The following is a 144,179-nucleotide window of genomic DNA, read 5'->3' as shown; positions in this document are numbered from 1 at the left end:
TGATTTTTTCCAGAAGTCCGACAAAATCAAACCGATATAAGTAGGGTATCATTTTAATCGTATGGACCTACAGAATAAATATCAGGTGTCATTTTTACCGAAAAATGTATTACGTAGAAACGGAAGCCCCCAAAAGTTACAAAACAGCGTTTTTTTTTTTCAATTTTGTCGCACAATAATTTTTTTTCCCGTTTCACCATAGATTTTTGGGCAAAATGACTGACGTCATTACAAAGTAGAATTGGTGGCGCAAAAAATAAGCCATCATATGGATTTTTAGGTGCAAAATTGAAAGAGTTATGATTTTTTAAAGACAAGGAGCAAAAAACGAAAATGCAAAAACGGAAAAAAACCCGGTCCTTAAGGGGTTAAAAAGTTGCACGTTTTTAAGATTGGAATAGCCCTTTAAATGTGGTTAGAAAGTGTAAGCTTGAACTGCTAAACACTAATGTTGTAAGAGTTCATTACATCTGTGACCTGCATAAACATAAGCATAAAGCATGTGCAGGTCGTGATGCTGGAATTTGTAGCATCGCGCTTGTACTTGTAGAGCTTTGATTTACATTGAAAATCTTGGTAAAATGAACATGCGCCCGCAAGGTGAAGTAATAGGGTAATAAAAGTCTAAGGAAACAGATGCTGTACTTGTCAACTGAATACAATTATCCCAACCTGCTAGATCCTTTATTAATGAATGTTAAAAGACTGAAAAAGGGCAAATCTGCCAAGTTTTTTGGATTGGAAAACATAAAGGAACAGGAGCGCTTCCATGTGTAGGATCATCAGACAAAGAGGAATTTCACAATAGGTGAGTATTATGCTAACCTTTTATGGTTGTGCAAACAGAGCCACAACACTCAAGCGCGTGGAATGGAGATCACACTATTGCAGTGCTGGCGGGCTGCTGCAGGTATCCCACGCTGGGCTGGCGTATCAAGGAAACTGGAACACACACACTGGATTAATTGGGAGTTGTTCCTGCTCTGCTGAATCTCCCAACAAGATAAATGAAGGTAAGAGATATAATCCTTTCCAAACGTTATTAAAAATGCAACGTGTTTCAGGACCGGGATTGTCCTTTCATCAGGCATGTAGCTTACATCAAGATGCCGGTATATATAGGGGTATACATTATAAACTCATGACCAAAATGGAGATGACAACAAAAAAGGGGAGGTAACTCCCAATTAGATAAAAAAGCACAGGAATAAAGCTGACAATTACAAAACCAAGTTTTTTTGATGGAACGGGAGTTGTTTTCTTTTTACTTATACCATTTATAGTCGAAAAGCATCATTATATGAGCACATAGAAGGGTTGTTTCTTCACTTCAAATGAAGTCACCACAAATCTGGCTTCAACTTTATGCACTGTGATCTAACCACTGTGTAAGGTAGTGGGAAGGCTTATATCAGAGCCCCTGGGGATTAGTAGATGGCTCATATTGTACTTTAACCTCTTCAGGACACAGTGCGTATGGATATGCCCTGCATTCTGAGTCCTTAAGGACCGAGGGCGTATCCATACGCCCGTGGGAAATCCGGTTCCCATCGCTAGCCGGTTGGGGACCGGAGCTGGATGCCTGCTGAAATCATTCAGCAGGCACCCTGGCACATCGCCCAGGGGGGTCCTGAGACCCCCCCCATGTCGGCGATCGGAGAAAATCGCATGTCAATTCAGACATGCGATTTTCTCCAATTCCGGGTTGATCGGGTCTCTGGTGACCCGATCACCCGGAAAATAGGGCTGATCAGAGCTGTCAGCAACAGCCCCGATCAGCCTAAATGATAGGAATGAGGTCGCAAAGCTGCGATCTCCTCCTATCCCCTGCCATTACTCAGAACGGAGTTCTGACCAATGGCAGCGCAGGACAGAAGGTTGCCATGGCAACCCCCCGTTCTGCCCGCCCCTGGATGTCAAGGGGCTCTGGGAAGAAGATGGAGGCCGTACCTGCAGGAGAAGATGCCTGGGGACCTGGGATCTTCGCTGGAGCCTGCTGGATCTTTGCTCAGGTAGGGAATCGACAGTGGGGGGGGGGGGGGGGGGAATTGAAAGTGAAAGTAAATCGATCTTTACTGTGGCAACCACTAGGGGGGCCAAACTGCAACTCCCAGCATGCCCAGACAGCCAAAGGCTGTCTGGGCATGCTGGGAGTTGTAGTTTTACAACATCTGGAGGGTCACAGTTTGGAGACCACTGTTACAGTGATGCCCAAACAGTAGCCCTCCAGATGTTGCCAAACTACAACTCTCAGCATGCCTAGACTGCCCAGGCATGCTGGGAGTTGTAGTTCTGTAACACCTGTCCCTTCAGATTTAGCAATTTTCATGTCATTTTTGAAAATTGCTGCTCTACTTTGAAGCCCTCTAATTTTTTCAAAAAGCAAAAGTATGTCCATTTTATGATGCCAACATAAAGTGGACATATTGTATTTGTGAAGAAAAATAAAATTTATTTGGAATATCCATTTTCCTTACAAGCAGAGAGCTTCAAAGTTAGAAAAATGCAAAATTTTCTAAATTTTCATGACATTTTGGGATTTTTCACCAAAAAAGGATGCAATTAACGCCAAAAATTTACCACCAAAATAAAGTAGAATATGTCACGAAAAAACAATCTCAGAATCAGAATATTCGGTAAAAGCGTTTTCGCTTTATTAATTCGTAAAGTGACGGTGGTCATAATTGCGAAAAAGGGCTCAGTCCTTAAGGTGAAAAAGGGCTGCGTCCTTAAGGGGTTAATACTGTGAAAAAACATTTAATCAAAAGTTATATTGTTTGGGATTGGTACCAATGTGTGTGAAATGTTCATGCTGTGTGGATAATGCACTATGTTTACAGGCTATACTTTGTTTCCACTAGAACACAAAACATGATGGCAGAGTCAAACCTGTGAACTGCCCAATGGACCCCAATGATGCATGTCCCAAAAGCCACATGTGAATTGCCATTATCACGTTAAAAAATCTTCTCTTAGGACACTTCAGAGAAATGGCCATAACACTGGTTCTACAACCAAATCAATGTAATGCCAAGCTCTTAGTGCACTTGGAATGTAGACTAGAGGGATCTGGCTACTGTACATTATGTCCTGCCCACCCCACACCTACATGGACAGAGGTGTCAGCAGAGAGCATTGTGGTCAGGCAGAAATGAAACTCAAAAAGAAAATAACTTCCTTTGTAGTATAAATCAGCTGATAAGTACTGGAAGGATTATGTTTTTTTAATAGAATTAATTTACAAATCTGTCTAACTTTCTGGCACCAGTTGATTTAAAAAAAAAAAAAGTTTTCCATCGGAGTACCCCTTTAACTCGGTATAGAACTGATCAGTTTTTGCTATTCTTCTAATCTGATAATCCGTCTGAGCAGAGATTCACCTCTGTGCACCTCTTGCTAGCATTGTAGTTGGTTGTTGGTCTCCCAAACACTGGGACACACAAAGCTGAACAGTGCTGCCATCTTGGCCCATGCCCATGGTGACCTGTCAGAGAAATAAGCCTAGGTCTCTCAGTTTCTCACAAGTGGCGATAGCTGGCACGTTGACACACAGGAGCCATTGCACATCGTCATACTCTATAGACTTGATCCGATTGCTGAAAAAATGTACTTTCGATCTGAATTTTATACCATTGAAGCTTCTACAACACAGCGCAGATTGGAGCAAGTTGTTTGAAAATTTGATAATTTGCAGATCTTGGTGATACCTGACACTTGATCGATTTGGATAACCTTACAGCTCGTTGTCCTTGTTGATGTTTCAATTTTAATGTTGAGGAAAGTCAAATGACCAGGTCTGTAGAGTTATCTTGACCCTACCGGCTTGTTCTCTTTCTCAAGGGGTTACATAATGGCCTCCAGTTATGTCTAGTAAAAAGTAGGTCCCTTTTTTAGTTTTTCTTTTAAAACATCATGATTTGAAGATGATCTTTTATACCACTCTCACATACTCTCTCAATTTCCCAAGTGTTTCACAACCAAAATAAATTTTTGGTTTCATAAGATTTTAACCCAGTGTTTTAATGGATTCCGAGCATTCTTGAGTCATAAAACCAAATTGATAGTGTCTTAAAACTGGTCTTATTATTTCCAGCAGCAGACACAAATAACCTTGCGATGAGTCTTTAACTCACCTCACCCAGATGGTTTTTTACGGCCTACAGTTTATTGTTTTGTGTTCAGACTTATTTTACCCTAATGCTATAAAGACAATGCTAGATATGTATCTCCTCTGCAGTTCGGATTATATAACAAATGCATCTGACACATAAACTGTTTGTTTACACTAAAAGTAAATCCTTCATTTTTTTTTTACTGCCGTCAGCACTTTTGCAGGGAACACTTTTGGCAGAAAGAATTAGTGTAATTGTAAAAGCAAAGAATGTGCAAAATTTTTTTAACCAACTTCAATCATGTCAGATGATGATGTGTAGGCAATATAAAAATGAATTACAGTGACAATGAGTTAAATATGTTTTGGCAGATATGACTTTTAAACAATAGGATAATTTTGTCATTAGGGAATTCATAATTAAAAAAAAAAAATTTCATTAACTTCTACAGCATAATAGAAACTAAGTTATTTCAAGAAGATGTTCACACAATATTTTGACTAGAAAATTCCATGGCAGAATTGTGAACAGACACTAAGGGCTCGTTCACACTGCAGACATTCAGCCGGTGGATTTCCACTGACTGTATGTCTGCTTGCAGTAGGTGCCGCCGAGATCATTGGCAGTAAGACGCCCGGACATGCACTGTCTTATAGTTAGCAATGCGGTCTGGCAGAATTCCACCCACATGTTCATTTTTTGGGCAGACGTCCATTCCACCAGTGTAATTCCACTACAAATTCATTATTTTGACGGATGAATTTCAGCAGCAGAAAGCTCTGTCAATGAAATTCCGTTGTGTGCACTGTGCAGTGGAATCCTATTCTGCTGCAACGGACGTTCTGAGTCGAGTGTGAACCCAGCCCGAAAGGGAGATTTTGGGCTAAAATATAATGGGTAGAGATTGATTTAAGCATGTTGCAGGACAGGGAATTTCTTTTTGTTGATCTTTGACTATTGCGTTATACACCTTCCTCTAAGTCCCACCACTATGCATAACAGTGTATGAGATTTACTAGGAGAATTCCTTTAAACTATTCATAGGGCTAAAAAATGATGCAGCATTCTGTACAGATGGAAATCACCATGTAAAAATGTATTCATTCTTTTACACTTATAGAATACTGCTGAATACATAGAAATATACAACCATATGACTATACATTGCACACTGGCTTCTTTGTAGTTAACCTTTTTGTGCAGGATCCATGCATATCAAAAGAACATACTTGGCATAAGCTCAGGGTTATGGTTTATTTATTTTCCTCTAATATATTCTGCTGACATAACATATCATTGAAATGAATATAGAGCTTTATCTCGGTTTATGAACATAATACCTACTTCTATATACAATAACAGGGCAGATGGATTAGTTGTTGTAAATAGCTGCTGTGTGCTCTATGCAAAACATTGACATATGGTCCCAGATTTATCAGTCTGTCAGAGACTAAACGGGAGTGATTTTCCCATAGCAACCAATCACAACTCAGCTTTCATATCTTATCCCCTTAACCCCTTAAGGACCAAGGACGTATGAGTACGTCCTTGGTCCCGCTCCCATGATATAACGCGGGGTCCCACGGTGACCCCACATCATATCGCGGCGGGCCTGGCGTCATAGTGAAGCCGGGACCTGCCGCTACTAGTGTGCGGCACTGATCGCTGTGCCGTGCGCTATTAACCCTTTAGCCGCGCGCTCAAAGCTGAGCCACGTGGCTAATAGTGAAAGTAAAAAGTGCCGGTTAGCTCAGGGAGCTGTTCGGGATCGCCGCGGTGAAATTGCGGCATCCTGAACAGCTGTACTACAGGAGGAAGGTCTCTTACCTTCCTTCCTGCAGTCCGATGATTGCCGATTGAATGCTTCAAGCCTGAGATCCAGGCTTGAGCAGTCAATCGCCGAAAACCCTGATCAATGCATCCCTATGGAGATGCATTGAACACTGTTAAAGATCAGTAAATGCAATGTTATAGCCCCCTATGGGGGCTATAATATTGCAAAAGAAAAGTGTAAAAAAATCATTAACCCTTTGAATTATTCCTTCCCCTAATAAAAGTTTGAATCACCCGGCATTTACAATAATAAAAAAAAAAAAAAACTGTGTAAATAAAAACAAAAACATATGTGGTATCGCTGCGTGCGGAAATGTCCGAATTAAAAAAATATACCACTAATTAAACCGCACGGTCAATGGCATACGCGCAAAAATATTCCAAAGTCCAAAATAGCGTATTTTTGGTCACTTTTTATATCATGAAAAGATGAATAAAAAGCGATCAAAAAGTCAGATCAATGCAAAAATGGTACCGACAAAAACTTCAGATCACTGCGCAAAAAATGAACCCTCATAGAGCCCTGAACACGGAAAAATAAAAAAGTTATAGGGGTCAGAATATGACAATTTTAAAACGTATAAATTTTCCTGCATGTAGTTATTATTTTTTTCTGAAGTAATACAAAATTAAACCTATACAAGTAGGGTATCATTTTAACCGTATGGACCTAGAGAATAAAGATAAGGTGTCATTTTTACCGAAAAATTTACTACGTAGAAACGGAAGCCCCCAAAAGTTACAAAATGGCTGTATTTTTTCAATTTTGTCGCACAATGATTTTTCCCCCCCGTTTTGCCGTAGATTTTTGGGTAAAATGACTGATATCATTACAATGTACAATTGGTGGTGCAAAAAAGCCATAATACAGATTTTTAGGTGCAAAATTTAAAGAGTTATGATTTTTTAAAGGTAAGGAGGAAAAAACGAAAGAGCAAAAACCGAAAAACGCCCAGTCCTTAAAGGGTTAAAGACAATGGACGTAAATGTACATTGTGGTGCCCTGGTTCTTAACGTACCAGGACGTACATTAACCCCTTAAGGACCAAGCCCATTTTCACCTTAAGGACCATGCCAATTTTATTTTAGCATTTTTGTTTTTTCCTCCTCGCCTTCTCAAATCCATAACTCCTTTATATTTGCATCTACAGACCCATATAAGGGCTTGTTTTTTGCGTGACCAATTGTACTTTGTAATGAAACCTCTCATTTTACCATAAAATGTACGGCAAACCCAAAAAAGAAATGTTTAGGGAGGAAATTTAAATGAAAACCCAAATTTTGCACACTTTGGAGGGTTTTGTTTTCACACTATACACTTTACGGTAAAAATTATATGTGTTCTTTATTCTGTGGGTCAATACAATTAAAATGATAACCATGGCTAGATACTTTTATATTCTTGTACCGCTTAAAACAAATCTAAAACTTTTTCTACAAAATCAGTAATCTAAAATCGTCTGAAATAACTTTTTCATTTTTCCGTATATAGGGCGGTATGAGAGATAATTTTTGGGGCCGTCATCTGTATTTTTTATCGATTCCACATTTGCATATATAAAACTTTTAGATCATTTTTTATTAATTTTTTTAAATAAAATGTGACAAAAAAGCAGCATTTTGGGACTTTTTTAATTTTTTACATTTATGCCGTTCATTGTACGGGATGATTAACATTATATTTTGATAGTTTGGACATTTACGCATGCGTCGATACCAAATATGTTTATTAAAAAAATTACGCTTTTTGGGGGTAAAGTAGGAAAAACGGACAATTTTCATTTTTATTGGGGGAGGGGTTTTTAAAAAAAATTTTTACTTTTTATTTTTACATTTTTAAACTTTTTTTTTTACACTTTTTATGTCCCCATAGGGGACTATCTATAGCAATCCTTTGATTGCTAATACTGTTCAGTGCTAAGTATAGGACATAGCACAGATCAGTATTATCGGTGATCTTCTGCTCTGGTCTGCTTGATCTCAGACCAGAGCAGAAGACCCCGGGAGATGGCCGGAGGAAGGTGAGGGGACCTCCGGCCGCCATGCTGGATGATCGGATGCCATGATCTGTATTGATTACGGCATCTGAGGGGTTAATGGCGGACATCCGCGCGATCGCGGATGTCGGCCATTACCGGCGGGTCCCTGGCTGGTACTAGCAGCCGGAACCTGCCGTGTATGACGCGAGCACCCTTTCGATGCTCGCCGTCATACACAGGACGTAAATTTATGTCCTGGTGCGGGAACCAGGACGTACATTTACGTCCGTGGTTGTTAAGGGGTTAAGATCCTGAGGGCAAGGAACAGCGATCACTTAATAGACTGTAAGTGATGGCTGCTGTCTGCAGCCAGGCACTTACAGTCAATCATGGAGAACATCATCAATCAGTAGTGATCACGGCACTTAAAGGGGTTGTGCGCTGCCCTGACTTTCGGAGCTCCGCTCACAGTGTCCGGAAGTTCATTACTCCGAACGCTGTGTGCGGGCTTCCGTGTTCACGGCCGCCGGGTGTGACGTCACGCCCGCCCCCTCAACGAAAGTCTATGGGAAGGGGGCACGACCGCTGTCACGCCCTCTTCCCATAGACTTTGGTAGAGGGGGCGGGCGTGACGTCACGAGGGGGAGGGCGAGACGTTACGAGGGGCCGGGCGTGACATCATGCCTGGCGGCCGCGAACACGGAAGCCCGCACACAGCGTTCGGAGTAATGAACTTCCGGACGCTGTGAGCGGAGCTCCGAAAGTCAGGGCAGCGCACAACCCCTTTAAGCTTTGCAACGAATGTCCCCCTAACCGATTGGTACCCCCGCAACATTTATGTGGGGGTCCAATGGGTTTAAATGCACGCTGGAGGTCCTCTCACCTGCTCCATACAGGTCCCGGGTCTAATCTGCTGATAGAGCCTGACTCAGCGGAGTCTATCAGCAGATTGTCTAGTATTATTCAGTGTTAGGAATCTAATGATTGCATGTAAAAGCCCCTTATGTGGACTTAAAGGACATCTGCAGCGTGATTAACACTTATCCCCTATCCACAGGATAGGGGATAAGTGTTTGATCGCAGGGGGTCCGACCGCTGGGACCGCCTGTGATCTCCTGTACAGGGCCGCGGCTGTCCCGTGCAGGGGGCGTGCCAGCCGCAGCATGACATTGTGGCCGGCACGCCTCCTCCATACATCTCTATGGGAGAGGCGGGGAGGCAGCGTTCGTGCCTCCCCGTCTCCCCCATAGAACTGTATGGGGACGGGGAGGAGACGGGGCGTCACCGTCGACCTCTAGGTCGACGCTACGTCACCATGAGCGCTAATGGCGGCGCCCCGTTAGGGAGATCGAGGGGGGTCCCAGCGGTCGGACCCCCGCGATCAAACACTTATCCCCTATCCTGTAGATAGGGGATGTGTATATTGCGCTGCATGTACATAAGAAAATCACCCTTTTTAGTTTTCAAATAAAATATATATATTTTTTATTACTTTGACAACTTCTAACCCTCTTTCATTTTCTTAGCCGGCAAGTAGACAGCTCTCACCTCCCACTGGACACAGGTGTGCGCGGACTGGCGGAAGCGCAACCACCCAATACAGCAAACAAGGTAGAACGTCCAGCACTTAATGTCCGTTGCAATATGGTTTATTGGCATAAAAGCAGATACATGAACAGAACAGAGCGTAAGCCTACGCATTTTGGGTAACAAGACCCTTAGTCATGGCGAGGTTTGACAAAGGGTCACGTGACCCGAAACGTGTCACATCCTGTCTGGAGTGCCGGTATGTGTATTATCCTGTTACCTGCTTACACCTCTTGAATAAATCTGAAGACCGTGCGCTGGCTCCTGCTTTCTTTCTTCTTAATATACAGTGTTACCTCAACTTACAATGGCCTCAACATACAATAGTTTCAACATACAATGTTTTTTTCTGGACCATTGTAACTTGAAACCAGACTCAACATACAATGATGGGGACAGTCCAGATCCGTGAGACATGTCACAACTGGAGGAACTGGCCAATCAGAATGGGCATTTTACTGGTAAATCACCTGTTTTACTGAAGTGTATGCAGTGGCTGGTAGCGCCCCTACAGTACAGGGAGGAACTACAAGTTCTGTACTACTCCTTACCTGTGCCAGGGTTAGCAGCTCCTTTGGACACCAAGTAAGGGCGGCTCCATTTGGGACACTGTGTGTACTGTATAGGACCCTGAACATAGGCGTGCGCAGCCTATTGCATTAGGGTGTGCACCCTAAAGCACAAACTCACTCCGCGCATGCGTGTGTGTGTGTGTTTATGTATGTGTGTATATATATATATATATATATATATATATATAGAAACACAAAGGGAGCCAGCACTGGATGACCACTGGGGATGTGCCCGTAATCCACCCGAATGCCAAAGACGGGTACACTTCACACTCTCTCCAAAAGGAAACAGCAGCAATCGCCAGGTCCAGCATAGTAGCAAACTGATATTTATTGCATCAATAACAGCAACGTTTCGGCTAAAAGTGAGCCTTTCTCATGCTTGAGAAAGGCTCACTTTTAGCCGAAACGTTGCTGTTATTGATGCAATAAATATCAGTTTGCTACTATACTGGACCTGGCGATTGCTGCTGTTTCCTTTTGGAGAGAGTATATATATATATATATATATATATATATATATATATATACAAAAAAAGAGGATTGCAGCAGCACACATTGGTCAAAAAAATTGAGGCTCTTAGCGCACTTTTTGATCAAAACGTGTCCCCCATCCACCACGGGGAGGTGGCCTCATTTAGGATGGGAACCTAGCACAAATTCTGAGCCTAACACTCAACTATCCACTCACCTCTGCTGGGCATATAGCCTCTGACTGGGTGACATGCTGGATCCATTTAAAACTCCACCTGTGAGAAAGGGGGAGGGGTGCACAGCTAAACAGGGTGCCATTACCCCCTGAATGGTACATACAAGAAAAAAGATATATATATATATATATATATATATATATATATATATATATATATACACACACACACATACATATACACACACACACTCTTGCTTGCATAGTGTAGGAGGATTGTATCCAGGGCCGGTTTTAGGCTTAACATGGCCATGGGCAAAATCAGAAGTGGGGTCCCAAAAGTCGTAATAGTGCACTAATCAGATTAGCACTATTAGTCACTTCAAATACCATAAAAAATATCTAAAAAGCAAAAAAAAAAAAATGGTACCGATAAAACTATAAATCACAGCGCTAAAAATGACCCTCACATCCCCATATACAGAAAAATAAAAGTGCTATAGGGATCAAAATAGTACAATTTTATATTTTTGTATAGTTCCCCCACATTAGGTTGGCAGTATAGTTCCCCCACATTAGGCTGGCAGTATAAATCTCCCACATTAGGATGGAAATATATTTCCCCCACATTAGGTTGGCAGTATAGTTCCCCCACATTAGGTTAGTAGTACAGTTCCCCCACATTAGGTTGGCAGTATAGTTCCCCCACATTAGGTTAGTAGTACAGTTACCCCACATTAGGTTGGCAGTATAGTTCCCCCACATTAGGTTGGCAGTATAGTTCCCCCACATTAGGTTAGTAGTACAGTTCCTCCACATTAGGTGCAGTACAGTTCCCCCACAGGTGCAATATAGTTCCCCCACATTAGGTGCAGTACAGTTCCCCCACATTAGGTGTAGTATTGTTCCCCCACATTAGGTGCAGTATAGTTTCCCACATTAGGTGCAGTACAGTTCCCCCACATTAGGTGCAGTATAGTCCCCCACATTAGGTGCAGTACAGTTCCCCCACATTAGGTGCAATACAGTTCCCCCACATTAGGTGCAATATAGTTCCCCCCACATTAGGTGCAGTATAGTTCCCCCACATTAGGTGCAGTATAGTTCCCCCACATTAGGTGCAGTATAGTTCCCCCACATTAGGTGCAATACAGTTCCCCCACATTAGGTGCAGTACAGTTCCCCCACATTAGGTGCAGTACAGTTCCCCCACATTAGGTGCAATACAGTTCCCCCACATTAGGTGCAGTACAGTTCCCCCACATTAGGTGCAATATAGTTCCCCCACATTAGGTGCAGTACAGTTCCCCCACATTAGGTGCAGTACAGTTCCCCCACATTAGGTGCAATACAGTTATAATTGTAGGGAGGAGGGCAAGTCTAGAATTTACCATGAGGCTTACGGGACTAATTCTACCCCTGATCTTATATTTGCCAAGGGGTTCAATGGGCGGAGCCAAAGGGTTGTCAAAATTAGGTTTTGCCTAGAGTGTCAAAAATCCATGCACCAGCCCTGACTAGACCTCCCACTTGTGTGTATGTTTGCTGGTGTTTATGGGGATGCATTTGATGTGGATTTGAAAAAAAAAATAGTAAGTTGAATGGTAAAACTCATGTTTTTCTTTACTTGGCAAACAGAAGAACGCTTTTACTATAAGAGGGGGCACAGAGGGGGGGGGGGATATTCCAAATAGAATTTTTTTTTTGCACCAGATTGGTTGAAAAAGTGATGCGGCACCCAGCAAGCTTGGAGCAGTGTGCACGTTGTAGTTTTGGGTCTGCAGCTGACCCAAAACTAGGACTCCCAGCATGTTGCACCATAATCTAAATTGTACTCCTATATAGATGTGTGGAGTTGTAGTTTTGGTCATCATAGATTGTATCAGGGCATGCTGGGAATTGTAGTTGGTAACTGCACCTCCCAGCATTGCATTCCTTCAAGGAATGCAATGCTGGGATTTGCAGTTACCAACTACAATTCCCAGCATGCCCTGATACAATATATGGTGACCAAAACTACAACTCCCATTATGTTGCACTGGGGGTGCTGTGTGTGTGTGTGTGTGTGTGTGTGTGAAGTGCTGTGTGTGAGTGTGGGGGGGGGGGGGGGGTGCTGTGTGTGAGTGTGGGGGGGGGGTGCTGTGTGTGTGTGGAGGGGGTGCTGTGTGTGAGTGTGGGGGGGTGCTGTGTGTGTGGAGGAGGTGCTGTGTGTGAGTGTGGGGGGGGGGGGGTGCTGTGTGTGTGTGTGGAGGGGGTGCTGTGTGTGAGTGTGGGGGGGTGCTGTGTGTGTGTGTGGAGGGGGTGCTGTGTGTGAGTGTGGGGGGGGTGCTGTGTGTGTGTGTTTGAGGGGTGCTGTGTGTTTGAGGGGTGCTATGGGTGCTGTGTGGGGGATTGCGTACATAATATATACATAATATAAAATACATACATAATACATAAAAAAAAATTAAAAATGTTTATTTCAGCTACCGGGTCGGTGCTGTAGTAGTTTTTAGTATTTTTGCTGGTTAGAAGAGCACGGACTGCAGAGAACAGGCCGTGTCCCGTGTATCAGAACAAAGGAAAAAAGAAAGTTGCCTCTTTCAAGGTGCTTGTAGTATTAAAACATCAAACCTTTAATCTGTATACATTAAAAATAGAAAAAGGTGACATCAATCATTAAAGAGAAATGAAACGCCAACACGTTTTGAGCAAAATGTCGCTCTTAATAATGGCTATATGTAGCCCAAAACGCACTGGAGTCTCACTTCTCTTTTATGATGTCACCTTTTTCTATTTATAATGTATACAGATTAAAGGTTTGATGGTTTAATACTACAAGCACCGTTATCCTTGGAAGAGCTGGAGGAAACTTTATTTTTTCTTTTATTCTGATTCATAATACATATATACATACGTCATACATACATACACACATCATACATGCATAACCCACACACATATATATATTATATATATATATATATATATATATATATATATATATATACACACACACATAAATTCATACTATATGCATACAAACATCATACATATATAATACATGCATACATCATACATACATATGCACACCATACATAATACATACACAAATCCATTATATATACACACACATCATACACACACCATACATACATATTACACACATCATACATAAATACATCATACATACATAACATACAGTACATACATAACATATATATGGTATGTATGTACTGTATGTTCTGTATGTATGATGTGTGTATGTATGATGTATTTATGTATGATGTGTGTGTATATATAATGGATTTGTGTATGTATTATGTATGGTATGCATATGTATGTATTATGTATGTATTATATATGTATGATGTTTGTATTTATGCATTATATATATATATATATATATATATATTATACATACATAATGCATAAATACAAACATCATACATATATAATACATACATAATACATACATATGCATACCATACATAATACATACACAAATCCATTATATATACACACACATCAAACATAAATACATCATACATACATAATACACACCATACATACATATTACACACACACCACCCCCCTCCCGTCCTCGCTCTGTGCACTTTTCTTACCTGCGGCAGCCATGTTGGGGTCAGAGGCCGGGCACGTCCACTCCCATCTGCTGCACACTTTGCACCATCGCCCACTTCTTCCTCACGTCAAGGAATGGACACTCGGTGTCAGGAGTTGCGGCCAGGATCATCCCAGGAGGTGGAAGCAGACGTGCGCAGCTGCGGGGCAGCCCCTGCGTCTGCAGTTAGCGCAGCAGTGTGCGCGGCCGGGGAAGGGGGAGGAGCGGCCCGGAGGAAGGGGAAAAGAGTGGCCCAGAGGAAGGGGGGATAGAGCGGCCGGAGGACGGGGGATAGAGCGGCCCGGAGGAGGGGATAGAGCGGCCCAGAGGAAGGGGGGATAGAGCGGCCGGAGGACGGGGGATAGAGCGGCCCGGAGGAAGGGGATAGAGCGGCCCAGAGGAAGGGGGGATAGAGCGGCCGGAGGACGGGGGATAGAGCGGCCCGGAGGAAGGGGAAAGAGCGGCCCAGAGGAAGGGGGGATAGAGCGGCCGGAGGACGGGGGATAGAGCGGCCCGGAGGAAGGGGAAAGAGCGGCCCAGAGGAAGGGGGGATAGAGCGGCCGGAGGACGGGGGATAGAGCGGCCTGAGCCGCAAATTTAAAAAAAATGCATTTTTAAACATCCGGTGTGCCCTGAAAGTCTTTCAGGGCACACCGGATGTTTAAAAATGCATTTTTTTTTAAATTTGCGGCTCCGGCCAATCTATCCCCCGTCCTCCGGCTGGTGATGTCGGGGATGTCCGGTGGGGCTGGGGTTTAGTAGTGAGGAGAGAAAAAAAAAAAAAAGTCCTGCAGCAGCGGCGATTAGGGTGTGCCTGTGCACACCCGGCACACCCCGTGCGCACGCCTATGACCCTGAAGTAGCTCCTGTCCTCTACATAAACCATTTTTTTCCCAACCAGGGTGCCTCCAGCTGTTGCAAAACTACAACTCCCAGCATGCCCGGACAGCCAACGGCTGTCCGGGCATGCTGGAAGTTGTAGTTTTGCAACAGCTGGAGGAGGCACCCTGGTTGGGAAACACTGACATAGACAGAGATTACAGCTCCCAGCAGATCTTTCTTACTTTTATATGTAAGGATTTGCTTTATCTCTATTAGTTATCTACTTATTTTTCTTTATTCTTCACCTTTTCCTATTTTTGGATGACATTTTGGGGCTTCAGAACCAATTACCAGGTTTCTATAGAGTTATGGTCTCAACATGCAATGGTCTCAACATACAATGGTCGTCCTGGAACCAATTAATATTGTAACTTGAGGGACCACTGTATGTTATATGGGGGAGATTTATCAAGACCTGTCCAGAGGAAAATTTGCCCAGTTGCCCATAGCAACCAATCAGATCCCTTCTTTCATTTTGCAGAGGCCTTGTTAAAAATGAAAGCAGCGATCTGATTGGTTGCTATGGGCAACTCAGCAACTTTTCCTCTGGACAGGTCTTGATAAATCTCCCCCTTTATCAGCCCTCCAGCATGTCTCCCCTCTGTCAATCCTTCTGACATGCTCCTGGCATACATCACTTTTTAACCCAATGTAAACACACAAGCCAATTTGCAATGTGGAATGTTTCTCCACAGACGTCTGGAAGTGATATCATGACATCTGTGTTTTGGAATTACTTTAATGATTATTGACCAGGAAAAGTCATGTTAAGACCTGACTAAAGGGACATTTGCAAGAAATCTGCCGGATGTAAACCAGAAAAACATTCCAACCTAGATCAAGAGGAATAGCTACACTTCTAGCAAACACAATGTAGCGTTACACAGAGAAAATGCTGAATGTAAGACAAAAAACCTGCGCAATTCTTGAGGGGTTTTACAAAGTGAAGGTAAAACATCCGATGAAAGAAGAATAAGCTGCACGTTTTCTTTACACAGAACAATGTTTGAGATATAAGAATAAGCTGTTGACCTTTTCTGGAACCAACAATATCTATCACACTTAGGTACTTTTTTTTTCCCCCCTTTCAAATATTAAAACCTAGGGGAGGGGGTTTATTATTGCTTCTATATGTAAGTGATTTTTTTTAACCCCTTAACCCCTTAAGGACCGGAGGTTTTTCCGTTTTTGCATTTTCGTTTTTTGCTCCTTGCCTTTAAAAAATCATAACTCTTTCAAATTTACACCTAAAAATCCATATGATGGCTTATTTTTTGCGCCACCAATTCTACTTTGTAATGACGTCAGTCATTTTGCCCAAAAATCTATGGTGAAGCGGGAAAAAAAATCATTGTGCGACAAAATTTAAAAAAAAACGCTGTTTTGTAACTTTTGGGGGCTTCCGTTTCTACGTAGTACATTTTTCGGTAAAAATGACACCTGATATGTATTCTGTAGGTCCATATGATTAAAATGATACCCTACTTATATAGGTTTGATTTTGTCGGACTTCTGGAAAAAATCATAACTACATGCAGGAAAATTAATACGTTTAAAATTGTCATCTTCTGACCCCTATAACTTTTTTATTTTTCCGTGTATGGGGCGGTATGAGGGCTCATTTTTTGTGCCGTGATCTGAAGTTTTTAACGGTACCATTTTTGCATTGATAGGACTTATTGATCGCTTTTTATTCATTTTTTCATGATATAAAAAGTGACCAAAAATGCACTATTTTGGACTTTGGAATTTTTTTGCGCGCACGCCATTGACCGTGCGGTTTAATTAACGATATATTTTTATAATTCGGACATTTCCGCACGCGGCGATACCATTTATGTTTATTTTTATTTTTATTTACACTGTGTTTTTTCTTTTATGGGAAAAGGGGGGTGATTCAAACTTTTAATAGGGAAGGGGTTAAATGATGTTTATTCACTTTTTTTTTGCACTTTTTTTTTGCAGTGTTATAGGTCCCATAGGGACCTATAACACTGCACACACTGATCTTTTACATTGATCACTGGTTTCTCATAAGAAACCAGTGATCGATGATTCTGCCGCATGACTGCTCATGCCTGGATCTCAGGCACTGAGCAGTCATTCGGCGATCGGACAGCGAGGAGGCAGGTAGGGGCCCTCCCGCTGTCCTGTCAGCTGTTCGGGATGCCGCGATTTCACCGCGGCTATCCCGAACAGCCCACTGAGCTAGCCGGCATGCTTTCGGTTTCACTTTAGACGCGGCGTTCAACTTTGAACGCCGCGTCTAAAGGGTTAATAGCGCGCGGCACAGCGATCAATGCCGCGCGCTATTAGCCACGGGTCCCGGCCGTTGTTAGAGGCCGGGCCCGACCCGCTATGACGCGGGGCCACGCCGTGGCCCCGCGTTATAGATCGGGAGTGGACACATGACGTTCCAGTACGTCATGTGTCCTTAAGGGGTTAAGGACCCAGCCCATTTTCACCTCAAGGACTTAAAGGAGACCTCCAGACCATAAAAATTGGCCCCCATAGTGCCGGCAGTTAAAAACATAAAGATGTACATACCTTTCTCCGCTCCCCCGGGGCCTCCGGTAACCGGTTCCGGTCTCCGCCGCAATCCACTTCCTGGTTGCCGGTGGTCAGATGAATCAGCCAATCACCAGCCGCAGCGCAGTCAGATTCGGCCGGCGATAGGCTGAGCGGAAGTGAAAACACTTCAGGACACAAAATGTTTCACTACATCGGCACCTGCGGCCGGGGCCGAAAATGTCACACTGCCGCTCAGCCTATCGCCGGCCGAGTCGGACTGCGCTGCGGCTAGTGATTGGCTGATTCATCCGACCACCGGCAACCAGGAAGTGGATTGCGGCGGAGACCGGAGCTGGTTACCGGAGGCCCAGGGGGAGCGGAGTAAGGTATGTACATCTTTATTTTTTTACTGCCGGCACTATGGGGGACAATTTATATGGTCTGGAGTTCGCCTTTAAGGCATTTTTTGCACATCTGACCACTGTCACTTTAAGCATTAATAACTCTGGGATGCTACAACTTTTCATTCTGATTCCGAGATTGTTTTTTTGTGACATATTCTACTTTATGTCAGTGGTAAATATTTGTCAATACCTGCATAATTTCTTTGAAAATGTAGCATTTTTTTTGCTTTGAAACTCTCTGCTTATAAGGAAAATAGACATCCCAAATAAATGATATATTGGTTCACATATACAATATGTCTACTTTATATTTTCATCATAAAGTTGATATGTTTTTACTTTTGGAAGACAGCAGAGGGCTTCAAAGTTCAGCAGCAATTTTCCACAAAATTTTCAAAATCGGAATTTTTCAGGGACCAGTTCAGTTCTGAAGTGGATTTGAAGGGCCTTCATATTAGAAATACCCCATAAATGACCCCATTATAAAAAAAACTGCACCCCTCAAAGTATTCAAAATTACATTCAGAAAGTGTGTTAACCCTTTAGGTGTTTTCCTGGAATGGCAGCAAAGTGAAGTAGAAAATTCTAAATCTTCATTTTTTACAATTAAAGTCGGGGGCCATGTGCATTTACAAAGCTCCCTGTGGTGCCAGAACAGTGGACCCCCACATGTGACCCCATTTTGGAAACTATACCCCTCACAGAATTTAATAAGGGGTGCAGCGAGCATTTACACCCCACTGGAGTTTGACAGTTCTTTGGAACAGTGGGCTGTGCAAATGAAAAATTTAATTTTTCATTTTCACGGACCACTGTTCCAAAAATCTGTCAGACACCTGTGGGGTGTAAATGCTCATTGCAACCCTTGTTAAATTATTTGAGGGTGTAGGTTCCAAAATGGGGTCACATGTGGGGGGTTCCACTGTTCTAACACTATGGGGGCTTTGTAAACACACGTGGCCTTCAATTTCGGACACATTCTCTCTCCAAAAGCCCAATGGCGCTCCTTCTCTTCTCTTGAGCATTGTAGTTCGCTCGCAGAGCACTTTACATCCACATATGGGGTATGTTCTTACTCAGAAGAAATAGGGCTACAAATTTTTGGGAGCTTTTTTTCCTATTCTCCCTTGTGAAAATGAAAAATGTAGGATAGCACCAGCATTTTTGTGGAAAAAATTTTTTTTCTTCATTTTCACATCCAACTTTAACGAAAATTTGTCAAACACCTGTGGGGTGTTAAGGCTCACTATACCCCTTGTTACATTCCGTGAGGGGTGTAGTTTCCAAAATGGGGTCACATGTGGGTATTTATTGTTTTGTGTTTGTCAGAATCGCTGTAAAATCAGCCAACCCTGTGCAAATCACCAATTTAGACCTCAAATGTACATACTGCGCTCTCACTCCTGAGCCTTGTTGTGCGTCTGCAGAGCATTTTACGTCCACATATGGGGTAGTTCTGTACTCAGGAGAAATTGCATTACAAATTTTGGGGGTCTTTTTTTACTTTTACCGCTTGTGAAAATTAAAGGTATGGGGCAACACCAGCATGTTAGAGTAAAAAAATAAAATAAAATTACACCACTAACATGCTGGTGTAGACCCCAACTTTACTTTTTCATTAGGGGTAAAAGGAGAAAAAGCCCTCCAAAATTTGTAACACAATTTCTCCCGAGTACGGAAATACCCCATATGTGGCACTAAACTGTTTCCTTGAAATACGACAGGGCTCCAAAGCGAGAGAGCGCCATGCGCATTTGAGGCTTATTTTGGGGATTTGCATCCACCACCAAAATACCCTACAGCAGTGTTTGCCAAACAGGGTGCCTCCAGCTGCTGCAAAACTGGCTCTGTTTTCGAAACAGTTCCGTACAATATGTTTTTTTTTCTTTTACTAAGTGGGGGGGGGGGGGACTCTGTAAGGGGTATGTGTAGTGTTTTTAGGGTACATTCACACGGGCAGGGGTATACAGTGAGTTTCTCACAGGGAGTTTGAGCTGCGGCGGAAAATTTGCCGCATCTCAACTTGCCGCAGAAAACTTGCTGTAAACCAGCCCGTGTGAATGTACCCTGTACATTCACATGGGGGGGGGGGGGGGGGGGGCAGACCTCCAGCTGTTGCAAAACTACAAATCCCAGCATGCACTGACAGAAGACAGACCATAGATGCTGGGAGTTGTAGTTATGCAACAGCTGGAGGCAAATTGGTTGCGCAACACAGAGTTTGTTACTTAACTCAGTGTTTCGCAACCAGTGTGCCTCCAGCTGTTGCAAAACTAGAAGTCCCAGCATGTACAGTCTCTCAGTGCATGCTGGGAGTTGTAGTTTTACAACAGCTGGAGGCACACTGGTTGTGAAACACTGAGTTATGACACAAACTCTGTTTCACAATCAATGTGTCTCCAGCTGTTGCAAAACTGCAATACTCAGCATGCATTGACAGACGAAGGGCATGCTGAGAATTGTAGTTATGCAACAGCTGGATGCACACTTTCTCGTAGAAAAAATTTGCCTCCAGCTGTTGCATAGCTACAACCCCCAGCATGCACAGACTACCAAAGGGCCTGCTGGGAGTTGTAGTTGGAACTCCAACTGTTGCAAAACTACAACTCCCAGCATGCCCTTTGGCTGTGCATGCTGAGAGTTGTTGCTAAGCAACAGCAGGAGGTGAACAGGCCTCACCTCCTGCTGTATCCTGCCGCCGGGATGGCTGCCGCTGCTGCCACCACTCCTGCCGCCAGGACCACCGCCGCTGCTTCTGAGGGGACCCCCGCCGGACCAGGGAGAGGTATGAGACCCCCGCCGGCCCCGATCGCCGCCCCGATCACTGCCCAGCAGGGCAGTTATTGGTCGGTCGTTCCGATCGATCACATGATCGTGAGGTGGCACCCATGCCACCTTACTCCTGCTGGGTAAGGGTGAATGGGACTGTCTCAGACAGCCCCTTTCACTCTTTTTTTCTGGGTCACCGGGTCACCAGAGACACGATTGACCTGGAATCGCCAGTCTGAATCGCGGTCTCAGGACCCCCTCCAGGGGTTTGAACGGGGTGCCAGCTGATAGATATCAGCAGTCATCCCGATCCGGTACAGGTACGCCCTGGGCCCTTAAGTACCAGGGTGTTGGGGCGTACCTGTACGCCCTGGGTCCCTAAGTGGTTAAAGGGGGTTATTTTTGTTTTCGGCTTAAGTGCGACAAAGTCTCACTATGTAAATTTGTAGCAAATCAAATTCACCTGAGAAACTCTCCACAATGCTATAGTGGATTTTTACACCTTCATTTGCTTGGTGTGGATTTTTAGTGTGCACACCCCCTCCCATAGACTTGCATTTAAGGGGGCGGGAGTGATGTCACATGGGGGCGGGGTCACGATACTCCGGCCCCGTGGTCGTGAGGCTTCAGACTCGGAGCCTCCAGCACTGTGTGGAGCACACAGGTGGGACCCCCGCAATCAGACATCTTATCCCTTTCCTTTGGATAGGGGATAAGATGTCTTAGGGCCAGAGTACCCCTTTAAGGAGCACACTACACAAAGATGATATTTATTGCTGATCTGCAGTAGCTAAACCTTAGCTGACGCCACAAAAGTCAAACAGCATATTTAACTGTGCAAAAACACAAAATACAGACACTGCAGGATGGAAACGTGATATGGTCTGATGATTCAGGTTTCACAGTTCTACCCACTTGTGTGTATGTCTGGAAATCACCAGATGAAGCCTACAATGTTGACTGCTATTAACACACTGTAATGAATAACTGGCATTCCTGTATTGTCTGCAGTGCTATATCATCGCACTCTTTGGGTCTGACTGTTGTCCAAAGGTAAAGTAACAGCCCAGAAGTGTCTGGATATTGTAAGTGACCAACTCAATTCTATGGTCCAGACTTTGTTTCCAGATAGTGATGCTATCTTCCAGGATAACAATGTTCCAATCCACACTGCTTGGTGCATTTGATCTCGTGAAGTGTGAATTAAGTTAAGCAAATACCCTTGCCGCCCTGTTAACAGACTTGAATTTTAATAATACTGAGACTATGAGGGGTGTTTTAGAGAACAAGGGTAGGAGTAAATGCCAAACGCCTGCTTCTGTCAAAGAACTGATATACATTTTATTTGCACTTAAAATTTAATTCATGACATATTCAAGCTGTATAATGTGTCCCTTATTAATGAAATAAAAATGTGTGATATGTAGTTGGCCTTTTTTTTTGTCCCATATATAAACTTTTCAACATTGAAATTTGAACACCAAGAAGGACAAGCCATACGGTAATTAAATTAAAGCAAGCAGCAGGTGTCACTAAGATCTCCAAATGATCACATTTTCCAAGCACCTTGTTCCAATCTTTGGCGCATGGAAAAGGCTTCAACGATATAAAAGCCAGATCAAAAACATTTTACTCAGGTAAGGACAGGATCCTCAAACTGAGACATCCCTGGACATCTCTACAAGCATAGGCCAATGTTAGAACTGATATATCTCGAGTGAGATTGAAAGTCAAATACCAAGCCTAGGGTGTTGAACGGTGTCTACACAAACCATCAGAAATTGCTTACAAGACATTGTTCTACAAGACAGAAAGCCAGCAACAGAATGTTATGTGGTAACGCAAGATGGAAATGGAGGCTGAAACGGAGGTCTAGCCTCTTCAATAATGAGTTAGACATTTGTCTCAACTGCAATGATAGCCAGAGATTGGTCTGGAGACCACATGAAAAGGCCTTCGCAAGTAAATTTCACTCCAGTCATACTCCTGAGATTATGGTGTGGGAGGCAAAATGTACAGTAGTCAGACCCCTTTAGTCAATCATTCCAGGTACACTAACAGCTCAACATTACATTCATTCGGTAATAGTATGAGTAGTATGAGGGCTTGTTTTTTGCGCGACCAGTTGTCCAAGCCCCACACAGCGTTCGGAGTAATGAACTTCAGGACACTGCGAGCGGAGCTCCGAAAGGCAGGGCAGCGCACAACCCCTTTAAAATGGGAAAAACTAAACAATTTTCATTTTTATTGGGGGGAGGGGATTTTTCAACATTTAAAAAAAAAATAATTACACTTTTTATGTCCCCATAGGGGACTATCTATAGCAATCATTTGATTGCTAATCCTGTTCAGTGCCATGCATAGGACATAGCACTGATCAGTATTTTCGGTGATCTTCTGCTCTGGTCTGCTCGATCTCAGACCAGAGCAAAAGATGCCGGGAGACAGACAGGGGCAGGTGAGTGGACTTCCGTCTGCCATTACAGATTAACGGATTGCCACGGCAGCGCTGTGAGTGATCCGATAATCTATTTTAACATGCGCATTGCCGCAGATGCTGTGATCTATACTGATCACAGCATCTGAGGGGTTAATGGCGGACATCCGCGCGATCGCAGATGTCTGCCATTACCGGCGGATCCCCGGCTGCTGATAGCAGCCGGAACCTACCGTGTATGACACGAGCACCTCTCCGATGCTCGCGGTCATACACAGGACGTAAATGTACGTCCTGGTGCGCAAAAGTACCGCCAAACCAAGACATATATTTACGTCCGTGGTCGTTAAGGGGTTAAACGAAAATCATAACTTCGCTAATTTGGGGGGAGGGGGTCGTTTTCACGCTGTACACTTTACGGTAAGAAAATCATGTTTTCTTTATTCTTTGGGTCAATACGATTAAAATGATACCCACGGTTACATACTTTTCTATTATTGTACTTTTTTTTTTTTCTTTTACAAAATCAGTACGTTTAAAATTGCCCTATTTTGACCACTTTTTTTTTTTCGTTTATGCCGTTAGCCATAAGGGGATCATTAACATTATATTTTTAGAGCTCGGACATTTACGCACGATACCAAATTTGTTTATCCTTTATGCTTTTTTGTATTAATATGGGGAAAAGGGACGATTTCCCTTTTTTTTTTTTTATTTACTTTTTCACTTTACATTTTATTTTAAACTTTTTTAGTCCCCATAAAGAACTATTTATAGTTATCATTAGATCAGTATTATCGGAAATCTTCTGCTCTGGTCTGCTGAATGGCAGATCATTGCAGAAGACCCAGGGAGGCGGACAGAGGCAGGTGAGGGAACCTCCGTCTGCCATCTTAGCTGATCTGATCCCGCGGCAGTGCCACGGGTGATTAGATCAGCCATTTTAAGTGCCACACTGCCAGAGATGCCATGATCTGTATTGTTCACAGCATCTGAGGGGTTAATGGCAAATATCAACGTGATCGCTGATGTCCGCCATTACCGGCGGTTCCTATGCTCGCACTACAGCCACACTTTAAATGTACAGCGATGTACGCGAAGTAACGATATGCAGTGCCACACCTTTACAGCGTATGTCCTTAAAGGGTTAATCTCCCCTCACAACCTTCAGATTGCCTCAACAACCTGACCTCTCAGTGTGGCAATGCGCCTCTCCATACCCATCAAACATCAGAAAGGAAAGTAATGTTGCAGAGTCCCTTCATGGGCAGCATACATTCTGTTAAAGGGGTACTCCACCCCTAGACATCTTATCCCCTATCCAAAAGATAGGGGATAAGATGTCTGATCGCGGGGGTCCCGCTGCTGGCGACCCCCGAGATCTCTGCTGCAGCACCCCTCTGTCATTACTGCACAGAGCAAACTTGCTCTGTTCGTAATGACAGGCTATACAGGGGCCGGAGCAATGTGACGTCACTTGTTTCATACATTAAAGTGTATCTGTTTTTTTTTGGAAAACTTTTGACATGTCCTAGAGACATGTAAAAAGTTTTGATCGGTGATCGGGGTCTGAGTGTTTAAAAGGGGTACTCCACTGGAAAACTTTTTTTTTTTCAACTGGTGGCAGAAAGTTAAACAGATTTGTAAATTAATGCTTGTAGTAAGAAACAGCGTTCGGCACAGCCAACCGTGCAGCCTGATATTCGCTCTTGATGGAACAGGTGTGTATGTATGTTGCTGCTTGTGGGGTGCTCAGCCAGGACAGAGTCATGAATCAAACATTTGAGAGAGCATGGAAAATAAGCGGCACTCACCACAGACAGCTAGCGACAACTTCTTTATTTCTTAGGCGTGCAGTAAAACATGCAGGTGCATGTTTTACTGCACGCCTAAGAAATAAAGAAGTTGTCGCTAGCTGTCTGTGGTGAGTGCCGCTTATTTTCCATGCTCTCTCAAATGTTAGATTTGTAAATTACTTCTATTAAAAAAGCTTTATCCTTCCAGTACTTATCAGTTGATGTATGATCCACAGGAAGTTCTTTTCTTTTTGAATTTCCTTTCTGCCTGACCACAATGCTTTCTGCTGACACCTCTGTCCATGTAGGTGTGGGGGTGGGCAGGACATAATGTACAGTAGCCAGATTCCTCTAGTCTACATTCCAGCTGCACTAAGAGCTTGGCATTACATTGATTTGGTTATAGAACCAATGTTATGGCCATTTCTCTGAAGTGTCCTAAGAGAAGCTTTTTTAACGTGATAATGGCAATTCACATGTTGCTTTTGGGACATGCATCATTGGGGTCCATTGGGCAGTTCACAGGTTTGACTCTGCCATCATGTTTTGTGTTCTAGTGGAAACAAAGTATAGCCTGTAAACAGTGCATTATCCACACAGCATGAACATTTCACACACATTGGTACCAATCCCAAACAATATAACTTTTGCTTAAATGTTTTTTTCACAGTATTAAAGTACAATATGAGCCATGTCAGGTACTCTACAGAGCAGGATAGGTTTTCTATGGGGATTTGCTCCTACTCTGGACAGAGGTGTCTGCAGAGAAAACTGTGGTCAGGCAGAAAGGAAATTCAAATAGAAACAAACTTCTTGTGGATCATACAGCAGCTGATAAGGTCTGGAAGAATTAAAAAATTTTAATAGAAGTAATTTATAAATCTGTTTAAACTTTCTGGCACCAGTTGATAAAAAAATGTAAAAAAAAAAAGTGAGTACCCCTTTAAGTGTTTACACCCCGGCCAATTGTTAGAACAAAAGGGGCAAAAAGTGCGGGGACCTATGTGTAGCAGGGTCCTTTGCTGCTAAATTAGGCATTGCCAAATATACTGGCCAAAGACTGTGCCTGAACATAAGCAACATATTGATGCTGCAGCCCCTTTGATGTACTGATTACTGGGGGTTCCAGCCCCCTCTTCCCAAACACACATTGAAAAGGTTTTCCAGGATGAAACATTCATGGCCTATCCTTAGATTATAGCCCATTATCTGCACCTTATCCATAAGTGTATATCACTTCAAATAGACTGTATCTGCCATATTCCAATTGCAACAGCTGGATGCCCGCGATTCCGGGACCACTGCTGCATGCGCGCTGTTAGCACCTTATTCATACGTGCAATCTGCACCACCTGTTACCTGCATCCTCTCACAGCCCCGGTCGGCAGAGTTACTCCTGGACATCATCCTCCCCAAGGCCGGACGCCTCCCGTGCCAGCCCAGGACACTCGGACCCCCGGAGATTCAGCCATTCACCCAGCATACCACCCAGGCGGGCATTGATATCCAGAGTGCCGGACTCAGCAGTGCCAGCCCGGACCTGAGGACTCCAAAGGAGGGTGAGTGGTGCTGTGCACCGAGACTTGACATCTTCATCGCTGACAGTGTTTGCCACATTGTCTGCATTACCTGTCCATGAATTTCCTATTGTAGCTATTGTGGCTACACTCACTACCATATATCGTTACTCCGGACACACCCAAACTAATTGTGACTTTTCATTCTGGACATTTCTTGTGGATTTTTCATTGAAATATCCCTATGAATTATATGGACTGAGAACGTTTTCTCCTGATATATGCAGCAGATATTTAATTAATGAATTTTCTTTGGTGCTACTTACCCATCATATTCATCTCATTTTAATCCTACTATATTCTGTATTTTTTATTATATCTATTTTTTACCCAGTATATTCCATTCGCCTTTAGCAAGGGCCCTGCTAGGCGATTGGTCATATATATCCTTTTTATATAATAAAGACCATTTCTTGGATCCCATCTCCACTAGTCTTTTCCTTTTTCTCTCCCCTGTGCTTTTGAGGACTGGTTCACATAAATATTTTTTATTTATAATTTCTACATATTACATTAGGCCTTTTGGGTGAAGGCAACACCTTTAACCTCAAGCACATTATTTCTTTTATCCTAAGTGAGCTACACATATTTTACACTTCCTATCCTTAGATTGTCAAAGTAGTTTTTCCTGCTTCTGCCCTTGGGTGCGTTCACACGTTTAAAGGGTAAGTCATTAAAACTAATTTTTGCTATTGCACTCTTTATGGTAAATAAAAAATCTCTCTAATATACTTTGTTTCTATGTTTTTTATTTGTGCTTAAAAAAGCTCAAGCGCACATTTTCCCCCATCTCATACACAGACTTTGGACCGAAGTCCAAACACAGGAAGTGCAGCCTGGGAGTGCTGAGGGGGGGGGGGGGGGGGTGACGGGTGTCCAATCTCATCCAATCATAGCTCCCTTTGCCATAAGGAGTGCAATAGCAAAAAATTTGTTTTAATGAGAGTTACAATTTAAGATTTTCTATAGGTCAATCTGAAGTGTTTTTTTTTTTTAAGGGGTCACCATGGTTTAGAATAACAGAGCTGCTTTCTATCAAAAACAGCACCCCTCCTTTCCTCAGGTCGTCTGTGGTATTGCAGTTCAGTTCCATTAAAATGCCTGGAGCTAACTTTTAATACCACACACAACCTGGTGTGGCACTGTTTTTGGAAAATAAAAACAAACAGCTCAGTTTTTCAATTCCAGGATATCCTCTTCAAGGCAGCAGATATCCAAAGCTGAAAGCTTCATTGCTGCCGCAGATCTGCTGCTCGATCCACACAAAAGACCCATTATCATTCAATGGAGCTAATCCATGTGGAATACGCACAGCATACAAAGTCATTATTCCACGCAGATTTTGTTCCATTGCATGTTAATAGGATATGAACCAACTTATTCACCTCCACATGGTGTGAAATATCAACAGATTTGGTAAAGACAAAGCTCTATTACACAGGAGATTATTGGCTGAACAGGCCGATATTGTTCTGTGTATTAGGCTCAATGATCGAAGCAAACAGATTTTTATTTTTCTTGATGGGTCAAAACAAACACCCTTTGGCCATCAACTGCACATTTCTCCGTGTAATAGTAAATGTAGACCTGTCAGATTATTGCAGCAATGGGTCTCTACGTTCTAGCTATGTAAAAGCTTTGATTATAAGTGCCGGTCAATAAGATTGGCCCCCTATCCGTGTATAGTGAGAACATGGCCCTAAGGCTGTAGTGAATATTTAGCATCATGCAAACCTCTGCAAGGACTCATGCAAAGGAGACCCTGCTTATGCGTTCTAGCCACAATGGTGGTAGCAGGAAAGAGATATGCAATATGAAATGGGGGTATTTTGTAAAAATATTGGATATAGATATATCCAATATTTTTACAAAATACCCCCATTTCATATTGTATACTTCTTTCCTGCTACCACCAGTGTGGCTAAAACACACACACACACACACACACTATATTATATATATATATATATATATATATATATATATATATATATATATATATATATATATTATATATATATAAAAATAAATGTTTTTGTTATTACCATCTAGTAAAGTATAGTAAAAGAAAGTCTGATGCGAGCTAACCAGCATGAAGCTCAGGCAGTAATTCCTCCCCCCCTCCCCCTTACAGTTTCCAACTCACAATGATAATTCGCAACAGGCATCACTGATCTACAGGACAGATGTTCAGAGCGAGAACGAAAAGCTCTTTATAATCACACCCTTTTTGTCTTCCATGTCTCCATAGGTGTCAGAATACAGTCACCTTCACTTGAAAGCCATTTAATGCACCATAACACTTTAATCTTTATGACAGTAAACACTCCCCTCTGCTACATAACATGTAAATATATACAATATTTCGTTTTTTTTTTTTGTTCTTTTAACAATAAGAAGCAAAAAATAAGAAACCTTTCTATAAACTCAACCATCAAATACATTGCAAATGGAAATGAGAGATTATAAAATGGTGTATTAAACCGATCAATGGGTGGAATCTTAAAATACCGCGGCACTGTGTCACTCAATAGTCCATTGATTTAAGCATGTGGAAGCAAAGAAACTACACCTTAGGGAACATGTTTATTGTGTTTGGGGTAATACATTGGGTGCTCTCTGAGCTACAAAGGGATAAAGGAAATCCTTTCAGTACAAACTGACAAAGGTAAAACAGTATTCACAACAGCGTGTACCACATAAATCGGAAATATTTCTGGGTTTAATACAAATGACATTTTCTAATAATCTACAGCTAAACTTTAATAATGTCGTCATACAGATAATGAATTAGGCTAAAATGCACTATAATATTTGGTTTGAAACGGTATCCTTAGTACATCACAAAATACATTTTGATATCCCAAAGAAGCAAGACTTGCAAGTAGGCATTTTAACGTTACTAATCTACAGCTACAAAGTTCTACTCTTGATAGCATTTACCTTTTGGGGCAGTATAACCATATAGGATAAAAGCAGAGAGTAGAATCAGTTTAACATATACACAGAAGTCCGTATTGTATAGGCTATAAAGATTCCTTGCACATTGTACAGATGCCTTGTGCTTCTTCACGCTGTCCAATTTATGTAGCGTATCTCTTGGTCCACTGCCTGGCTATCCTGTCATGCTCTGCTCTGTTGGTCAAATACTGGGTGGCTATGCTTCCAACCAGGGGATCAGCTGCAAAGAGGAAGAGGGGAGAGAAAAAAAAAAAAGTTATTTCAAAGCAAAAACATTCAACATGTTGAAACAGATGGCTAAAGGCATTATCTTTTAAAGTAGTGTTTGCCAACCAGTGTGCCTACAGCTGCTGCAAAATTACAACTCCCAGGCATGCTGGGAGTTGTAATTTTGCAACAGCTGGAGGCACACTGGTTAGGAAACACTGTTCTAAAGCACATACAAAATAGTTGTGACTATTGTAATTATACCACAATGCATTTGTAAAGAAAAAAAAGAAAAAAAAATATAAAAAAAATACACACACACACATATATATATACATACACACACATATATATATATATATATATATATATATATATATATATATACATACACACACACATATATATATATATATATATATATATATATATATATATGTATATGTGTGTGTATTTTTTTTTTTCTTTCTTTTTTTATATATCTCCAATTATATGCTTGGGCTGGCTCCCGTGGCGGGGGCCGGCCAGAGCAGGTAAAAACTAATTTAAATACTAAAAGTCAGTGTTTCCCAACCAGGATGCCTCCAGTTGTTGCAAAACTACAACTCTTAGCATGCCTGGACCGGCAAAGGCTGTCCGGGCATGCTGGGAGTAGTGGTTTCACAACTGCTGGATGCACCCTGCTAGAAAAAACACTGAGCTAAGGGCGCAGGGAGAAAAATTATAAAAACCTTCTGCTCAACTAGTCCTGGACCGTGCAGATTTGTCTCTGTGAGCTCCGAGGTGTCCTCTCTTAGTACTGTAGGACCTTTCCCTTTTCAGCCAATCACTGGCAGCAGTGGTATCACGTGTCAAGCCAGTGATTGGCTGATGGGGAAAGGTCTTGTACTGCAGCAACACACTAGGTTTCCCGGGTCCCGCGGAAGATTTGAAATTCGCCTGGGAAACCCAGTGGATTGCTGCAGTACAAGAATACAAGAAAGTGACAGGAGGGGGGGGGGGGAATGTGACAGAAGGGGGGGAATGTGACAGGAGGGGGATGTGACAAGAATAGAATGTGACAAGGGAGGAGAATATGACAAGGTGACAAGGGGGAGATGTGAAATAGGCGGTGGGCATAAAATGGGTGGATAGATGTGAAATCGAGGCATTTCACCATTTTTTTATTATTATATCGCAACGCATATTGCAATTGCAATATTTAGGCCCAAAATCGCAATTGCACATTTTCCCCATATCGTGCAGCCCTAATTTATATTATACATATTATATATATGTTTTTATTACTGAATACAAAGCTGGAGGCACCCTGGTTGGGAAACACTGAAGTAAAACTTTGACACAGCTGGCCAATCACACTTCGGGCTTTTTATATGGGATGTTTATAGGGTGGATAAGCATTTCTAGGCCACATGATTAAAGGGGTACTCCAGTGAAATTATTTTTTTTTTTAAATCAACTTGTGCCAGAAAGTTACATCTATTCAAAAATCTTAATCCTTCCTGTACTTATTAGCTGCTGAATACTACAGCAGAAATTCTTTTCTTTTTGAAACACAGAACTGCCTGCTGACATCACGAGCACAGTGCTCTCTGCTGACATCTCTGTCCATTTTATGAACTGTCCAGAACAGCATATGTTTGCTATGGGGATTTCCTTTTACCCTGGACAGTTCCTAAAAATGGACAGAGATGTCAGCAGAGAGCACTGTGCTCATGATTCAGCAGACAGCTCTGTGTTCCAAATGGAAAAGAATTTCCACTGTTGTATTCAGCAGCTAATAAGTACAGGAAGGATTAAGATTTTTTAATAGAAGTAATTTACAAATCTGTTTAACTTTCTGGCACCAGTTGATATAAAAAAAAATAAAAAATAAAAAAAAAAGTTTTTCACCGGAGTACCCCTTTAATCAAGCCTTGTAAAGGATCAGCAAACGAGTGCCGATTACGAAGATCAGCGCCTGCCGGCTTGTCTATAAAACGCCCTTACTTACTGTTAGGCTGCTTTCACACTATAACATTTTCCATTTTAAAGATCTGTTAACAAAACCATTAAAATGGCAGTTTACATTACCCGTTATTAATAATGGACGTTATTTTGTGACGGGAGAGGTAACGGGAGAAATGGTCCATGCACTATTTCTCCCGTTACAAAATTATGTCCATTATTAATAACGGGCTGTAACTGGTTAAAACGGGTGATGTAAAAATCCCATAGACTATAATGGGATTATGTATCGGCCGTTTAATGGACGTTTTTAATGTTTTTGTTAACAGGTCATTATAACGGATCTTTAAAACGGAGAATTCTATAGTGAGAAAGTAGCCTAACAGTAAGTAAGGGCCTTTTATGGACAAGCCGGCAGGTGCTGATCTTCACTCATTTGCTGATCCTTTACAATCCTATAGTGTGAAAACAACCTTACTGTAAATGTACTGCTACAGTGGACAAAACTTTGCGTCTATAATGTATCTAGCCTTGAAAGTATTATTAAACCAGTTCCATAATGTGCTCACTCGCCCCTCACATGATTACTTACCAGGGTTACAGTCTGTCAAGAGGGAACAAATAGATAGCAAAACTTTTGATATAGTCAGTGCTGGACTCCAGTTATCTTTCAGAATATCCAAGCAGATTACTCCTTGGCTGTTGATATTACAGTGATAGATTCTGGTTCTGAATGTGACCTAAAATCCAAGTAAAATCAAAGTGCATTAAATACATAAAGTGCTGGTTAGATTTATAAAACACTGAGTGCATTTGGCATAGAAGGATATATTTTCCCTTCTATAACACCATACATCATCTTTATGAGTATTTGCATAATTGAGAACCATTTTAGTTTGCATGTGATGAAATATAACAAACAAGCAAATACTGTAAACTGTTGGAGGCAAAGCATTGTTTATTAGCTTTATTATAGGGAGAGAATTATTTGTAATTGGGACTAAGATCCCCCAGCTTTTTATCTGTACAGACTCTTTCTGACACAAAACCTATCAGAGACTTCCTTTTCTGTATGTACATTGCATAGAGAGTATGTGTGTGCTGCGACCATGCAGACATGACAGCTCCCCCCACTAGGACTATGGTGTCATATAAATGCAGCCAAGTCCCCTATGCACGTTCAGGCAAGGTGCCTCTGGAACCCAGGAAAAACTTGTCTAACTGCATTTTTAATTTCTAACTAATTACCAATTACAAATATTTTTGTCTCTCATAATAAAGTTAATGAACCATTATTCTTGTTTTGAAAAGGTGTCAATAGCCTTTAAATATGTAAAAGTAGAAAAGTTCAGTGAAATGAAATGCTAGCTAAAACCGGATGCTCCTGTATCCCTGCCGTATGCCGCCCACATGTAATTCATTTCAATGAGCCGACCGGCGTGAAACGCTGACTCCGGTCGGCTCATTCAGCTCCCCCACAACCGTATGCGGTCCCATATGGCCTAAATGTGAACCCAGCCTTACTTTGTTCCTAGCACCACTGAGGATTATTCTTGATACCTGGAGACCCAAGGCGACCTGCTTTACCTGCTCACTGGTTAGTGAAGGTGGATCAGCTGTGCCATTCGAGCCTTCTCAAGTCCAGTACATAAAGTATTAGGGTTTCTGTACTGGTTTTTGAGGCTCATTTTAAAGAAAAAAAAAAGTTCTTTAAAAGGAGGAGATCTGCAGCCCTAGACACTTATTTGCGGATAGGAGATAAGTGTCTATGACTGCAGTACTCAAAGCTAAGAACCATCTCAAAACGTTTACATCAGCCTTCTATTTGCTTTTGGGCCCTTTAAGATTTTTTGGGGGCCTTTTTTGGCTATATTTATAGAATTTTATATTTTTTTATTTTAAAGTTGGGACATTTATGTGATCAGACATTTATAAGAAATAGGTTGCTGTCATAATATCTGATGGATAAGAATACATTTTATTTTACTTTTAAGGCATGCAATATCATCACAATCTAATATCAAATTTGCCTTTTACTTCTCATGAGCAGTCCAAAAGAAAGCACAATTTAATAAAATAGGGTTGATCTTGCTTCAAAATACCATATATAGAAGTGATAAATGTCTTCTTTAACAGAGAAATCGAGTAAATGAAATTTTAGTTCTGGCTGTACTAGATCTGAAGCGTCTGCTCCTGTCTTACAATTTTATATTCGTCTTCTCGCCAGATTTAGTATTGCTGTCACATTACAGTCTCGCGCCTCTACATTACCGACCCGGTGGGATGTGCAGAAGTCAGCTCTACTCTGAAACCTATGGCCAGTTCTCACTGACAACAGCCAAGTCAGTTATATGAAGATCTCAGATAAAGGCAATGCAGCGAAACATAGCCTTCATGCAGAACAATTACATGAAGTGAGATCCAAAACTGTGTCAGAGCAGAGAAGAAGTACCCAGAGACAGCCCGGCTCTAGAGATCCCAAAAACCAGAGGAGCTCCTTCTTACATTAAATATTTCAGAATGAAATTGTCTGCATTTTAAGCTCAGTATTTACCTTTGGTGGCTTGAATGGATAATCAGATGAAAAAGTGATATCCAAAAAAAATACTCCTCCTTCATATACCGATCCTGGGGGTCCCAGAATAGTCGACCTCCATTCGTATATGTTGTCTCCCTTTGGGCCAGCACTACAAACAAATAAAAAAAGGTATACAGTTTAACACAAAAACAAAAAGATCTACCTCTGTGTTGTTTAAACATAACCAAATAATTCATTTTAAAATTTGTATTAGTTTTCATCTGTCCAACCACAAAACATTATATTTCCCGATATGGTTACAAATGTTCAGCAAAAGCACTGTAGTCATGAAGATCATGTGTACAAACAGATTGTAAAAAACTGACAACACCTGTAAGCTATGTTTCAACAAAAATGTATTTCTGGCGTTATTTTAGCTGCATTTTTTGCAAAGGGGGGGAGGGGGGGGGGGGGGGGAGAAAACTAAGCCTTGGGGTACCCTGTCCTCTCTATTCTTGCTACAGGGGTCCACGATAAATAGCTGGTCAGAAGGTATCCAACAGCTGGGAGCTCAACAGTAATTTACAGAGGAGCCAAGTGACAAGAGATCAGTTCCTGTGCTGTACCAGTACCAGGGGAAATAGAAAATTAGAAGGGTTATTCAGGATTAAAAAATAAATGGCGGATTTCTCCCAAATGCGGGTAAATTTTAAAGTGGCGGTGCCACTGATCTAATATTTATGGCCTCTTCAAAGGATGGGTCATCAATTTTTACAGACTGGATAAACCCTTTAACAGGAATTGTCTAAGATTAGAAAATAAATAAACAGACAACTCGTAGACAAACTTTTTCTAATCTTGGATAACTCTAGTAAAAATAAACAAGAGCATACCAACCTTTTCATGTACTTTAATTTTATAAGATTAAGTGCAGCAGACCACACTTGATTTCTGCAAATGAAAATATTTTTACTTGTTCTGGAAATGTGGGAATACCCCTTGAAAGCTTTTTAACCCAGCACTATGAAAGAAGAGACTTTGAAGGAAGCCTAAAGCTCTGCTGTAAGTGCTTATTTTCTTATTGACACTAATTTTAAAAAGCTGCAGCAAGAAAGATGTGGCAGTTTTGCCCCAATTTTGGGAAAATTGCAAAAACAAAAAAAAAAAACGACCTGTGAATATATGAATTTTAGCCCTTGTGATGAACCATTCTGTACGGCCATTCTCAAATCAGATTGCAGTAACAAGTTTTGATATACACATGTTTATTCCCTTTGTGTGTATTGGAACTAAACCAAAAAAGGGAGGAAAAAAAGCAAATTGCAAATGTCACACCATACTCCAAAAATGGGCTGGACAAAATTATTGTCACCCTTAAAGGGGTACTCCGCCCCTAGACATCTTATCCTTTGGATAGGGGATAAGATGTCTGATCGCGGGGGTCCCGCTGCTGGGGACCCCCGGGATCTCGGCTGCGGCACCCCGCTGTCATTACTGCACAGAGCAAACTCGCCCTGAGCGTAATGATGGGCAATACAGGGGCCAGAGCATTGTGACGTCACGGACCACACCTTAATGCAAGTCTCCCATAGACTTGTATTGAGGGGACGGGCAGTGATGTCACGAGGAGTATTGCCCGTCATTACGCACAGAGAGAGTTTGCTCTTTGCAGTAATGACAGCGGGGTGCTGCAGCCGAGATCTTGGGGGTCCCCAGCGGTGGGACCCTCGCGATCAGACATCTTAGCCCCTATCCTTTGGATAGGGGATAAGATGTCTAGGGGCAGAGTACCCCTTTACCTTAATATTTGGTTCCACACCCTTTGGAAAAATACCTGAAATCAGTGGCTTCCTATAACCATAAATAAGCTTCTTACACCTCTCAGCCGGAATGTTGGACCACTCTTCCTTTGCAAACTGCTCCAGGTCTCTCTTATTGGAAGGGCACCTTTTCCCCCCCCAACAGCAATTTTAAGATCTCTCCACAGGTGTTGAATGGGATTTCGATCTGGACTCTTGCTGGCCACTTCAGAACTCTCCAGCGCTTTGTCGCAATCTATTTCAGGGTGATTTTTTACCTATGTTTGGGGTCATTGTCCTGCTGGAAGACCCAAGATCTCGGACACAAACCCAGTTTTAGACACTGGGCTGTACAGTGCGATTCAAAATTCGTTGGTAATCCTCAGATTTCATGATGCCTTGCACACATTCAAGGCACCCAGTGCCCAAAGCAGTAAAACAACCCAAAAACATAATTGAACCTCCACCATATTTCACTGTAGGTACTGAGTCTTTTCTTTGTAGGCCTCATTTCATTTTAAGTAAACCGTAGAATGATGTGCTTTACCAAAAAGCTCTAACTTGGTCTCATCTGTCCACAAGACCTTTTCCCAGAAGGATTTTGGCTTACTCAAGTTAATTTTGGCATAATGTAGTCTTGCTATTTTATGTCTCTGTGTCAGCAGTAGGGTCCTCCTGGGTCTCCTGCCATAGCGTTTCATTTCATTTAAATGTCGACGGATAGTTTGCACTGACACTGATGCTCCCTGAGCCTGCACCATCCGGACTATCCTGCATTCACACCTTTCATCAATATTTCTCTTCCATCCACGCCCAGGGAGATTAGCCACAGTGCCATGGGATGCAAAGTTTTTGATAATGTTGCGCAATGTGAGCAAATCTAGATCTCTGGAGATGGACTTTAGATTGTTGATATTTTCCCACAATTTTGTTTTTTCAAGTCCTCAGACAGTTCTTTTCTCCTATATCTGTTGTCCATGCTTAGTGTGGCACACAGACCCACAATGCTAAGACTAAGGCCCAGATTTATCAAACTTTGTGAGTTAAAAAGTGGAGTGATTTTCCCACAACAACCAATCACAGCTCAGCTAACGAGCTCTGGTAAAGTGAAAGCTGAGCTGTGATTGGTCGCTGTGGGAAAATCACTCCAGTTTTTCCTCTTACAAAGTTTGATAAATCTGGGCCTAAGTGAACGTCTCTCCTCTTTATCTGCTTTCAGGTGTGATTTTTATATTGCCCACCCCTGTTCTTTGCCCCAGGTGAGTTTAAAGGAGCATCACATGCTGGAAACAATCTTATTTTTCCACAATTTTGAAAGGGTGCCAATAATTTTGTCCAGCCCATTTTTGGAGTTTGGTGTGACACTATGTCCAATTTGTTTTTTTTCCTTTTTTTTTGGTTTAGTTCCAATACACACAAAAGGAGATAAACATGTGTATAGCAAAACAGGTGTTAGTGCAATCCTTTTCTTTGAGAAAAACAATTATCTAGAAAAATTTCAGGGGTGCCAACATTTACAGCCATGACTGTATAATTACTATTACAAATAAGCATAATCATAAAATTATTTTTATTATTATTAATAATTGTTTTTGTACATATAGCACCCTTGGTTCCAGGGAGCTTTACATTTCATAAGGTTTAAAAACACATAATACACAAACAGGCACAATGAACGAGACACAGATTAAATTGCAGACCAACATAGAGGGGGAAGAGGGCCCTTCCTGTAAAGGCTTACACTCTACAAGGAGATTGGTCGGGTAGAAAGAATTTCATTCTTTATTAGCAGATACACCATCTGTATCATATCCGAGACCTATTGAATCACATCTAAAAATGATGAAAGACCCTTTCATACCATAGTAAGACTGCCATAGAATTCCCAAACTGAGAATTACAGGCAGAACATAAAAAGGAAGACCCAAAAAAAAAAAAAATACTTAAAAGGGGTAATGAAAAGAAAAAATTTTTTTTTGTATATCAACTGGCTCCAGAAAGTTAAAAAGATTTGTAATTTACTTCTATAAAAAATCTTAATCCTTTCAGTACTTATGAGCTGCTGAAGTTGAGTTGTTCTTTTCTGTCTAAGTGCTCTCTGATGACACGTGTCTCGGGAACTGTCCAGAGTAGAAGAAAATCCCCATAGCAAACCTCTTCTACTCTGTTCAGTTCCCGAGACAGACAGAGGTGTCAGCAGAGAGCACTGTTAGAAAATAACTCAACTTCAGCAGCTGACAAGCACTGGAAAGATTAAGATTTTTAAAAGTAGTAATTTACAAATCTGTTTAACTTTCTAGACCCAGTTGATATAATTTTTTTCCAGGAATACCCCTTTAAAGCTCTGAATCATCTGGTTTCCAGGGTATTTATGTAAATAAACCTTACTGCAACTTTGTAAGGACAGTGTTTTCCAAACAGTGTGCCTCCAGCTGCTGCAAAATTACAACTCCCAGCATGCCCAAACAAGCCTTCGGCTGTCCGGTGCAGTGCCGTAGATTGCAATCTACGGCACTGCACCGGGCATGTTGGGAGTTACAGTTTTGCAACAGCTGGAGGCACACTGTTTGGAAAACACTGCCTTAGGAAGCAAAACAAATCAAATAATGTGGCTTCAGTGGAGCCTGGATAAAGTTTACCAACTATGTAATGGTTAAAACTAGCCTGACCGTCTTAATCTGGTGAATTTATGACTAAAATAGCAATATGTAAAAATGAAGACTAAAAAAAAAAAAGTCCATCCAGAACAATATGTAAATTCTAAGGATGTGATTGTTGTCAGTTTTGGATTAAACTGCTGCCAAAGTTATTTTCTTCTTCTAATAACCAGACACCATGTTATCATTTTTAATATTAGGAATGCACTGCCTGGGAAACCCATTGAAATGACTGACACTGACTGATAGGACTACATGGCCTAACAACCGCAGGAACTTCACTATTCAGCTCATTGTTGTACTGACACTGTACTAGGAGCAGAGACTGGGAAAGGCAGTTTGTGATCAGCCACACCACACTGTACTGCTTGTGTATTAATCCCATTTTACACATTTTTTCAACCACTACCAAAAATATTATTATTATATATTTCACTTCTAAGATAATTGACCATTTGGAGATTATATATATAACACACACACACACACACACACACACACACACAAAAATAAAAAGATACCAGAACTTAGTGCAAAACTGGTGAAAATGTATTGCATCACTCCAGTTTATACAGAAGTAAAGTTTCCGCGACCTCTCGTTGCCGTTTTCAAGCTCCTATATTTTCATAATTAATAATTAAAATAATAATAAAACAGGCTGCAACGATGAATCAATGTTATCGACAATATTAAATAATGGAAATTGCAGTCAATGATTCATTGTTAAACAAAAAAAGAAGTGAAACCTGTCATAATGCCAGCTCACAATCCTGCATAGTAGTTCGCAGGGAAGGAGGCCGCAGGGGCACAATGGAAGCCAGGCGACATGGCCGTACTGACCCGCGAGAGATGATAATGGTCTGGAGATGTCAGATATGAGAGATAATAAATAATGTAGTCTGCTCAGATGTGACGTGAGAAATCACAGATGAGAGATGATGAATGTAACTAACTCAACAGAAGGTATCACATCATCAGGATGAGATACCCCAGCTCAGCAGCCAGTATCACATATTCAGCTGAGGTACGCCAGCTCGGCAGTAAGTAATATTTCAGGCTGAAATACCTCATATCGGCACATAGTATCACACATGAAGCTATGTTTTATGGGAAGTTGATTTAAAGTGATCTTGTGCCATTATAGTGCTTAAGGATCGACCGATTATCGGTTTGACAGATATTAGAGATTTTCGATATTATCGGTATCTGCAATTACCTTGCCGATATGCCGATAATGCCCCGCCCCCCGCGGCCAGAGACTGCCGCTGGCCCATTGCCTCCCCCATCCCCGGTTTTATAATTACCTGTTCCCGGGGTCCGCAATACTTCTGACTCCTGAGGTGTCCTGCACAATGATGAGTGACGTCCTCAACGCGACATCACCGTCAGTGCGCACAGTGAAAGCTCAGGACGCCGCCGGAGCCAGAAGTAGCGCGGACCCTGGGAACAGGTAATTATAAAACCGGGAATGGCTGAGGCAATGGGGCAGCAGCGGTGGTGGTTGGACTCAGGACAGGCAGGGGGAGAGAAGCTTGCAGCGACGGTGGTCTTTGGCCCCACAAAAGCCGCTGCAGTTCATTGATTTAAAGCGCCCGATTTAAATCATTAATCTGCAGCTGCTTCTGCGGGGCCAGGGGGGAGAGAAATAACCGATAATTTATACCGATATTCCGGTATAAATTATCGGCTATCAGCCTCAAAGTTTACAGATTATCGGTATTGTCCGTAAAAAAAAAAATCAATATCGGTCGATCCTAATCTGGATTTGGAGTCACTCAAAATCACTCAAAATCAAAGTGGAAAACCACACTAGAGGCTGATCCAACTTTGATGCAATGTACTTAAAACAAGTCAAAATGAGGCTCAGTAGTATGTGTGGCCTCCAAGTGCCTGTACAACCTCCCTACAATGCCTGTGCATGCTCCTGATGAGGTGTTGGATGGTCTGCTGAGGGATGTCCTCCCAGACCATGACTAAAGCATCCGCCAAATCCTGGACAGTCTGTGGTGCAACCGCACCAGCATATGGTCTCACAAGGGGTCTGAGGATCTCATCTCAGTACCTAATGGCAGTCAGGCTACCTCTGGCAAGCACATGGACGGTTGTGTGGCCCCCCAAAAGAAATGCCACCCCACACCGTTACTGACCAGTCGCCAATCCGATCATGCTGGAGGATGGTGCAGGCAGCAGAACATTCTCCACGGAATCTCCATACTCTGTCACGTCTGTCACATGTGCTCAGTGTGAACCTGCTTTCATCTGTGAAGAGCACAGGGCGCTAGTGGCGAATTTGCCAATCTTGGTGTTCTCTGGTGAATGGCAAACATCCTGCACGGTGTTGGGCTGTAAGCACAACCCCCATCTGTGGATGTCAGGCCCTCATACCACCCTCATGGAGTCTGTGTCTGACCGTTTGAGTTGACACATGCACATTTGTGGCCTGTTGGAGGTCATTTTGCAGGGCTCTGGCAGTGCTCCTCCTTGCACAAAGGCAGAGGTAGCGGTCCTGCTGCTGGGTTATTGCCCTCCTACGGCCTCCTCCATGTTTCCGGATGTACTGGCCTGTCTCCTGGCAGTGCCTCAATGCTCTGGAAACTACGCCGACTGACAAAGCAAACCTTTTTGCCAAAGCTCACATTAATGTGCCATCCTGGATGAGCTTCACTACGTGAGCCACTTGTGTGGATTGCAGTCTCATGCTACCACTAGAGTGAAAGCACTGCCAGCATTCAAAAGTGACCAAAAAAATCAGCCAGGAAGCAAAGGAACTGAGAAGTGGTCACCTCCTGCAGAACCACTCCTTTATTGGGGAGGGGGGGAGGGGGTCTTGCTAATTGCCTATAATTTCCGACTGTTGTCTGTTCCATTTGCACAACAGCATTTGAAATTGATTGTCAATCAGTGTTGCTTCCGGAGTGGACAGTGTGATTTCACAGAAGTGTGATTGACATGGAGTTACATTGTATTGTTTAAATGTTCCCTTCATTCTTTTGAGCAGTGTATGTTGGCTTTATATAAACAAAGCCTTACCATCCCAATGACCTCATTACTACCAAGCTAAATTTATGTCTCCGGACTAGAGGACACCCTAATGTGCTCTGTCATGTACATATAAACAAAGACTCCATTGCTCACAACAACTTGAGAATCCATTAAGAACGTAAAAGATACTTCTAAGTTGCGGTTCTTAGGTATCACAGGTCCTATACTCGCGAGAACATTGCGCTTTAAATATGTCTGTTGCTAAAGGAGAAAACTCTTTTTTGCTGGAACCTGTTGCTGCAACAGAAAGATTTTAACCTACCTCTAGGATTTAAAACTGTTTTAGGGCACTCTGAACCGCAGCTGCTGCATGTTTCCTTAATCGCAGGTGGCACCTGGTCTTGACACTTTAAACAGTGACAAATACAGGTAACTCCTGTAATGATCTGTGAATCGTGAGCTATCTGCATCCACAAGCGCTTGTGATTTCCCTCTTATCGGGACGGCACCTGGACTTGCCACTTTTTTGTCTGTAACGCAGGATGGCACACAAATATTGCGGCTGATACCACCGTGTGTAAGGGACTTAGGAATCTTGTTATACTTTTTTAGTTAAAGCGTACCTGTCAGATACAAAAAAAAATAAAAAAAAATAAAATTGTATATATGTTTTACTCCGTTCCTAATTCTTACCATGTACATCTAATTGTTATGTCTCTATCATCTATATTATAAAAAATACCTCTTTTCGTTAGCTCACAGTGTGAAAAAACATCTAAGGGGAAGGGGGCGTGTCCGTCCTTTGTGGTGGTGGGTGGTGATTGGTGTGTCTGCTCATGCAGCCTTCTCCATCTCTTGTCCATGACTCATGGACAAACCTTATGCTGCTGCTGGTCTGGTTAGTGTCCCAGTATGTATGGGGACTCCTAGTGGTGGGATTTCCAGGAGACATTTTCTTTTAAAAAATATTTAAAAAAAACTTATAAAAAGATTTTGGATCTGATAGTGCCCATTTAACACCTGTCAATTAATCCAAGAAGTTTCAAAATTCTATGTCAATTTGGTCACAATTCATTTCTTCTAATACAAATCTCCAAATTCTGTTTACCCATATAAATAGATTATACAATTCTGCCTGCCACTAGGGAAAGCTTCCTGCATACTGATCTAAAAGGAACCTGTCATTAACAGGTGGTCTGATCTGTCAGCATTAGTAGGTTCAGTATACTTGAATGAAGTATACATGAAGAAAAAATTATTCTCAGATGCATTCTTCTAAAGACCATGCCATACCTGCCTTCAGGTTATATGGTAGCATTACTTGTATAAGTGTCTGATCACAAAATATCGGAGTGCTGGGACCCCACGATCTGCAGAGCGGGCCCAGTCTCAGAGAGAGCACGTTCTACAGACAACGTGCATTCCATTTATTTCAATGGGAGCACCGAAGATAACCCAGTACAGCACTAAGGAATCTTTGGCGCTCTCGTAAAAATGAATAAAGCATGTACCGTTTACAACACACTCTCTGCAGAGGGTCCCAGTGTGGATACAGGATGAACTGTCTTTTACCGATAACCCCTATAATGGAACTGTGCTAGCTTATCACACACAAACTAAGGGCAAGAGTGGCACTTTTTTTGGAAGAAAATTGCTATGTTTTTTCTAATTATGGATAAGGCAGCAAAATTGCAAATGAGCAGCAGAGAATTAGTATCTTGACCATAACTCTCCATTAAAAGGGGAGATTAGTAACTACAAATATACTAGCAGAAGTAAACAGAACTATAAGGTATCACATTAAATATAATGTAGGGATAAATTAAATGCAACATAAAATAAATAAAAAAACTTCAAATGAATAAATAAATTGGATACTAGCAAACAACAACAAAACAAAAAACAAAAACAAAATCAACAAAAAAGGAAAAATCTGAGAACGACACATTCCATGAAAGCCCAGATTAGTGCACTGGTCAATGATGTAGCGCTATTTATTTACTGTCTCCCTCAATTTAAGAAGACCTGCTCTGAAAAACCACATATCATATGCGAGATATTATTTCCTGTAATGTGTTTATTTTTACGGCTGGAGGTGCATTATGTCTCATAAATCACACTAAGGGCTTCTAGTGCACGCTGAACTGGTGACATTTACCCAAGCTTACAGACAGATTAATGTCATGTGTGAGCCGTTTATATAACGCTCAGATTGGAAATCATTTATAATGCCGCTATCATATCTACACTACGGTCGTATGTCAGTAATTACCAGAGATCACATACAGACGTTACTGTTCGACTGATCTGTTGTCCAAATCAAAACCCCTGATCAAATCCCCTGACAGAACTACACCACCCAAACTATTCTCTGGGACAAAGGCAAAATATTCACCGCCAATATTACAGAAGCCGTGCATCAAAGAGTTAACGTTCTGCTCATATTCCCCACATGCTGCTTTTCTTTTTCTCCTTTCCCAGCCAAACTATATTACACTGGATACACACAGACCCAGACAGTAGTTGGCAAACCAAGAACTGAGCGTTTGAAGATGCAATGCAGCGTTCACCCAGTAGCACAGCTACTATACAAAGAATCAAAGACTTTTTTTTATTTTATGTTAAAGCGTACGTTGATATATCACTCAGTACCTAATCCTGACAATGTACATCTAATTTTTATGTGTCTAGCACCTTTATTTATTTTTTATTACTTTTAATTTAGCTCACTAGTCTGAATTCCTCTCAAAGGGAGGGGGTGTGGCCTCACTGTGCAGGTCTCCGCCCCCTCCCTCAGTATGCTGTCTGCTCACATCTCCCCTAGCATTAGCTAAACTACAACTCCCAGCTTGTCCTCACTGACAGTAGTGGGACACAAGCTGACAGTGGGAGGATTTTTCCTCCAGCTCTGAGCCCTGCACTCACAGCTGTCAATCAAGGAAGTGTGTCCATGACGCATGGACACAGCAGGACTAGTATGTGTCCAAGCAGGTGGAGGGGCAGTTGTTTGACTGGCTTTTTTAATATGAAATACTGAAAATTTTCTAATGAAAGTAATTGCAAAACCTTTTGGTTCTGCATGCTTTAGAACATCTAACAGCATCTAGCTGGAGATTGTAAGATGATGTCACCAGACAATGCAATATGGCAGATGAATGTGACATCACCAGGAACTGTATACTTTACAAGGGTTTATCTGTTCTCAGTATGTAGCCTAAACAAATGCAAGATCCTCCTTGCGGCCTTTCCTGCAATTCATTGTTGACCACACATCCCAAATTACATGGGGAGAGGATTTTCAAGCTGGTCAACGTGAAATGATCAGCATATGCTCATTCGTCAGCTGATCGCTGGCCCCAATGCACCGTGTAATAGGGCCCTTAGACTCACAGCCATGATCTGCAGATAAATATCCACTATTCAGCTACAGACCACTTACAGAGACTTTTTCATATATAATTCACTTTTACAATACTGCAAACATTTTTTGCACAGCGAAATTAGGCTTTGTAAAAAAATAAGTCAAAATGACAATAAAATGCCATGTGTGAATGAGGCATCTGAGGAATGAGATAAATGGCTGTATACCTTCAGATCTGATCATAGACTTCCAATACAAACAAACAATCTCCCACGCAAAACTCCTGCATTCAATGTTGTCATAAGCCTGGTTAAAAGGACCAAGCATCTCAGACAGCAATTGGTGGCCATACACTTGTGTGGTCCATAGCTAATCCTCTAGATCAGCGTTTCCCAACCGGGGTGCCTCCAGTTGTTGCAAAACTACAACTCCCAGCATTCCCGGACAGCCAATGGCTGTCTGGGCATGCTGGGAGTTGTAGTTTTGCAACAGCTGGAGGCACTCTGGTTGGGAAACACTGATCTAGATCTTCTATTCACATCCACGTTTGGCTTGGCCAACTATGCACGAGTTCTATGAGGGCACAAGGTTATCTCTGTCCAGGGCCAAGAGTCAGGCATGTTAAAATTCAACAATGTTTTGGGACTCTCCATTTCTATAAAAAGGGCGATACACTGGACGCCTGGCCTAAGTGCGGAGCTGGATGGGCTCGGGGCCGGGACCGCCGTTGGATGGTAAGTTGTTTTCTTGATTTCATTTGTGCTTGTGCTGTGGATACTTCTTTTCTTCTTGTATTTCAGTCTCTGTTCCTTCTCCCCCTCCCCCCCCCCCCCCTCTCTTCACTTCTTTTCTCCCTCACTCCCTCCCTCTCCCTGCTTTACTTATCTTCTTTCCTTTCTCTTCCTTTCTTTTCCTCCTTTCTTTTCCTTTCTCTCCCCTCTCCTTCCTACCTATGTTTCCCCACTCCCCCCAGCTTCCCTCACCATATCCATGAGAGTGGATTCTCGACAGCTTGGATTGTTAACGCCAATGGTAATGTGTTTCAATACATGCCGATCCGACACTTGTTACCTGTATCATTAGATTGCCACTCATATGTCATACTGCATTCTCATTGCAAAGTTTTGTCTTATGTTTATTTGAGTGAAAATACAATAAACATTTATTTGGGGGGCAAAAAAAAAAAGGCCATACACATAGGATTTTGTTTGGAAGCGCCGAGTGATCCAACCAGCAACATGCGAGCTAAACCGAAGGATCACTAGGAATTTAAAGCGTACCTGTCATAGTGCAAAAAAAAAAAAAAAAAGTGATCTGTTACTCAGGACCCAATCCTGATCATGTGCATATCATTTTTATGTGTCTCAGACCTATATATATCCAGAGATATAAGCATTTATCTGCTGGTGAGTTACTTTTTCATTGTGCAAGCTGGAGGGGGCGTGTCAGTCTGTCTCCCTCACAGGAGCAAGCCTGGGCAGTCAGCCAATCAGTACTCTACTCTGTAACCCTTTCCTCTCTGGTTTTATGCTGTGTCATGTGTCAGAGGAAGATACTTGGAGTTTGCCTGCAGTAATCAGAAGACATTATGGTGAATTCATAACAGGATAAAATGTATAAATATAAGAATAGATCTTTATAAAATTAGTGCAAGGATTTTTTAGATAAAAGTACAGCATTTTTATGAATACATGTGTCACGATCACACCCTATCGGTCCAGCCAAGACGCTAGAGAGAGTGTGATGGTGCAACGGTTAAAGCCGCCAGACCTCTGGGTATCAACTACTAGTCCCAGCAAGTGACCAAATTAACCCTTAGATAAACGTGTTTCCACCAGAGCTGCCTTCAGAAAGGTGAGCGTCTATATTTAGAGATCAAAGACCAGAGCTGATTAATTAAACATTTAATCTGATAAAATGTATCACAGTGCTGACTATATAAAAATACAGAAACAAATGACATACATGTATAAAAATCTATAAAAAAAAAAAGAGTTTTGCAAGACAAGTTTAGAAAACAAAAGATGAAGTTCTTACAGCATGATGGTATCAGTCCATGAGAGTGAGAGTCCAGATGTTCTTAGGATGGTCTTGTCAGCTTTTTGCACAACATTGAACACACTGAGTCTAGCATTGTTAAATATTATATATCTGCCTTTTTGGAAGGGAGACTCCATTCCCCCCTCCCCACTGATCCCACCAGGGGGGTCTTCTCCCTTCCTGGCCCCTTATCTGTTTGATTATATGATGGGACCAGAGTGCATGACTTCAAAAAGGAGATGTAAACAAACAGCCAGACCCCCCCAATAAAATGCAATACACAAACCCACAGTCTGAATGACCTCTCACCCCCTGGTCTTAGTTTATACACAGATATAATTTATTATACACATATAGGATTTTAATTATCAGGCCTTGGGCCTGACAACATGTTCTGTTGTCCTAACAATATGATCTGTTTTATCTTCTCCTAGTAAAGCTGGATGCTAATCAGCACAGCTGTCACTATGTGTGTCATTCATCTTACACAGACTCCTGAATGTCTGATCAACTTGTCATTCAGGAGTCCGAGAAAGCTTTCACTATTTCAGCATGCTGGGAGTTGTAGTTTAGTAACAACTGAAGCTGCAATGTTTGTAAATAACTGTGTTAGAGCAGTGTTGCCTCAAGCTGTTTTAAAACTACAGCTCCCAGCATGTCCACACATCCTTTATCTGTAGTTTTGCATACACAATACAAATCTCCTAAACTGGATACCAGTATGCTTTACGGCCGGTATCCGTATGCTGTAAAATCTAGACTAGTCTGTCTGGCTAAAAGACAGGCGACCCCTAGTGGCAGCTATTTTGAGCTTGAATTTCAGGTGAAAATGTAAAAAATAATTAACAGGTGTATATTGTGAAATGTCATATTATAATGAGTCCTGCAATATATGAAAAGTTTTTAACAATGACAGTGCCTCTTTAAGAGTTGCTTTCATTTCATTTAATAATAAAGAGAAAAATAAAAAGTTCAGAGAGACATGTCAAAAGTTTTGATCGGGGGTTTGGGTGCTATCACACCCACCAATTGCTGGAACATATGAGAACAAGTGCCACTTCTCACTGCAGGAGATAGACTTTCTATAGAATCTATGTCAGGGTTTCCCAAACAGGGTGCTTGCAGCTGTTTCAAAACTACAATTCCCAGCATTGTAGTTTCAAAAACAGCTGGAGGCACCCTGGTTGAGAAACATTGGTCTAACCAGGGAGGAGGTGGTGTGGAGAAGTGGTACTCAGCGGAGTGCTTCTTCTCATACGTTCTAGTGAATAGTGAGTATCTCAGCAACCAAACCCTCCCTCCCCACCACCATCAAAAACCTTTTTTTTTTTTTTTTTTTTTTTTTTTTTTTTTTTAAATGACGGTAACATTTTCAATCATCCTTCATTTCAGCTCGCATGTTGCCGGTTAGATTACTAATAGTATCCAAACGAAATCCTAAGCTTAAAAGGGATGGGGAGTCCCAAAACATTAGGAATGTTGGATTTAGAACTGGCAGTGAGCTTATGCAAAGTGACCAATGATCAGCTCATCATGCTATACACTTGGTTGATGAAGCGTGATTATTCTCATACAATTTCCAAACAATGGTTGGCAATGTTTATCTCATGTGTATGGTCAGCAGGTTTTTCCTCCTCTAGCCAGGACTCTTGTGAAGGCCATCAGTAGGGGTCCCGGTAATGCCACAAACACTAATTAAATCTTCTGGCGTATCAGAAGACGTGCGGAAATCCTTATACGTTCTCCACGTAGATCTAGACAGCTGACTTCATTATTGACATATTCTTTAAGGAACAAACAGCTTCAGTGTGAAAGGAAACGTGTCTTATCGCTGCGCAGGAGGGGGGAAAAAAACCTGCGACGTTCAAAGCATGGCGATTATAAAAGGTGCGAGTTATAATAGTGACTTCATACACACAGTAGTAGCATAACCTCTAGTTTTATTACTTACTACAGCATCAATAACAAATTAGGAGAAAAAAACTAAATACTATCATAGTTGCTTCAGCATTACTATATTCCCTGGTGCAAACCACAAAGACGTAACCCAGGAAAACAATTACATATCCAGCACAGTAGTAATGGAGTATTTCAGTTTAGTAAAATTTATCTTCTCTCCAAAGAAGAGGGAATAAGTGTCATCTAGCGCGGGGGTCCAACGATGGGACCCCCTGCCATCTCCTGCCTGGTGGAGATGCACGGATCAGTTTCGACCACTGCACGAAGCGGTGGTCAACTCCATGTATCTTATGGGAGAGCCAGAGATACACGAGTACAGAACTTTGACTCTCCCATAGAGATGAACGGAGGGTGCTGACCGCGTTCAGCTCTGTGCAGGAGGAGAGCCGGAGGGCCGTGCAGGAGACACCCGCAATCTGACACTTGTCCCTTATCCACATTCTTTCCTCAAGCGGAAAGGAATTCAACGTCGGAATTCTGCTAGCAGAATTTCTGACGTTTGAACAGGACAGCAGAAAAAACATTAAAGGGGTACTCCGGTGCTTAGATATCTTATCCCCTATCCAAAGGCTAGGGGATAAGATGCCTGATCGCGGGAGTCCCGCCGCTGGGGACCCCGTGATCTTGCACGCAGCACCCAGTTTGTAATCAGTCCCCGGAGCGTGTTCGCTCCGGGTCTGATTACCGGCGACCACACGGCCGGCGGCGTGACATCACGCTCCGCCCCTCAATGCAAGCCTACGGGAGGGGGCGTGACAGCTATTACGCCCCCTCCCATAGGCTTGCATTGATGGGCGGAGCGTGACGTCACATGGGGGCGGAGGCGTTACGTCACACGCCGCCTGCCGTGTGGTCGGAGGTAATCAGACCCGGAGCGAACACGCTCCGGAGACTGATTACAAACGGGTGCCGCATGCAAGATCACGGGGGTCCCCAGCGGCGGGACTCCCGCGATTAGGCATCTTATCCCCTATCCTTTGGATAGGGGATAAGATGTCTAAACACCGGAGAACCCCTTTAAAGTCAATGGGCAGAGAAGATGTGCATTAATTTGGAGCGGAATATTCAAGAGGAATTATTTGAGTAAGAAAGAGGGCGCTTTTGGGGAAACAAAAAAAAAAAACATTAAAATTTTTTTTTATAATTTTTTTTTTAAAAAGTCTCGCTGACTGCAAGGTCACTACAGATGAGGACTGAAACACTGTACTGTAACCTCTACACTGTAATGTTGCTGTGTGTGACTATTATACTGCTGGTAAGGTAATAGAGTCCCGAGAACTGTTTATTACACTACTTGTGAGTCGGTAAAATAGAGGGGTGCTAGCAGTGAATTATGGCAGACAAGATCTCCCCTCTGGCCTTTAGCTTATAAATACCTACTTACACGCTTAGAAATTAGGGTGTGATGTATGTATCTGTTAAGGTGTCCAATTTGTAAGACATCCAGGCTCGGGAAATTCTTCTTCCACAAACTATAAATCCCCATTATACTTATTTTATTGTTCTAATAAGTATGTTGTAAAACCACTTTCAAGCAAGTAACATGCTCTGGCAAACACAATGATACAAAATGTGGTAATAATCCAAAACTAAATTCACGTTCACCAACCGTATCAGTTTATTACAACAATATAATACAGAATTGTTCCATCCGCAAAGTAACATTTTCCAACGAGGGATCAAACATTAAAAAGGCATGAATTTCCAGAGCAGATGAGCTTAAAAGGTTAAACGTGGTCTGGTATTTATTCCCACCTCACCACAAACGTAACGAAAACCACATCATATCGCATTCAGGAGAACAGGAAACTTCAGCTATGAGGGCTCAGGTGAACGTGTTGTATGGTCTACATTGGTCATGACCAACAGATAAACCAGAATACAACATGAACAGGGCAGACACTTACAAATATTTGCCAAGACCACCAGAATGGTGGTCTTGGCAAATATTTGTAAGTGTCTGCCCTGTCAAAGATAATGACACTTTTTTCCACCAGTTCCTACATTTGGCACCACAATTATTTGGGTGTCCCATACCATTCAAGTCAATTAAGAACGAATTTCCAGTTTAATGTAAATGTAGTAGAACGACACGACACCAAGATCATCCCCAATCAAGAACAGATTTCCTTTGGCAGATTTTCAGTTCCACTATTTAACATAAAAACTGGCCATTTTCTCTGAAATGAACCCTCATGACCACCACTTTTTTTTGTGCAATGTTGTGCTGTTGTCTCAAAAAGGATTCAGTAATGTACATAGCTGGCATCAAACAGTCGTGGCTATAGCTAGGTGAAGAAACCTGGTGTGAGAACCTGGTTATATACACACCTAAAGACAATCACTGGGTAAGATTGCCACAAATGGGAGAACTATAACAAATTAAAACAAATACAATATTAGTGTAATATTTATACAATGCAAAAACAACATGTTCTAGTGTTCTGCATTTTTTTTTTTTTGCATGATGCATTTTACTGTTTAAAAAAAGCAATCCAAGAAATCCGCTTGTGATACAAATGTTTTCAGTTGAGGAAATAACCAGTGGGATATTTGGCATTTTTTTCTCACCGAAAAGTTAGGTAATGTAGTTAGCTCTTTGGCTCAACAAAAATCCTCAAGGCAGCTTTATATTGCTCATCCTCAGTTAACTATTGTTGACTCCTTCAAGCCAGATGGACATGCACATGTCCACCAAGAGAAACAGTACTCACCAACCTGACCTGAGGTGGTGTGCATAGAATAATCTAGATTGTAATGTGCATAGAAGTCACTGATACAATGCAAAATTGGTTAGTTTATCCAGGGAGTAGTAAACCAACTATCAAACCTACATAGTATCAGATTTTGAATGTCTGGATCAGGACAAATTAAAAATTCTATAAAAGGGGTCATCTGAATTTTTTTAATGGAAGCATATCCTCTGGATAGGTCAGACTGGCAGGGGTCTGACAACTAGCACCCTAGACGATCAACTGTTCAAACAGCTGATCATTGGCAGTGGACCAACACCCGACACTCCCAATATGATAAAGATGGGTCATCAGCTTAAAGTAAGTTTTTGGATAACCCTTTACCAAAAGCCTACCAAAGTCATAAGATATAAAAGTCTTAAATGGCCGAATTACACAATTTTGGACAATAACCTGTTTCCACAGAAAGAAACTGAACAATTAACATAGAATCTCAAATTTATAACTTTTTTCTTTTCTTTTTTTAACAAGGAATCTGTGGAAAGTCTGAACTAGGGATCGACCGATATCGTTTTTTTAGGGCCGATACCGATAATCGGTGGAGGTTAGGGCCGATAGCAGATAACTTATACCGATATTCCGGTATAAAGTTATCGGCTATTTATCCCCCCTCGACACCGCTGCAGTGCATTGATTTAAAGCGGGCGCTTTAAATCAATGCACTGCAGTGGCTTTTGCGGTGCCATAGGCCGCCGCCGCCACAACCCGCTTCTCTCCCCCTATCTGTCAGGGTGGCCCAGGCCATCCATCCTTCCTGTAGTGTCCGGGGGCGTTCCGGGTGAACCAGTCCGGGCTGTCCTTCTCCGGCGGTCATCTTCTCCACTCTGGGCAGGCTCTGGCCTAGTACGCTGCATAGACGCCGCTGCGCAGTGACGCCTGTGCGCAGCGACGCACCTGACGTCACGGCGTCTATGCAGCTACTAGATCGGAGCCTGCCCGGAGTGGAGAAGATGACCGCCGGAGAAGAAGGACAGCCCGGACCGGTTCACCCTTCACCCGGACACTACAGGAACGATGGATGGCACGGACCACCCCCATTACGGGTAAGTTTCATTTTTTTTATTGACTCGGAGGGTGAGGGAGGGGCCCGACCAGTATAGCGGTATGGGCAAAAATCCATACCGGTATACCGCCCAGCACTACGGTGGGGGGTGTGACGTGGTGTGGTGGTGGGGGGGGGGGGGGGGGGGGAGGGGCTGGTCGCGGTGCGGCGGCGGGCGCGGTGCAGGCCATTATCGGCTTATTGGCAAGGTAATTGCCGATACCGATAATGCCCAAAATCGTGATTATCGGCCATCCCGATAATCGGTCGATCCCTAGTCTGAACCACTGTGTTTGATTTCTTTTACCAATCGGGCTTCATTCTATCTGCACTGGAGCCTCAGTCACATTATCATGCTTGATGGTAAGGATCCTGCAGAATGGAGCACTATTCTTCCCATTAAAATGACAGAATCAATGATCGAGCCCGACAGTCCCCCTTATGAGTAAACGGGGTCTGTCAGGTGCCAGTTCTGTTTGCCACGTACTGTGTTATTTTTGTTTCTCTGTTCATATGATGTAACAGATAATTAGAATTAATGACAAAAGCTTTATTCCATATCATTTCTTTCTTCTGTAGCTGCACTACTGCTCGATAAAAGTCTATTGGCAGCCTTAGATAAAAACTCTAAATAGCTACTGGTAAGTTTTCTTTAGTAACATACTAATAGCACAGCGTTTACAAATCTGCAGTTACATTCTAGTGGTCTAATTCACATTATTATCCAATAAAAATGTTAAAATTGGAAATTAAAAGTAGCAACTCTTATAATATCACACTTATAAAATTTACTCGCTCCATTAAAACTGAGCTTCTTGAATGTTCTATGTGCGTTTTGTTGGAGAGCGCCGCTTCCCTAATTACACCAAATTATATCCTCTATTATTTGATTTCCCAAATACAGGGAAAGTTGCCATATCACAGCAGGGTTTCTCTTAAAAATAAAAAAAGACTCTTGGGGCATCAAACCACTTGGAGGATTAAAAGTGTAGTTAGTTTATGGAAAAAAAAAATCATCAATTTCTGTAGCGCATTTCCATTTTACTATTCGTATTCTGGTTAAAAATAATTGGAGATAATACCGCCATCGAGAAAACGGGATTCCTAATGACCTTGACATAGTGCTTCTGTGAAGTGATTAAGTAACTCATTAAGATGAATGATACAGACATTATGGATATTACTGAGCTGCCTATTACCATGTAAAATATGGGCTCATTCCTGCGATGGAATAATCCACAAACCATTCCAGATAAAACAAGTTTTCCTTTTGAGTTATTTAAAGCAAGACGAAACACTATTACACTAAAAATCACAAAGGATTAGCGATGTTAATGCTTCACTGCCTACTTTAAGCAATTTCTCCAAAAATAAAATATATCAATCATTCCCCTGCTATTCACTAAGAGTTTTATAGCCTTCGTATCTAAAACACTCAAAGTTAATCCCCATTATTATGACAAAGCTTCTATCTTGAGAAATCCTCTAATTAAAATTAACCAGGCAGTTGGTTTGAATGATCTGCGCTTTTGATGTAATGTACACGTTTTATTAGGCGGCCATAATAATGCCTTTCACTAATGGCGGCTCATTTACTTGTCCAGTTATACAGACCTGGTTATGTCTTGTTTGCCCACTGCATCTCAATGGAATAAAAAATGGATGCTGGGCATTACAGACAGATCTGAACAGGGCTCTACTGCTTTGTATAAAAGGTGTGGACTAGAGCCCTACATCAGGATTGAGATCCAAGAAAAAAACAAAAAAAAACGTGTGGGCACGGCAGTAATGAGGTTGTTGTCGGTGGAAGCAGGCAGTCACATAATATACAGTGGGTCCCGCAAATCTCTAAAGTGCCACAGGGGGTTAATGAAATGGCACGGAGGGTTCTCTCGAAAAGCTGTTACAAAATGTCTGCAGGAGCCGGCAGGATTGGATACCATCATTGCAGAAATGAGTGAGAGCGGAACACACCTTACGGGAGCAGGCAATAAGAGTTCGTTCTCCGCTCGCTAAATGCAACAAGCGGAGTTTCCGCCTGGCGGCCGCCGGAGGTTCTTCGGCGCTAGGGCCGCGGGGCACTGAGCCGTCACCATTGACGGCTATGCAGTGCTTGCGGAATCCGCGCAAAGAGTGAACATGTTCTTTCTTTGCGCAGAACAATTTCAGCGGCGGAATTGTCCGCTGCGGAAATTCCGCAGTGTGAACGGGTCTTGCAGAGACCCATTCACACTAATGTTAAGTTCACACCGCGGAATTCCGCTCGCGGAGTTCTGCGAGAATTCCGTAGTGTGAACATGGCCTTAGTCAAAAAACTAGCGGAAGTGGGCTTAAGGCTGCATTCACACCACGTTTTTGCAATACAGTTCCAGGATATGTTTTCAATTTGAAAACCGTACGGAACAGTGTTGAAAACCGTATGCCAAAAGATGCATCCGGTTGTGTACTTCTTGCGTCTTGTACAGTTTTGTCGGTTATTTTCCCCCAAACTGTAGCCTACCGCGGTTTTTTGTCCGGGTGAAAAACCGTACTGAAACCATATACGGTTCCTTTAACATGGGAGTCAATGAGAACTGTAGAGAACTGTATGCGTGTACGGTTCCATCCGGTTTGCACAATACAGTTTTTGAGTTTGCACATGCGCAGTGCACACTGGATGGAAAAAAAAAGTTAAAAACGTGTATAGACACAGAGATAGAGATATATATATATATATATATATATATATATATATATATATATATATATATATACCTATATATATATATCTATATACCTATATATATATATATCTATCTATCTATCTATCTATATCTATATCTATATCTATATATTTTTTTTTATAGAAGCTGTGCAATCCGTGTTCAGCTCGACCTCCTACGTCCTACTGCGCACGGACTGGTACGGACGGTACCCTGTACTGGCAATGGCAAGGTAAAGAATAGTTGTCCAGCGCACATTCCGGTTTAAAATCCAAATCTTTAATCAAGCATATACACCAGGTACGAAGGCAGGGTAGACACAGGTGACGCGTTTCAGCTCCATATTTTTTTTTTCATGGAGCGTTTTATTGTTTGATCGCTGGGCATAGTTACACTGTGCAATGATAGAGAACAAACATTTCCCACACATGATCACTTGGGCGATCACTGCCCAAACTGAAAGGCCTCTAACTTACAAAGCAATAGAAAGACATTAGCATTTATTTCTACTAGGGGGTGATACAATGTTTTTTCTACATGTGGTTATGCTTCTTCGAGTAAAAAAGCAGTGATTTTCAAGCAGCGTGTCTCCAGCTGTTGCAAAACTACAACTCCCAGCATGCCCGTACAGCCGAAGGCTGTCCGGGCATGCTGAGAGTTGTAGTTTTGCAATAGTTGGTGGCACACTGTTTGGAAAATACAGATATAAAGTATGACTGACAGCTCTGTTTTAGACAACATAACTACAGTACATACGCATACAACAACAGCATTACTATGTGAATACAAAATGGGGATGGCGGTCCAATGTCAAAATGACAAAAGCTGAAAATGTTTCTCTTTAATGTTTCCATTCATTATACAGCATTTGTCCTTCATTGTGCACTGCAACATGTATATCCACCCATAAACAGCAATTACATCTTTAGATGTTGAATCGACAATACAAAAGTTCAGTAAGGTTACATAGTTTATCATGTACTGATCCCGAGTTGCAGCCTAACAGTCCAGATTGGCATTCATGATTCTCTTAAATGTTATTAGAAGTATTCAACAAACTTGTCAACAGAAACACCTGTAAATCTGAACCTCTATGCTGGGCCGAAGAGAGAGCACCATCCTGCAAAGTACAATATATCAATAACGTTCAAAGTGCAGCAACAAAGGGATAGGGTGCAAAAAGGTTTTGTTCATTCATTCATTCATGTAAAACTGAACATATGTATGTATAAATGTTCCAGCATAACTTAAAAAAAGGATGAAAATGTTTTGATAAAACTTGGTACACATTTTTTTTTATACGTCACCTTTTATAGGTCACACCCCCTCCCATAGACATAAACGGAGAGAGCGCGACGTCACGACCACAGCCGCCCGAAACCGGGGTTGGCAAAACATTAACCTTTCTAAAATACTTCAAAAGAAAATGTTTTTTTTTTTTTTTTTTTTATAGAAATCCTGTCTCAACCATTTCCCATCATGCATGCTGCTGCCTCCTTCACATGATTACTGGGGGCCCCTGTGGTCAAACCCCCATTGATCAAATCCTATTAGACAGAAGTTTTATTCTTGATATCACACATTTAAATTTAAGGCCAGTGCACAGCAGAGCAGCACCCGTGGGTCACATATGCTTAGTTCCCTAATGTGGGGACAGCGCTGCGGCAGACAATTCATTCGATTCGGGGGGGGGGGGGGGGGGGGAGATAAAGAGCAGTGCCCGCGGGTCACACATCATTAGTACCCTAATGTGGGGACAGCGCGCTGCGGCTGACAATTCATTCCCTGATGTGGGGACTGCAGGTGAGAAGCTGACCAGCAGGAGGGGGGGGGGGGGGGGGGGGGTTGGTTGGGAATCATGATAGTTGATACCCCTGATTCCCCCCGTGGGCGCACAGTCCTCATGGCAGGGAAGGGGTTACGTACAATGTGAGCCAAGCGCAGGGCTGGCTGACAGCGGGAAGAGACATCCATCCTCCCCAACAATTCAATGACTATTCATTAGAGGGATTTCGAAAAGGGGCAAAACCATTGCAGGAGAAGTAAAAACAGAAACGCCTGCAGCTCTGATGTCTGGTCCACAACAGTGAACAAACATGGCCGCAGGTGTGGACAACAGTCAAAAGCAACCAGAAAAACTACTGAACTTCCGTCACAGAAAAGAGGTCCGTAAAAAACACATATGTTGTGGACAGATGTATAACGTGACTTACGAAAGTGCTAAACTCGCTACAAACAAGCTAGGTAACCATAAAACAGTGGTACCCGAGTACCCCTTTAAGCAGAAACATTTTACTTCTAAAATGTAAAATGGTTTTTAACTATAAACTATCTTCTGCTGTGCAATGTGTCGGTCATATAATGCAAAGCCCCACAGCATGCAATTATATGGCAACCAGTTGCATGTCACCAAAGACGCATACAGGGTGATATGCTTTTGTTGCTGGATCCCCCGTGTAGAGAAATGTAATCGCCTACTGGGATATATATTAAAAGGAAGGAGGACTAGTAATACTGTAGTGTATTCATTATTCACACCTAACCTCATCAGAACGGTGGTATACTTTAATTCACTTCTGTAAACTGTTCCAGCGCTTTTCTCTGCTTGAGTGACAGGCAGAAAACAATTAAAGAGCTGGTGAAGAGCCAGGCACAGAGACAGCCCTCCGATGTCACACTGCTAGACAGTATACACCGCTATTTTGGCAGCCAAGTCTGAACCTGATAATGGAGTGATGTTAATTTAAAGAGAACCTGGCATACATAAAATCTGTTCTAAAATCTAATAAGCTATAGCCTTTAACATACAAAAGGCAAAAGATTAAAAGCTGTCAAATTATAATGACAAGTTACTTATCAAAATACTTGACAGATGTTGGGGCTTTTTATTTCTCAGCTTTTACGCAATAAGTAAAACATAAGGTTTTCACCATATAGGTGTATAGGAATAGGACCAGGAGACACTTTTACTGTAATAAAAAGCTAAACACTATAGGGGCTGCCCTGCCACCTCTCCAAGGCAAGTCATTTACCATCATTTAGAATCTTTACAGTAATGTTGTAATATAGATGTACAAACAATGCACATAAGACTCATGTTTTTGTAGGGTATGCATTAAAAGGGGTACTCCGGCCCTAGTACATCTTATACCCTATCCAAAGTATAGGGGATAAGATGTCTGATTGCGGGGGTCCCACCGATGGGGACCCCCCCCAATCTGTCATTCAGCACCCACCCATAGACTTGCATTGAGGGGGAAGGGTGTGAAATTCCACAGGGGCGGAGTTGTGACGTCAAGATACTCCTGCCCCATGGTTGTCATGCTGCACACTCTGAGTCTCCAGCACTGCTGAGAGCTTGCAAAGGTAGGTGCTGAAAAAATGATTGTGGGGGTCCCCAGCGGCAGGTCCCCCATGATCAGACATCTGATCTCCTATCCTTTGGATAAGATGTATTAGGGCCAAAGTACCCCTTTAAAATCGCATACCCCGTATCACCCATGTATGCCCACAAAAATACATATGGGCCAGCTTAGTCAAGCAGTTTTTGGAGCTTGCTTTGAAGTCTTAAAGGGAAACTCTGGTGGAAAAACAAGAATTAGGGGGGCTCGCACTATATAAAATGTATAAATAGGTGTGTATATATATATATATATATATATATATATATATATATATATAAACCAAAAAATATTGCAGCACTACTCAGCCTCAATGTGTGGGTGCCAGCGTCCAAAAACTTCTTGACCCAAGTCCTTAGTTTAGATAAGATCCAATAACGCAGCACTCCAAAAAACGGTGAAAAAAGTGTCGCTTTATTCCTGTCACGTCAGTACAAGCAACATTTCTGCTCCTATGGAGCCATTTTCAAGCTTGAAAATGGCTCCATAGGAGCAGAAATGTTGCTTGTACTGATGTATGTAGAAACAGACATAGACTGGGAATTGCACTTAAAAAGTTCTTTATCTCCAAATTTATCCATGTACAAAATAGCAAAGAGATATACAGAACATAATCACCCGGTGCTCAATAGACTGCTCAGAGGTTATTCCACTCTGTGTATTCAGAACCTTCCATCCCAGACTTGCTGCTTGCTGGACGGTGTGTTCCTGGCCATGTGGACGCTAATTCTGAGGGGGTGTGGAAATGCTCGCTGGCATGCTGAGAAAGGGAGGAGACTGGAGTGGGAGGAGACTTGGAGTGCTGCGTTGTTGTTGGATTGATAGAGGATAGAGATCGAGATAGCTCTCTATCTCAAGGTGCTGTGTTGCACGTACCCTTCGTGCCAAAACAAATACAATAAAGGCAATGTAGGAATACAGACCTCTAGGTCTGTATTCCTACATTGTCTTTATTAAACTCTGGTGGAAACAAGTGGAAAATAGACGTTTTCAAATCTGTTTAAAAAAAAGGAGTACTCTAGTGCCGTCTATTCCTCCTCCGTTATGCCCTGGCTGAAAAAAATAAAAATAAAACTTTTCACCTTCATGCGTTCCCCCGGAGCGCTGCTACAGCTGATCGGTCCTCTGGTCCCGTATTCTGCCTTCTACATGTGCACGGATCGTCACACGGCGCTCAGCTTATCACCAGCCGAGGCGCGACATCGCTGTGGCCGGTAATAGGCTGAGCGCAGTATGATGAGTGAAAGTTTATTTTCATTTTTTTTTTTTCAGCTAAGGCACAATGGAGGAGGAATAGTCAGCACTAGAGCACTCCTTTAACATTCTGACACCAGTTAATTGGAAAAAATTATTTTCACCGAAGGTCACCTTTAAGAAGGCCATAAAAATATTGTCAAAATCTATTTTATGGCCCAGGGCTGTAATGGACAAACTGCCAAGCCACCAATTCATAAAATAGAATTACATATTTACCATGCATTCTATCAGTCTCAGTCACTTTTGTTTCTTAAAAGCAACAGATATTTAATGCACCACATTGAGTTTGTTACATAGTTACCAAAGCCTGAGTCAGACTGTTGCTCACTTTTTCTCCATGAGTCAACAGGGAGAAATCTATGTCACTCACAAGTGTCTGAGCATTCTCTATAATGCAATTACATAGAATGTCCACAATCTACTAAAGTCTACAAGTTACTGAAAAGTCTTTTGGATATACAATACAACTGTGTACACATGCTAGGTTCCCACGTTCAGTCCATTTCTGAGCATATACGGTTTTATTTTTTTGTCGGATTTTAAAGGGTAGGCCATGCACTTTGGGGGAAATGTGCTGCCGAAAAGACTCCAAAGATGTCTATGAGAGTAGAGGGTTGATTGAACAAGGAGAAGGTTCTATCAGGTTTAAGTTATAAAAAAAAAAAAAAAAAAAAAAAAAAAAAAAAAAACACTGGTAAAAATGGGATGGATACCATGATGGAAATCGAACAAAACATTATAGATTGTAGCGTCCATTGTGCACTGTTGGTGGGGGTGGCCCGGTTTCTACCTTTGCTCACCATGTGAACATCAGCGGAAATGCTCCGGAGACATCGGTCTCGCTGCCAATGCAAATTCCCTGTTCTGTCCAAAGGAGAAGAGACTGTCACCCTGGTGTCAGATTCCCTTTAAAATAAAAGTACTCATAATGTTTATCAGCGAGTACTAGAATTAAAGTATCGGTACTCGTAGTCTGTCTTAAAGGGGTTGTGCGCTGCCCTGCATTTCGGAGCTCCGCACGCAGCGTCCAGAAGTTCATTACTCCAAACGCTATGTGCGGGCTTCCGTGTTCGCGGCTGCCGGGCATGACGTCACGCCACGCCCCCTGGTGACGTCACGCCCGCCCTCTCAACGAAAGTCTTCCCATAGACTTTGGTAGAGGGGGCGGGCGTGACTTCACGAGGGGGCTGGGTGTGACGTCATGCCCGGCGGCCGCGAACATGGAAGCCCGCACACAGGAGTTCCGTGCGGAGCTCCGAAATGCAGGGCAGCGCACAACCCCTTAAAAAATAAAAAATTTAAAAAAAAAAGGGTAGGAATCAGCTCACCACATGTTGTTGTGCCGACAGAGTGCGTATGAGTCCGGGAGCACGGATCCAGGGAAGCCGTTCTTCCCCGTAGCAGCAATGGAAAGGAAGTAAGGTGTAGTCCAGCTCCCAGGTGAAAATAGTGGTTAAAACGTAACTTTTAATAGGTCCATTAAAAACGCGTTTCGAGACTTAGCTCTTAGTCATGGCATGCCACGACTAAGAGCTAAGTCTCGAAACGAGTCAGCGTTCTTTCACAATTTTAATGTGACATGTCACATATTTTTGTCTTTTTTTTTGCATTCATTTTTAATGGACCTATTAAAGGTTAAGTTTTAACCACTATCTTCCCCTGGGAGCTGGACAACACCTTACTTCCTTTAAAAAAAAAAAAAAATGGTATCGGGACATCCCGAGTAAAAACCCACATTGAGGGCTTTAATATTTTAGAGGATATGACTAATAATAATAATGAGAAAAATGTAAGTAATACTTAAACAGTAAGAAAAATATTTTATAGTAAAGAAAATAAAGTGAAATTAGTAAGGTTGGGGAAAACAGAAGTAAACAAGTATATACATGATCAAAAGTTTCTTTCAGTGAATAAGGTCTCCTCTAAAATAGCAGAGTAGAAACATGAATAATGATATTGATTGTGCCGTACCTGCCTCGGGCAAACAATGCAAGCAAGAACTATCCAATGTGGCCCTGACCATAAGAGGCTTACTATGAAAAATGGGAGAGCTGTGTCTGCTGCTTAATAGAATCACTTATTTTCAGCTCCCAGAAAATAAATGCCTTGTGTAAAGAGGAAGGATTTTTGGTGTAAGTTCCAAGTTAATTAGACGCTCGAATGATAAATACAACATAAATAAACCGGCTACGACTAAATTAGGTTTGGCAGTCCCTCTCTTGCCAAAAACCTTTAAAGAATCTTTCAGGGTCACACATACACAATGGAAGTCAAAAATTTTCAAATACTTAGACTGAAGTCAATAAAAAAAAAAACTTACATAACTCCCCTCCACAGATACCATGTCAACAAACTATAGTTTTAGCAAGTTGTTACAGATGTCTACTTTGTACACAACACAAGCAACTCTTTTCTAACTTTTTTATTATTTTGGTTTTCCTCAAATCGATCATTAATAACTCAAAATAACAAAATGTCATCAGATCAGAAGTCTATATACACCAATCTGACTGAACCTTAGAGAGAAGCCTTTGTAGGATGGCTGCTCACATTGTACATGAAAATGCACCCATCACCCCTATCAGTGGGGTACCAAATGCTGAGGAAAAGCTGCTCAGCCCATGAGTCACAGGAGAGGGGCAACCTGTCCTGTAGAACGTGGTACAGAGGTGAAGAAAGAAAACCCTTCTGAGGTCAGCTTATCCCAATGAAAATGGATACCAAGTCTGGAGTAATGTTCAAATCCAGAGCGAACTTGTTAATTTGCTTGACTACTAAATAAAAGGGAAACAATGTGTTTCCGGGCGCACTCACCCTTTTTACACACACACACACACACACACACACACAGTCTTCTAGCAATCGGTTTTCCTGTGTCAGGACAAGTCAAAACTTCAAGTTATGTCACAAAGCAAAATTCACATTTTTTCCAGATGTTGATGTTTTTCTTCACATTATTGAAAAATTAAAACCAGATCTGTATGCACAGTAGATTTATAAACTATGGCATGAAGTACACGCGGAAAATGTGTTCTCAGAGACGTCCAGACTATAAATGGAATTAGTATTGTTTACATGCTGAGTAAATGATGCAATTCCTAATGGAATTCAGTCTGTAAGGAGCTGCCGCTCGATCATAACAATGGGCTTTCCATGTAACACTTTCAAATAAGCCATTAGCCCATTCTCACTCATTCATTAATACACGGCTACAAATAAATGGCTACTTGTACAAGGTATGCAAAGCGGCAAACCAAAGAGAACAGAGCTGTGTGCCGGCAATTTCCAGGTTTAGATTTTACATAGCTTGGCTCAAAGATGCTTCAGGCTACTGTTTAAATGGCAGATGTCCATATAACATCCATACAAAACTTGGCCAAAACACACGACAGAGGTTGTCCAGGATTAGAAGAACATGTTTGCATTCTTCCAAAAATATGGGAGAAGCTGAGCAGCTGATTACGCTGGGACATCTATGCTAAGTCCAGTCTATCCATTGTAATCTCCTTGGCTTAGGGTTTTCCTGAATATAAACCAATCTTGATGAACTGTAGATTTCTATAGATTACAGAATTTTTTATTTTGCATAAATGAAAGTTTTAAAATTCCAAAATACAATTCAATCTCCTATAAGCAGGACACAAGTTAATCATGGACAAGTCCTTTTAAAATTTGTCCATTGGGGCCCCAATTCAAATACCCATGGCAAACAGCTGTTGTTGCGTTGAATCCCACAGCAAGCCACAACTGTGCAAGTCCACCAGAATAGTAGCAGATTGTACAGAGCAGCTTGTTTTGGCTTTTATAGGGGGGGGGGGGATCTCAACATTGCAACATGAAAAGTTTTGAAAGAAAATATGGACAGGTCTTCTTGAAGGAGGTTTAAGGAATTGGACTTCTGGGTGCACATACATATTTACAAATCCCGCTGTCATCTCTCCAGGATTCTGAGTGCAAAGGTGCTAACAAAGCTTCTGCAGCAAATGCAACCCTAAAAACCCCTAATGATATACCCCCTATCTACTTTATGCCTTCTGTAACCATTAATGTCACAGTATTCTGAGGGAAACCACAATCAATGAATTCCTGGTTGGAAAACAAAATGGCAGAAGACTATACTCCTTTCCACAAAAATATGGATGAAAGCGTAACAGCGTCTCCTGCTAGGCAACAAGCCTCATGATTAATGACTGCTGTCAGAAGAGCTTTAATGGTCTATTCACACGTATAGTATTCTGCACAGATTTGATGCCCAGGATGTTCTGCTGCAGATTTCAATGTAAACAGAATGACTAAACACAGCTTGAAATCCTGCGCATGAAATCTGCGCAGAATCCTGTATGTGTGAATAGACCATAAAGATGTATTTCTATCTGAAAAAGTTTGTTTTACAAGCTATACCAATGGCAGGCCACCAACCGCTGGGACCCAACCAATCCTAAAAAAAAGGAACAAAATCGCCAAGGTCAGCACTCAGCAATGTTTGTGTAAAACAAATGGATCGCTGGCTTTGAATCATTCCTGGGGTAATTTTGTCCCCATTCTCAGGAGGGGGGGGGGGGTGATTGAGAAGAGAGATCAGGTCGGACCTCCACAGTTCCACTTGTTATCTCCTTTTGCAGATGGGAATACCCCTTTAATAAGTTATTCAATTTTTTATTTTTTATTTATTTATTTTATTTTTTTTACAATGGAGAGGGGGGGGGGGGGGGGGGGAGTGATTTAAAAGTAAGCATACTCACCTGCCCCAAGTCCCTGTAGCTGTTACCGGCAGGGTCTAGTCCCCACTTCCTCTAAAGAGCCAACACTGCAGTAAATGCCCACTCAGTCTGTCGCTGCCTGAGACAGGTCACACCAGTGCATTCAGGGATTGTCTAAGTAGGCAGCTCAAGGGACTTGGGCAAATTAGTAAGTCAGGTTTTTTTTTTTTTTATAATTTACTGTAGAGTTTAAACACATCCATACTATATACCTATAATCTACGTTTAACAGATCTTCCCCATTAACATATGAAGAATTGTAAAGTATTAACTAGCTAGGGCAACATACTGACCTGTTTAAATAAAGTCTATGAAAACGGATTCACCCAGTTATTTTGAAGAACAACATGGAAGAATTCTTCTCTGACCCTTAAATCCACACTATGAAAATAAGCAGACCTCTGTATCAAACAATATTTTTGGGCGGTAAATAATATTCTATTTTTGATCATAAAAAAAAAAAAAAAAAAAAAAAAAAAAAAAAAACACATCCACTCTCTAAATGGACATAAAAAGCTCCATGTGTCCCATAAAATGGATTTAGTGACAATTTTCATAATAGTTTTTCATAAGACTATACACAAATACATTGCTCAAAAAAAAAACAAAATAAAGGGAACACTAAGATAACACATCCTAGATTTGAATGAACTAATGGTATGAAATATTTTCATCTTTACATAGTTGAATGTGTTGACAACAAAATCCCAAAAATTATCAATGGAATGGGTCTGGGGAACGGGCGGGCCAGCTTATAGCATCAATGCCTTCCTCTTGCAGGAACTCCTGAAAAAATCCAGCCACATGAGGTCTACCATTGTCTTGCATTAGGAGGAACCCAGGGCAAACCGCACCAGCATATGGTTTCACATGCTTACCTAATGGCAGTTGGGCTACCTGGGGCAAGCACATGGAGGGCTGTTCGGCGCGCTGGGCTGGAAGTCAGCCGGCCTCTTCGTCACTGCGGGAGTGCTCGCTGCTGTTATACTTTCCCAGAAGCTTCTAAACCGTATGGCAGTGGAATGATGGATGAACTACCACTGACAGCAGGCTTCACGGGACCCATATGGTCTAAATTATATATTTTCTTTAAGTGCATATAGGACATTGTTAGTTTTACTATACTATATATGTCATTTTTTCACATACCCCTAATATCTTGTCATCACCCCTGAGGACGTCACCAAATAGGCGACAAACGCGCCAGGTGAGGGGAGTTAGCCATCTTTTTTCATCAATAAAGAGGCTAAAGTGATTAAGGTTGTGCTGATGTTGAAGAAATGAGCACCCTTGATTTAATGTTTTTTTTAACAGCTCTATGATTTGTAGGACATAAATAATTATATGAGCACATGAAAACACTATCTTGGATTATAAATTTTACGTAAGAATATTAAAAGCTATGTTTTAGGCACCTCAAGCACTGGTTATTGTTTTTGTCTAACAGGTGGTACTTTTTACTTTCTATGCCTTGAGGATCATTGTGAATGGCGGTCGTGTACAGGACCTATATAGTTGTTGTGCTTTATTATACTTCTCTGGCAAATGCCAAACATCCAGCATGGTGTTTGGCTGTACGCACCATGTGGACATCGGACCCTCCTACCACCCTCAGAGTCTGTTTCTGACCGTTTAAGTAGACGCATGCACATTTGTGGCTTGCTAGAGGTCATTTTGCAGGGCTCTGGCAGTGCTCCTCCTGCTCCTCCTTGCACAAAGGCAGAGGTAGCGGTCCTTCTGCTGGGTTGTTGCCCTTCTACGGCCTCCTCCACGTCGCCTGATGTACTGGCCTGTCTCCTGGTACCTCCATGCTCTGGACACTACGCTGACAGACAGCAAACCTTCTTGCCACAGCTCACATTGATGTGCCATCCTGGATGACCTGCACTACCTGAGCCACTTGTGTGGGTTGTAGACTCCATTTCATGTTACCACTAGAGTGAAAGCACCGCCAGCATTCAAAAGTGACCAAATCATCAGCCAGGAAGCATAGGAACTGACAAGTGGTCTGTGGTCACCACTCCTTTATTGGGGGTGTCTTGCTAATTGCCTATAATTTCCAGCTGTTGTCTGTTCCATTTGTACAACAGCATGTGAAATTGATTGTCAATCAGTGTTGCTTCCTGAGTGGACAGTGGGATTTCACAGAAGTGTGATTGACTTGGAGTTACATTGTGTTGTTTAAGTGTTCCGTTATTTTTTTCAGCAGTGTAATATTTAATAATGGCCTGTATTTTAAACTATTAAATACGAAATATAATATGCTAAATATATCTGGACCAGGCTTACAATTGAGATTAAGGCACATTTTATGCCAATTCAGTGATTTATTTAGAGTTAATCGACAGTCAGTCATTGTTAGAGAGAAGACAGCTCAGTAATATCCATTATCAGTGACAATGACAAAAGGATGAAAGGACTAGGTGAGAGCGTCTCCGAGGTTAACGTTCAATTTGCTGGGTTACCGCCGGCCTGTCATTAGTTCCTTAACTTCTTGCCAAGCAGGAAGCTTATTGTCTGCTCCAACTATTAGCAGGAGAAATGTAATTTTACCTAATAATCAGTCTGAGACAAATGCCTCCAAAAGTTAGAAGCCAACGTCTAGGAGCCAGCCAGTGTATTGAGAAACGATGTACAGAGTGTGTGAGCTGAATATATACAAGCTGTGTACATTTATCCTGGATATGTCTGCTGCAAAGACAGAACTTCCCTACAATGAACAAAGGATTGATTTCTTTATAAATCTGTCCAAATACGAGGAGGTTACCAAATGCTTTCACAGCCAATGACAATCAGAGGAATGGAGAAGTCATCCTGCAACAAGCTGGTTCCTGTTTCCTATCTCATACAGGAGACAAAAAATGGTGGCAAGATCCACAGATCATTTTAAACCCCAGCGCTACTTGCTTATATTATGATGCCCAGTAGGGCAGCACGATTTGGGGAAAATGCGCAATTGCGATTATGGAGGTAAATATTGTGACGTCGATATTCGATTGCAATATAATAAACAAATGAAGTCCCCCAATTTTATGTCCAATCTCCCCCATTTCACTTCCATCATCCAAATTCACATACCACCCCCCTCCCCCAATTTCATGTCAACACCATCCATTTCTGGTCAGTCCCCTCATGTCACTTCTCCCTCAATGTCACCCCCCCCTCCCCGCTTATGTCACATTACCCCCCTCATTTCTGTCCCTCCATATTTCATGTTCATGACCCCATTTCACCCCCCCCCCATTTTGTGTTAATCCCCCAATGTCACATTCCCCCCACCCCTCCCCAAATATGAACAACAAACCATGAAGCCCATTTGCCCTCCATGTAGAGGGGGCATAGTGGTTTTGTTTTTAACCAGCCGCATGGTGTGTATTTATATCCAGTGGGCTGTGCAGGCTACTGGATAATTGGATATATATTTACACATCTAGGGAATATACCCAGTGACAATAAGTGTGTGATCAATATCACACACACTGACTGTGTTTTTAACATTGGCATTTACTATATACTTATATAGTTTAATAAAAGCTAGGCTTAATAGGCTTGTTGTTGTTCATAATCAGGATTGGCCCTTAACTCACTCTAGGGAATCTTGGTATCTCCCACAATGTCACATGCCCCCCCCCCCCTCATTTTATGTCCACACCCTCATGTCACATCCCTCAATTAGTGTTGCCAAAATTCTGCCTTTGGCTGTCCAGGCATGATGGGAGTTGTAGTCCTGGCAGCTCCTGGCACCAAGCTGCTTTCAGGACCTTTCCCGCTCAGCCTATCAGTGGCTGCAGCGCTGTCATGTTTCAGGCCACATGGCTTAAAAGGATGGTCCTGTAAATCCCATAAGACACTGCACTGCATGGAAGAAAATGGGATCTGCGGCAGACCTACGGGGGACCAGGGCTAGGTAAGCATCAGGTTTTTTTTTTTTTTTTTTACATGAAATGGGGGGACATGGACATGAAATGGTGGGGATAGATGTAAAATAGGGGTGTGGATTTGAAATGAGGGAAGGATAGACTTGAAATATGAGAGAGAGAGAGAAAAATGGGAAATGGGCATGAAATGAGGGAGGGTAGATGTGAATTGTAAAGAAACGTGAAATTAGGGTGGGGGGAATTGAACATGAAATGGGGGAGAATGGACATTAAATTGGGGGATTTCACCATTTGTTTATATCGCAAGTGCAATATTTACCTGTCTATTTGCAATCGCAAATTTCCCCCAAATCATGCAGCCCTATTGTGTACCAATATGCAGAATCTTTGGAAATCAATCCACTGGTGCTTTAGCTTTCCACTATGTCTCTTGTTACACATAAAATACCAAGTAGAGACTTAAGTTTGTAGAGAATTAAATATGACGGCTTTATGATATTAACCTCGATCCCCATTACATGGTGTTTGACGCTTAACTTGTTTAATGAAAACTCAAATACAACACCAAAAGAATCAGAAGCTTCAGAATGATTTCACCTAAACCTGGACCTGCCAAATCATAATGATGGAAACAAACATACATCTGGGATTCTGGCTTTTAAATGCAAAGTGTTGTCTCTTAAAAGCCTCTGCATTGTTCATAATGAATTCAGCAAAAAAAAATTAAAAAAAATAAAATAAAAAAAAAGGAGGCATAAAAGTAATTAATCACTAATCACTTGATAATACTTCGGAACAGCACTTAAACAACAAAATGTGTTAAAAGAGGCATCCTTCTATTCATATAGGTAATGAATAGGTTATGAAAATAAAAATATACAAGAACAATTGTCATAAAAAGGTATATTTAGAGCTAGTCCTGTCCTATAGCTTTACTTCAGCATATTTCTCCAGAGGCAGAAACCCTCCATTGAAGCACAGCTTTAGTAAGTGACTGTGGTCTAGCAGCATGGTAGTTTGAGCTAGACTAAAACAGTCCTGTATCGGTAGTGCAGGTCTCTGGCCTTCCCCTTCCCCCTGCTTTACACTGCAGCCTTGTGGTCGCTGTGTACAAGGACAAGCTCAGCACAGGTTCGCCAGGAAGCCAATGCATGTGGAGAGAAATTCCAAAAATAGAACTTCCAGGAAATCAAGTCCCCAGTGAGATCAGGGATTAGCAGATAATTTACACACATATACAATAGCAGAAGAGCCTTAATAAGGAGCAAGTATAAAAAAAAAAATGTAAAAAAAAAAAAAAAATACATAAAAGATAAAAATTGGGGAAAAACAACCCCCTTTTTTTTTTATTGTTCCTACTTGCCTTGGATTGTGACCCTTCCAATCTCCCCTTTGATACAACACAACTCAAAAGTGAATGAAATAGCAGGGCACAACATAAAGGATTATGGTTTGTTAAAAGACATTGAGGAGAAAATGTCAGTTCAGTGAGTAAATACCTTATATAAGAGATACTTTTTTTTCTCAAAACAAGCAAAAAAGGAAATTTACTCTATATAGTAATCAGCTAAACACATGGCAGAAACTTAAAAGGAGGTACTCCGATGCTCAGCGTTTGGAACAAACTGTTCCGAACGCTGGCGCTGGGAGCTCCTGACTTCGTAGTCCCGCCCACTCATTACATCACGTCCCACCCCCTCAATGCAAGTCTATGGGAGGGGCCGTGACAGCCGTCACGCCCCCTCCCATAGACTTTCGGTGTGGGGGTGGGGCGTGATGTCATGAGGGGGCAGGGCTATGACATCACAAGCTCATGGCGCCGTCACCACCGTTCGGAAAAGTTTGTTCCAAACGCTGAACAGTGGACTACCCCTGTAATGTATTTAGACATGTAGATATGGTCAAGATAACTTGTTGAAGTTTGAACAACAGGATGGAGAAGAAAGGTAATCTAAGGTACATTTGGCCTCTCTCCATCTGATAACCCTGTAAGCAGCGCCTGGAATTCCGGTCTTTTTCTCCTCCCTTCTTGATGACAACTACAGGACCAGCATCCAATGTGTTCCTGCGACCCTCCGGCTTGGTAGTTCCCAAGACATCAGTGAGTACCCCACTTTTGGGGTGATATGCGCAAATATTTATTTCATTTGGCGAGCATCCACCTATAAGACCTGTGGTTTTCCCCCCACTATAAAGGGTAATACGCTAGGTGCCGCTTTTCGGTCTTTTTTCTTTTCTTCCTTTTCTAAAGAAAGGGGATAGGCTGGTCTAAATATTACAGAAACTATTGATCCACTGGGATTTTTACGCAAAACCATCTTTTGAGTTTACAGAGAATGGTCTGAAATACAGAAAATATCCAGTGAGCAGCAGTTGTGTGGAAGAAATTGGCTTGTTAAGAGCAGAGAAAAACGGGCAGACTGGTTCATGGTGACAGAAAGGCAACAGTCACTCAAATAACCAAGGTATGCAGAATACCATCTCTGAAAGTACGACACTTCGAAACAAATGAAGGGACATTTTCTTTGCACACATAGGGGCCCTTAGTACCAACTGAGCATTGTTTACACGTGATGGTCAGCAACAATACTTGGGTAGGCTATGTCCATCCCTTTATGACCACAGTGTACATATCTTCTGATGGCTATTTAAAGCAGAATAATGCACCCTGTCACATCACATGACAATGAGTTCGCTGTAGTGGCCTCCACAGTCACCAGATCACCTTTGTTATGTGGTGGAACAGGAGATTCTCATCATGGATGTGCAACTGTGTGAAGTCATCATGTCCATAGGGACCAAAATCTCTAAGCAATGTTTTTAGCATCTTGTAAAAAAAATGCCATAAAAAAATTAAGGCAAAAGGGAGTCTAACCCGGAACTAGCAAGGTGTATCTAATAAAGTGGCTTGTACAAGTGTATATTGCCTATAGGCACCTTTGTTTAACCAATACCAATACGGGCCGGCCATGAGAATGACACAGTTGCATTTTTTGTTACATAGTATGGCATAAGTCCCAGCTAGATTGCGGATCTAAGGACCTAATGATCCCTATGGTACTTTCAGTTTTGACTTGAGGTCAGGCTACAATTTGCAGCCATAATATAGGCACAAAAAAAGCACCAGTAGTATCATCATCAGCACAGTATAATTCAAGGGATGCCTCTGTACAAATAGTGAGCAGAGGAAAAAAAGGATATTAGTTTGGCCTTTGCAGGGTGAACAGGGCCCTATGGAGACATATGATGTATGCGCCTGATGCATTCCCAGTGCACATGACAAATGAACACAGCAATGTGAATTCAGGCTTATAAATTTACAGGAACAGTAGAGCACTATTTTTTATTCTTACTTTCCAATGTTATATATAGTTACAAAAAGCCAACCAGACATTGATATATACAGTGATCCCTCAACTTACAATAGTCTAAAAATACAATGGTCTTTTCTGGACCATTGTAACTTGAAACCAGACAACATACAACGCTATGGACAGTTCAGATCTGTGAAACTTGTCAATACCTGGAAGATCTGACCAATCAGAATAGGCATTCACTGGTAAAACACCTGTATTACTGAAGTGTATGCACTGGTAGTGCTCCCTACAGTACAGGGAGGTATTACATGTTCTGTACTCTTTACCTGTGCCACAGTTAGATGCTCTTTTGGACACCAAGTAAGGACGGCTTCATGTTACTTTTTTCGGACATTGTGTGTACTGTACGGGACCCTAAAGAAAAAATAAGGCAACGGTCCTCAAGTGATCTAGTGAAGGGGGTGAGAGGAGGAGGGAAAGGAGAGGGGAAATAGGAAGGAATCAGATAATAGATGAACAAAAGAGAGATTAGATCATAGAGTAAAAAATATATGAATTTAATGAAGAAATTTGATAAACTACAAAAAAGGGTAGATGTGAGCTGGAGGGGGTAATGCAGGGCCCTTGCGATTCCCCTCCAAAAGATAAAAATAAGATAATAAATAGGATAAATTCAATATAAATAAAATAAATAAATAGTGCAAAAAATATGCAGAAATAAAAAAAGTCAATTCTGAATCCCCAGATGGTCAATAGAATGTTCTATAGATCAAAGTTCATGGATATGCATAGACTTTCAGGTGCAAAAACTGTCAGCACAGATATACAGTGTAATATGAAGCACAGTATTATGTGGCTGCACTGGTCTGGTAAAAAATACAGTTCCAAAACATACGTTACATGTACGTACAATAAATAAGTGCAGAAGGTATGCATCCTGTAAGATGCAGGCACAGCAATATGGTATATTGATATGTACAGTTCTGTAGGTAAAAAGATATTCTGCAGGTTCCTGTTATGCAGTTATGTCCATAGGTTCCTGTGGAGAAATAGCGGTGGGACTATGTCCCTCTCACCCGGTCCAGCTGGGCAACAGCCTGGTGCGACTTCTTTGCTCGCACTGCTGCCGGCACTTCCAGCTGTGCGGGACGGCTGCTTGTCAGGCAGACAGTCTCACCTAGCGAGCGCACAGGAGCAGGAGTGTGTTCGCAGCAGTGAGTGGGTTCGGCGTCCTCGTTGGTCCGGCTCCGATCCTGTGTGAGGCAGAGTGATGCTGAGCGCGCTCAGGAGAAAGAAAAAAGCGCTAAGTTTGAATGCTGGCCAGTGATGTCAGTCTCTGTGTTCATAGTCCGTATCAGTCTCTAATCTATCAACACAGAGACTGACATCACTGGCCAGCATTCAAACTTAGCGCTTTTTTCTTTCTCCTGAGCGCGCTCAGCATCACTCTGCCTCACACAGGATCGGAGCAGGACCAACGAGGACGCCGAACCCACTCACCGCTGCCAACACACTCCTGCTCCTGTGCGCTCGCTAGGTGAGACTGTCTGCCTGACAAGCGGCCGCCCCGCACAGCTGGAAGTGCCAGCAGCAGTGCGAGCAAAGAAGTCGCACTAGCTTGTTGCCCAGCTGGACCGGGTGAGAGGGACATAGTCCCACCGCTATTTCTCCACAGGAACATAGCTGCATAACAGGAACCTGCTGAATATCTTTTTACCTACAGGACTGTACATATCGATACACCATATTGCTGTGCCTTTCTTTTACAGGATACATACCTTCTGCACTTCTTTATCGTACGTTTTGGAACAGTATTTCTTACAGGACCAGTGCAGCCACATATTACACCGTATATATCTGTGCTGACAGTTTTTACACCTGAAAGTCTATGCATATCCATGAACTTTGATCTATAGGACATTATATGCACCATCTGGGATTCAGAATTGACGTTTTATTTTTTATTTCTCCATATTTTTTGCACATTTTATTTTATTTATATTGAATTTATCCTATTTATTATTATATCTTAATTTTCATTTTTTGAGGGGAAATCGCAAGGGCCCTGCGTTACCCCCTCCAGCTCACATCTACCCTTTTTTGTATTTTATCTAATTTCTTAATTAAACTCATATATTTTTAATTCTACGGTCTAACCTCTCTTTTCGTTCACCTCTATTATCAGATTCCTTCCTCTTCCTATTTCCCCTCCTCCTCTCACTCCCCCCCCCCCCCTCACTAGATCACTTGAGGACTGTTACCTTATTTTTTCACACTTCATGTTTTTAGCCAAGCACCTTGGGTATTAGGTGCTATACAGTTAACCTCGGTTATCTAATTTCCTACCTAGTTGAGCTGCACAATCCCCCTGTTACATTACTGCAGGATCCTGAAGAAGCTCTTATCCTCTACATAGACAGTGATTACAGCTCCCAGCAGATCTTTCTTCCTTTTATATGTAAGGATTTGCTTTATCTATATTAGTTATCTACTTACTTTTCTTTCATTCTCACTTTTTACTATTTTTGAATGACATTTTGGTGGCTTCAGAACCAATTACCAGGTTTCCATAGAGTTATGGCCGGCATTTATCATAGCAGGTGTAAGTGAAGCTTTTTTCTACACTTTTTTTTTTATGTGTGCCGCTAATGTGTAGGAGCACCAAATTTATTAAATGGTTAATAGCATTTGATAAATTTTGTGCAGGTTACATTTTCTGAAATTTCTCTCTTACATACCATAAAGCTAAGCTAAGTCTGGCCTAGTGTAGTTTTAGAGACTTTTCAGTGGCTTTGCACCTTTTCACAAAAAGGCACAGTTCATAAGACCCTTCCATAGCATGTGTATTACCAAAATCAGTGGATTGCAACTCAAGATCAGCAGAAATGTGTAACCCAAAAAGGAGCAAAAAAAAAAAAAAAGGTGCAAATAAACGCTGCTTCACCTTTTTTGCGCCTTTTGTAGGTGCAAAGACAATGATAAATGTCGGCCATGGTACAACATACAATGGTCGTCCCGTTCTGGAACCAATTAATATTGATGGACCAATAATCATTACATATCATATGTCAACCTAATGGATCATAAAGCTTCAACATCCCTGAAAGCCCCTGAACACCAGACTTCACACCTGAATAAGAGGTTAAGGACTGATTAAATTCCAGTAGAAAAAAAAAAAAAGGAATATGCTCTATGACTTTTTATACTATGTTTTCTCCACTAGCATCTTCTCCATATACTCGGAATCCAAGACTAAAGGAGCCGCATAGGCTACAAGCCAGCACGTATGAGCCCTTACATGTCTTGTTATTTTGATGAAATCAGACACCACTTGTTCTAAAGATCTATGCAAAACAATAAAAACTATGAACAGATGACATTTAGAGAGTCTTTTCAAGTAAACATTGTACAATACAAGATGAACCATGACTGATTATGATGATAATATGAGGAAAGTGACCATAATATTCAGTATCCAGACAGCTGGAGAGGAATACATGATGGATAACTAGTGAGTATAATTGTATCTCTTCTCTGGTTGATACATTCCCAAACACACAGTACAAGTATTTGCACTATGTCCCACGTCTATTATTACTGTCAGAGTAAACAGTAGACGTGTGTGTTCACTACAACAATAACTTGTGCCGGAAGGAGGGAAGAAGAAGAAAGAAAAAAAAAACCTCTCCTTATCAGAAAAGCTCTACTGATAAGAACGGCAGAATAAATGTATGTAAATACTACTTGATTCAGGAAGCTATACAGCAGTGGTCTCAAACTGTGTCCCTCCAGATGTTGCAAAACTTCAACTCCCAGCATGCCCAGACAGCCAACAGCAGTCCTATCAGAAAGGAGAGAGCACAGAGGAGCGCTATCCAGACAGGAGAGACCACAGAGGAGCGCTATCCAGACAGGAGAGACCACAGAGGAGCGCTATCCAGACAGGAGAGACCACAGAGGAGCGCTATCCAGACAGGAGAGAGCACAGAGGAGCGCTATCCAGACAGGAGAGAGCACAGAGGAGCGCTATCCAGACAGGAGAGAGCACAGAGGAGCGCTATCCAGACAGGAGAGAGCACAGAGGAGCGCTATCCAGACAGGAGAGAGCACAGAGGAGCGCTATCCAGACAGGAGAGAGCACAGAGGAGCGCTATCCAGACAGGAGAGAGCACAGAGGAGCGCTATCCAGACAGGAGAGAGCACAGAGGAGCGCTATCCAGACAGGAGAGAGCACAGAGGAGCGCTATCAGACAGGAGAGAGCACAGAGGAGCGCTATCCAGACAGGAGAGAGCACAGAGGAGCGCTATCCAGACAGGAGAGAGCACAGAGGAGCGCTATCCAGACAGGAGAGAGCACAGAGGAGCGCTATCCAGACAGGAGAGAGCACAGAGGAGCGCTATCCAGACAGGAGAGAGCACAGAGGAGCGCTATCCAGACAGGAGAGAGCACAGAGGAGCACTATCCAGACAGGAGAGAGCACAGAGGAGCACTATCCAGACAGGAGAGAGCACAGAGGAGCGCTATCCAGACAGGAGAGAGCACAGAGGAGCGCTATCCAGACAGGAGAGAGCACAGAGGAGCGCTATCCAGACAGGAGAGAGCACAGAGGAGCACTATCCAGACAGGAGAGAGCACAGAGGAGCACTATCCAGACAGGAGAGAGCACAGAGGAGCGCTATCCAGACAGGAGAGAGCACAGAGGAGCGCTATCCAGACAGGAGAGAGCACAGAGGAGCGCTATCCAGACAGGAGAGAGCACAGAGGAGTGCTAGCCACTTTTTCCCCCTCTTTGGTCACCTTATTAAATTGCAGACCACAAACAGACCAGCAGCAACATTTACACTAGACCGGGGACCTACCAGTACCTTAAAACAGTAAATACCAGCATTGTAATGCACGTAGAATTGAAGCAGAAATTATGATCCAAGTGGTTTCAGGAGAAGTGATGATATCTTAATTCTTAAAGCAGAACAGATAAATGATCTGGAAGCCCAAAAAAAAAAAAAAAAAAAAAAAAAAAACACTATCCATGCTGGGATTTGTAGTTTTACAAAAGACGGGAGAGCCACAGGGTGGGAAGATTTACTTCTTTAATTGCTACTTTGTATCAAGTTTACATATCTAAATCCCATCGGGCAGCTACGAAGAGTCTTTAAAGGACCCTGTTAGCCCAGACAGGTCATTGATGCATTACACCAATGTTTCCCAACCAGGGTGCCTCCAAATTGTGCAAAACTACAACTCCCAGCATGCCTGGACAGCCAAAGGCTGTCCAGGCATGCTGGGAGTTGTAGTTTTGCAACACCTGGAGGCACCCTGTTTGGGAAACACTGCATTACACGGACATGTGACTGCCACGGACAACATGTAATGCATGCAATGCTTAACCCCTCTGTAAACACTCAAAGGATGGAATTTCTACACAGTCACATATTGTGCTATCACCACATGTATTTTTGGCCTTTAAAAAGCTAAAAAAAAAAAAAAAAAATCTACACAAAAATATACTTTGTAAAACCATCCAAGCAGCAGAATTGTGAGACTAAAGCAGAAGCTTCCAAAAAGTGCTAACGCTGCCCACGATGCTGAATGAATCACTTTACTAAATCTGTCTAGCCTAGTCCAGAATGTTTTAAAGAAATGCCCTTAATACACCGTACAACCAGTACGGTAAAACACACAACCACACATTAATAAAGAGCATGAGTTCAGAAGTACATAGTGTAAACTCACGGTAGTATATATTATATTCCAATATGCTTACTTTAAAAAGGTAGGATTTTATGAAATAGAATTAAAAAAAAAGTTCCATGAGCTATGTAAACCACATAAGCCATATAATCTAGAGCATGTCAAAACGGAAAATTATAGTAAAGTTTAATATTCCGCAACTTTGCCCAGTGCTACCTTATATCTTAAATCAATCACTTAGCATTACGCTACTGTGTAATAAATCAAGTGTTACGGCAGCACAATATACGCACACATCAAACACAAGACAACGCACTCCAACAACATCTTATTAAAGATTAACAACTGGTAGACAGAAACCAATTACCATTAAAAAAAAAAGTTTACAAATAAACACAATTCACGTTCAAATTCATTGAGATAATGGTAAAAATAAACAAAAAAAAGACAGTGACTTGCAACAAGCTAGAAATGCCCAACTGGTTGCTCTCCAGCTGTTGTTGAACAACAACTCTCAGCATGCCTTCACGCTGGGAACAGTAATTTCACAACAGCTGAAGAATTAGTTCAACACTCATTCAAAATAAGGCTCACTTTCTAGCTGCAAAACTTTGTGTCAAAAGTGTACTATGTATTGTTTTTGTTTGTTTGTTTAAAAATATTTGTATAATTATTTTTTTCTTCTTTTTAAAAGATTGGCCACTGGGTAGCAAAGAACTTTAATGAAAATAGAAAATAGCAAAGACCCACAGACGGTATATCAGTGTTCACGAAGCTAGAGCATTTGCACAACTACAACTCCCAGCATGCCCGGACAGCTGAACACTGTTCAGTCATGGTAGGAATTTTAGATTTGCAACAGCTGGCGATCCACAGCTCCAAAAACAATACTAATAGGTGAATTAAGATTGTGAACCCCAATGGGGTCAGGGGCCAATTTGAGTGTACAGCGCTGCGGAATCTTTGTGCGCTATATTGTTATTAGTTCGGTGGGAAGTTTCTAAAGAACAAGCAGCTGGTACTAACTTTTTTTTTTTCGGGTTCATGCTAAAAATTAGCATTTTTTTAATCCAATTTCAGTGTTGTCAATTTGTTAATTGGTCCTTAATTAAATTTATATTATACTGGAATTTAAAAAGGAAAATAAATTCTAGGCAATTAAAAAAAAATAATAATATAAATCATATCTGGTGAAAAACAATCCTAGACCAGTGGTCCTCCTGCTGTTGCAAAACTACAACTCCCAGCATGCTGGGAGATGTAGTTTTTGCAACAACTGGAGGTCCAGTAGTTAACTATCACATACACAGCATCTGGAGAAAAGCAACTCAAGACCAATAATCTGCAAACTGGGGACCTCCTGCTGTTGCAGAACTACAACTTCCAGCATGCTGGGAGTTGTAGTTTTGTAGTTTAGAGACCACTACCCTAGACAGTATTTAACTATTACAAACACAGGAATAGAGTATCACATTGCTTACATATCACTTTATATTACACAGAACTTCTGCAAACATATGAACAAGGTTAAAAAACAAACAAACACAGGAAACAACTATTAATAAAACCAAACTTCCCCATATTAGCATCTGAGCAATGAAGACTTTACACTATTTTTTTTAAGCAATTAATATTCTCGAACTCGATCTTGCAAACTGTCTACTAAAAACACCAAACAAGCAAGTGCGGCACCATGAGGACAGTGAAGCAAGCATTATATAGAAATTAACTGCACGTAGTAAAATTAAAATAAATCTCATTACCCTTAAATTCACGAGATAAAAAATAAAAGGAAAAAATAACCAACTTGAACCGAGTGAGAAGATAAAGCATACTCTGTGTGATTCAACATCGTACTTTTTTTTTTCTTTTTAAATGATTCCCCTGCACATCAAAGTGGTTTTAAAGCCCCCAAACATCTTCTTTACTGCTAAGCTAAGAGCCCATTAGATTGCTAATTTCTTGTGGAAACAAAGTAATTACGAAAAAAACTTAAAATGGTTACATACCTGCAGTTTGGAGGAGGATCGAGGGTTATTTCTGCTAACTCCTTCTGAATTCTGTAAGTGAAATGAGAAGCGTTTCAGACACTCTGCAGAATGAAGCAGGGAATTACACTGCCCTCTACCATCATGTTGTTAAATGCAACATTGGCTTTGCCTTCAGTAACGCTAACATGGCTGCTTCCTCTTTGTTCTCAGAGGCATAACCCAAATCCTAGAACGCAGGAACTTAGCAGCTCCATTCCAGGGGCGTCAGAACAGAAATACAATATGCAAACCCCGGAGGGGGCAAGAAGACCCCTCCACGTCCTTGGAAAAGTGAAAATGATTTCATGCCAGACACTTTTTACCAGGGAGAATTCCTTTTCTAGCTAATATGCAAATGAGGCAGAAAGGGAAAGGAGGAGAGGGGGGGGGGGGGGGGTGAACTCCAGCATTTCGACAATGACTTTAAACCAGTGCTCTGACCGAGCCACAATTAACACTGTAACACAGGTTGAAGTGAATAATCATTTTATACAGCATTCGGCCATAAACGTCAATAACAAGCAAATCTTCCAGCACTGACCACTCTGCAGCACCAGGATAATATCGGCACTTACAAATCTGCTTAAAAACTTCCACAACTATTTAAAGTGACCGATACTATGGCTGGAAAACAGGGATTAATAGTACTCAAAAGAAGCAAAATAACTTAAGATATAGTTGCAGAAGTTAATCTGTTTGTAAACAAATAGTATTCTACAACAAATATTTATAAGGCAGAAAGGAAACAATATATGTAGGGTAAATAAAAGTCTCCAATCACTACAGCCGACATAGCTGGGAAGCAAGTTCATGTAGACTGAGATATAGAGTATATATATACATATATATACACATACATACATACATACATATACACACACACACACACACACACACATTTTATACATAACATATATCCAATAAAAAAAAAAATCTAATATATATGTGTGTGTGTGTGTGTGTGTGTGTGTGTGTTTATATACTGTGCAGTATTAGAGACTTTGTAAACAGTGCAGCATGCAGCTCTCTATATTCCAGTAAAATGGCACACACAAGGATCCCTCGGATGCTGCTGGTGTATTCAAGTGCCAGATTTATGTCCCTGTCATTTTACATTTTCTGCTTTTATGACGGAACATAAGTGCGGACTAGTGCATGCAAATATGAACAGTCTCTATATGGACATGAAAGGTGCATAAACACCCTTGTAAATGTTGCTGATATAAAACATTACAGCACTACAAGTTGTAAAAACCATTTAGTCAAAAGCTGTTTTTCCCCCAAAATCCAAGTCACTGCGGGGGTCATAGATAATATGGGGATCTGTTCGACAGGATCAATACACTAGGAGGCTTCTAGATAATTCTGTAGGGCAGTATTTTCCAAACAGTGTGTCTTTCTTTAGATGTTGCAAAACTACAACTCCCAGCATGCCCGGACAGCCTTTGGCTGTCCGGGCATGTTGGGAGTTGTAGTTTTGCAATGGCTGGAGATACACTGTTAGGAAAACATTGTTGTAGGGTTAAATATAAATTTCACAATTATCTGAGCTGCAATGTACTGTATAAGGACCTTTGCAAACAGCCCCCTACATCTTAGCTCTATTAACCCTCTTGGGTGTAACATGGGAACAATCAGTCAAAGTATAAAGGGGTACTCTGCTGCTCAGCCTTTGGAACAAACTGTTCCAAATGCTGAAACCGGGAGCTCGTGATGTCATAGCCCCACCCCCTCATGATTTCACACCCCACCCCCTCAATGCAAGTCTATGGGAGGGGGTGTGGCGTGACTTCATGAGGGGGCGGGGCTATGACATCACGTGCTCCTGGCGCCGGCTCCAGCGTTCGGAACAGTTTGTTCCAAACGCTGAGCAACGGAGTGCCCCTTTAAAAATGCAAGAGGGTCTGAAGCTAAAGGGGTTCTCTGCTTTATACAATGCCTACTTTTTATAGCGTATTCTATAAAGGAGTTAAAACGGTTTTACTTTTTAGGCTAGGTTCACACTACGGAATTTCCGCCTGCAATTCCGCTTTGAAATTACAGGCAGAAATTCCGCTTACTAAAATGCTTAGTGTAGTGAATGGTATTCCGTTCACAAATTCACACTTTGGAATTTGTGAAGCGTAATTTGTCAACGGAAAATCTGCTTGGAAATTTCCGCCTGAAGAATGGCGTTGCTCTTTCTTCAGGCGGAAATACTCGCGGAACACATTGCAGTCTATTGGAGACTGCAGGGTCCGCGTGGTCCTAGCACCGACTGATTCAGTCAGCGCTGGCCGCACTCAGAATCTCTGAGCGGAAATTTTCTGCCCGGAGATTCCGTGGTGTGAACCTAGCCTTAGAAGTAACCCTTTGGCAATCAGCTGGAATTTTTGGACAAATCTGGCACAAACTGTTCAGTTTCCCTGCAGTGCCCCCACAGGAGAAATCAGGAATTACACACTACCAATGGGTTGTCTGTGTAACGCAGGACCGGACAGATCCTCCAGAGCAAGGGATGCTCTTTGTAACTGCTCCCCAAAATTCCTTAAAAGGGAGTAAGAAAGTGAGTTTCTAAACTGCATAAACCCGTTAAAACACAAAATTGTTCATGATCATAACCAAAGACACGTTCCTAATTCACAGGTACATTCTCCAACAAATGCGTTCCCATTGATGTGCAGACCCTAATGAATTCCGTTCAAAGCCGCACAAACATCATGTAAGAAAAGATTCACTGAAGCCGTGCCTCCTAACCTCAAATGACATCTTCCTGACCAAGCTAGAAAACCGTGAAAAATGCATCTCATGTCTTTTCTACATCTCAAAATGTGAAGGAAATTGGGACTAAACCATGATATTTCAATGAAAGGCATATGATGAACATAACATAGTGCAGGCCATGTACAAACCTGAAATCATTATAAAAAAAATATATAAAGTAAAACCTAAATCATAATAAATGAATAAAATATAATAAGAAGGCTAAACAGTGATGAGAAAACACTAGCAGAAGAAGCCAAGAACAAACTACACAAAGTGCTAAAGAAATATTATCCGCCGTCACAAGTTTCACAAAATATTGGACATGTCCTTCCTCAGATACTAATAAACTAAAATCGCTGACCTTGTCCGGGTCCAAGTATGCCGTTCGTCCCTGCGTTTTAGAACTGTGCTGTGTTTATACCAAGCAGCAAAAGCGATGTTAAAAGGGAACTCCGGTACATAAGTACTCATCCTCCATCCACGGGATGCTGTGGAAAGGGGATAAGTACCTATTTATCGGAGTTCCTCTTTAATGAATATTAATTTTGGAAATTTATCTTTTTCACAACTTCATGTTCTTTTTGGGGCATTTTTTCTCTCTCAGTGACTGAATATTGTTTTTTACATGGGATGCTTCTGGCCATACAAGTAATAGTAGTTTCAGAATCAACCCTTATGTGTATAGAAGAGAAAAAAAAATACAGCACTTATGTTTGATGCCAGCACTCCAATGGTTAACTCAAACTACAGTCAAGTGTCACAGGATAAAAGAAATAAATAAATAAATAAAAAGCAGGACTTAAATGGCCAATCAATCATCATTACTGCCAATTATATAGTGATCCCCCAACCTTAGGCTCTTGAGCTGTTGCAAAACTTTAACTCCCATCCTGCCCTGACAGTCTTCGACTGTCAGGGCACGATAGGAGTTGTAGTTTTGCCACAGCTGGAAAGCCACAGGTTAGGAGATCAAATAATTTTAGAAACAGCAAAACATACATGACATGTATGAGGATCCGAGTACAGTCTAACAAAGAGGTAGGGGGGGATCTCCTAACTTTTCCCCCATGGGTCATCTACCTCATAGCTTGCCAATAAGGCAGTGTGCAAACAAGAGCCCCTTAATGAAGCATTGCTTACTTATCACAATCAATAACCCCAGACTGATCAATAGGAAACGGAAGGGTTTCTAGAGACTAAAAAAACTACACGGAGAAACTCATAAATAAGACTTTCTTCGAGTGTAGACTTGTGGGGAGAAGATAAAAATCACACGTGTCCGGGAAAGGTTATGGATCGGCAGAAATATTAGAAGCCATCATCAATTATCTTATACATTATAGGGAAAAGCCGTAAGAACCTGTTTTGCCAGCAATAAATCGACTTTGCGGAACAGTCACTGATTCACGCATGGAAGTTACTCATCTGGTAAACCTAATTCATGATACAGCTACAATTATTGTGGGGGTGAGGAGTTAAAGAAGGATGTCCAGCATTAGGAAAAAGGATCTGCTGTATTTGGAAAAACAGCGCCTCTCCTGTCCACTGGCTGTGCCTGGTATCCCAGCTTATCCCCATTTACTGGAGCTACAGTATCGGTCACTGAAAAGACCGCCACTATTTATCTCTAGACAAGACTTTTCCTTAGGCTGGGTTCCCATTACGTTTTCCCCCATACGGGAGTGCATACAGCAGGGGAGAGCTAAAACCTTGCGCTCCCGTATGCCTTTCTATGCGCTCCCGTATGTAATTCATTTCAATGAGCCGGCCGCAGCGAAACGTTCGGTCCGGTCGGCTCATTTTTGCCCCATATGCACTTTTACAACCGGACCTAAAACCGTGGTCGACCACGGTTTTAGGTGCAGGGAAAAAGCGCATACGGGGCAAAAATGAGCCGACCGAACGTTTCACTGCGGTCGACTCATTGAAATGAATTACATACGGGAGCGCATAGAAAGGCATACGGGAGCGCAAGGTTTTAGCTCTCCCCTGCTGTATGCACTCCCGTATGGGGGGAAACGTAATGGGAACCCAGCTAAAGTTCTATAAGTAACACAAAATGTAAAATTGGATTAGGGGTCCAATAGATTAATATAAGCAGAATTTGCCATATATTGCTTATTCTAATAAATGTTTAAAAATCTCCTATATGGGGGAACAGAGCTAGAGAAGTGGGGCACTGGGGTCAGGTCTAAACACCTAAACATAATCCTTAGATATGTTATCTAGTAGTTTTAAACCCTGAAGAGTTCCGTCAGATGACTCTTGGTTAAAGGGGTATTCCCATCTTAATATGTTATTAGACAACATGCTGATCGGTTGGGGGTCCCCATTGATCAGTAAAACCAAGGTGATGTGTCCCTGAGAATGAATGTAGCGCACCGTTCGTGGGGCTTCTGCACATGATGAACACCGAGCTTGGCAATGTTCAGAAGCTCCATAGACAACGACTGGAGCAAGGGCCGCACATGCACACTGCCCTCCATTCATTCATTGTCAGTAGAGATGAGCGAACTTACAGTAAATTCGATTCGTCACAAACTTCTCGGCTCGGCAGTTGATGACTTTTCCTGCATAAATTAGTTCAGCTTTCAGGTGCTCCCGTGGGCTGGAAAAGGTGGATACAGTCCTAGGAGACTATTTCCTAGGACTGTATCCACCTTTTCCAGCCCACCGGAAAGCTGAACTAATTTATGCAGGAAAAGTCAGCAACCGCTGAGCCAAGAAGTTTGTGACGAATCGAATTTACTGTAAGTTCGCTCATCTCTAATTGTCAGGTATATTTCACTGTATGACTTAGAGCGATTGACGCTTGAAACGCGTGACTACCTTCTTGTTCCTATTTTGTCCACAATAAACAGATTTTATTTGCATTTGAGCTGGATCCCACCTTCTCTGTTTTTCCTATATTTCACCTCTGTTCTACACATCTGTCTGGGTCCCAGTGGTCAGACCCCCACCTGTCTTGTAAATATGGCATAACAAGCTGAGATGGGCATAACTTTTTAAAAGTCTATTCACACGTACAGTATCCTGCGCACATTTGAAGCTGTGTTCACCCATTTCGTTTACATTGAATTCTGCGCATCAAATATGAACAGGATATTGTATATGTGAACAGACCCTTAAAATGTATCTGGTCACCATTATATTATTCGCAAAAGCTGTCGCCCAGCTTTCTTTTGCTGCTGAGTGGCATCTACCTGGATGTGGTAATACCACTTGCCCTAAAATCGCTGACAAAATAATAAGCCATTAAGGAGTCTGGGAAAGTTGGGTGATAACCTGTTTAGGACCTATACTACAGTCTAGTGTCACCCAGCTATCCTATAAGGTAGTGTTTTCCAACCAGGGTGCCTCCAGCTGTTGCAAAACTACAACTTCCAGCATGCCCGGACAGCCAAAGGCTGTCCGGGCTTGCTGGAAGTTGTAGTTTTGCAACAGCTGGAGGCACCCTGGTTGGAAAACACTGCTATAAAGTGGTAAATTGTTTCCTCCTAGAAACAGATAAAGCCTATTCAGTTATCTCAAAGTTAGCAAACACGTCAGATTCCATTAACATAGGCCCAGATGGAAAGGGGTCACTTTAGTAATCAGGAAATCCTTATCCACCCCCTAATTTGGCCGCGGGTTCTTCTTTTACTACGCAGGATTACCTTTTTGCGCTAGTCGATAGCTTCGCAGTGGTTTTACTGGATAATTTGGTATTTTTCTTCTGTTGGACCGCCGACGGTTTCCTTTCCTCTTGTTCCTCGGGTTCAGGGGCCGGGGGGTCCCTCTGATCAGCGTCTGAACTCCCACTGCTGGTACTAGGACTCTCATCGTCTGACCTTTGCCGATCGCTGGACATCTTGGGTCGCTTTCCTTACTCCTTATGGAAAACCTAAAAGTTGGGACAAAAAGGGGATTTGAGATAAAAAAAACTTACACAAAAAAAAACAAAAAAAAAAAACAAAGACAGTTAATTTAAAAACACAAACAGAGAGAACATTTGGGAATTCTATAGGTCACTGTTTTTCAGAAGTTTCTATCTTAACTTTCCGAGACAGAAAGCATCATGGAGACGCCGATCTCGAAAAAAAAAAAATAAATAAATAAATAAATAAACCATGTCAACTAATAATTTAAGCATTTATGGTTAACCCTAATATTTGGTGACGAAGAAAGGCGATGTCACGTGACTTATTTGGTACCAGCGATGGTATACAGAAGTGTTTCCAAACCAGTTGTTGCAAAACTACAACTCCCAGCATGCCCGGACAGCCTTCGGCTGTCCGGGCATGCTGGGAGTTGTAGTTTTGAAACAGCTGGAGACACCCTGGTTGGGAAACCAAAACAAAAAAAAAATAAAACTATAAACACAGTCACATGTGTTTGAGAAAAAAATAAAAATAAGGAGCTTTCCTAATGCAAAATGTAAAAAAAATAAAAAATAAAACTTGACATGTAGTGTAAATATTTAGGGTAAATAGTGTCAATATTTACACTCAGCCATTCATGGGAATGTATGAGGATTTAACCCCTCAGTGGCTGGGCTAAACAGAGGTAATAGGGTTATTGACATAAGCTGGAAGCCCAAAAAGCATCTGGCCTGGAGGGGGGGATGAGTAGGAGCACAAGCGACATCTTGACCACCAGGGATTCCCCCCCTCAGTGTGGACAGTAAAGGGTGGGGGCCACTGGAGGACAGAGGTGGGGGGGACCATTATGACTGGCGGGGGGGGGGGGGGGGTTGAGCAGGTACAGCCGGTGTGTTGTGATAGGAGACACTCCACGGTATATGTACCAAGTGATGCGTGAAGTCAGTTGCAGCTCCCCCCCCCCCCTCTCTTGTCGCTTTCTCCGGGGCTGAAAACAAGAACAAAGCTCCGGCTCTGCCCCGGATCCCTCCCCCGCTTCTCGTTTACCTCAGCAGCTCTGCCCTTCCCTGCTCTCACGCCCGCTGGATGTCGTGCCGGGAAAGGGGGGGGGAATCCTGGAGACACCGAGCCCGGGGGGGGGAAAACGAGCAGGCTCCGGCCGGCTGCCGAACATTGAGAGTCGGAAGAAAGAAGAAGGAGGAGGAGGGGGAGGAGGGAACGGGGAGCTGGCTTGTAGCGCGCTCCTGAGGCCTGCAGGTGGCGCTACGCGAGTCGGGAGTGGGCGGGGCGGTGGGAGGAGCTGAGGGCGTGGGGGTCCGAGGCCGCTGTGAAGGCAGCGCGGAGTTTCCGGAGTTTTTTTTTTTTTTTTTGCCACGCCCACTCTCGTTGGCCCAGTCCCCGCCCCCTTCTCCTTTCTCCCGGTGACTGAAACTCCGCCCCCTTTGTTTCCCTCCGCTGCAAAACGGTGAAGACAGCGAGTCCCCGGCGCGTTCGCTTGTGTGTGCGTGCACGATGCGTCCTGTGTGAACAGTGTGCACAGAGACAGGGGGCTTATTAACCTCTTACTGGACGGAAAGGGATGTATATAGACACGTTATGTGGTGTTATGTTACTATACCTGTGTCTGGTGCGTCACATCTGCTCGACACCAGTGGTCTCCAAACCCTTTTAGATGTTGTGAAACTACAACCCCCAGCATGCCCGGACAGCTGTTATAGAACTAGAACTTCCAGCATGCCGTGACAGCTGTTGCAAAACTACTACTCCCAGCATGCCTGGACAGACATTGGCCGTCCGGGCATTGCAACATCTGGAGGGCCACATGTGGAGACCACTGTTTTAGAGCAATGTTCCAAACCTGTGATTCTCCAGCTGTTGCAAAACTACAACTCCTATCATGCCCTAACAGCTGCTGTCAATGCATGATGGAAGTTGACATTTTGCCCTAGCTATAAAGAGCCCTTCATCCAAAACACCCCAGGCTAAATGTTCAGGTCCCACGTGTCTGATCACATACTAAAGACTGTCAGGGCACGATGGGAGTTGTAGTTTTACAAGAGCCAGAAAGCTAAAGCTTAGGGGAAATACATTTTTAGAGCATCTATAATTTATAATAAATAGGAAACCTACCTCCAAATCTTCCTTTACTAAATGAAGCGAGAGCCTTATGTCTTATCACCCGCTGAAGCTGTTGGGGAATGATGGGAGTTGTAGTTTTACAGGAGCCACAGGTTGGGGAATTATACATTTATACATTTTCATAATAAATAGGAAACCTTCCTCCAAATCATCCCTTGCGTAATGAGTGGGAAGCCTCATGCCTGATCACATGCTGAGGGCTGTAAGGGCATGTTGGGAGTTGTAGTTTTGCAACAACTGGAAAACCACAGGTTGGGGGACACTAACCTAGAGCATCTATAAAATATTCTAGTAAAGAGGAGCCCCTACTCCAAACCGTCCCAGGCTAAATGGTAGAGCCAGAAATCTCATGTCCGATCACACGCTCAAGATTTTCTAAGGAACTGCTGGGAGTTGTAGTTTTACAACAGCTGGAGGACCCCTGATTGAGAAACACTCAATCATCCCCTGAAGGCTATCAGGGCATTTTATATTTAGGTGTTTTAGATTTGAGAGTCAAAGGTTATTAATAAAGAGGCACTCTCCTTTGAGATGACTCCAGGCTAAATGGTAGAGCCAGGACCCTCATGTTCTATCACATGCTAAGGCTGTCAGGGCATGATGGGAGTTGCAGTTGTGCAGTAGCTAGAGAGTCGCATGTTGGGGAATGCCGATTTAGAGCATCTATTTATTTACCATAAAAAAGAAGAACCCTCCCAACAAACCAACCCCAGGCTAAATGGTAAAGCCAGGAACCTCATGTCCCATCACATGCTGAAGGCTGTCAGGACATGATGGGAGTTGTAGTTGTGCAGTAGCTAGAGAGTCACACGTTGGGAAAGCTGATTTTGAGCATCTATAAATTACCCTAAAAAAAAGAGGAACCCTCCCTCCAAGCCACTCCAGGCTAAATGGTTAAGTCGGAACTTTCTTGTCCGATCACACTCCCCCAGAAAGCTCATATAACTACCCATAGACATGTTGCTTCACAATTGCCCCTTTTGAGGTTCAAATTTACCATCTTCTATATCAGTGGTCTTCAACCTGCGGACCTCCAGATGTTGCAAAACTGCAACTCCCAGCATGCCCGGACAGCCGTTGGCTGTCCGGGGATGCTGGGAGTTGTAGTTTTGCAACATCTGGAGGTCCGCAGGTTGAAGACCACTGTTCTATATAGTCATCACTTCCATTCTACATTAAAGGGGTTATCCAGGAAAAAAACGTGTATATATATATATATATATATATATATATATATATATATATATATCTCAACTGTCTCCAGAAAGTCAAACAGATTTGTAAATTACTTCTATTAAAAAATCTTAATCCTTTCAGTACTTATGAGCTTCTGAAGTTAAGGTTGTTCTTTTCTGTCTAAGTGCTCTCTGATGACACGTGTCTCGGGAACCGCCCAGTTTAGAAGAGGTTTGCTATGGGGATTTTCTTCTAAACTGGGTAGTTCCCGAGACATGTGTCATCAGAGAGCACTTAGACAGAAAAGAACAACCTTAACTTCAGAAGCTCATAAGTACTGAAAGGATTAAGATTTTTTAATAGAAGTAATTTACAAATCTGTTTAACTTTCTGGCGCTAGTTGATATATATTAAAAAAAGTTTTTTCCTGGATAACCCCTTTAACCACAAGTCATTAGAGTGGTCCCTGGCAGCTACTCCCCCCCAACCTTCATTAAAAGATTTCTCCCTGTTTAGGTAGAGCAGTGTTTCCCAACCAGGTCACCTCCAGCTGTTGCAAAACTACAACTACCTGCATGCCTGGACAGCCTTTGGCATGCTGGGAGTTGTAGTTTTACATATGGAGGTGTCCTGGTTGGGAAACACTGGGGTAGAGGACAAAATCTATCAATTAGGCTAGGTTCACACTGTGGAATTTCTGGTCAGAATTTCTTCCAGAGATCGAGCCGGCGACTTTAGGACCGCGCGGACTACATTGCAGTCCCCATAGATGGCAATGCAGTTCTGAGCAGACCTCCCAAAAGATCCACCCAGAAATGCATTGCAGTCCATGGGGGCAGCTTGGTCTTAGCGCCGCTGGCTCAATCTCCGGCAGAAATTCTGCTCAGAAATTCTGCAGTGTGAACCTAGCCTTAAGGCCAGCAGGGCAGACAAAAACTACTAGGGACCATCCAATGACTTGTAGTTCAGGCAGCATGAAAGTGACAGGTTCCCTTTAATGTGATCTCCCCAGTGGCAGATGCTGTTCTCATACCAATATGATCATAGCCTATAAACCGTAGGATCAGTCTCACAGAGCTTAGCCCTACAAAACAAGAATATGTAGTCAGCGACTCCTTAGCAACAGAATACAAACTTCTAAACAACAGTGAAGTGGGGCAGTGTGTAGTCTGTCACTAAAAAGGAACCGATGCGGGGAATTGTAACACGACTGATCCTCAAGTCATCGGGAATTCCACAGAAGAATCTTTCCAGCCGTAACAAAATGTCATTATTGTAAATATTTAGGGGGAACAAATTTCTCAGTACTAAATAAATATCAGATCAGTCGGGGATGTCTTTCTCAGTGGCGTTGCTAGGGTTGGTGTCACCCGGTGCGGTAGAAAATGGTGTCACCCCCATACCTCCCCCCTCCCCCCAGTAAGTTTTTAGCCTGTTGTGACAGACACCACTGTTGTAGCGCATTGTGAGAAATTCCAGTATAATAATCAGATATACCAGTTGCCACAGAATAGGAAAGTGTTAAAGAAGTTTTCACCATTGAAATATACAGCTCCCAGAATTACTTAAAGGGGTACTCCACTGGAAAACATTTACTTTTATATCAACTGGTGCCAGAAAGTTAAACAGATTTTTAAATTACTTCTATTTAAAATCTTAATACTTACAGTACTTATAAGCTGGTGTATGCTCCACAGGAAGTTGTGTAGTTCTTTCCAGTCTGACCACAGTGCTATTTGCTGACACCTCTGTCCATGTCAGGAACTGTCCAGAGCAGGATAGGTTTGCTATGGGGATTTGCTCCTACTATGGACAGTTCTTGACATGGACAGAGGTGTCAGCACAGAGCACTGTGGTCAGACAGAAAATAAATTAAAAAAGAAAATAACTTCCTGTGAATCGCTTATACAGCTGCTAATACGTACTGGAAGGATTAAGATTTTTAAATAGAAGTAATTTACAAATCTGTTTAACTTTGTAGCACCAGCTGATTAAAAAAATTTTTTTCCAGTAGAGTACCCCTTTGAGCAGTGGTGAGGTTATGCTGGGAGTTGTAGTTTCACTGACCTAACTGTAGAACTGACAAGTGACTACAGCTCTGATAGGACACAGAGAGGAGAATACACAATGATATCAGTGACTACAGGTGACGTCTTCTCTATAGTCTTCCCTTATCTAATTCAGATGGTACATACCGCCTGGTCCAGCTAAATCTTCTCTCTGCAGAATGTGACGCCCAGACGTCTCCTCACTATGTCAGCGCATTCTCATCCTCTATATGAAAACAATAATTATTATAAACCTGCCAGACACTGTATCCTCTAAATATAATACTACTATACACTATACTCTTTCATTATAAACCTTCCATACACCGTACCCACTGAATATAATACTACCACACACTGTACACTCTGAATATAATACCAACACATACTGTACACTCTGAATATAAATCTGCCACATACTGTACCCCTGAATATACCGCCACACACTGTACCCACTGAATATAATACTACCACACACTGTACATTCTGAATATAATACCAACACATACTGTACCCTCTGAATATAAATCTGCCACATACTGTACCCCTGAATATAATACCGCCACACACTATACCCTCTGAATATAATACTACCACAAACTGCGCCCTCTGAATATAATACTACCACAAACTGCGCCCTCTGAAAATAAATCTGCCACATACTGTACCCTCTGAATATAAATCTGCCACATACTCTGAATATAATACCGCCACATACTGTACCCTCGGAATATAATACTACCACCCACTGCACCCTCTGAATATAATACTTAGAGATGAGCAAACTACAGTAAATTCAACTCGTCACAAACTTCTCTGCTCGGCAGTTGATGACTTATCCTGCATAAATTAGTTCAGCTCTCAGGTGCTCCGGTGGGCTGAAAAAGGTGGATACAGACCTAGGAGACTCTTTCCTAGGACTGTATCCACCTTTTTCAGCCCACCGGAGTACCCGAAGGCTGAACTAATTTACGCAGGATAAGTCATCAACTGCCGAGCCGAGAAGTTAGTGACGAATCGAATTTACTGTGAGTTCGCTCATCTCTAATAATACTACCACAAACTGCGCCCTCTGAATATAATACTACCACAAACTGCGCCCTCTGAATATAACGTTGCCATACACTGCCCCCTCTGAATATAATACCACAACCAAAGTAACACCCCTCAACATCCGTTAGCTGATGCTATTACCACGGGAGGGGGGTATTGGTGGTGTTGCTAGTGGATGATAGGGGTGCTACTACTGGGGGGGGTGTTGCTGGAGGATGATGAGGGTGCTACTGGCCATCCCCCCTGGCAGTATCACCCCCATCATCCATCGGCAGGATCATCCTCCTGGCAGGAGCACCTCCATCATCCACCATCAGGATATGTTGATGGAGGTGCTGCTGGGGGGGTGTTGCTGGTGGATGATGAGGGTGCTACTGCCAGGGGGGGGAGCATTAGGTAGGCAGCAGTTCCCCCACATTAGGTAGGTCGCAGTTTCCCCACATTAGGTAGCATCTATTCCCCACATTAGGCAGCATAGATTCCCCACATTTGGTACCAGTGCCCCCACATTAGGTAGGTCGCAGTTTCCCCACATTAGGTAGCATCTATTCCCCCACATTAGGCAGCATAGATTCCCCACATTTGGTACCAGTTCCCCCACATTAGGTAGGTACCAGTTATCCCACATTAGGTAGCAATTTCCCCACATTAGGTAGCAATTTCTCCACATTAGGTAGCACAGATTCCCCACATAAGGTAGCATAGACTTCCCACATTTGGTAGCACAGATTCCCCACATTAGGTAGCATAGACTCTGCACATTTGGTAGTAGTTTCCCCACATTAGGCCGCAGGTTCCCTTGCAGGTTCCCCATAATGGGTCAAAGTCTCCCCACAATAGATCGCTGGTTATTCCCCCCCCCCCCCCCCCCCCCCCCCCCCCACACACACACACACACACACACAAAAAACACATACAACACAGAGAGACAAACACACACACACACAGTCAGAGAGACACACTCACAGACAGACACACACACAGAGTCACACACACACTCAGAGAGTCACACAAACACACACAGTCACATACACACACAGTCACACACACAGAGTCACACACACAGTCACACACAAGCATAGATAGAGACAGACAGACAGAGAGACAGACATACACACTCACCCATCCATCGCAGCGATCCTTCTCACCGGGCGCCGTGCGAGTGACGTAACTCACGTCCTCCTGCGCGGCCATGCGGTGTGACGTCAGGCCGGCGCAGACGTGGGAGCGGAGGACGGGCACAGTGCTGGTGAAGGTGCGGGGGGGGGGGGGGGGGGGGGGGGTGATGACGGACGGGCGCAGAGTGAAGGTGAAAGGGGGGGGGGGGGGTGATGACGGACGGGCGCACCGCTCACACAGCGCAGGGGGGGGGGGGGGGTGCTGACGGATGGGAGGCCGGTCGGGCACAGATGGGGGGGGGGGGTGCTGCGGAGCGTCTTGGTGTCACCCCATTAGGTTGGTGTCACCCGGTGCGGGCCGCACCCCCCGCACCCGGGTCGCAACGCCGCTGGTCTTTCTGTCTCTGTCTTTCTTTAGTGGTGTATGTGCTGTGTCCCCTCTCTCAGTAGGATACAGCATGTATATAACGCCATATGTGCCCTATCATCATTAAACACTGAGGATTGTATAAATAATGTTTACTGAAGAAAGTATGATGTGCTCACACTGTGTAAAATACTACAGGCGTGCTGTATCAAAACTGGGGTAAAGACGAAGTAAAGCAGCTCCCAAATTGTTGCTACTTTTCCAAAAGTCCTTAAATGGGCACTGTCAGAATGAAAAACTTTTTATATGTTGTACATCTTGACATAACATTAACCTATCTAATATACTTCATAAACATGTGTTGTTAACTTTTTATAGAAATAATGGCTTATAAAAATGACCACTAGGGGCCCCCATACCATTCAAAACATAATCCCGTCCGGCTGCAGCATCATCTTTGTTCCAGTTAAAGCACAGGCAGGGACAAAGTTCAGGAAGTGAGGGCAGGACCAGCACTCCTCTGTGCTCACTCCTGTCCTGTCTATTAGACTCCTGTCTGAAAACAGAGAAGCTTGCAGTGATTGGATGAAGAGACCCAGCACAGCATACTCAGGAGGGCAGTGAGTGAGGGCGGGCTAAGTGCTTGCCTCAGACATGTCCCCTTTCTGAGCAGAGGGTGTCAGAATGAGTGAGCAGCAGAAAAGAAAGATTTGTGTAACATCTGGCTCTGGCCGTACACAAATAGTTAAATTACTGAAGTTGGTCTGGAGCTGCTTGAAGCTTACCCGTGTTGTCTGGGTGTGGTTCTCAGCTCTGCTATCTATTAGGAAGGTGTATCCTTGGTCCCCTGCCTATATAAGCTAGGAGAAGTGATTAGTTCAAATTGCACAATAAATTTTGATTTGTTAGATGCCGAAATTTTTGTCATTCATTTCAGATTTGTTTCGATCCTGCTCCTGTACACCGAGGAGCCCGGAGGTAAGCAGCTCGATGGGCAATCATAGGGTTATCGGGACACTTTCAGAATCAAAATTTGAAACAAAATGATCAATGAAAGTCTCCTCACATTTTGCCGTATTTGTTGGAATCTTTTATTCTGCAGATCACGCTTACTTGTAGTGAGAAAACTTTAGCTGAAATAAGTGTTAAGAAATTATGTTCTGCCACGTTAAAAAATGTAATAGTACTGTTTTGGCCATTACTGAGCACCAGCAGTGTCAGCCCGTGAGTGACACATTGGATTGCCACATTTACAAAGTCCAGTGATGTCACTCATTCAGAACCTCCAGTACTATTGTATATTGTAATGGATCAGATCCTGTAAATACCTGTATATTAGAGAACAGGTCCGCCAAGAATAAGAAATCACTGCTATTCTCTTCTTGTAGGTGTTTTTATTGCAGCAGACCTGTCAGCAGGAACCCAGGTGTAGATAAGATCATGGCTAGATTGGGCTTGTCATCATGATTCCGGCATAGTGTCCAAAGTCCTTTCCAGCATGGCAAGAGCCCAAGGAAGTCCAACCAATGTCCTCTTTATCTAGTGGCTACCAGTCAAACTGGGCTGGCAGATGCAAGTAGAACATGGTCTGGACTTATCTGGGCACTTTCTGTACTGGGGAACACCCCCTGGGCACTTGAGCCTCATTTACTTATAAACAAAAATGTCTTATATCGTGTCAACGGGAAGGACTATGGAGATAATAAAGGTATGCCCGGAATCTTGATGAGACGTCCAATCTAGCCATTAGTGTTGCTCGCGAATATTCAAAATGCGAATTTTATTCGCGAATATCGCATATTCGCGAATTCACGAATATTCGTGAATATAGCACTATATATTCGTAATTACGAATATTTGTTTTTTTCACAGTACACATCATAGTGATCACCCCTCTTTGCTTCCAGCTTGTGTGGTGTAAAGAAGGCTCTAATACTACTGTGTGAGACTGGCGAGCGAATTTTCGCATATGCGAAATTTTGCTTATGCTAATTTTTTTATGTGCTAATTTTCGCATATGTTAATTTTCACATACGCAAATTTTCGTATATGCGAAAATAAAACGAGAATATTGCGAATATGCGAATTTAGCGAATATATGATGAATATTCGTCCATATATTCGCGAATTCGTATATGACCTATGCAGCTCAACACTACTAGCCATGTGCTTTTTTTAAATGCCTGTTTTCCTGCTGACAGGTTTACTTTAAATATTCTATATTCAACCACTAGCATAGTTTAAAATGTCAGTCACTTAAAAATGTAAATAAAAATCTCGTGTTGTAAAGACATGTCAAAAGTTGATTGTTCGGGATCTGTGTGTTTAGACCCCCACGGATCATAGGAGACATATCCTACAGAAAGTCTATGGAGCGCGACATATGCAGAGAGAAGAGTGAAGTGCCTAGCCCATACCAGTACTAGAACTGCTCAGAAATGCGTCGTCTTTATAAACAACAATGCATTTTGAAAAGGATACCGTATTTTGGCATTTTCGAAACTCTGCAAACTATGGGAAACTGCTGCAACGGAATTTCCAAGCTAAATTTTTCTGCCGTGTGGACAAGGCTTTACTGAGAGAGTCGAGCAAGCAAGCATGTCCACCTCTGCAGTAAAAAATGCGGAATACAGCAGCCAGGAATGGTGGTCCCCTTGATGAAAATTCATTCTTATCTGTCACTATTGCTAATACCTCAATAATATACCTGGCAGTCAAAAGCTTAGTAATAGGAAATAATGTGGATATCAAATCATAATACAGTGATCCCTCAACTTACAATGGCCTCAACATACAATAGTTTCAACATACAATGGTCTTTTCTGGACCATTGTAGGTTGAAACCAGACTCAACATACAATGTACGGACAGTCCAGATCTGTGAAACATGTCAATGGCCAGAAGAACCGACCAATCAGAATGGGCAATTTACTGGTAAATCACCTGTATTACTGAAGTGAATGCACTGACTAATGTCTGGTAGCGCCCCCTACAGTACAGGGAGGTATTACATGTTCTGTACACTTTACCTGTACCAGGGTTACCTGCTCCTTTGGACACCAGGTCAGGGCTCCATGTTACTTTTTTTTAGGACACTGCCTGTACTGTACAGGACCCGAAGAAGCTCCTGTCCTCTGCATAGACCAGTGTTTCCCAAGCAGGGTGCCCCCAGCTGTTGCAAAACTGCAATTCCCAGCATGCCCGGACAGCCTTTGGCTGTCCGGGCATGCTGGGAGTTGTAGTTTTGCAACAGCTGGAGGCTCCCTGCTTGGCACTGACATAGACAGTGATTACAGCCCCCAGAAGATCTTTCTTACTTTTATATGTAAGGATTTGCTTTATCTATATTAATTATCTACTTATTTTTCTTTAATCCTCACTTTTTCCTATTTTTGGATGACATTTTGGGGCTTTAGAACCAATTATCAGGTTTCCATAGAGTTCTGGTCTCAACATACAATGGTTTCAACATACAATGGTCGTCCCAGAACCAATTAATATTGTAACTTGAGGGAGCACTGTACTAATATTATCCTTCTCTGTGGATCTACTAATATTTACATTAGCCATGTCTAACTCTTCATGCTTTATTTCCAGCGTTCAGAGCCTCACATCTATATCATCCTCCCCCGCCTCCTCATGCAGAGACATACTAGCCCAGTGCCTGGGGCAGCCTAACATGTGTTTACTTTACTTCCTGAGAAACACTCTGCCTGCTGGCAGCAAATGGCCTTCGTCTCCATGAACTGGCAGTAATAAATGTAAAAGGCAATTCTCTGCAAGGACAGCAGTCATAGAGGCAGTAATACCTGAGTTTATAGTAGGTCAACACAATAGCACTCGCACAGCAGCCCGTGTAAGATCAGGTTCACACAGGGACATGTGGTACTGCTGACAAATGCATCCTCTAGTATACTCTGCACAGTCTAAATAAAGGAGATTAAATATTTATCCAAAACAATTTTCTATTGATCATGCGGAATTGTATGTAAAAAAAAAAAAAGCGCACTTTTTTTCCTGCTCTGATATTAAATGAAATACAGTAAGCGGCATTGTGTGCTAGGGAATTTAAAGGGGTACTCCAGTGCTTAGACATCTTATCCCCTATCCAAAGGATAAGGGATAAGATGCCTGATCGCGGGAGTCCTGCCACTGGGGACTCCCGTGATCTTGCACGCGGCACCCCGTTTGTAATCAGTCCCTGGAGCGTGTTCGCTCCGGGTCTGATTACCGGCGACCACAGGGCCGGCGGCGTGTGACGTCACGCCTCCGCCCCAGTGTGACATCACGCCCCTCAATGCAAGCCTACGGGAGGGGGCGTGACAGCTATCACTGATTACAAACGGGGTGCCGCGTGCAAGATCACGGGGGTCCCCAGCGGCGGGACTCCCGCGAACAGGCATCTTATCCCCTATGCTTTGGATACCCTATGCTTTGGATAGGGGATAAGATGTCTAAGCACCGGAGTACCCCTTTAAGGCTATACAAGCCAAACATCTAGTAGCTAGACTGGTGAGTGAGGCTCTGGCCTAAGATGAAGCTGTGAGGGGGTGGGGATTATCTACCTACTAAGGCCATCTACCTAATAGGGGGGGATTATCTACTTACTGGGGCCATCTTAATTGGGATGGGAAAAAGCCTACCTAATGGGGGCTTCTACGTAGTGGGAGGGGGGATTACCTGACCACCACCATCACCACCCAATCCACCCACCCTTTCCCCAACACACTTACCTTCTCATACATTCTATGCAGGGCACCAAGGGAGGCATTATTTGGTTAATTATGGATAGGGAAAAGGTGGAAATTGTGATGGAAATGCGTAGAGCCTAATATGTTTTTCTGGCAGATTCTGCGGAGACGACATTGTTTAAAGTAGTTTTCATGGCGGTCTAAGCCAGATAGAGAAGAAAATAAAAGGGAACAACTCCAAGAAGACACTAAGGCTGGGTTCACACTGCAGAATTTCTGGGCAGAATTTCTGCCAGAGATCGAGCCGGCGGCGCTAGGACCAAGCAGACTGTATTGCTGCCCCCATAGACTGCAATGCATTTCTGGGTGGATCTTTTTGGGAGATCTGCTCAGAAATGCATTGCCATCTATGGGGACGGCAATGTAGTCCGCGTGGTCCTAGTGCCGCCGGCTTGATCTCCGGCAGAAATTCTGCCCAGAAATTCCACAGTGAGAACCCAGCCTAAGGGTCATGGTGTGTTAATAGTAGTGGTCATAGTGTGGCAGAATTTTTTTCCCTTTGCATAGTGGTGTTATTGGCTTTATTGGTCTGTTATTTCAAAACAGTATAATGATATATATTTTAAACCACAACCCTTGAGTATATCCTGCCTGCACCCATGGTGACCGGCGATGCCACTCTTTTACATTTACAGGGGAACGGTGCAATTTACTTTTCTTGCCTCAGGTACAAAGTTGTTGGCTACAGCTCTGCTTACAAGCAGAACAGAATGCAGATAGATCAAGGTAGGGGGAAACAATGGAAGTCCAGTGGGGGGGGGGGGGGGGGGGGACAATCTGCAACAGAATTGAAATTGCAATGATCAAAGCTAGTGAGGACTTAAATAAATAAAAAAAAGTTTGATGCAAAAAGAGACTTTTTGGATAATTGAATTAGACACCATAGTCCTTATGGAAATTAATACTATATTCATGTGTTTTAGTTATACTTACACTGATCACATCAGCAGTATTTAAACCTCACACCTCCTACAATGGTTATGCATGATTAAGGGGGTCCTCCACCAAAACGCCATGGTGCCCAGGTTTTGGAGCACTGGTGGATTACTGCTCTGCTTTACAGTATGTGCTAATTCCAATAAAGGATCCAAATCTATATCTAATAAATTTTGAAGAAATAAAGAAAAGAGAGAAAACTTTTAAATGGAGTTGTGAGTGAAAGCTGTATGAGTTAGTTATTTCAGTGTCTATTCTAGCTGATGGCTGTTAGCCTAACTTTGTTGCCCAATGACTTTATAAATGCTTTAAAAATGATACTGAGAGTTTAATGGCGCTCCAAGATATGGGGTGTCAAGTTATACAGTTGTTGAACCAAAGGTTCAAGAAACTGTGCAGGATTTGTGGTATATGTGTACACATGCATTTATACATCTCCATTTACTTACATATTCAACTAGACCTATGTACTGTAAGGGTGCTGGTGTGAAAAAACCTTTTAAATCGTCTGGTGCCAGAAAGTTATACAGACTTATAACTCCTTCTGTTTACTAATCTTATTCCTCCTTTACTTATCAGCTGCTGTATGCTCCAGAGGAAGTTGTGTAGTTCTTTCCAGTCTGACCACAGTGCTCTCTGCTGCCGCCTGTGTCCATGTCAGGAACTGTCCAGAGCAGGAGAGGTTTGATACAGGGATTTGCTCTTACTCTGGACAGTTCCTGACACAGAGAGAGGTGTCAGCAGAGAGCACCGTGGTCAGACTGGAAAGAAATTCACAACTTCCTCTGGAGCATACAGCAGCTGATAAGTACTGGAAGGCTTAAATGGGCACTGGGCACTGTCAGATATAAAAACTTTTTATATGTTGTATCTTGGCAAAACACTAATCTTTCTACTATAGTTTATAAGAAAATGTTATATTCATTTTATAGAAATTATGGCTTATAAAATCACCAGTAAGTGAGAGTGGGCTAGTAGTCCTCTGTGTTTGATAGTCCTCTCTCCTGTCTGATAGTACTCCTCTGTGCTCTTTCCTGTCTGATAGTACTCCTCTGTGCTCTCTCCTGTCTGATAGTACTCCTCTGTGCTCTCTCCTGTCTGATAGTACTCCTCTGTGCTCTCTCCTGTCTGATAGCGCTCCTCTGTGCTCTCTCCTGTCTGATAGCACTCCTCTGTGCTCTCTCCTGTCTGATAGTACTCCTCTGTGCTCTCTCCTGTCTGATAGTACTCCTCTGTGCTCTCTCCTGTCTGATAGTACTCCTCTGTGCTCTCTCCTGTCTGATAGCGCTCCTCTGTGCTCTCTCCTGTCTGATAGCACTCCTCTGTGCTCTCTCCTGTCTGATAGTACTCCTCTGTGCTCTCTCCTGTCTGATAGTACTCCTCTGTACTCTCTCCTGTCTGATAGCACTCCTCTGTGATTTATCCTGTCTGATAGTACTCCTCTGTACTCTCTCCTGTCTGATAGTACTCTTCTGTGCTCTCTCCTATCTGATAACACTCCTCTGTGTTCTCTCCTGTCTGATAGCACTCCTCTGTGCTCTATACTGTCTGATAGCACTCCTCTGTGCTCTCTCCTGTCTGCTAGCACTCCTCTGTGCTCTCTCCTGTCTGCTAGCACTCCTCTGTGCTCTCTCCTATCTGAAAACACTCCTCTGTACTCCCTCTTGTCTGATAGCACTCCTCTGTGCTCTCGCCTGTCTGATAGCACTCCTCTGTACTCTCTCCTGTCTGATAGCACTCCTCTGTGCTCTCTTCTGTCTGATAGTAGTGTTGGGCACAAATATTCACATTTCAAATTTTTATTGTGAATATCGCAAATTCGCAAATATATTTGCTATATATACAAAATTGCGAATATTCGTTTTTCCGCATGTGCACATATTTGCAAATGCGCAAATTTGCATATTTGAATATTCGCATATGTGACTATTCGCATATGCGTAAATTCGCATATGCATATATTTGCATATATGAATATTCGCATATTCCTTCTTTTCACTTGTGGGCCAATTAGAATGATGCAAATACACTTGTCAGAGGTTATCAACAACATCCCTAGCAACCAATAGTAAAGTTGCCATCCCCCCTCACTGTTTTCTTCCTCAAATACGCAAATATGCAAATGTTCACATATGTGAATATTCGCATATGTGAATATTTGCATATGCGAATATTACGAATACGCGAAATTCGCAAATATAGGACGAATATTCGTCTATATATTTGCGAAATATCGCAAATTTGAATATGTCCAATGCCGCTCATCACTATCTGATAGTACTCTTCTGTGCTCTCTCCTGTCTGATAATACTCCTCTGTGCTCTCTCCTGTCTGATAGCACTCCTCTGTGCTCTCTCCTGTCTGATAGTACTTCTCTGTACTCTATCCTGTCTGATAGTACTCCTCTGTGCTCTCTCCTGTCTGATAGTACTCTTCCGTGCTCTCTCCTGTCTGACAGCACTCTTCTGTACTCTCTCCTGTCTGATAGCACTCCTCTGTGCTCTCTTCTGTCTGATAGCACTCCTCTGTGCTCTCTTCTGTCTGATAATACTCCTCTATGCTCTCCTGTCTGATAGCACTCCTCTGTGCTCTCTCCTGTCTGATAGTATGCCTCTGTGCTCTCACCTGTCTGATAATACTCCTCTGTGCCCTCTCCTGTCTGATAGTATGCCTCTGTGCTCTCTCCTGTCTGCTAATACTCCTCTGTGCTCTCTCCTGTCGGATAATACTCCTCTGTGCTCTCTCCTGTCTGATACCACTCCTCTGTGCTCTCTCCTGTCTGAAAGTACTCCTCTGTGCTCTCTCTTGTCTGATAGTACTCATTTGTGCTCTCTCCTGTCTGATAGCACTCTTCTGTCCTATCAGACAGCACAGAGGAGTGCTATCAGACAGGAGAGAGCACGGAAGAGTCCTATCAGACCGGTGAGAGAACAGAGGAGTGCTATCAGACAGGAGAGAGCACAGAGGAGTACTATAAGACAGGAGAGAGCACAGAGGAGTACTATCGGACAGGAGAAAGCACAGAGGAGTGTTATCAGACAGGAGAGAGCACAGAGGAGTCCTATTAGACAGGAGAGAGCATTGAGGAGTACTATCACACAGGAGAGAGCATAGAGAAATCTTATTAGACGGGAGAGAGCACAGAAGAGTACTATCAGACGGGAGCGAGCACAGAGTAGTGCTATCAGACAGGAGAGAGCAAAGAGGAGTCCTATCAGACAGGAGAGAGCACAGAGGAGTGCTATCAGACAGGAGAGAGCACAAAGGAGTGCTAGCATTACCCTCACTTACTTGACTTTGTTCATGCCTGTGCTTCAGCTTGGACAAAGCCATGATTTCTATAAAATGAAAATAACATTTTCTTATGAATTAGATTAGAAAGGTTAAAGGGGTACTCAGGTGGAAAACTTTTTTTTAAAAACAACTGGTGCCAGAAAGTTAAACAGATTTGTAAATTACTTCCATTAAAAAATCTTAATCCTTCCAGCACTTATTAGCTGCTGAATACTACAGAGGAAATTATTTTCTTTTTGGAACACAGAGCTCTCTGCTGACATCTCTGTCCATTTTAAGAACTGTCGAGAGTAGGAGAAAATCTCCATAGCAAACATATGCTGCTCTGGTCAGTTCCTAAAATGGACAGAGGTGTCAGCAGAGAGCACTGTGCTTGTGATTCAGCAGAGAGCTCTGTGTTCCAAAAAGAAAAGAATTTCCTCTGTAGTATTCAGCAGCCAATAAGAACTGAAAGGATTAAGATTTTTTAATAGAAGTAATTTACAAATCTGTTTAACTTTCTGGCACCGGTTGATTTTTAAAAAAGTTTTTCCATCTGAGTACCCCTTTAATGCTTTGCCAAGATGTACATATAAAAAGTTTTTGAGCAAATTTAAGATTTTTAAATAGAAGTCATTTACAAATCTGTTTAACTTTCTGGCACCTGTTGATTTTGAAGTTAAACCTTTGCACAAGGGTTATGTAAGGGATAGCCTGCCATAGTAAACATACTTTAGTAAAAATTTAGTTTGATGGAGACCCTATAAAACAGTTAAGTAGACCACATTTTATTGGCCATATTACATGTACAACACCTAGACCCTTTGATCACAAGGGTATCCTAGAGTGAGGGACAGAACAAAAAACAGAACAAAAAACTGAAGTTTTAATGCAAATGTTAATATATTCGCTCATTTATTGTTATTCTTTGTACAAACTTGCAGATCTCTTTGAATTAGCGGTAAGATTTTTGAACATTGTAAAGGAAATGCAGCTACAATTATCCTTTCCATGGCATAAAATATAGAGCAGAAAAAAAGCTGGAGACGATAATAGAATTTGGTGCTGATGATATTTATAAGTAACACATAAAGGAATAACGGGGGGGCACTCACATTACAGTAATCAGGTTCTCGGCTTCTTTATTATTTCAGGTGCATTGACAACAGCATCCAGCGGGGTGCCGGACTAGGTGAGTGTGATGGATTTTCACACTCACCTAGTCTTTTGCCCCGCTGGATACTGTGCACCTGAAATAGTAAAGAAGCCAATAACCTGACTACTGTAACGTGAGTGCTTCACGTTATTTCTTTATGTTGTTGATTGACAGACTTTACGGTCTTTTTGGGACAGAGCATCATGGAGTTCAGGATTGGACTCCCGTACTGCGGCTGATGACGGACATCCATAGAGTGCAGCAGTAGAGGTGTCAGTGCCAACGTCTTTGTCTTTCTGAAATTTATAGGTAGATGTCAAGTCGTAGTCGGTCCCATATTTTTATTTTTTCTATTTCTTTTTCCCTCATATAATCCTTGCCAGTTTCTAATGGTAAATGTGGCTAAGATTGTTGCAGAAATATGCCTCATTTATTGCACATGTTCAGTAGGCCTTACACCTGCTATACAAATAGTTTTGGGATGTGCATTGTTCTCTATACCTCAATGGATGATCTATGGTGGGTGTGAATCAATATTTAGTACTTACACCAAAGTCCCATAAGCCCATGCAGTTGCTTTAAATCACGGGCAGCCCCAATACAGTCATTTATAATTTTGTGAATGTGAGCCATTCTTCCATGTCATGTCGTTTAAGCTAGTGTACAATTATCAGAGCACTTTAATTAGATAGCCAAGCACTCAGACGCACAGAAGTACACTGTAATAATACTCCTGCGTCAGAGTGTTTAAAACATTACTTGATTTTACAATAGCTAAATAAATTAATGGCATTTGATTGCTTTGCAATTCCACAGAATCTACTATTAGAAACAGGCTTAGCCTTCTAACCTTTTTCTTATGAATCAAAGTGTAAGAAATAAATTGATTTATTAAAGAGCACAACCAATATTATGGACTATAATAGCAGCACTATACTATTGTGCCTTGTTTGTATAGAGACAACAAAGAGAGGAAAGTTAATAAATGTGGATCGAGGAATGGACAACATTTTCTACACTTTAGAATATATATATATATATATATATATATATATATATACAAAAAAAATTAAAAAAAAATCTTGCTGCCCAGTTTCCTTTTAGCTCTGTCAAATTCGGGCCAGAGTAAAATTAGAGAAAGTGAAAAGGGCAATTTCCCCAAGCCCCATCCATAAACTTTTGATGACCATTAGGCCATGATCATGCGTCAGAATTTCCATGCCGGATTACGCATTGGAATTTGGCACGGAGATTCCACTGCAGCAGAGTCCCATTGAATTCAATGGGATTCTGCTATACTGTGCACATGGAGGAATTTCTATGCCAGATGTTTCCGGCACGGAAATTCTGAATTCCGTGTCCGCAGATAGAATGAATATTTCTTCCCCCCCTCCCCCACACAGCAATAATAGCAACTTGTAACTAAACAAAGTGATAGCTATTGCACTTTTGCTCTTTCACAGAAAAAATCTCCCCATTCTGCCCCCATAAAGTAGCAATGCCCCCTTTGTGCCCCAAAAGAAATAATATGCCTTTTGTGCAGTCTGCACACAGATACTCTAAGGACATGTTCACACGTCTGGAATTTCCGAGTGGAATTCCACATTGGCCGAAAATTCTACAGCAGCAGAGTCCTGTTGAAATCAATGGGATTCTTCTGCGTTGTGCACATTCCAATTTCTGTGTCCGCAGAAAGAATGAAACTGTTCATTCTTTATGCGGAATCCGCATGCAATTAATTGCTGTCTATGAGACGGCGCATTCCCATGTGGTCCTAGCACCGGCATTTTAAGCTGGTGCCCGCAGTCTGTAGAATGTCCGCACGGAAAATCTCTGGACATTCCAGACGTGTGAACATAGCCAAAGGGTCTGCAGCTGCCTGCCATGATTTCCTACGGCACTTCTTTATCTCTCTCTGACCAAACACTGCAATTTCTGGCATCCTAAATGTTTGGCCTATAGTTAAAGGGGTTCTCCGGTGCTTAGACATCTTATCCCCTATCCAAAGGATAGGGGATAAGATGCCTGATCGCGGGAGTCCCGCCGCTGTGGACCCCTGGGATCTTGCACACGGCACCCAGTTTGTAATCAGTCCCCGGAGCGTGTTTGCTCCGGGTCTGATTACGGACAACCACAAGGCCGGCGGCGCGTGACGTCATGCTTTTGCCCCCGTGTGATGTCATGCTCCACCCCTCAATGCAAGCCTACGGGAGGGGAATGATTACAAACGGGGTGCCACGTGCAAGATCCCGGGGGTCCCCAGTGGCGGGACTCCCGCGATCAGGCATCTTATCCCCTATCCTCTGGATAGGGGATATGATGTCTAAGCACCGGAGAACCCCTTTAAACCATTGATCCCATCTGTAGTTAAACCACTGATCCTATTTTACAGAGCTGGAATATTTTCAACATATGGCACAGCACAGAGCATCATAGGCTGTACAGTATCACACTACAGTCTCCAAGAGCTGCCATACAATCTCCTGAACACTGCAGAGCCTATGAATGATTGTATACAACTGACAATAATTTCCATCACCATATGTTAAAATTTGTGTTATCAGAAGACCTGTATTGTGGAACTGTCTACAAATTAGACTTTTGTTCAGCTCTTTTCATAGGAACAAGTGGCCCTCCAACTTCAGACTCTGATCAATGTTGCAAATAAATTGTCTATTCCGTCAAAAAGTCCCTGTGTGAAAACACTTTTTATATCATCATTTGCAATCAACTTATAATCATTGGATGATCACAAAATAGAAGTATGCAAAAGCAATGCTTCGGAACAAAACACTTCTGTTAAATGCCAGTCACAACTCTACCAGTTAAAGGGGTATTCGGTCCCTAGAAATCTTATCCCCTATCCAAAGGCTAGAAAACCCGAAAAAGTGGGGTGGCCGCTGGGAAAAGGGGCATGGTCTCCAAAAAGGGGGGTGTTACCGACATAAAAAAAAAATAAACAACATATTTACTAAGGTTTCCACATAAAATGTGGTGTATTTGAGCTGAGGAAAACCCTACAGATCACAGCAGGTGCAAAAAAAAGCAAAGTGTAGGGAAAGTGGAAAATGTAGGGAAACCTTAGTAAATACAGTGGAAAATAAATTGTAGGGAATTAAAACCCACAAAGAAACCTACACAACACTCTTAGTAAATAAGGGCCATTGTCTTTCATTTTTGACTCCAATGGGGGGTCCATGGATACAGGTGTGTGTGTGTGTGTGTTTAACAATGGGTTATATTTGCATTCTATTTGTCTATGTCTCTGGCCATCTATTTGAAATGCCTGAGAAGTATGAATGGCATTGTCTTGTCTTGGATTATGTGTATACAGGTGATAAGGTGGCCACAATAATCTTTTTCATCTTTAACAAAATTATAGTAAATTAATGTTTAGCTGTGATGTTATTTAACTAGACTCTGAACCTACATAGTTAACACCCACCGGTCATCATTGGATGACATTATATTTGTTTGGGTGGACCCTTAGTATAGAAAAGAGGTTAAAACTTGGGTGAGAGAGGAATCAGGGGAACTGAAACAAGAAACTACAACACTCAGAAAGAGGGACCCCATCCTCATCACAGAAGCATCACAGAAGTTCCTAGAGGCTACTTGAAGGGGCAGAGCCATGAAGAGTCAGGGAGAAAACTTGATCCAATAAGTCATTTCTTCTCTGCTAAAAGATTATGACTACAGGCGTTCCCATGGACCCTGGGCAGCCATCTTTCTTTCATCCAGAAGTACTCTCAGTGGTAAGATACACGGGTTTCTTATTTGATTAAAGGGGTATTCCAGGATCTTTTTTTATTTGACTTTGCTACAGGGGCTGTAAAGTTAGTGTAGTTCATAATATAGTGTCTGTACCTGTGTGTGACGGTTTTCTCACAATTCTTCTGTGATTTTCACCCCAATATTTATTTTTAACAGCATACAAAATTACTGTTGTCTCAGATTGTTCCCAGGTTGCAATGCGGCCGAGACCTGACTCACTAGTCAGCTGATGACAGGGAGCCTGTCTGCTTCAATGGGTGGAGGGATCGCTTGGTGGGAGAGAGATCAATCTGCAACTAATGCAACAGCTGTAGGCACCCTGATTTAAAACCACAGATCTTTTGAATGGATGCAGCTCATTTGTTTCAATGGGTGGGGTGGATGATTTGTGGGAGGGAGGAAAATGGAATTATGGGATTTGTATTAAAAAAAAGAAAATTGAAACAGGAAATACCAGTTCACAAAAAGCTAGCCACAGTATTTTGGTAATCTTACAACATAGCCATTTAGCCCCAAGACAAGCGCAGATCCTTCCTAAGCATGCCCACTACTGCCTGCCAGATACGTACTAAAATCACCTTATGGTGGATAACCCCTTTAACGCCTTAAGGACCAAGGACGTACCGGTACGTCCTTGGTCCTGCTCTTCTGATATAACGCAGGGTTACACAGTAACCTCGCGTCATATTACGGCGGGCCGGCGTCATAGTGAATCCGGGACCCGCCTCTAATAGCGCGCAGCGCCGATCGCGGTGCCGCGCGCTATTGACCCTTTAGCCGCGCGCTCAGAGCTGAGCCGCGCGGCTAAGAGTGAAAGTGAAAGTTGCCGGCTAGCTCAGTCGGGCTGTTCGGGATAGCCGCGGCTAATCGCGGCATCCCGAACAGCTGACAGGACAGCGGGAGGGCCCCTACCTGCCTCCTCGCTGTCCGATCGCCGAATGACTGCTCAGTGCCTGAGATCCAGGCATGAGCAGTCATGCGGCAGAATCGTTGATCACTGGTTTCTTATGAGAAACCAGTGATCAATGATGAAGATCAGTGTGTGCAGTGTTATAGGTCCCTATGGGACCTATAACACTGCAAAAAAAAGTGAATGAATATCATTTAACTCCTCCCCTATTAAAAGTTTGAATCACCCCCCTTTTCCAATAAAAAAAAAAAACACAGTGTAAATAAAAATAAAAATAAACATATATGGTATCACCGCGTGCGGAAATGTCCGAATTATAAAAATATATCATTAATTAAACTGCTCGGTCAATGGCGTGCGCGCAAAAAAATTCCAAAGTCCGAAATAGTGCATTTTTGGTCACTTTTTATATCATTTAAAAATGATAAGATCAATAAGTCCTATCAATGCAAAAATGGTACCGTTAAAAACTTCAGATCACGGCACAAAAAATGAGCCCTCATACCGCCCCATACACGGAAAAATAAAAAAGTTATAGGGGTCAGAAGTTGACAATTTTAAACGTATACATTTTCCTGCATGTAGTTATGATTTTTTCCAGAAGTCCGACAAAATCAAACCTATATAAGTAGGGTATCATTTTAATCGTATGGACCTACAGAATAAACATAAGGTGTCATTTTTACCGAAAAATGTACTACGTAGAAACGGAAGCCCCCAAAAGTTACAAAACTGCGTTTTTTTTTCCAATTTTGTCGCACAATGAATTTTTTTTCCTTTCACCTTAGATTTTTGGGCAAAATGACTGATGTCATTACAAAGTAGAATTGGTGGCGCAAAAAATAAGCCATAATATGGATTTTTAGGTGCAAAATTGAAAGAGTTACGATTTTTTAAAGGCAAGGAGCAAAAAACGAAAATGCAAAAACGGAAAACCCCCCGGTCCTTAAGGGGTTAAGTTACCTCATTTTTAATGTGGACAGAATTATGTTATTATGTTTAGGAACAGACCTGACTTATATATTACCTAAATTATGAGATGTAATAGTAGTAGTTTATAAGCCTCACCCCTTTCTACTGCAGATGAACGGGGCACATCTTATGGGGATCAATGCAATGATCATATTGCATATTAGCATAGTCTGTTGGGATCTTCCTCTGCTCCAACACATGACATAATAATTTCCACAAGGAAAATTAATTTAAGTCTTCCTAATTAATAGCGTACTATAAATTATATATTTAGTACTGCATCTTACCAGAGATAGTTGTGGTTAGAAATGGGCGGGATTTACTCCAATTTTATACATACAAAATGCCTATTAGATATCATGTAATGTGATCTCTACACAAAGTAATATACTGATATCTAAACTAACCTACTTCTGTGACTAAGTATAATATTAATAAATAACTGACTAATATATCTTTGGTTTATATCTAACATGACGTCATTGATATTCTTTATATAATTTCATTGATATTATGGTCTGTTTTTATTACTCTCTTTAATGTTGATTAATTGTAATCAATAAATGTACATATCATTTTTATAATAACTGCGTTAGTTTATTATATTGCAAAAGTTACTTCTACCCCTACTTCAAAGATCTCATATCTGGGAACATAGTCGGGCCCAGATATGGTGAATGGCATTGTTTGTATATTTTCGGCAATTCATAACGGTCATAATATTTTTAATATTTTTGTTGACCATAATTAATAATTCATAATTCATAAATGAGTTATTAACCCCGACAATTAGTAAAACGAAAAAAAGGAGTGATTAAATTTTTTATTGATCAGTATTATCTGCCACCCATTTGTATAGTCTGCGAGAAGGCAGACCATACAGATAGATCCCAGAAGAGCGGAAGGGAGGAGGTAAGGAGACCACATGTTGATTCAGCAGACCCCCATAATTGCAGATACTTTAGATGCCTTGATCAGTATTAATCACGGTATCTGAAGGGTTTATAACAGGCATCAGCATACTCACCAATGTCAGTCATTATCCATGAGCTTGTTCCAATCACCATGTTGGAAGACGCTAAGTACCAGGACACAGCAACATGTACATTGAAAGTCCTCTTGGGAATAAGCATAAATAAGTATCAATATTTATTATAAAATGCCATTAAAGGGATATCAATTGTTTTAGAATGGTGTAAGGGTATTTTCAAAATAAAAAGATTGTTTTCCCTAACCACCACCTACCTGATGCTGAGTAGGTCCCCTTGTACCATTAAAATCTTTGTCTCTTTGAGCCATGAACAACATAAGATATCTCAAGTTGTCTTGTGGTACTTATCACCAAGAAGTTAGCAGGTGTGAAGTGGGACCTCCATGGCTTGGTCTTGTCTTTCCAGAACATACTGCAGATTCTTTAACGGATTAGGATTTGGGGAATTAGCGAGGCTAATCCAAAACCTTGAACTCTTTGTCATGTTCCCCAAACCATTTTTAAGATGTTTTTATGGCAGTGGCGCATTATTGTGCTGAAAGAGTTCACTGTCTTTAGGAAACATAAATTGTATAAAGGGGTATACTTGCTCTACGATATGTAGGTTGGTGGTACATGTCAAAAAATATCCATACAAATTTTAGTGAGGTGTATATTGCGGAGGTCTTCAGACTCCGACACACAGTTGTGATAGTGAACGTGTTATACCCCATTTCTTAAAGTATCCTCTTCAACTTTAAGGGTAGACATTTAACAGTATCATATTTTAATCTTTTTGGAGGAGCTAAATTCATTTTATGACTCAATAAAAATTAATTTGATGACTCAATGAAAATTACATTTTATGGGAGGGAATTTAATAGGGTTATTTTTTATTTAGTCTACGGCCCTGGAGTTTTTAGTGTTCATAATCCAAAAAATTAACATAGTCAATGTCACAATGGCTAAGGAGTTATACAATAGAGCCCCCTTGGCATGACCAAAAATAAGCAATTTACCAATAGGATGTCTTAACTTGCAATTCTCTACTGACCTTGCAGAGCCAGTATTTGATATAGTGAAGCAAAAGTCAACATTGTATAGAGACCATGTAATAAAAAGCAGTCACAGTGGTCGGCACCAAGCCTATTATTTTAAAGCAGTTCACTTCACAGCAGCAATCAAGTATGTAATATACACTCAGTTTCCGTGAACTATCTGGTTTTTAACACACTGCTCAAATCGGGTGCTGAACCAAAAAAGAACAAGAGTCCATAAGGCATATCCAATAGAAAGAAGATGGCAGCACTCACCGATACAGTGAATCAGCAGAATTGGTGACAGCTGTTGCACGCGCAACAGCTGTCACCCATTCTGCTGAATTTGTTGGCGTCCTTGTCAGGCTGCACAGATTGTACGTTTTTTGCAGTTTATTAAAAAAGAAATCGTTCCACTGTACCGGTGAGTGCTGCCATCTTTTTTCTATTGGATTATATAGAGACCAGCTTTATGGTGTGAGTATCCTGTCAATGTATATATCAGCTTTCTGGCCCCTAGCGAGTGTAACATGGGGATAAGATTCTGGGTAAAATTGTATTCTTAGCAGAATTGAAACATTTTGCCTGGCGTTAGGCTATAAATATACTGTCATACTTTCTACCCTAATAATTTTAATGTTAAAATAACAGATAATTCACAATAAAGGAGTATGTAGTTATGTAGTTCATGCCAACTTGACCATAGTGCAGACAACTCTGAAGAAGAATGACTGGACTGACATTGTCTCCAGCAGTGGGAAGCAGAAACTAGCAGATCAGGCTAAATGTTTCCAGTTTTCCAATGTGCAATATTTGATTCTTCAGTCAAATACTAAAGCAGTTTATTGGTTTTCTCCTCAAAGAAATTGAGTGCTGTAACATTATTGGCTCTTGTACGACTGCTCTCAGGCAGTAATATTACATAATTAAATAGACCCTTTTGCCCAAGGATGCTCTATACTATTATCTGAATGACAAGACATCAATCAATGTGTATTTTTGTATTTTGTGTAAGTCTTGATCTGACTAATCATCAAAGTCATTCTATACCAATGATTTGCCTTTGGATATAGTGGTGTCTTTTAGACGCAGTCAGCCCATAAAGTATACTATACAGCAAATATTATTAACCCTTTTCAAGAGCAGCAGCCAATAGGGGCTCACTACTCTACTCCACTGCTTTCTGGTGGGCACTGGGCAGTGTTCCATCAGAAGTGCCGAGCATGTGGCACATCTGCAAGCTACTGTTGTGCTCTTCAAGTGGCGGCCGTGGCTAAGGCGCTTAAACCTATCGGCAGACTGGTCAGGCTGTCCCTAGCCAGGAACAACCAAACTGGCTGCACTAGTGATTCGCTCCCCCTCACCTTCCTAAATTTAGTCCTATCTATAAACTGTTTCTAGATTTTCCATATATTTTATACATTGCAAGGATAAGCGCTGATAAACAACCACAAAGCCTCTGCAAACAGCTGATAAATATGATATTGATGCCCTATCCGGATCATGCACCAATAATTTAAAAAAATCAGATAACCCCTGTAGTAAGTAATTAAAAAAAAAATTCCCCCTGGATTTTCCTGATAAATAATTCTATATGTTATGTAAACTTACAGTATATTTTTCTCATAAGGGGTTTCTATTTCCTGAGAAAAGATGTTTGGCACATCAAGGATTTGCAATCCAACACAATGGGAAAGGTTAGAAACTAGCCAATGAGAATTTTATTTTCTAATACGTATACAATCCCTTTCTCACTGTCAGGCTCTGAGCCCAGAACTCAGCACCATAACCACCACTTTTGCTTCTTTTTGCAACTTTTGGCATTATATTATGAATACCTCCCACAGGCTGGACACTACTGTCTCTTTCTCAGGTTTTGAGCATTGCCTTTGAGTCTCAGCAATCTCTTAAAGAGCTCCCCTAGGTGTCTACTAAGCCTCAAAGCAGAAGGGAAGTGGATGAGGTTGGAGCCTCCCTTGTTTTCGCCAACTCTTAGAGAAAATTCCAGCCTGAGAATCTGAGGGTGCTCAGTGTTGACTGAATTAATCAGAGCTAAATCATTCTTTTGGTGGTGGAAATTCTGTAACACAAGCTCCACCGAAATTACTAAATGTGGGCTGTAAAGCAGAATTACTTTGACAACAACGGGATTCTGCTGCACCGGAATTTCCGAACATAATTACACTTGAAAATTCCAGATTCTGAATCGAGTCTTAGGCTGCATTCCCACTATAACATTTCTGAGAGGAATTCCGCTGAGAAACTCCACTCAGAAATTACAATGCAGCGGCAGTTTCCAATGGGATTTTGCTGCACCATTCAAACTTGACTCTTACTCCAGATCCACCGACATGTTCATTCTTTTCAAGGAATCTGTTCGGGGATGCAAAAAGTGTTGATGGAGATGGCACATGTCCGAGCAAGCTGATTCAAGCGGCGCCTGCAGCAGACGCAATCTTTGCCTGTAATATCTCCGGGCAGAGATTCTGTAGTATGACCCTAACCCCTAGGTCCTTTTTGGGATTTTAAACCCAAGGTAGGTTAGATAAATGCCTACTTCTCTATTGCACCTCCCTGGTTGTTTACATTCTTTACTTTAATGGCATACAAATGCCTGTTCAGCAGGGAAAATGCCACAATATGTTTACAGGGATCAGCCATATCTTTTAAGCCGCTAACCGAATATTATGGACTTCAAGACCTTTAAGGGTGTTGTGTAGTATCTGACATAAAGACATTAGAAGTATATCCTTTATACTGTACATTGTGAGTTTCAGCCTCCATGGATTTAGACTTTTTCCAGCCCATTACACAGATGCTCAATTGGATTAAGATCTGTGGAGTTTGGAGGCCAAGCCAACACCATCAATCTTTGTCATGTTCCTCAAACCATTCATAAACAGTTTTTGCAGTATGACAGGGCACATTGGGGGAGATTTATTAAATTCTGTGTAGAGGAAAAGTTGAACATTTGCCTATATGAACCGATCAGATTGCTTCTTAAATTTTTCATAGATGTTCCGAGTAGCGCCGCTGGCCGTGGGCGCTCTCCCTGCCCTACCCTGTACTGCGCTTTGCATGATGCGATAGCACGTGGTCTGCTGCTTCTCACCTGCCCCTCCGTCTTCCTGCTTCCTCCGTTCTCTCTGCTAGCTGGCGTGCGCACACCCGCCTCCTAGGGCGCGCAGATGCCGGTTCTCAGATATTTGAAGGGCCAGTGCACCATTGATTGGTGCTTGTCAGGAACTGTTTAACCCCGCACTTTCTCCTGTTCGCTGCCAGAACTTTGTACTCACTAGCATAAAAGAAAGCGTTCCTGATTGTGTATTGTCTTACTGTGTACCAGACCTCTTAGCTACGTTCTTGACCTTGCACCTGTGCCGCTTGCCCTGACCTTCTGCCTGTCCTGACTTCATAATTGCCTCATCCTTCCTGTGCCACGTTACAACTCGGCTGCCTGTGTTGACGAGTCATATCAGGGGCATTGACCTGGGTGCCACCTGCCACTGCAAGTCCATCCCGCTTTGCGTCAGGCTCTGGTGAAAACCAGCGGCACCTTAGACTACGCTCTGATGTACAGCCCACGCCATCATCATCACAGGTTCAGCGGATCCACTTCACCACTGCCGTTACAATAGATAATAAAAAAAAAAAAAACTTTTTTTCCACTGCACATGTTTTGATAAATCCCCCATTATTTATTCTGTTGAAATAGTAAGCTACTATTAGGGAATATAAGGTGATCATTTTTACCCTTTCTCAACTAATGCAGCATTGGGGCTTGAAATTCCATTTTTTTCCTCATTTTTATATAATTCAGATTTTTTTTTTTAACAATGACATTTGTTATCATACAGGCCTGAGTTTGATAAAAAAGGAAACACAAATATAAATGAAGACCCTGATTATATCGATCCATGATATTTTGCATTATTTAAAATGTAAGCATTGTTAGTTCACATAATATACATGTTTTCTAATAGTGAAAAAATAGAAACTTTTAATTTGATAACAAGATCATTGTTCACAAATGTTCTCCTTATTATACTGCAATAATAGTAGAGATGTTACGAGATTTAAAAACCTTGGCCCCAATAATGGCACATTTATAGAAAAGCATTAACATTTATCCATAGGACAGAGCTTAAGCCTCAGAGTGTTGCTATGATGAAAACCAGACAGACTGTGAAATAAGACTGAAACAGATCAATGTGGGAGCCGACCTGAGAGTCTCACAAGAGCAGACGGATTGCGGGTTGCAAAACGAGCTGGGAAAGCCAAAAAAAGTGATTCCAGCCTTCTAAAATGATTAGTAATCTGCTTCCACATATTTTTATTTTAATGCTGATGTATTAGAGAGTGACCCTCGGAGTGGAAACAAACAGGGACTGAAAATGAATGGCAAGTCAGAAGGCAGTGTGTTCATGGAGAAGGACTTGTAAGGAACAAAGTACATCCATAAAACCCTGAAAAATTATTTAAAGTTATAAATCTTCTCTAAAATTATACTTGTTACATCTTCACCTTATGTGACGCTGACAGCGAACAAGCAGCAGCAGTAACATACTTTCAAATAAATAAATGGAATATTTAGGACATTTATTGAGGAAACAGGCTGTTTCAGACTCCAGCCAACAACTGATGTCAGACATCTTAATACTGCACAGACAGTTTTATTCTACACCTCCCCAAAGTCTTCTACTTAGTTACTCATAGACTAAATAAAATTAGGCCATTAGTTAGCTGCAGTTAATAGGGGTGGTACGAAGCGCATAAGACCAGCCCCAGCAAACCACAGCACATCAAAAAAGGCCCTGTTAAATGGGCAGAAGGGCTCCCAATAAAAAGCACCAATAGTTTACTGATCCTTCACAAGACTCGCTCAGTTGCATAATTGCTCGACCGCAGCTGTTACTCCCCCTCCCATAGACATGAATGGAGGGGACGTGACATCATTACCATGGCAGCCCAAGACTGGCGTCCTGAACATAAAGTTCAGAATGCCGGGGTGCCAGGCCACACTGCGATCAGACATCTGATCCTTTCCCTTTAAAAAATATGTTAGACATGAAAATGTGATTTTAAAACATGAGATCATTTTCTGATTGCACATTCCCTTTAAGCCCATTACTCTTATAGCACTGGTTTCAGAATTTACCCTTTTTCTTTATTTCTCTAGACTTGAGTTAAGAAAATGTGTGTTGCCACCTCTTTATGTTGCTGCAGCTGGATGTGGGCACTGCCAGCCACCTTACCTGGTAGAACTGGTGTCAGAAAACTCCCAATTTTCCGGATTAGTAGCATTCCCAAAGGTTGCAGCCTGTTTCACCTGTCAGACTTTTAACAGCATATCCTGTAGAATAACTCTTTAACCTTTTAGGCTAGGTTCACAATGAGGAAATTTCAGCCGGTAAAATTCCAACTGGAGATTCTGAGTGCGTACTAAGTCAGTTGGACTGTGCAAACATTGCCATCCCCATAGATGAGATGAGGAATAGAGAAAAGACTTTGGCAGCAGGCGTTCAGGTATCCAGTAGAGATGACACGACCAAGTCGCAGAGGTAAAGTAAATAGCAGCTTTATTGATGTACAGCAATAATTAAGCATTTAAGGGTTATACACCCCTTCTTCATATTGACTGTGTACGTATATATATATATTATTATTTTTTGTATTATTATTATTATTATTTTATATATTTTATTATTATTATTTTATTATTTTTTTTTTTTACTTCTGTACACCAGCTCCCCCTATTGTCTGCCCTGCCAAGCACAAGATGCAGTACCAGGTTTAGGACACTAGGGGGAGCTGGTGTACAACTAAACAGCTCATTTTTAAATGGAAAAAATCACTGCACTGTGCTTCACTCAGAAGTGAAGCATGCAGGAGGGCACAGCATCAGGAGCTTGGGACGCATAAGGGACACCGGGGAAGGGGGACATGTAAGGGACACTGGGGACACCTAGCAGAGCAGTGTGTGTCCCCCGATCCCTCTGCTCAGGATTTTCATTGCGAAAAGCTGCCATCGGCTAGTCAGATTTGACTAGATGATAGTAGCGATCGCAGTGAGGGGGACGGGGCAACGAAACCCCCTAGGTCCCGAGGCAAGATGGGTGGCTATTAGTGATAGCCACCATCTTACCGGGCACAGTGGGATGCCGCGAGTAGCGGCCATTATCTGCATGACGTACATGTACGTCATAGTTTGGGAAAACCTTCCCGGTCATGACGTACATGTACGTCATGGGTCGAGAAGGGGTTAATACATGACAAAAATGACCTCTTTGAGAAAACCGCTCAAATTGTATCAAAAATTGGTAGGGGTTGTCTTCTCAAAGAAAATAGCTACAATACACAATGTTTGGTTGACTGAAACTTAAAATAAAATCTGATCTGGTAAAGGGTAATCTTCTCAAAGAGGTGATCTATTGGAGAGGTTTTACTGTACTTATTTTTGGCATTAAAGGAGTACTCCGACAAAAATTTACTTATGAGTAGCTGATTGTAGGGGGGGGGGGGGTCTGACCGCTGGAGGAGTGTGTGTCATCTACCGGTAGACAGCACGCACTCCATTCATCTCTGTGGGCGTGCCGATGCTGCCCATGAGCTGTATTCGGGTCTTTTCGGTGCTCCCATAGGAATGAGTGGAGCTTGTGACAGCTGCAGAACATGCTCCTCACTTAGTGCTGGGGTTCGTCCCGGTGATTGCTGGGGACCCCAGTGGTCGGATCCCCAGCAATCCCCTATCCTGTGGATAGGGGATAAGTTTATTTTCACTGGAGATCTCCTTTAACATTTACTTAATATTTGATATTGTAATTAGTTTCCTTTACATTATTGCCTGTGCCTATAAAATAATATGCCCTCATAAGCATTAACACGGACAGCTTGTGACCTTGGTTAGTTTCCAGTCTGCCGATATGAAACTGTAAACACAATATTAAACTTTTCTGTTGTAGCGTGTATGGAGATAATGCAAGTATAATAATGGCTTTTCACAGATAACACTGAAGATAATTGTACATTCCATTTTATTCAGATTACCACTGATTAGATGATTTTTACTATATCTCTGTAGAACGTGGAATTGCTGAACCCATCTGTACTCCCAGAGGCTTCTTTGATAAAATAATCAAAGTCTCGAAGTCCATGAAGATGAAGAAAGAATTTCTAAAACTTCAACATGTTTGAAGTATCTTATAGTCTTCATTGTCCTTAGGGAGAATATCTGTAACTTTTAAAGGGGCACTAACTCAAGAATAACAAAAGAAAAAGAAAAAAAATAGATCATTCTGGCAAACAAACAGTGATCCTTCTAGAACGTTTTTTCACCATGTTTGACACTTAAAATGTCAGAGATTAGCTAAATTTGAGTAAGACTATGTTCACACAATTATTTATATGCAAAATGTCCATCCAGAAAATACGAGTGGACATTCCACACATTTGAAAATTCCAGCGGGCACTATGGACCGCTCGGAAATATGCTGTCTCATAGACCTCAATGCATTACCAAGCGGAATCCGCAGAAAGAATAGTCATGTTTATGGATGCCGGAATTGAGATTTGTGTGGCAGAAACATCTGTCGTGGAAATTCCACCATGTGCACAGTGCAGTAGAATCCCATTTTATTTTTATTTCATGGGTAATACTAGAATCGGCTAAACAGATATGTCAGGAGAACTGTCTTCTTTAAGGCTAGGTTCCCACATAGCTTATATGCAGCCTTTTCCACTGCGCAGCGGGAAATATGCTGCATATTTTCATATGAGTAGACACACAGGGCTACCCAGCGGCCGCCCTGTGTGTGCATCGCGGTTTGGAGGCGAGACGGTGACGCGCAGGTGTGCCTCCAAGCCTCACTGCACATACAGGGCTGCCGCCGGTTAGCCCTGTGTGTCTACTCATGTTATCATACGCAGCATATTTCCCACTGCGCAGCGTAAAATACACTGCGTATACGCTACGTGGGACTGTACCCTTAATTTTTGTGTGATCTGTGTAGCCTAGAACTTTACATATCTATGGTGTGTGGTATACTGAACAGTGATGTAATACAGATCAGGAGAGGAAAAAAAAAATATTTAATGAGTAGTAAATCAAAAGTGCCCACTTTTGTCCCATCTTCTCTGGGTTGGTTCCTACAAACACCAAGAGTAAATTGTGAAGGCCTAAAGCTATGTTCACACAACCAATGTCCAGACGAAAAATTTCCATGCTGACATTGCCCTGACAATTGTCCCGGAATGACATTCCCCCGGCAGAATATGTTGATGCTAGGACAACTCGGATATGCGCTGTCTCAAAGATGGCAATGCAATTCCGTGCGGACTCCGACGAAATGTCTATTCTTTCTGTGGACTACAGAATTGTGATTTCTGTGTGCTGCTGCGGAATATCTGTGCGGAATTTTAACCCCCTGCCGCAAACCAGGACCAATGGCTAATGCCAGACATAGCCAATCGGGCTGATGTCTGGCATTAACCCTGTATACACGGCGATCAAACTTGATCGACGCATCTAAAACGAAAGTAAACATTGCTAGTTAGCTCAGTGGTGCTGTTCAGGACCGCCGCTGTGAAATCGTGGTGTCATGAACAGCTTGCAGGATGCGAGGAGCTGTCCGATCACGGTATGACTGCTCCGTGCCTGAGATCCAGCCAGGAGCAGTCAAACGGCAGAAACACTGATCAATGCTATGCTATGGCATAGCATTGAACAGTATGAGAGATCAATGTAATGCATGTTATAGTCCCCTATGGGGGCTGTAACTTAGCAAAAAAAAAGTGTAAAAAAAAGTTAATAAATAAAAGTTTGAATCACCCCCCCCCCTTTCCCATAAAAAAAAACTAAACTGTGTGAAGCACCGCGTATGTAAATGTCTGAACTATTCTGAACTATAAAAATATATTATTAATTAAACCGCACGCTCAATGTTGTACGCGCAAAAATATTCCAAAGTCCTAAATAGCGTATTTTTGGTCACTTTTTTGATATCATGAAAAAAGAATAAAAAGCGATTAAAAAGTCTGATCAATACAAAAATGATACCAATAAAAACTTCATATCATGGTGCAAAGAATGAGCCCTCATACTGGCCCATACCACCGCGGAAAAATTAAAACGTTGTAGGGGTCAGAAGACAATTTTAAATATATAAATTTTCATACATGTAGTTATGATTTTTTCCAGAAGTAAGACAAAATAAAACCTATATAAGTAGGGTATCATTTTAATCGTATGGACCTACAGAATAAAGATAAGTTGTCATATTTACCGAAAAATGTACTACGTAGAAACGGAAGCCCCCAAAATTTACAAAATTGGGTTTTTTTCTTCAATTTTGTCGCACAATGATTTTTCTTTTTGTTTCGCTATAGATTTTTGGGTAAAATGACTGATGTCATTACAAAGTAGAATTGGTGGCACAATAAATAAGCCATTATATGGATTTTTAGGTGCAAAATTGAAAGGGTTATGATTTTTAAAAGGTAAGGAGGAAAAAATGAAAGTGCAAAAACGGAAAAACGATATGTCCTTAAGAGGTTAATGCAGAGTTCGGCAAGGAAATTCCATCGTGGGAGCTTACCCTAAGAGGGAGGAGTCTGTTTATTTTCAGGAATACACCTGACACGGGGTCAACTTTTTGTTGTGGATGGGTAACACAATTTGATCAAAGAGCCTCAAATTTTCATGTGCAGTGACCCCCTGACCTACGATGGCCCATAATTTCAACATACGATGGCCTCTCAGAGGCCATCGCATGTTGAAGGCAGCATCAACATACAATGCTTTTGTATGTCGGGGCCATAGCATAAACTGCTATCCGGCAGCGCAGACTGCTTCAGCTGTCGCTGGATAGCCGCACACGCCGTCCCGTCATCTAATAGGAGCGGCGTGCGCAGCGACGTGATGACGGCAATGAAGAGCAATGATCCCGGGCAGCAGAGATGGTCCAGAGCGGCAGGGACACCACGGGGACGTGGCGACAGTGATGGAGGGCGACATCCAGGGCAGCGGTAACGGTCCGGAGCGGCGGGGACAGGTGAGTATAATTTCCTATACTTTACATTGCACGGATCCCTCAACATACGATGATTTCAACTAACAATGGTTCATTTGGAATGAATTACCATCGTATGTTGAGGCACCACTGTACATATATGCATTTGAATATAGCAGTAACATATTTTAAAATATTCCATAAATTCATTGTTAACACAGGGGGAGATTTATCAAAACCTGTCCGGAGGAAAAGTTGCTGTGTTGCCCATAGCAACCAATCAGATCGCTTCTTTCATTTTTCAGAGGCCTTTTCAAAAATGAAAGTAGCGAGCTGATTGGTTGCTATGGGCAACTCAGCAACCTTTCCTCTGGACAGGTTTTGATAAATATCCCCCACAGTTTGCAGAGTGCTGCTGAAATACTTGTTTGTTTGCAAGTGAGGGAGAAAAGGATCAGGCAGTTGGATTTCTATATGCCTGATCGTTTTGGCTAATCTACACACATATATTTGGGGAGATAGGAAGCGATGGCTATGAGGCGAAAGAACATTTGACCATCAGCTATCCGATCCATATGGCCAGAATAAAGCTTATAAACATTGATAATACCACCCAAAAATGTGTTGAAAGGGGGTCTTCTAAGGAGGAAGTCTTTCTAAAGATACTGGATAATGTATAGGAAACAGAAAATCTATTACAGGAAATCTGGTCTGGATAAAAGGATTGTCTTCTGGAGAGGTTTTTACTGGATATTTTTTTATTTTGCAGTGAGTCACTAGAGCAGTGTTTCTCAACCAAGGCGCCTTCAGCTGTTGCAAAACTACAACTCCCAGCATGCCCGGACAGCCGTAGGCTGTCCGGGCATGCTGGGAGTTGTAGTTTTGCAACAGCTGGAGGCACCTTGGTTGCCAAACACTGCACTAGAGTATGACTGCAGCTTTCTAAGATAAAACTTGTAAGCATGTGAAAAATCAATTAGGCTTAGTATGTAATTGATTAGTGGGCCGGAATGTTATTTTTAAAATGAGAGAAGGTCGTCTTCTGAAACAAAAGAGCCGAGCTATGAAATTCTCTAGAGTATTTTAAGAGTAAATACCTTTTGGCTACATTTATTTCTAATGTGCAATTACAATCGCTAACTACATGGTTTTATCTACTCTTACAACTTAAAAATTGTGTGTGAGTGCAGTCACCCTATTACACATAACTGTAATGTCATTTGCATTTTATTGACCAAATTAAAGGGATACTGCAGTGTAGGACAATTTACCCCCTATCCGGGGGTTAGACAGCCGGGAACCCCAGTGTTCACCTGCATGAGCGCTGTACTCCTGTATCTCCTGTAGAGAGAGCAACGTACAGGAGATCACGCGATTGCACTGATGTCCGCTATTAACCCCTCAGATGCTGTGGTCAATACAGATCACGGTATCTGCGGCATTGCGAGCGTTTGAATGAATCATCAGATCGCCAGCAGCATGGCCACGGGGATCTGATCAACCAAAATAGCGATTGAAGGTCCCCTCACCAGCCTCCAACGCTCGCCCAGTGTCTTCTTCTCTGGTCTAACATTGAATAGACCAGAGAAGTAGATCACCCATAATGCTAATCAGTGCTATGAATTTGCATAGCACTGTTCAGTATCTATCTAAGGATTGCTATAGATAGTCTCCTAAGGGGACATAAAAAGTATAAAAAAATAGTTTAAAAAAAAGTAAAAATAAATATGAAAAAGCCCCTCTCCCAATAAAAATGTAAATGGCCCCTTTTTCCCATTTAACCCCAAAAAACTTAAAAAAAAACCCTGAATAAACATATTTGGTATTGCCACGTGCGTAAATGTCTGAATTATCAAAATATAATGTTAATGATCCCATAAGCTGAACGGAGTAAATTGCAGCTTTTTTGTAACATCATATTCCAAAGAAACTTAAAAAAAAAAGTGATTAAAAAGTCACATATATGCAATCGTAGTACTGATAATAACAGATCATGGTGCAAAAAAATAAGCCCTCCATACAGAATAATAAGTGGTCATAATAGAGTCATTTTAAACATACTAATTTTGTAAAAAAGTTTGAGGTTTTTTTTAAAGCAGTATTATAATAGAAAACTTTAAATATGGGTATCATTTTAATCGTATTGGCCCACAGAATAAGTAGAACATATCATTTTTACGGGAAAGTTTACAACGTGAAAGCGAAACCTTCCAAATTTTTTTTACATTTTCTTTTCAATTTCCCCACACAAATAATATTTTTTGTTTGCGCCATACATTTTACAGTAAAATTAGTGATGTCATTACAAAGGAAAATTGTTCCTGCAAAAAAACAAGCCCTCATATGGGTCTGTGGATGGAAATATAAAAGAGCTTTGATTTTAAGAAGGCGAGAAGGAAAAAAACTAAAATGCTAAACTAAAATGGCCACCTGCATCAGATTATCCCCCTCTTTATTGATGCACTGTCTTACCTGGCGTCCTTACACTTCATGTTAAAAAAATTAAAATAAAATAATAAATAAATAAAAGTCCAACACAGTAGCAGGGTCCATACAGGGATAATTGATTAAGAATGTAAGTTTGAAAATTGCCAGTTGTCTCAGAAAATTGTTGTGGATTTTATTATGTGTTTACTTCAATAAAATTATCTTTAATTGGACTCTACAATTTTGCTGGACTTTTCTGTGTATAAACTTAGATAACTATAGGACTCTATGGAAATCTTTTGTTAGTTTACTAGAGGGTTTAGGTGCTGAAAAACAATATTGTAGTATTATTGAATTGCCCAACCCACTCCCACCAAGATAAGGCTTAAAAGCTGAGATATGGATCGTGGTATTGAATAGCTATTTTAACTGTTCCTGTCCCTGCATAGGTCATAGAATCATAGAGGTTACTGATTATTTCAACAACAACAAAAGATCAGCACAACTTGTTCTGCAGGGTTAGTAAGAAGAAGTTTGGACCCAGGAAAGCAAAAATCACCTATTGCTACTAGCTTTTCATACATCTAGAAGAAAGAGGTCACTCATATGATACTGGGGTTGACTACAATTAAACTGTAATTTTGCTTAAATTACAGTAATTTATAAAAACAAACAAATAAAAAACACAAAACTCAAAGGGGTACTCTGTTCCCTTGCTTTCGGAGCTCCGCTCCCCAGCGTCCAGAAGTTATTGTTCCGAACGATGTGTGTGCGGGCTTCCGTGTTCAGGGCCGCCCCTCGTGACGTCACACCCGCCCCCTCGTGATGTCACGCCTGCCCCCTCAACAAAAGTCTTCCCATAGACTTTCGTTGAGGGGGCGGGCGTGACGTCACGAGGGGCGGCCCTGAACACAGATGCCCGCACACACATCGTTCAGAACAATAACTTTCGGACGCTGGGGAGTGGAGATCCAAAAGCAAGGGAGCGGAGTACCCCTTAAAAGAAGCTATACAAACTTATGCCCCTTGTGGTGTGCTATTTTTCATCTTGTCCTGAATAAATTCTAAAGGGTTTGGAAAAAGAAAGGTGAGTCTGGTTAGTGTTAGGCTAGGTTCACACTACGGAATTTCTGCCTGAATTTCCACCTTGAATTGCAGACAGAAATCCTGCTTACTTAAATGTACATGGTAGTTAATGGGTTTTCGGTCCACCAATTCAAACAGATTTTGTGAATGGAAAATTTGCTTTAAAATTTCCATCTCTATGTGTCATGTGAATAGACCCTTAGGATCCATCAAAATGTGCACTAAGGCTAGGTTCACACTACGGAATTTCTGGGCAAAATTTCTGCCGGAGATCGAGCCGGCGGTGCTAGGACCGAGCAGACTGCATTCCTGCCCCATAGACTGCAATGCATTTCTGGGTGGATCTTTTGGGAGATCTGCTCAGAAATGCATTGCCATCTATGGGACGGCAATGTAGACCGCGCTGTCCTAGTGCCGCCGGCTCGATCTCCGGCAGAAATTGTACCCAGAAATTTCACAGTGTTTTATTTGCTGTTTACACCGCCTTTAATGACAGAACTATTAACTCCTTCATGCTTCAGTATATAGCAGAAGTGACTTCAGTACGGTGACAAATCAATGCGTTCAAATTTTTGCTTTGATATAGATTCTCTACTAATCCGTAACATTCTGAATGTTGTGCCCGCTCCATCCTTGATACGTTTCTTTTTGTAACACATAGGTTAGTTCTACTTAATCAGGAAGGTATTCTTGTTCACGTCATGGTTGTTCACGAAATAAAGAGCAATTTTCGGGATTTGCAAATGGACAATCTTTTTGCTGAAGGCAGGAATAACAGGCAGAATCATTTTTTTATGGTAAATGTCACTGACATTTACAAAACGAATACCGGTAACCATGGAGTAAGTTTTTAATGTGGATAATATATGCTAGGAAATGTGAATAAATTGAGCGCTGGAAAAGAAAGAGAGTAAAAGACTTCTGGCTCATGTTTGAATTACATTTTCGTAATTGTGAGAACAACTGCAAGATGGTTTCATTTTGTTATTTATTTTTCTGCAAATAGACGAAAATATATTAGAGATTGTGATATGAGTGTCACGATGCCGGCTGGCAGGTAGTGGATCCTCTGTGCCAGAGAGGGATTGGCGTGGACCGTGCTAGAGGATCGGTTCTAAGTCACTACTGGTTTTCACCAGAGCCCGCCGCAAAGCGGGATGGTCTTGCTGCGGCGGTAGTGACCAGGTCGTATCCCCTAGCAACGGCTCAACCTCTCTGGCTGCTGAAGATAGGCGCGGTACAAGGGAGTAGACAGAAGCAAGGTCGGACGTAGCAGAAGGTCGGGGCAGGCAGCAAGGATCGTAGTCAGGGGCAACGGCAGAAGGTCTGGAATCACAGGCAAGGAACACACAAGGAACGCTTTCACTGGCACTAGGGCAACAAGATCCGGCGAGGGAGTGAAGGGGAAGTGAGGTGATATAGGGAAGTGCACAGGTGTAAACACTAATTGGAACCACTGCACCAATCAGCGGTGCAGTGGCCCTTTAAATCGCAAAGACCCGGCGCGCGCGCGCCCTAGGGAGCGGGGCCGCGCGCGCCGGGACAGAACTGACGGGGAGCGAGTAAGGTACGGGAGCCGGGGTGCGCATCGCGAGCGGGCGCTACCCGCATCGCGAATCGCATCCCGGCCGGAGGTGGTAACGCAGCGCCCCGGGTCCGTGGAACCGACCGGGGCGCTGCAGTGAGGGAAGTGTAGCGAGCGCTCCGGGGAGGAGCGGGGACCCGGAGCGCTCGGCGTAACAGTACCCCCCCCCTTGGGTCTCCCCCTCTTCTTGGGGCCTGAGAACCTGAGGATCAGACTTTTGTCCAGGATATTGTCCTCAGGTTCCCAGGACCTCTCTTCTGGACCACAACCCTCCCAATCCACTAAAAAAAAAGTTCTTCCCCTGACCTTTTTAGAGGCCAAAATCTCTTTGACAGAGAAGATGTCCGAGGAGCCGGAAACAGGAGTGGGAGGAACAGATTTAGGAGAAAAACGGTTGAGGATGAGAGGTTTAAGAAGAGAGACGTGAAAGGCATTAGGGATACGAAGAGAAGGAGGAAGAAGAAGTTTGTAAGAGACAGGATTAATTTGACACAAAACTTTAAAAGGACCAAGATAGCGTGGTCCCAACTTATAGCTCGGGACACGGAAACGGACATATTTAGCGGAGAGCCATACCTTGTCTCCAGGGGAAAAAATGGGAGGAGCTCTTCTTTTCTTATCTGCGAATCTCTTCATGCGAGAAGAAGCCTGTAAGAGAGAATTTTGGGTCTCTTTCCATATGGTGGAAAGATCACGAGAAATTTCATCCACAGCGGGCAGACCAGAGGGCAAGGGGGTAGGGAGGGGGGGAAGAGGGTGACGGCCGTACACCACGAAAAACGGAGATTTGGAGGAAGATTCAGAGATTCTGAAATTATACGAGAATTCGGCCCAAGGTAGAAGATCTGCCCAGTCATCCTGGCGGGAGGAAACAAAATGTCGTAAATAGTCACCCAAGATCTGGTTAATTCTCTCTACTTGTCCATTGGATTGAGGATGGTATGCAGAAGAAAAATTTAATTTAATCTTGAGTTGTTTACAGAGAGCCCTCCAGAATTTAGACACAAATTGGACGCCTCTATCCGAGACGATCTGTGTAGGCAACCCGTGAAGACGAAAAATGTGTACAAAAAATTGTTTAGCCAACTGAGGCGCTGAAGGAAGACCAGGAAGAGGGATGAAATGTGCCATTTTGGAGAATCGATCAACGACCACCCAAATAACAGTGTTGCCATGGGATGGGGGTAAGTCAGTAATAAAATCCATACCAATCAGAGACCAAGGTTGTTCGGGGACAGGTAGAGGATGAAGAAAACCAGCGGGCTTCTGGCGAGGAGTCTTATCCCGGGCACAGATAGTGCAGGCTCGCACAAAGTCCACCACATCAGTCTCTAGAGTCGGCCACCAATAGAAGCGAGAGATGAGTTGCACAGATTTCTTGATGCCCGCATGACCTGCGAGATGGGAGGAGTGACCCCATTTGAGGATCCCAAGGCGTTGGCGTGGAGAAACAAAGGTCTTTCCTGGAGGAGTTTGCCTGATGGAGGCTGGAGAAGTGGAAATCAGGCAGTCAGGAGGAATGATGTGTTGAGGGGAGAGTTCAATTTCAGAGGCATCTGAGGAACGAGAGAGAGCATCGGCCCTAATGTTTTTATCAGCAGGCCGAAAGTGAATTTCAAAATTAAATCGGGCAAAGAACAGAGACCACCTGGCCTGACGAGGATTCAGCCGTTGGGCAGACTGGAGGTAGGAGAGGTTCTTGTGATCGGTGTAAATAATAACTGGAAATCTTGATCCCTCCAGCAGATGCCTCCATTCCTCAAGTGCTAATTTAATGGCTAGAAGCTCTCGATCCCCGATGGAGTAGTTCCTCTCCGCCGGAGAGAAGGTCCTGGAAAAAAAACCACAAGTAACAGCATGCCCGGAAGAGTTTTTTTGTAGAAGGACAGCTCCAGCTCCCACTGAGGAGGCATCAACCTCCAATAGGAAGGGTTTAGATGGGTCAGGTCTGGAGAGCACGGGAGCCGAAGAAAAGGCAGACTTGAGTCGTTTAAAGGCGTCTTCCGCTTGAGGAGGCCAAGACTTGGGATCGGCATTTTTTTTTGTTAAAGCCACAATAGGAGCCACAATGGTAGAAAAATGTGGAATAAATTGCCTGTAATAATTGGCGAACCCCAAAAAACGTTGGATGGCACGGAGTCCGGAGGGGCGTGGCCAATCTAAGACGGCAGAGAGTTTATCTGGGTCCATTTGTAGTCCCTGGCCAGAGACCAAGTATCCTAGAAAAGGAAGAGATTGGCATTCAAACAGACATTTCTCTATTTTGGCATAGAGTTGATTATCACGAAGTCTCTGAAGAACCATACGGACATGCTGGCGGTGTTCTTCAAGATTGGCAGAAAAAATCAGGATATCGTCCAGATATACAACAACACAGGAGTATAGTAGATCACGAAAAATTTCATTAACAAAGTCTTGGAAGACGGCAGGGGCGTTGCATAGACCAAAGGGCATGACCAGATACTCAAAGTGTCCATCTCTGGTGTTAAATGCCGTTTTCCATTCATCCCCCTCTCTGATGCGGATGAGATTATAAGCACCTCTTAAGTCCAGTTTGGTAAAAATATGGGCACCTTGGAGACGATCAAAGAGTTCAGAGATGAGGGGTAGGGGGTAGCGGTTCTTAACCGTGATTTTATTAAGACCGCGGTAGTCAATGCAAGGACGTAGAGAGCCATCTTTTTTGGACACAAAGAAAAATCCGGCTCCGGCAGGAGAGGAGGATTTACGGATAAAGCCCTTTTTTAAATTTTCTTGGACGTATTCAGACATGGCAAGAGTCTCTGGGACGGACAGAGGATAGATTCTGCCCCGGGGTGGAGTAGTGCCCGGGAGGAGGTCAATGGGACAGTCATAAGGCCTGTGAGGAGGTAGAGTCTCAGCTTGTTTTTTGCAAAAAACGTCCGCAAAGTCCATATAGGCCTTAGGGAGACCGGTTACATGAGGAAGCACAGGGACACGGCAAGGTTTACTGGGAACCGGTTTTAAGCAGTCCTTGGAACAAGAGGGCCCCCAACTCTTGATCTCCCCAGTGGACCAATCCAGGATTGGGGAATGGAGTTGAAGCCAGGGAAGTCCAAGAAGGATTTCAGAAGTGCAATTGGGGAGGACCAACAGTTCAATCCTCTCGTGATGAGATCCGATGCACATTAGAAGGGGCTCCGTGCGGAAACGTATAGTACAGTCCAATCTTTCATTGTTTACACAATTGATGTAGAGGGGTCTGGCGAGACTGGTCACCGGGATGTTGAACCTGTTGACGAGAGAGGCTAAGATGAAATTTCCTGCAGATCCAGAGTCCAAGAAGGCCACAGCAGAGAAGGAGAAGGCAGAGGCAGACATCCGCACAGGCACAGTAAGACGTGGAGAAGCAGAGTAGACATCAAGGACTGTCTCACCTTTGTGCGGAGTCAGCGGACGTCTTTCCAGGCGGGGAGGACGGATAGGACAATCCTTCAGGAAGTGTTCGGTACTAGCACAGTACAGGCAGAGATTCTCCATGCGGCGTCGTGTCCTCTCTTGGGGTGTCAGGCGAGACCGGTCGACCTGCATAGCCTCCACGGCGGGAGGCACAGGAACAGATTGCAGGGGACCAGAGGAGAGAGGAGCCGGGGAGAAGAAACGCCTCGTGCGAACAGAGTCCATATCCTGGCGGAGCTCCTGACGCCGTTCGGAAAAACGCATGTCAATGCGAGTGGCAAGATGGATGAGTTCATGTAGGTTAGCAGGGATTTCTCGTGCGGCCAGAACATCTTTAATGTTGCTGGATAGGCCTTTTTTAAAGGTCGCGCAGAGTGCCTCATTATTCCAGGATAATTCTGAAGCAAGGGTACGGAACTGTACGGCATACTCGCCAACGGAAGAATTACCCTGGACCAGGTTCAACAGGGCAGTCTCAGCAGAAGAGGCTCGGGCAGGTTCCTCAAAGACACTTCGAATTTCCGAGAAGAAGGAGTGTACAGAGGCAGTGACGGGGTCATTGCGGTCCCAGAGCGGTGTGGCCCAAGCCAGGGCTTTTCCAGACAGCAGGCTGACTACGAAAGCCACCTTAGACCTTTCAGTGGGGAACTGGTCCGACATCATCTCCAAGTGTAATGAACATTGGGAAAGAAAGCCACGGCAAAACTTAGAGTCCCCATCAAATTTATCCGGCAAGGATAGTCGTATTCCAGAAGCGGCCACTCGCTGCGGAGGAGGTACAGGAGCTGGCGGAGGAGATGATTGCTGGAGCTGTGGTAGTAACTGTTGTAGCATAACAGTCAGTTGAGACAGCTGTTGGCCTTGTTGCGCAATCTGTTGTGACTGCTGGGCGACCACCGTGGTGAGGTCAGCGACAACTGGCAGAGGAACTTCAGCGGGATCCATGGCCGGATCTACTGTCACGATGCCGGCTGGCAGGTAGTGGATCCTCTGTGCCAGAGAGGGATTGGCGTGGACCGTGCTAGAGGATCGGTTCTAAGTCACTACTGGTTTTCACCAGAGCCCGCCGCAAAGCGGGATGGTCTTGCTGCGGCGGTAGTGACCAGGTCGTATCCCCTAGCAACGGCTCAACCTCTCTGGCTGCTGAAGATAGGCGCGGTACAAGGGAGTAGACAGAAGCAAGGTCGGACGTAGCAGAAGGTCGGGGCAGGCAGCAAGGATCGTAGTCAGGGGCAACGGCAGAAGGTCTGGAATCACAGGCAAGGAACACACAAGGAACGCTTTCACTGGCACTAGGGCAACAAGATCCGGCGAGGGAGTGAAGGGGAAGTGAGGTGATATAGGGAAGTGCACAGGTGTAAACACTAATTGGAACCACTGCACCAATCAGCGGTGCAGTGGCCCTTTAAATCGCAAAGACCCGGCGCGCGCGCGCCCTAGGGAGCGGGGCCGCGCGCGCCGGGACAGAACTGACGGGGAGCGAGTAAGGTACGGGAGCCGGGGTGCGCATCGCGAGCGGGCGCTACCCGCATCGCGAATCGCATCCCGGCCGGAGGTGGTAACGCAGCGCCCCGGGTCCGTGGAACCGACCGGGGCGCTGCAGTGAGGGAAGTGTAGCGAGCGCTCCGGGGAGGAGCGGGGACCCGGAGCGCTCGGCGTAACAATGAGTTTCACAAACTATGTTGGTAAAACTTATTTCAATGCCTTCACAATTTTCAGGAAATCTTTTACAGATAGAGCAGACATCATTTTGACTTTTTTTACCACCACTTTTTAACTCATTAACCTCTGTCTGTGTTCCTTGTTAAGATAGGTCTCTTCTGGAGTGGTCCCTGCTCAAACTACTTATTATGGGCTTCCATATAACAAAGATCAGCACTGCATGTAATACTACATACTACAGTCAGAGGCGTAACTACCACCTTAGCAGTAATAGCATCCTCTGGATGCAGATACAGTTGAATCTACAGCACAGCAGAGGATTATTGGCTCCCTGCCCTGCTGTGTACTATAATAGGCCATAGGCTGGTTTACACCTGTGGCCTAGGAGACAGTGGGAGCACACTGGTGATCAGAATTATTACTATATTGGGGAAGGGGGCATTAAAATGGGCAGTAACTGTGTGGGGTGTGGGGCTTGGGGGGGGGGGAACAAAACTGTTTATCATTACTTTTACTGTCTTTAAAGGGGTATTCCAGGATTTTTTATTTAACTGTGCTACAGAGGCTGTACAATTAGTCTAGTTAGTAAAATAGTGTCTGTACCTGTGTTTGATAGTGGTCTTGCAATTCTTATGTGATCTTTACCCCCCATGTTTATCTTTAACAGCATAAAAAATGAGCGATGTCTCAGGTTTTCCCAAGTTGTAGTGCTGCCCGAGACATTATTTCACTAGACAGGTGTTGAAAGGTGCCTGGGTAGTTCAATAGGTAGAGCAACCGCTGGGTGAGGGTGGAGATGATTCTCCACAGCGTTGCAGGGATTTGTAGCTTAGGTATGCTGCAAAGAGTAGGGTGGCTGATGTGTGGGAGGGAGAAAAGTGACCTCACACTTACAAACAAATAATTCTGGGACTTGTAGTTGTAAGGAAAGAACTCCAACAGGAAATTTCACAAAAAGAAAGCAGCCGTGTCTGGCAGGTAAGTACTAAATTCACCTTATGGTGGATAACCCCTTTAACAACTCAAATCATAGAAGATGTCACTGAATGTAATTGTACTGTAATCATTTATGTTGTCTGCAGAGCCTGTGTTCGGTCACCTCTGACTGGATGACCTGCAGGATCCACTATCAATTTAAAAAGCCTCCTGTGAACTGGGAGAGGTAAACTTCTCTTTGTATACTTTGGGATTCTCCACAGCAGCATGCACTTCTGTATTTGGTAGTTGTGCTTGCCAGTTTTTTTTTGCAATGCAAGTTAGGGGAGTGGTCTTTGTAGCCGTGCACCCCTCCCTGTTCACAGGAGGTTTTTTAAACTAAAAGTGGATCTTGCATGTCACCCAGTCAGAGGCTATATGCCCAGCAGAGGTGAGTGGAATGGGCATGTTAGGGTCCCATCCAAAGTGAGCGCGGTGGATGGGGGACAAGTTTTGATAAAAAATTGTAGCCTCCATTTTTGACCAAGAGTGCTGCTGCAACCATATTTTGTATACTTTGTATTTGCCACAGTAGTGTGCACCCGTGTATTAGGTAGTTGTGTTATTTTTCTGTTTCTTTAACATCAGATGTGTCGAATGGATATTGGTAGAAAGATTAGCAAAAATCTAAAATGTCAGTGTGAGCAACAGATCAATTCCGGCTAAAAAGGTCATGAAGAGGAACAGTACACCAGGGCAATACTCCAGACAAAATCATAGGGAAAGACAGGAACAACAGGAAAAGACAGACAAGACTAACATAGGGAGAGAAATCAGGGGGAAAGGGTAACGGAATAAAAAATCCTGCATACATTAGAGGCAAATGTATGGGAAGTTACTATTCAAGAAGGAACCTCCAGATGTTGTGTCAAACTGTGCCTGAAAATCCTTAAGAAAACTGGTTAATCATTGACTATAATCCAATTGAGCCTATTTTTAAGCAACTTTAATAGAATAGATTGGGTCTTTCAGCTCCTAGCAATAACCAAATTAGCTGCCAAGAAAATAAAATATATAAATTTTTTTTGTACCCCTGTGTGCCTCTGGTATCCAAAAACACCAGTTAATGTTTTTTTTTTGATGATGAGAACCCGTAACAGAGTATAAGTGCTAGTGTGATCATTAAGGGGTCGGGGGCCCAATTAAAAAGTTTGCTATGGGGGCCAGTATGGTCAGCAGTCTCTTCTGAAGCTAGACCTATGGCAGGTGGTCCCAAGACCAAATGCAGATGTAAAAGGCTGACTTCCTGTTTAACTGTTATGCATACATTGTGGGAAATGTAGTAATAATGTAGGTTTTTGACTTAGTGGTTGTTTGTTATGTTGTTGTATGTGGTTTTCTTTTTCCATTTGTTAATCTGGTGCTTATGTGAGTAGAATTGTGCTGTGTTGTATGAAAAAGTAGTGCATTGTGCTGAAATTATATGGTGTCAGCTAACTTTTCAATTTTCTCTCTAGATGGAGAAGTTATAAGAGGAAAGATATGGAGACATGACTGAGGTCTCAAAATTCTGTTAGGAACATGAAATAATCAATTTCAAGTCTTTTTGACAAGGTTTTGAAAAACTATTTCCCCAAACTGATAAGCAGAAGTCAAACTTTATCTAGTTTTCCCTATTAGCCTGTTCCCCCTTGTAGGTAGCTTCCCAAATTAACCATGTCCCCAGTACATGGTTTCTGATAGTTTCTGATATTAGCCAGGACCCCTGTACATAGTTTTGATTTTTAGCAACATTTCCCCTGCAAATGATAAAGAAAAAAACACAAACAAATATGTTTTGCAATCTACAAAGCATAGCTTACTATTAATTTTGCATAAACAAAATACAAAAAGTTCACAAATTTATTGCAAAATTATTTTTATAGGTATTTAATTAATAAAACACAGACATAAATCAGAAGGTAACCTATCACCATATTTTGAACAAATAACAAATTAATCCCAACATCTAAAAAACTGGAATGTTTTGACCACTTATGTAATGATCATATTTTGAGTCTTACATAATTCAGCCAAAAAGTGGGCATTTAGTTAATACATTTGATATGTTGATATGGCCACCTTTTGGGTTTGAGAATGCAAATGGAAAGGTTTGTCCGGTTTACAAATTAATTTTGGTGCACTATGAGAAAACTTTAGGTGCAAAGAACATGCTCCGAAATTTCGATGCACAAACCAAACCCAAACCATCAGTTATCCAATAATAAACTGCCTCCAATATGACTTAGCTCTAAAATGTATTACTATGCGGTGCAGCTAATGCACACATTTTTCTAGGTTAAAGGGGTTATCCATTATTAGAAAAACAGGGCTAATTGCTTTCAGAAATAGCACCACCCCTGTCCTCAGGTTGAGTTTAGAATTGCAGCTTAGTTCCTTTGTAGTGAATGGACATACAATTTAAGGATAGGTGTTGTGCTGTTTTGGGAAGACATTAGCTCTATTTTGCTATTTCGTGATAGCCTTTTTAATTGTTACTCCAGTAATACTGTCTGGGAAAAGTCACAGATTGATAATGTTCAAGGAGTCCATTTAATTCTTTGGTGTGTGTCCGTGACACTTTCCAACAAAGTTGAGTCAAAATTCACAGATGCATTTGCATGTAAATTAAGACCCTATGCATCACATTCTTTCAAGCCAATTGTAACGCCGAGCGCTCCGGGTCTCGCGGCTTCCCCGGAGCGCTCGCGGAGTTATACTAACAGCAGCGCTCCGGTCTCTGTCTCTGACCGCTAACGCTGCTGTGTTTATGCCGGCGGGGACGCGATCCGCGTGGCAGGTCAGACCCGTTCACGGATCGCGCCCGTTCTACTCACCCTCCTCCTCCTGTGGCTGTCTCGCTCCCTAGGGTGCGCTCGCACTCCGATGTTCTAAGATTTAAAGGGCCAGCGTACCGCTAATTGGTGCCTGGCCCAATTAGTTCAATCACCTCCCTACACATAAATATACACTTCCCCTTCCCTTCCTTGCCGGATCTTGTTGCCTTGTGCCCCGAGAAAGCGTTATAGTGTGTTCCCAAGCCTGTGTACCCAGACCTTCTGCTGTTGCCCCGGACTACAAACCTCGTTGCCTGCCCTGACCTTCTGCTATATCTGACCTTGCCTCTGTCTGGTCCTTGTGTCCCATGCCAGTCTCAGCTGCCTGAGAGGTCGAGTCGCTACTGGGGAGCACGACCTGGTAGTTACTGCCGCAGCAAGTCCATCCCGCTTTGCGGCGGGCTCTGGTGAACACCAGTAACTGCTTAGAACTGATTCCCCAGTACGACCCGCATCATCGCCTCTCTGACACAGAGGATCCACCTCCAGCCACTAGGCCGGACCCTGACACCAATCTGCATATTTTTAGGAAGAGTAGAGCAGTATCTGCTAGGTCAAACCATTTTAAACCCATTGGGGGACATATTCAAAACTTCTCAGTCAAAATTTTTAACAGTGACTGTTTAAAGAGTACTTGTCATTAAGCGGTGTCCCCCCCCCCATGTCCCCATTCATTCCCCCCCAACCTGCTAAACAACACCCACCCCGCCTTAATTTTTATTTTATTTTTTACCTTTATTTTCTCCCTGGTGTCTGCTCACAATTAGTGCGCTCCGGAGGCTGGGAGAACATCCGCCCTCACTCTTCTATGCTGCGTTCGCACTAGCGCAGCATAGAAGAGAGAGACAAATGCCACAGGCTGTTCTCTCTACGCTTCTCTCTGCACTTGCATCGCAGAGAGGAGGGGGGATGAGAGCAGACCTGCAGTGATTGGCTTCACACAGCATTCGCTCTGCTCTGTATGATTGAGCCCCCGCGATCAGACATCTTATCCCCTATACTTTAAGGATGATTTTTTTTCTTTCTTTCTTTTTTTGGCATAGACTTTTAAACATTTGGTGTAATCTAGGCCCTGCCCTATTGCCTGGCCTTTTCCAGAGACCCCACCCCTTTAAATAAAAATTGGCGCACATGGTGCAAACAAGGCAGAATTATTAAAAAAATTTATATTATGCCACTTTTAAATATGGCATAATTTTAACTCCTCCCTATGTATTCACAGTTTAAGGGACCATAGTTTAGTCTTTTGGGTTAAACAATATGTCTCCACATTTGACATTTTGACAGCATTTGCTCATTTTGCATTTCTCTGAAGATTTTTTGCAAGATCATCAAAATATTCCTGACCACTTAATAGACATTGAAAAATGAACACTGTCTTTATCTTCTGAAGTCATCTCTTTTCTACTAACATAAAACAGTCCCACAAGAGTACCTGCACATAATGGGTCCCAAAGGTCAAGCATAAGACAAACCCATTTAGAGCTGACTTTGGAGCCACTATGAGATTACTCATAAATAACTTATTCACTGTGTATACAACTAAAACAACAAATGTTAGGATGAAAAAAAAATGGATGTGCATATGTTCTGTATGGATGGAGGGTAGGCCCTCAGAATCAATTTCTCTGGTGGACCCAGGAAGCCTAGCTTGAAGCTGTTTCTACTAAGCAGAATGGAGTCAGGGGCTATGCAGATTACTAAATTCTTTTCAAGCAGATGGTAACAAAATGTCATACCCTGTAGCTACAGGGGAAACATGAGGAAATACTTAAAGGCAATAAAGAATGTTCAGTCCCTTCGCTAACAATAGATGTGTAATATAGAAAAAAGACCAAGAAAATGTCTGCACAATAAGGAATGACTAATTACTGCAAACTATCTCAACAAATATATCAATAAACATTTCTTTTTAATTGAATTTTGATTCTGGGCATCAAATCACAAGACAAACAACAACAAAAAAAGGTATTAGCTATAACATTGCTGGAAGACAATCACATTGCAGCAACTTTGATGCTCGGTGAAAGCCATGTAGGTTGAAGGCTGCTTTGTGCAGTGTACTGGATGCTTCGACTTTGGACCTTTGTGTCCTGGTGATGTCATCATCCCATGCGCCTCTGTGAGAGCAGAGGTGGCACAGAAGGAGGAGAGAGCTCTGCTTTTCTGTACGGGAGGAGAGAGAAGGTAAATATGTGTTTTTGATGTTGCTACAAATATTAAAACCCTGCCTACTTACTGCAGGGGGCTACCTAGTGACTAGGTGACCTACATACAAGGTGCCCTAACTGCCTACCTACTGGGGGAACCACCCTAATAATAGTAATTACCAGGGGTCCAACCTGCCTCCCTACCAGGTGGCCATATTTTCTGGGGAGACTTGCCTACCCACCTTCTGGCATACCTGCCTACCTAATGGCAAGAACTATTTATTTACTAAATGGACTACCTACTGCAGAGCTACCTACCTAAGGGGACTTCCTGCTGGGGGACCTACCTTAGGAGAACAAATCTACTTGGGGTATTTACTTCCCCATCTAACTTGCCTACCTACCCACTCCTACTGTGTGAAACACAAAAAGTAGAGACTATTACAGTGCAGTACATTAAGGGGGACAGTGTAATTGTTTGGTAAGTTTGTGTTGGTGGGAAAGATGCTGGAAAACTTTGTATCCTAAGATGTTTGTAAGACAGATCCTGCAGAGATTAGACATGGCTTGGAGAAATCATCATGGAAGTCTGAATGGGATGGAGGAGAAAAGAGAAAGCTAATGAATCTGGGAAGACGTCGCCTGTAACTGGATATAACTGCACTGTAATCACTTATATGGGCTGTAGTACCTGTGTATTTACCAATAAATGGTCAGAGTATGTCGGGAATATTTGTCTGTGTATAGCGGTTTTATATATGTCTAGTGATGGAGTATGTGACTTTGTTATTAACACAATATTTCAGCATTTCAGGCCCATACGTATAGCCTGTGGCCTATCCAATAGCTAGCTATAGTTCACTATTTCCTCAGGACACAGTGCATGTGGAAGGGTGATCATACATGTATAGTTCCACTTGTTAGTTCACACACAATGATATACATGTGATATAATGTGTGGGAACCCTTCCACAGGCTTTGCATCATGCATACATAACAGTATGTTACATATCTATGACATTAAAGAATACCACTCATGATCTTGTTAAATGTTATAATCCTCCCACTTCACTGCCCCCATCATGATAAACCACCCCCTATCTTTATTTTATTTGTTAGTTTTCTACCTTGATATTGCTCTGTATTTTCTGCTCAGTCTCAGTCAATTTCACAGACTGGGAAAGGGCGTTACCCAGCAGGTGTGACATCATCTGAAGCCATACAGGGAGAACTGCCTCCCTCACTCCGCTACACACAGCCCAGCCCAGTTCAGTGTGAGATGAGCTATGATTGGATAAGGCTGCACACTGGCCTCAACACTCCAGACTGCAATTTCTGATTTTGGACTGCAAGGCCAGCAGGAGTCCAAAGTCTGTGCAAGAGATGGGGGGGGGATGTGCTCTGGATAAGTAGGGAGACACCAAGTGGCAGCTTTTTTAAACACAAATAAAACATAGAAAACTTAGTTTTTTTTAACAAATTACATGATAAATGTTTTTATTTTTTATTTTTTTTACCATAAGGAGTGCAATAGCAAATTTTTTCTTAATGAGAGTGCTAATTTAAGCTGATGCTTTAACCCTAGGCGCCACAGTCATGTAGGTAGTAAGACCTGGGGGGGGGGGGGGGGTCTTATTCAAATGTTTTCTATGAGGCCCAGCCTTATCTAGTTATGCCCCTGCTTGCATCTTCTTTAAACAATAAGCTGGAAGCTTTCTATCAGTCAGAGTAAGAAAAACTATGCCTATGATAATAGTACGGTCTGCATATGACCAATATATTCCCGGATAATTAGAATAAAAAAAAAATCAACAAAAAGTAGTAATATTTCTTGTGCTGATCGGAGGGGAACTCCATAAAATCTAGCTTTTAATGTTTATAGTTAAAAGCCACCAGAGTAATCAGAAAGGAGTGCTCAAAACTATATCCAACACCAAATAATAAATCAAAGGATTACCACATGTCAATGTGGATTTATCAAGAATGATCCCAATCTAATGCTCGTAGTGTAGACCCAACGCATTTCTACCACATTTGTGTGGTGTCATCAGGGGACTAAAGAAGATACTGGTATGATGCTATTTGTTCTAAGCCTACCATGCACTAGAAGTAATACAATTAGAAAAATGTTTAGGAACTGAGAACCACGATTACTCATGAAAGGGGTACACCCGATACATAGTGTGCCCCATGCAAACTTTCAGGACACGGACTCCTAAGCAACAGGGTTAGTTGTCATCAGTGGATCTGTAAAGAGAACGTACACAGAATGGATGGTTTCAATAAACATTCCTCAAAAGTGCTAATAGATTCCACTTATAAAATCACTTACATAGCCCTGAAGAGTCCAAAGGTACCTAGAGGGAAATAGAATATAACTTAAGTGTACTGCTTATGTGTACCTGAAAGGAAAAGGGTGCAAGACGCACCAGCAGATGTACTCACTGTTAGGATGTACTCGCTTCCGGCAAATAAGGTCTCAGTGCTGCGCTCCTACCCGCAGTGGCGGGGAGCCGTCTAGTAATCACGGCTGCTGAGCGCACACTGAGACCATGCCGGCGTCTGACATAATATACGCTGCCAACCGGAAGCCGCGTCTTAGCGCCCAGCCCTCTAGACGCGAACAGAGGGCGGCGCTGGACGTGACAAAACAGCGTCCTTAGTAACCGCAGCGATATAATAGTAATCTGACAATATGCCTGATAGACAGAGGGAACCCCAATGTGTCACTATATATGTATATACTCGGAGCGAGGTAAGTTAGTTCCTACCAGAGGACAAAACTTTAAAGACCAAAGCGTATAAGAATTATGTCACAGACAAAATTAGGGGGGGGGGGTTGGGGTTTGTGTGCCTAGCTAGGAGAGGAAAGGGAGATCTGCAACGCATCCATGACCTTTAAAAGGATGCAAGGTCCCGCGAGCTAACTACACAGAAAAAACCCATGAATTATGACTCTCTTCACAAAGAAACCCCTATTTAGGTGGAAGGAATTAATGGACTATGATCTGGAGCACCCAAGTGCCTCTATACTATTCTAGAGTATATGTATATATAAATATAGATGAATACAGACCCCCACACACATATAACATATCATGCGTATAAAATGATAATCGCTAGTGTGAATAAGTACAATAGGGGATGAAGACTCTTGGTTCATACTCTAGAAAAATACTCGGTCATAGTAATACCAGATGGAATGGTGGTTATTTATATAGTGAATGATTAGAAAATGATGATGACTAGAGAAAGCGCATAACCTGCAAGGATCAACCCAACCAATAAATGAGGGATAAGAGGTCAGGGTAAATAGTAAATATGGAGAATAGTCCAACTATGTGGACCCTAATTATATATCCTAAATAGGTAAATTAGGAAATTCAAAAACCAGATGGTTAGAAGCTCAAAAGCTGGACCAGCTTGAAAAATCCCAAGGGGGGATAACATGCGGGGGCCTTTTGTGACCTGCAACATACACCAGGGCAAAAACTAGGGGAAAGTGACAGGGAATAGACAGGGGCCTAGGGTGCCTAATCTATCCCTGATCTAGCTAGAATGCCCTAATACCTAGGCAGGGTGGATGCCCTAATAAGGGCGGCCCCGCTCGCGTACCTCCTACTTGGCCTCATAGAGCCCTGTCTATATGGTGATACTAACTGGTAGGCCCACTAGGGTCTCCACTAACTGCCTAGGAATCACCATAGAGGTGAGAGCAGGTCACAGAAAGCACGCATAATTAAGTTGTTCATTTAGCCCCTCCGGGCCACTAGTACCTAGTTCATAGATCCAGCGACACTCTTTCTGTAATAACCGTTGATCGAAATTTCCCCCTCTGGGTGAAGGTTCCACTTTTTCAATCCCAAAGAACTTTAAATTGTTGGAGTCATTCCTGTGAAAACAGTTCATATGTCTAGCTAAGGGAGTATCTCGGTCATGCCTCACATCTCCAAGGTGTTCAAGGATCCGTTTCTTAAATTCTCTAAAGGTTTTTCCTATGTACTTTTTAAGGCAGGGACAAATGGCCATGTAAATGATGCCTCGTGTGGTACAGTTAATAAAATTACGGATCCTGAACTCTCTACCTGTGCTTGCACTTCGAAAGGATTTATTCCTGAGAATATGAGGGCATGCTTTGCAATGACCACAAGGGTAGTTACCCATTGGTTTATGGGTTCTACCCAGCCAAGTCATCCGATCCGATGTCACTGGGGAAAGATGGCTATTAGTGATCATATCCCCCAGGTTACGACCTCTTCTATATGTAACCTGGGGGTAATCAGAAATTACGTCCTTGATGTCAACATCCATCTGTAGGATGCCCCAATATTTTTTCAGGACATCCCGCATATGGGTGGCACCTTGATCAAAGGTGGCGATGACACGCATAGATGGAATAGTATCTGGGCTTTTCTTAGGTACTAGAAGTGTGTCTCTGGGGGTCCTCAAGGCATGTTGATATGCTGATCGTAAGGTGTATTGAGGATAACCTCTATTGGTAAATCTCTTCCTCAGGTCATGCGCTTCTCGAATGAAATCGTGTTTGTCAGAGCAATTCCTCCTGAGGCGGAGGTACTGTCCCCGCGGTATCCCCCTTTTTAGGGGGACCGGGTGACAGCTCTCCCACCTCAGGAGAGAATTGGTAGCAGTGGCTTTACGATGTACTGTGGTACGGATGCTACCGTCAAAATTCTTATGTATGGCTATATCCAGGAAAGAGAGGGACTGTTCATGATATTCATAAGTAAAAGTTAAACCAATATTGTTCACATTTAGTGACTCCAAAAATTGCTCAAACTGCTGCGTGTTCCCCTGCCAGAGAATAAAAATATCGTCAATATAGCGTGCCCACAATAGGGCACGCTCAGTAAACTGTTCTCTGAAATCATAAAAAACTTGGGTAGCCTCCCACCAGCCCAGAGTGAGATTCGCATAACTGGGGGCACAAGGGCTCCCCATAGCGGTCCCTCTGAGCTGGTGGAAGACTTTACCATTAAATAAAAAATAATTGTGGGTAAGTGTGAACTGCAGCAGTTCGAGAATGAAGTCATTATGTGCCTTATACTGGTTACCTCGAAATGCTAAGAAGTAGGCTACAGCCTTCATTCCTATTTCATGGGGTATCGAAGAGTACAACGCTTCCACATCGATACTGGTTAAGATAGTGTTCCTATCTACAAATATCCCCTCTAGTTTTTTGAGGAGGTCGGTTGTATCTCGAGTGTAGGAAGGAAGAGCTTCTACAAAATCTCTTAGTATCCGGTCAATGTAAATCCCAGCATTCTGTGTGAGACCTCCTATCCCTGCCACTATAGGTCGTCCTTTAAGGGGCGTAACACCCTTGTGGACTTTTGGCAGGGCATAGAAGGTCGGAATGGTGGGATTTTTTGTTAGTAAAAAATCGAATTCCTGGTCACTAATCAGTCTCCTGGATCTAGCTTGTGTCACAATAATCTTTAATTCCTGTTTATAAATATTCGTAGGATCTAAAGTCATTATCTCATAAGTAGATCTATCGTTCAATAATCTATTACACATATTAACGTACTGGAAATGATCTGATAACGATTTATTATCAGATGTTCATTTTTTTGTAATTGCTGGATGGCTTGTTTTTCTACACGAGAAAAATTCATCCTAGATGCAGATAGGGTGGGTACCTCCATCATCTCCATATCTTTACAGACAAGTTCTAGAAATACATCTATACAAGAAGTCTCTCCAATCGGGGGGAAGGCCTTGTTAGATAGTTTGCAAGTAGTGAATGGTCCCTCACCTCGAATGTTGGGGT

At 42.4% G+C, this 144,179-nt stretch overlaps 1 protein-coding gene across 1 annotated transcript; it reads right to left on the bottom strand.

Moving 5' to 3' along the window:
• Positions 1-29,283: 29,283 nt before the first annotated feature.
• On the bottom strand, positions 29,284-87,808 carry UBE2E3 (ubiquitin conjugating enzyme E2 E3). The gene is made up of 6 exons (XM_056534754.1): positions 87,628-87,808; positions 86,377-86,603; positions 79,955-80,005; positions 34,382-34,514; positions 32,420-32,567; positions 29,284-29,893 (listed from the first exon to the last, which is right to left on the bottom strand). The coding sequence occupies exons 2-6, from the start codon at positions 86,568-86,570 to the stop codon at positions 29,796-29,798; spliced, it is 624 nt and encodes a 207-aa protein (XP_056390729.1). The 5' UTR covers positions 86,571-86,603; positions 87,628-87,808; the 3' UTR covers positions 29,284-29,795.
• Positions 87,809-144,179: the final 56,371 nt, after the last annotated feature.

This window comes from Hyla sarda, chromosome 8 (assembly GCF_029499605.1).
Source record: "Hyla sarda isolate aHylSar1 chromosome 8, aHylSar1.hap1, whole genome shotgun sequence".
Lineage (NCBI taxonomy): Eukaryota > Metazoa > Chordata > Amphibia > Anura > Hylidae > Hyla > Hyla sarda.
Note: the sequence above shows the minus strand (reverse complement) of the source record. Positions and strands in the feature narration are given on the sequence as shown.

Coding starts and splice junctions, on each gene's coding strand:
- UBE2E3 (XM_056534754.1), bottom strand. CDS start 86,570: ATGTCCAGCGATCGGCAAAGGTCAGACGATGAGAGTCCTAGTACCAGC. Junction 34,515..79,954: donor GATCCTCCTCCAAACTGCAG/GTATGTAACCAT, acceptor ATTTGTTTGTAG/TGCTGGCCCAAAGGGAGACA. Junction 32,568..34,381: donor ATCCATTCAAGCCACCAAAG/GTAAATACTGAG, acceptor CTTGGATTTTAG/GTCACATTCAGAACCAGAAT.